Raw genomic sequence first — 142367 nt, forward strand, 5'->3', positions numbered from 1 at the left:
GACAGGCAAGGCAAGGTTAGGCTGCAGGACATGTTTTTGCTTTATAGTTTCTAGCACATTCGTCTTCAGACTAGGAGGAAAGCCATAAGACCGTATGGATTAGGCCCAAGCAAAAACGCCAGCTACTTGAGACACTTAGACTAAGCCTAAAATACCAAGATCTCTCCATAAGGATGGTTTTTATACTGTACTTCCACAATCTGCTGGCAGTACAAAACAATAAGCTGCAGATCTCCTTAGGCTGAGTCATGGTGCTTTGGGGCAGGGACCATGCATATCATGGGAATATTTCACAGTTTCTGCTCTGTTTTCAGTGTATGACACCAAAACACCCACCTGATGACATCCTTTCAAGAGCAAAGGCAGCAATTTGCAGAATTCCGCTTCTTAGGGGAAGTGAGAAATTGCTGAGCTGACACCAAGTCCTGCAGTGTCCCTGTCACCTGCAGAGCCACCGCATCCTCGCCACGGTAGCGGGCATTGTGACAAAGGTTCTATGTCAGCTGGGTGTGGCAGCCAGGCGCCCCCTAGGGGATGGGGAGCCTGTCAGCCCCGGGCCTGTCACTGCCTGGTGTCCCTGCTGCCACCAGCCAGGCCTCTGAAAACTTGTCAAACCATGCCCAGACTTGGGGCCAGTTTGGCCCAAAGTCTGCAAGAGACAAGTCGGGAAGACAGATATGGGACAGAGGGAGAAAGCGAAGGGAGCAGGAGAAAGGGAAGGAAGAATAAAAAGTAGTGTTGGGCTGCAGGAGTGAGATGGAGGAATTGCAAGAAAAGAGGCAGGAAGCAGGAGAGTGAGAGAAAAGGAAAGAAGAGACATGCAGCCAGACGAGGGGTTAGTGAGAGAGGATGGGACAGAGAACAGGATGAGAAGGACATAAGGCAAGGCTAGGACAGGCAAGGACAGGCAAGGCAAGGCTAGGCTGCAGGACATGTTTTTGCTTTATAGTTTCTAGCACATTCGTCTTCAGACTCGGAGGAAAGCCATAAGACCGTATGGATTAGGCCCAAGCAAAAACCCCAGCTACTTGAGACACTTAGACTAAGCCTAAAATACCAAGATCTCTCCATAAGGATGGTTTTTATACTGTACTTCCACAATCTGCTGGCAGTACAAAAAAATAAGCTGCAGATCTCCTTAGGCTGAGTCATGGTGCTTTGGGGCAGGGACCATGCATATCATGGGAATATTTCACAGTTTCTGCTCTGTTTTCAGTGTATGACACCAAAACACCCACCTGATGACATCCTTTCAAGAGCAAAGGCAGCAATTTGCAGAATTCCGCTTCTTAGGGGAAGTGAGAAATTGCTGAACTGACACCAAGTCCTGCAGTGTCCCTGTCACCTGCAGAGCCACCGCATCCTCGCCACGGTAGCGGGCATTGTGACAAAGGTTCCATGTCAGCTGGGTGTGGCAGCCAGGCGGCCCTAGGGGATGGGGAGCCTGTCAGCCCCGGGCCTGTCACTGCCTGGTGTCCCTGCTGCCACCAGCCAGGCCTCTGAAAACTTGTCAAACCATGCCCAGACTTGGGGCCAGTTTGGCCCAAAGTCTGCAAGAGACAAGTCGGGAAGACAGATATGGGACAGAGGGAGAAAGCCAAGGGAGCAGGAGAAAGGGAAGGAAGAATAAAAAGTAGTGTTGGGCTGCAGGAGTGAGATGGAGGAATTGCAAGAAAAGAGGCAGGAAGCAGGAGAGTGAGAGAAAAGGAAAGAAGAGACATGCAGCCAGACGAGGGGTTAGTGAGAGAGGATGGGACAGAGAACAGGATGAGAAGGACATAAGGCAAGGCTAGGACAGGCAAGGACAGGCAAGGCAAGGTTAGGCTGCAGGACATGGTTTTGCTTTATAGTTTCTAGCACATTCGTCTTCAGACTAGGAGGAAAGCCATAAGACCGTATGGATTAGGCCCAAGCAAAAACCCCAGCTACTTGAGACACTTAGACTAAGCCTAAAATACCAAGATCTCTCCATAAGGATGGTTTTTATACTGTACTTCCACAATCTGCTGGCAGTACAAAACAATAAGCTGCAGATCTCCTTAGGCTGAGTCATGGTGCTTTGGGGCAGGGACCATGCATATCATGGGAATATTTCACAGTTTCTGCTCTGTTTTCAGTGTATGACACCAAAACACCCACCTGATGACATCCTTTCAAGAGCAAAGGCAGCAATTTGCAGAATTCCGCTTCTTAGGGGAAGTGAGAAATTGCTGAGCTGACACCAAGTCCTGCAGTGTCCCTGTCACCTGCAGAGCCACCGCATCCTCGCCACGGTAGCGGGCATTGTGACAAAGGTTCTATGTCAGCTGGGTGTGGCAGCCAGGCGCCCCCTAGGGGATGGGGAGCCTGTCAGCCCCGGGCCTGTCACTGCCTGGTGTCCCTGCTGCCACCAGCCAGGCCTCTGAAAACTTGTCAAACCATGCCCAGACTTGGGGCCAGTTTGGCCCAAAGTCTGCAAGAGACAAGTCGGGAAGAAAGATATGGGACAGAGGGAGAAAGCCAAGGGAGCAGGAGAAAGGGAAGGAAGAATAAAAAGTAGTGTTGGGCTGCAGGAGTGAGATGGAGGAATTGCAAGAAAAGAGGCAGGAAGCAGGAGAGTGAGAGAAAAGGAAAGAAGAGACATGCAGCCAGACGAGGGGTTAGTGAGAGAGGATGGGACAGAGAACAGGATGAGAAGGACATAAGGCAAGGCTAGGACAGGCAAGGACAGGCAAGGCAAGGCTAGGCTGCAGGACATGTTTTTGCTTTATAGTTTCTAGCACATTCGTCTTCAGACTAGGAGGAAAGCCATAAGACCGTATGGATTAGGCCCAAGCAAAAACCCCAGCTACTTGAGACACTTAGACTAAGCCTAAAATACCAAGATCTCTCCATAAGGATGGTTTTTATACTGTACTTCCACAATCTGCTGGCAGTACAAAACAATAAGCTGCAGATCTCCTTAGGCTGAGTCATGGTGCTTTGGGGCAGGGACCATGCATATCATGGGAATATTTCACAGTTTCTGCTCTGTTTTCAGTGTATGACACCAAAACACCCACCTGATGACATCCTTTCAAGAGCAAAGGCAGCAATTTGCAGAATTCCGCTTCTTAGGGGAAGTGAGAAATTGCTGAGCTGACACCAAGTCCTGCAGTGTCCCTGTCACCTGCAGAGCCACCGCATCCTCGCCACGGCAGCGGGCATTGTGACAAAGGTTCTATGTCAGCTGGGTGTGGCAGCCAGGCGGCCCTAGGGGATGGGGAGCCTGTCAGCCCCGGGCCTGTCACTGCCTGGTGTCCCTGCTGCCACCAGCCAGGCCTCTGAAAACTTGTCAAACCATGCCCAGACTTGGGGCCAGTTTGGCCCAAAGTCTGCAAGAGACAAGTCGGGAAGACAGGTATGGGACAGAGGGAGAAAGCCAAGGGAGCAGGAGAAAGGGAAGGAAGAATAAAAAGTAGTGTTGGGCTGCAGGAGTGAGATGGAGGAATTGCAAGAAAAGAGGCAGGAAGCAGGAGAGTGAGAGAAAAGGAAAGAAGAGACATGCAGCCAGACGAGGGGTTAGTGAGAGAGGATGGGACAGAGAACAGGATGAGAAGGACATAAGGCAAGGCTAGGACAGGCAAGGACAGGCAAGGCAAGGCTAGGCTGCAGGACATGTTTTTGCTTTATAGTTTCTAGCACATTGGTCTTCAGACTAGGAGGAAAGCCATAAGACCGTATGGATTAGGCCCAAGCAAAAAGCCCAGCTACTTGAGACACTTAGACTAAGCCTAAAATACCAAGATCTCTCCATAAGGATGGTTTTTATACTGTACTTCCACAATCTGCTGGCAGTACAAAACAATAAGCTGCAGATCTCCTTAGGCTGAGTCATGGTGCTTTGGGGCAGGGACCATGCATATCATGGGAATATTTCACAGTTTCTGCTCTGTTTTCAGTGTATGACACCAAAACACCCACCTGATGACATCCTTTCAAGAGCAAAGGCAGCAATTTGCAGAATTCCGCTTCTTAGGGGAAGTGAGAAATTGCTGAGCTGACACCAAGTCCTGCAGTGTCCCTGTCACCTGCAGAGCCACCGCATCCTCGCCACGGTAGCGGGCATTGTGACAAAGGTTCTATGTCAGCTGGGTGTGGCAGCCAGGCGCCCCCTAGGGGATGGGGAGCCTGTCAGCCCCGGGCCTGTCACTGCCTGGTGTCCCTGCTGCCACCAGCCAGGCCTCTGAAAACTTGTCAAACCATGCCCAGACTTGGGGCCAGTTTGGCCCAAAGTCTGCAAGAGACAAGTCGGGAAGAAAGATATGGGATAGAGGGAGAAAGCGAAGGGAGCAGGAGAAAGGGAAGGAAGAATAAAAAGTAGTGTTGGGCTGCAGGAGTGAGATGGAGGAATTGCAAGAAAAGAGGCAGGAAGCAGGAGAGTGAGAGAAAAGGAAAGAAGAGACATGCAGCCAGACGAGGGGTTAGTGAGAGAGGATGGGACAGAGAACAGGATGAGAAGGACATAAGGCAAGGCTAGGACAGGCAAGGACAGGCAAGGCAAGGCTAGGCTGCAGGACATGTTTTTGCTTTATAGTTTCTAGCACATTGGTCTTCAGACTAGGAGGAAAGCCATAAGACCGTATGGATTAGGCCCAAGCAAAAAGCCCAGCTACTTGATACACTTAGACTAAGCCTAAAATACCAAGATCTCTCCATAAGGATGGTTTTTATACTGTACTTCCACAATCTGCTGGCAGTACAAAACAATAAGCTGCAGATCTCCTTAGGCTGAGTCATGGTGCTTTGGGGCAGGGACCATGCATATCATGGGAATATTTCACAGTTTCTGCTCTGTTTTCAGTGTATGACACCAAAACACCCACCTGATGACATCCTTTCAAGAGCAAAGGCAGCAATTTGCAGAATTCCGCTTCTTAGGGGAAGTGAGAAATTGCTGAGCTGACACCAAGTCCTGCAGTGTCCCCGTCACCTGCAGAGCCACCGCATCCTCGCCACGGTAGCGGGCATTGTGACAAAGGTTCTATGTCAGCTGGGTGTGGCAGCCAGGCGCCCCCTAGGGGATGGGGAGCCTGTCAGCCCCGGGCCTGTCACTGCCTGGTGTCCCTGCTGCCACCAGCCAGGCCTCTGAAAACTTGTCAAACCATGCCCAGACTTGGGGCCAGTTTGGCCCAAAGTCTGCAAGAGACAAGTCGGGAAGAAAGATATGGGACAGAGGGAGAAAGCGAAGGGAGCAGGAGAAAGGGAAGGAAGAATAAAAAGTAGTGTTGGGCTGCAGGACTGAGATGGAGGAATTGCAAGAAAAGAGGCAGGAAGCAGGAGAGTGAGAGAAAAGGAAAGAAGAGACATGCAGCCAGACGAGGGGTTAGTGAGAGAGGATGGGACAGAGAACAGGATGAGAAGGACATAAGGCAAGGCTAGGACAGGCAAGGACAGGCAAGGCAAGGCTAGGCTGCAGGACATGTTTTTGCTTTACAGTTTCTAGCACATTCGTCTTCAGACTCGGAGGAAAGCCATAAGACCGTATGGATTAGGCCCAAGCAAAAACCCCAGCTACTTGAGACACTTAGACTAAGCCTAAAATACCAAGATCTCTCCATAAGGATGGTTTTTATACTGTACTTCCACAATCTGCTGGCAGTACAAAAAAATAAGCTGCAGATCTCCTTAGGCTGAGTCATGGTGCTTTGGGGCAGGGACCATGCATATCATGGGAATATTTCACAGTTTCTGCTCTGTTTTCAGTGTATGACACCAAAACACCCACCTGATGACATCCTTTCAAGAGCAAAGGCAGCAATTTGCAGAATTCCGCTTCTTAGGGGAAGTGAGAAATTGCTGAGCTGACACCAAGTCCTGCAGTGTCCCTGTCACCTGCAGAGCCACCGCATCCTCGCCACGGTAGCGGGCATTGTGACAAAGGTTCTATGTCAGCTGGGTGTGGCAGCCAGGCGGCCCTAGGGGATGGGGAGCCTGTCAGCCCCGGGCCTGTCACTGCCTGGTGTCCCTGCTGCCACCAGCCAGGCCTCTGAAAACTTGTCAAACCATGCCCAGACTTGGGGCCAGTTTGGCCCAAAGTCTGCAAGAGACAAGTCGGGAAGACAGGTATGGGACAGAGGGAGAAAGCCAAGGGAGCAGGAGAAAGGGAAGGAAGAATAAAAAGTAGTGTTGGGCTGCAGGAGTGAGATGGAGGAATTGCAAGAAAAGAGGCAGGAAGCAGGAGAGTGAGAGAAAAGGAAAGAAGAGACATGCAGCCAGACGAGGGGTTAGTGAGAGAGGATGGGACAGAGAACAGGATGAGAAGGACATAAGGCAAGGCTAGGACAGGCAAGGACAGGCAAGGCAAGGCTAGGCTGCAGGACATGTTTTTTCTTTATAGTTTCTAGCACATTCGTCTTCAGACTAGGAGGAAAGCCATAAGACCGTATGGATTAGGCCCAAGCAAAAACCCCAGCTACTTGAGACACTTAGACTAAGCCTAAAATACCAAGATCTCTCCATAAGGATGGTTTTTATACTGTACTTCCACAATCTGCTGGCAGTACAAAAAAATAAGCTGCAGATCTCCTTAGGCTGAGTCATGGTGCTTTGGGGCAGGGACCATGCATATCATGGGAATATTTCACAGTTTCTGCTCTGTTTTCAGTGTATGACACCAAAACACCCACCTGATGACATCCTTTCAAGAGCAAAGGCAGCAATTTGCAGAATTCCGCTTCTTAGGGGAAGTGAGAAATTGCTGAGCTGACACCAAGTCCTGCAGTGTCCCTGTCACCTGCAGAGCCACCGCATCCTCGCCACGGTAGCGGGCATTGTGACAAAGGTTCTATGTCAGCTGGGTGTGGCAGCCAGGCGCCCCCTAGGGGATGGGGAGCCTGTCAGCCCCGGGCCTGTCACTGCCTGGTGTCCCTGCTGCCACCAGCCAGGCCTCTGAAAACTTGTCAAACCATGCCCAGACTTGGGGCCAGTTTGGCCCAAAGTCTGCAAGAGACAAGTCGGGAAGAAAGATATGGGACAGAGGGAGAAAGCGAAGGGAGCAGGAGAAAGGGAAGGAAGAATAAAAAGTAGTGTTGGGCTGCAGGAGTGAGATGGAGGAATTGCAAGAAAAGAGGCAGGAAGCAGGAGAGTGAGAGAAAAGGAAAGAAGAGACATGCAGCCAGACGAGGGGTTAGTGAGAGAGGATGGGACAGAGAACAGGATGAGAAGGACATAAGGCAAGGCTAGGACAGGCAAGGACAGGCAAGGCAAGGCTAGGCTGCAGGACATGTTTTTGCTTTATAGTTTCTAGCACATTGGTCTTCAGACTAGGAGGAAAGCCATAAGACCGTATGGATTAGGCCCAAGCAAAAACCCCAGCTACTTGATACACTTAGACTAAGCCTAAAATACCAAGATCTCTCCATAAGGATGGTTTTTATACTGTACTTCCACAATCTGCTGGCAGTACAAAAAAATAAGCTGCAGATCTCCTTAGGCTGAGTCATGGTGCTTTGGGGCAGGGACCATGCATATCATGGGAATATTTCACAGTTTCTGCTCTGTTTTCAGTGTATGACACCAAAACACCCACCTGATGACATCCTTTCAAGAGCAAAGGCAGCAATTTGCAGAATTCCGCTTCTTAGGGGAAGTGAGAAATTGCTGAGCTGACACCAAGTCCTGCAGTGTCCCCGTCACCTGCAGAGCCACCGCATCCTCGCCACGGTAGCGGGCATTGTGACAAAGGTTCTATGTCAGCTGGGTGTGGCAGCCAGGCGCCCCCTAGGGGATGGGGAGCCTGTCAGCCCCGGGCCTGTCACTGCCTGGTATCCCTGCTGCCACCAGCCAGGCCTCTGAAAACTTGTCAAACCATGCCCAGACTTGGGGCCAGTTTGGCCCAAAGTCTGCAAGAGACAAGTCGGGAAGAAAGATATGGGACAGAGGGAGAAAGCGAAGGGAGCAGGAGAAAGGGAAGGAAGAATAAAAAGTAGTGTTGGGCTGCAGGACTGAGATGGAGGAATTGCAAGAAAAGAGGCAGGAAGCAGGAGAGTGAGAGAAAAGGAAAGAAGAGACATGCAGCCAGACGAGGGGTTAGTGAGAGAGGATGGGACAGAGAACAGGATGAGAAGGACATAAGGCAAGGCTAGGACATGCAAGGACAGGCAAGGCAAGGCTAGGCTGCAGGACATGTTTTTGCTTTATAGTTTCTAGCACATTGGTCTTCAGACTAGGAGGAAAGCCATAAGACCGTATGGATTAGGCCCAAGCAAAAATCCCAGCTACTTGAGACACTTAGACTAAGCCTAAAATACCAAGATCTCTCCATAAGGATGGTTTTTATACTGTACTTCCACAATCTGCTGGCAGTACAAAAAAAGAAGCTGCAGATCTCCTTAGGCTGAGTCATGGTGCTTTGGGGCAGGGACCATGCATATCATGGGAATATTTCACAGTTTCTGCTCTGTTTTCAGTGTATGACACCAAAACACCCACCTGATGACATCATTTCAAGAGCAAGGGTAGCAATTTGCACAATTCCGCTTCTTAGGGGAAGTGAGAAATTGCTGAGCTGACACCAAGTCCTGCAGTGTCCCTGTCACCTGCAGAGCCACCGCATCCTCGCCACGGTAGCGGGCATTGTGACAAAGGTTCTATGTCAGCTGGGTGTGGCAGCCAGGCGCCCCCTAGGGGATGGGGAGCCTGTCAGCCCCGGGCCTGTCACTGCCTGGTGTCCCTGCTGCCACCAGCCAGGCCTCTGAAAACTTGTCAAACCATGCCCAGACTTGGGGCCAGTTTGGCCCAAAGTCTGCAAGAGACAAGTCGGGAAGAAAGATATGGGATAGAGGGAGAAAGCGAAGGGAGCAGGAGAAAGGGAAGGAAGAATAAAAAGTAGTGTTGGGCTGCAGGAGTGAGATGGAGGAATTGCAAGAAAAGAGGCAGGAAGCAGGAGAGTGAGAGAAAAGGAAAGAAGAGACATGCAGCCAGACGAGGGGTTAGTGAGAGAGGATGGGACAGAGAACAGGATGAGAAGGACATAAGGCAAGGCTAGGACAGGCAAGGACAGGCAAGGCAAGGCTAGGCTGCAGGACATGTTTTTGCTTTATAGTTTCTAGCACATTGGTCTTCAGACTAGGAGGAAAGCCATAAGACCGTATGGATTAGGCCCAAGCAAAAAGCCCAGCTACTTGATACACTTAGAGTAAGGCTAAAATACCAAGATCTCTCCATAAGGATGGTTTTTATACTGTACTTCCACAATCTGCTGGCAGTACAAATAAATAAGCTGCAGATCTCCTTAGGATGAGTCATGGTGCTTTGGGGCAGGGACCATGCATATCATGGGAATATTTCACAGTTTCTGCTCTGTTTTCAGTGTATGACACCAAAACACCCACCTGATGACATCCTTTCAAGAGCAAAGGCAGCAATTTGCAGAATTCCGCTTCTTAGGGGAAGTGAGAAATTGCTGAGCTGACACCAAGTCCTGCAGTGTCCCCGTCACCTGCAGAGCCACCGCATCCTCGCCACGGTAGCGGGCATTGTGACAAAGGTTCTATGTCAGCTGGGTGTGGCAGCCAGGCGCCCCCTAGGGGATGGGGAGCCTGTCAGCCCCGGGCCTGTCACTGCCTGGTGTCCCTGCTGCCACCAGCCAGGCCTCTGAAAACTTGTCAAACCATGCCCAGACTTGGGGCCAGTTTGGCCCAAAGTCTGCAAGAGACAAGTCGGGAAGAAAGATATGGGACAGAGGGAGAAAGCGAAGGGAGCAGGAGAAAGGGAAGGAAGAATAAAAAGTAGTGTTGGGCTGCAGGACTGAGATGGAGGAATTGCAAGAAAAGAGGCAGGAAGCAGGAGAGTGAGAGAAAAGGAAAGAAGAGACATGCAGCCAGACGAGGGGTTAGTGAGAGAGGATGGGACAGAGAACAGGATGAGAAGGACATAAGGCAAGGCTAGGACAGGCAAGGACAGGCAAGGCAAGGCTAGGCTGCAGGACATGTTTTTGCTTTACAGTTTCTAGCACATTCGTCTTCAGACTCGGAGGAAAGCCATAAGACCGTATGGATTAGGCCCAAGCAAAAACCCCAGCTACTTGAGACACTTAGACTAAGCCTAAAATACCAAGATCTCTCCATAAGGATGGTTTTTATACTGTACTTCCACAATCTGCTGGCAGTACAAAAAAATAAGCTGCAGATCTCCTTAGGCTGAGTCATGGTGCTTTGGGGCAGGGACCATGCATATCATGGGAATATTTCACAGTTTCTGCTCTGTTTTCAGTGTATGACACCAAAACACCCACCTGATGACATCCTTTCAAGAGCAAAGGCAGCAATTTGCAGAATTCCGCTTCTTAGGGGAAGTGAGAAATTGCTGAGCTGACACCAAGTCCTGCAGTGTCCCCGTCACCTGCAGAGCCACCGCATCCTCGCCACGGTAGCGGGCATTGTGACAAAGGTTCTATGTCAGCTGGGTGTGGCAGCCAGGCGCCCCCTAGGGGATGGGGAGCCTGTCAGCCCCGGGCCTGTCACTGCCTGGTGTCCCTGCTGCCACCAGCCAGGCCTCTGAAAACTTGTCAAACCATGCCCAGACTTGGGGCCAGTTTGGCCCAAAGTCTGCAAGAGACAAGTCGGGAAGAAAGATATGGGACAGAGGGAGAAAGCGAAGGGAGCAGGAGAAAGGGAAGGAAGAATAAAAAGTAGTGTTGGGCTGCAGGACTGAGATGGAGGAATTGCAAGAAAAGAGGCAGGAAGCAGGAGAGTGAGAGAAAAGGAAAGAAGAGACATGCAGCCAGACGAGGGGTTAGTGAGAGAGGATGGGACAGAGAACAGGATGAGAAGGACATAAGGCAAGGCTAGGACAGGCAAGGACAGGCAAGGCAAGGCTAGGCTGCAGGACATGTTTTTGCTTTATAGTTTCTAGCACATTCGTCTTCAGACTCGGAGGAAAGCCATAAGACCGTATGGATTAGGCCCAAGCAAAAACCCCAGCTACTTGAAACACTTAGACTAAGCCTAAAATACCAAGATCTCTCCATAAGGATGGTTTTTATACTGTACTTCCACAATCTGCTGGCAGTACAAAACAATAAGCTGCAGATCTCCTTAGGCTGAGTCATGGTGCTTTGGGGCAGGGACCATGCATATCATGGGAATATTTCACAGTTTCTGCTCTGTTTTCAGTGTATGACACCAAAACACCCACCTGATGACATCCTTTCAAGAGCAAAGGCAGCAATTTGCAGAATTCCGCTTCTTAGGGGAAGTGAGAAATTGCTGAGCTGACACCAAGTCCTGCAGTGTCCCCGTCACCTGCAGAGCCACCGCATCCTCGCCACGGTAGCGGGCATTGTGACAAAGGTTCTATGTCAGCTGGGTGTGGCAGCCAGGCGCCCCCTAGGGGATGGGGAGCCTGTCAGCCCCGGGCCTGTCACTGCCTGGTGTCCCTGCTGCCACCAGCCAGGCCTCTGAAAACTTGTCAAACCATGCCCAGACTTGGGGCCAGTTTGGCCCAAAGTCTGCAAGAGACAAGTCGGGAAGAAAGATATGGGACAGAGGGAGAAAGCGAAGGGAGCAGGAGAAAGGGAAGGAAGAATAAAAAGTAGTGTTGGGCTGCAGGAGTGAGATGGAGGAATTGCAAGAAAAGAGGCAGGAAGCAGGAGAGTGAGAGAAAAGGAAAGAAGAGACATGCAGCCAGACGAGGGGTTAGTGAGAGAGGATGGGACAGAGAACAGGATGAGAAGGACATAAGGCAAGGCTAGGACAGGCAAGGACAGGCAAGGCAAGGCTAGGCTGCAGGACATGTTTTTGCTTTATAGTTTCTAGCACATTCGTCTTCAGACTAGGAGGAAAGCCATAAGACCGTATGGATTAGGCCCAAGCAAAAACCCCAGCTACTTGATACACTTAGACTAAGCCTAAAATACCAAGATCTCTCCATAAGGATGGTTTTTATACTGTACTTCCACAATCTGCTGGCAGTACAAAAAAATAAGCTGCAGATCTCCTTAGGCTGAGTCATGGTGCTTTGGGGCAGGGACCATGCATATCATGGGAATATTTCACAGTTTCTGCTCTGTTTTCAGTGTATGACACCAAAACACCCACCTGATGACATCCTTTCAAGAGCAAAGGCAGCAATTTGCAGAATTCCGCTTCTTAGGGGAAGTGAGAAATTGCTGAGCTGACACCAAGTCCTGCAGTGTCCCCGTCACCTGCAGAGCCACCGCATCCTCGCCACGGTAGCGGGCATTGTGACAAAGGTTCTATGTCAGCTGGGTGTGGCAGCCAGGCGCCCCCTAGGGGATGGGGAGCCTGTCAGCCCCGGGCCTGTCACTGCCTGGTATCCCTGCTGCCACCAGCCAGGCCTCTGAAAACTTGTCAAACCATGCCCAGACTTGGGGCCATTTTTGGCCCAAAGTCTGCAAGAGACAAGTCGGGAAGAAAGATATGGGACAGAGGGAGAAAGCGAAGGGAGCAGGAGAAAGGGAAGGAAGAATAAAAAGTAGTGTTGGGCTGCAGGACTGAGATGGAGGAATTGCAAGAAAAGAGGCAGGAAGCAGGAGAGTGAGAGAAAAGGAAAGAAGAGACATGCAGCCAGACGAGGGGTTAGTGAGAGAGGATGGGACAGAGAACAGGATGAGAAGGACATAAGGCAAGGCTAGGACAGGCAAGGACAGGCAAGGCAAGGCTAGGCTGCAGGACATGTTTTTGCTTTATAGTTTCTAGCACATTGGTCTTCAGACTAGGAGGAAAGCCATAAGACCGTATGGATTAGGCCCAAGCAAAAACCCCAGCTACTTGAGACACTTAGACTAAGCCTAAAATACCAAGATCTCTCCATAAGGATGGTTTTTATACTGTACTTCCACAATCTGCTGGCAGTACAAAAAAAGAAGCTGCAGATCTCCTTAGGCTGAGTCATGGTGCTTTGGGGCAGGGACCATGCATATCATGGGAATATTTCACAGTTTCTGCTCTGTTTTCAGTGTATGACACCAAAACACCCACCTGATGACATCATTTCAAGAGCAAGGGTAGCAATTTGCACAATTCCGCTTCTTAGGGGAAGTGAGAAATTGCTGAGCTGACACCAAGTCCTGCAGTGTCCCTGTCACCTGCAGAGCCACCGCATCCTCGCCACGGTAGCGGGCATTGTGACAAAGGTTCTATGTCAGCTGGGTGTGGCAGCCAGGCGCCCCCTAGGGGATGGGGAGCCTGTCAGCCCCGGGCCTGTCACTGCCTGGTGTCCCTGCTGCCACCAGCCAGGCCTCTGAAAACTTGTCAAACCATGCCCAGACTTGGGGCCAGTTTGGCCCAAAGTCTGCAAGAGACAAGTCGGGAAGAAAGATATGGGACAGAGGGAGAAAGCGAAGGGAGCAGGAGAAAGGGAAGGAAGAATAAAAAGTAGTGTTGGGCTGCAGGAGTGAGATGGAGGAATTGCAAGAAAAGAGGAAGGAAGCAGGAGAGTGAGAGAAAAGGAAAGAAGAGACATGCAGCCAGACGAGGGGTTAGTGAGAGAGGATGGGACAGAGAACAGGATGAGAAGGACATAAGGCAAGGCTAGGACAGGCAAGGACAGGCAAGGCAAGGCTAGGCTGCAGGACATGTTTTTGCTTTATAGTTTCTAGCACATTGGTCTTCAGACTAGGAGGAAAGCCATAAGACCGTATGGATTAGGCCCAAGCAAAAACCCCAGCTACTTGAGACACTTAGACTAAGCCTAAAATACCAAGATCTCTCCATAAGGATGGTTTTTATACTGTACTTCCACAATCTGCTGGCAGTACAAAAAAATAAGCTGCAGATCTCCTTAGGCTGAGTCATGGTGCTTTGGGGCAGGGACCATGCATATCATGGGAATATTTCACAGTTTCTGCTCTGTTTTCAGTGTATGACACCAAAACACCCACCTGATGACATCCTTTCAAGAGCAAAGGCAGCAATTTGCAGAATTCCGCTTCTTAGGGGAAGTGAGAAATTGCTGAGCTGACACCAAGTCCTGCAGTGTCCCTGTCACCTGCAGAGCCACCGCATCCTCGCCACGGTAGCGGGCATTGTGACAAAGGTTCTATGTCAGCTGGGTGTGGCAGCCAGGCGCCCCCTAGGGGATGGGGAGCCTGTCAGCCCCGGGCCTGTCACTGCCTGGTGTCCCTGCTGCCACCAGCCAGGCCTCTGAAAACTTGTCAAACCATGCCCAGACTTGGGGCCAGTTTGGCCCAAAGTCTGCAAGAGACAAGTCGGGAAGAAAGATATGGGACAGAGGGAGAAAGCGAAGGGAGCAGGAGAAAGGGAAGGAAGAATAAAAAGTAGTGTTGGGCTGCAGGAGTGAGATGGAGGAATTGCAAGAAAAGAGGCAGGAAGCAGGAGAGTGAGAGAAAAGGAAAGAAGAGACATGCAGCCAGACGAGGGGTTAGTGAGAGAGGATGGGACAGAGAACAGGATGAGAAGGACATAAGACAAGGCTAGGACAGGCAAGGACAGGCAAGGCAAGGCTAGGCTGCAGGACATGTTTTTGCTTTATAGTTTCTAGCACATTCGTCTTCAGACTAGGAGGAAAGCCATAAGACCGTATGGATTAGGCCCAAGCAAAAACCCCAGCTACTTGAGACACTTAGACTAAGCCTAAAATACCAAGATCTCTCCATAAGGATGGTTTTTATACTGTACTTCCACAATCTGCTGGCAGTACAAAACAATAAGCTGCAGATCTCCTTAGGCTGAGTCATGGTGCTTTGGGGCAGGGACCATGCATATCATGGGAATATTTCACAGTTTCTGCTCTGTTTTCAGTGTATGACACCAAAACACCCACCTGATGACATCCTTTCAAGAGCAAAGGCAGCAATTTGCAGAATTCCGCTTCTTAGGGGAAGTGAGAAATTGCTGAGCTGACACCAAGTCCTGCAGTGTCCCTGTCACCTGCAGAGCCACCGCATCCTCGCCACGGTAGCGGGCATTGTGACAAAGGTTCTATGTCAGCTGGGTGTGGCAGCCAGGCGCCCCCTAGGGGATGGGGAGCCTGTCAGCCCCGGGCCTGTCACTGCCTGGTGTCCCTGCTGCCACCAGCCAGGCCTCTGAAAACTTGTCAAACCATGCCCAGACTTGGGGCCAGTTTGGCCCAAAGTCTGCAAGAGACAAGTCGGGAAGAAAGATATGGGACAGAGGGAGAAAGCGAAGGGAGCAGGAGAAAGGGAAGGAAGAATAAAAAGTAGTGTTGGGCTGCAGGAGTGAGATGGAGGAATTGCAAGAAAAGAGGCAGGAAGCAGGAGAGTGAGAGAAAAGGAAAGAAGAGACATGCAGCCAGACGCGGGGTTAGGTAGAGAGGATGGGACAGAGAACAGGATGAGAAGGACATAAGGCAAGGCTAGGACAGGCAAGGACAGGCAAGGCAAGGCTAGGCTGCAGGACATGTTTTTGCTTTATAGTTTCTAGCACATTCGTCTTCAGACTAGGAGGAAAGCCATAAGACCGTATGGATTAGGCCCAAGCAAAAACCCCAGCTACTTGAGACACTTAGACTAAGCCTAAAATACCAAGATCTCTCCATAAGGATGGTTTTTATACTGTACTTCCACAATCTGCTGGCAGTACAAAAAAAGAAGCTGCAGATCTCCTTAGGCTGAGTCATGGTGCTTTGGGGCAGGGACCATGCATATCATGGGAATATTTCACAGTTTCTGCTCTGTTTTCAGTGTATGACACCAAAACACCCACCTGATGACATCATTTCAAGAGCAAGGGTAGCAATTTGCACAATTCCGCTTCTTAGGGGAAGTGAGAAATTGCTGAGCTGACACCAAGTCCTGCAGTGTCCCTGTCACCTGCAGAGCCACCGCATCCTCGCCACGGTAGCGGGCATTGTGACAAAGGTTCTATGTCAGCTGGGTGTGGCAGCCAGGCGCCCCCTAGGGGATGGGGAGCCTGTCAGCCCCGGGCCTGTCACTGCCTGGTGTCCCTGCTGCCACCAGCCAGGCCTCTGAAAACTTGTCAAACCATGCCCAGACTTGGGGCCAGTTTGGCCCAAAGTCTGCAAGAGACAAGTCGGGAAGAAAGATATGGGACAGAGGGAGAAAGCGAAGGGAGCAGGAGAAAGGGAAGGAAGAATAAAAAGTAGTGTTGGGCTGCAGGAGTGAGATGGAGGAATTGCAAGAAAAGAGGAAGGAAGCAGGAGAGTGAGAGAAAAGGAAAGAAGAGACATGCAGCCAGACGAGGGGTTAGTGAGAGAGGATGGGACAGAGAACAGGATGAGAAGGACATAAGGCAAGGCTAGGACAGGCAAGGACAGGCAAGGCAAGGCTAGGCTGCAGGACATGTTTTTGCTTTATAGTTTCTAGCACATTGGTCTTCAGACTAGGAGGAAAGCCATAAGACCGTATGGATTAGGCCCAAGCAAAAACCCCAGCTACTTGAGACACTTAGACTAAGCCTAAAATACCAAGATCTCTCCATAAGGATGGTTTTTATACTGTACTTCCACAATCTGCTGGCAGTACAAAAAAATAAGCTGCAGATCTCCTTAGGCTGAGTCATGGTGCTTTGGGGCAGGGACCATGCATATCATGGGAATATTTCACAGTTTCTGCTCTGTTTTCAGTGTATGACACCAAAACACCCACCTGATGACATCCTTTCAAGAGCAAAGGCAGCAATTTGCAGAATTCCGCTTCTTAGGGGAAGTGAGAAATTGCTGAGCTGACACCAAGTCCTGCAGTGTCCCTGTCACCTGCAGAGCCACCGCATCCTCGCCACGGTAGCGGGCATTGTGACAAAGGTTCTATGTCAGCTGGGTGTGGCAGCCAGGCGCCCCCTAGGGGATGGGGAGCCTGTCAGCCCCGGGCCTGTCACTGCCTGGTGTCCCTGCTGCCACCAGCCAGGCCTCTGAAAACTTGTCAAACCATGCCCAGACTTGGGGCCAGTTTGGCCCAAAGTCTGCAAGAGACAAGTCGGGAAGAAAGATATGGGACAGAGGGAGAAAGCGAAGGGAGCAGGAGAAAGGGAAGGAAGAATAAAAAGTAGTGTTGGGCTGCAGGAGTGAGATGGAGGAATTGCAAGAAAAGAGGCAGGAAGCAGGAGAGTGAGAGAAAAGGAAAGAAGAGACATGCAGCCAGACGAGGGGTTAGTGAGAGAGGATGGGACAGAGAACAGGATGAGAAGGACATAAGACAAGGCTAGGACAGGCAAGGACAGGCAAGGCAAGGCTAGGCTGCAGGACATGTTTTTGCTTTATAGTTTCTAGCACATTCGTCTTCAGACTAGGAGGAAAGCCATAAGACCGTATGGATTAGGCCCAAGCAAAAACCCCAGCTACTTGAGACACTTAGACTAAGCCTAAAATACCAAGATCTCTCCATAAGGATGGTTTTTATACTGTACTTCCACAATCTGCTGGCAGTACAAAACAATAAGCTGCAGATCTCCTTAGGCTGAGTCATGGTGCTTTGGGGCAGGGACCATGCATATCATGGGAATATTTCACAGTTTCTGCTCTGTTTTCAGTGTATGACACCAAAACACCCACCTGATGACATCCTTTCAAGAGCAAAGGCAGCAATTTGCAGAATTCCGCTTCTTAGGGGAAGTGAGAAATTGCTGAGCTGACACCAAGTCCTGCAGTGTCCCTGTCACCTGCAGAGCCACCGCATCCTCGCCACGGTAGCGGGCATTGTGACAAAGGTTCTATGTCAGCTGGGTGTGGCAGCCAGGCGCCCCCTAGGGGATGGGGAGCCTGTCAGCCCCGGGCCTGTCACTGCCTGGTGTCCCTGCTGCCACCAGCCAGGCCTCTGAAAACTTGTCAAACCATGCCCAGACTTGGGGCCAGTTTGGCCCAAAGTCTGCAAGAGACAAGTCGGGAAGAAAGATATGGGACAGAGGGAGAAAGCGAAGGGAGCAGGAGAAAGGGAAGGAAGAATAAAAAGTAGTGTTGGGCTGCAGGAGTGAGATGGAGGAATTGCAAGAAAAGAGGCAGGAAGCAGGAGAGTGAGAGAAAAGGAAAGAAGAGACATGCAGCCAGACGCGGGGTTAGGTAGAGAGGATGGGACAGAGAACAGGATGAGAAGGACATAAGGCAAGGCTAGGACAGGCAAGGACAGGCAAGGCAAGGCTAGGCTGCAGGACATGTTTTTGCTTTATAGTTTCTAGCACATTCGTCTTCAGACTAGGAGGAAAGCCATAAGACCGTATGGATTAGGCCCAAGCAAAAACCCCAGCTACTTGAAACACTTAGACTAAGCCTAAAATACCAAGATCTCTCCATAAGGATGGTTTTTATACTGTACTTCCACAATCTGCTGGCAGTACAAAACAATAAGCTGCAGATCTCCTTAGGCTGAGTCATGGTGCTTTGGGGCAGGGACCATGCATATCATGGGAATATTTCACAGTTTCTGCTCTGTTTTCAGTGTATGACACCAAAACACCCACCTGATGACATCCTTTCAAGAGCAAAGGCAGCAATTTGCAGAATTCCGCTTCTTAGGGGAAGTGAGAAATTGCTGAGCTGACACCAAGTCCTGCAGTGTCCCCGTCACCTGCAGAGCCACCGCATCCTCGCCACGGTAGCGGGCATTGTGACAAAGGTTCTATGTCAGCTGGGTGTGGCAGCCAGGCGCCCCCTAGGGGATGGGGAGCCTGTCAGCCCCGGGCCTGTCACTGCCTGGTGTCCCTGCTGCCACCAGCCAGGCCTCTGAAAACTTGTCAAACCATGCCCAGACTTGGGGCCAGTTTGGCCCAAAGTCTGCAAGAGACAAGTCGGGAAGAAAGATATGGGACAGAGGGAGAAAGCGAAGGGAGCAGGAGAAAGGGAAGGAAGAATAAAAAGTAGTGTTGGGCTGCAGGAGTGAGATGGAGGAATTGCAAGAAAAGAGGCAGGAAGCAGGAGAGTGAGAGAAAAGGAAAGAAGAGACATGCAGCCAGACGAGGGGTTAGTGAGAGAGGATGGGACAGAGAACAGGATGAGAAGGACATAAGGCAAGGCTAGGACAGGCAAGGACAGGCAAGGCAAGGCTAGGCTGCAGGACATGTTTTTGCTTTATAGTTTCTAGCACATTCGTCTTCAGACTAGGAGGAAAGCCATAAGACCGTATGGATTAGGCCCAAGCAAAAACCCCAGCTACTTGATACACTTAGACTAAGCCTAAAATACCAAGATCTCTCCATAAGGATGGTTTTTATACTGTACTTCCACAATCTGCTGGCAGTACAAAAAAATAAGCTGCAGATCTCCTTAGGCTGAGTCATGGTGCTTTGGGGCAGGGACCATGCATATCATGGGAATATTTCACAGTTTCTGCTCTGTTTTCAGTGTATGACACCAAAACACCCACCTGATGACATCCTTTCAAGAGCAAAGGCAGCAATTTGCAGAATTCCGCTTCTTAGGGGAAGTGAGAAATTGCTGAGCTGACACCAAGTCCTGCAGTGTCCCCGTCACCTGCAGAGCCACCGCATCCTCGCCACGGTAGCGGGCATTGTGACAAAGGTTCTATGTCAGCTGGGTGTGGCAGCCAGGCGCCCCCTAGGGGATGGGGAGCCTGTCAGCCCCGGGCCTGTCACTGCCTGGTATCCCTGCTGCCACCAGCCAGGCCTCTGAAAACTTGTCAAACCATGCCCAGACTTGGGGCCATTTTTGGCCCAAAGTCTGCAAGAGACAAGTCGGGAAGAAAGATATGGGACAGAGGGAGAAAGCGAAGGGAGCAGGAGAAAGGGAAGGAAGAATAAAAAGTAGTGTTGGGCTGCAGGACTGAGATGGAGGAATTGCAAGAAAAGAGGCAGGAAGCAGGAGAGTGAGAGAAAAGGAAAGAAGAGACATGCAGCCAGACGAGGGGTTAGTGAGAGAGGATGGGACAGAGAACAGGATGAGAAGGACATAAGGCAAGGCTAGGACAGGCAAGGACAGGCAAGGCAAGGCTAGGCTGCAGGACATGTTTTTGCTTTATAGTTTCTAGCACATTGGTCTTCAGACTAGGAGGAAAGCCATAAGACCGTATGGATTAGGCCCAAGCAAAAACCCCAGCTACTTGAGACACTTAGACTAAGCCTAAAATACCAAGATCTCTCCATAAGGATGGTTTTTATACTGTACTTCCACAATCTGCTGGCAGTACAAAAAAAGAAGCTGCAGATCTCCTTAGGCTGAGTCATGGTGCTTTGGGGCAGGGACCATGCATATCATGGGAATATTTCACAGTTTCTGCTCTGTTTTCAGTGTATGACACCAAAACACCCACCTGATGACATCATTTCAAGAGCAAGGGTAGCAATTTGCACAATTCCGCTTCTTAGGGGAAGTGAGAAATTGCTGAGCTGACACCAAGTCCTGCAGTGTCCCTGTCACCTGCAGAGCCACCGCATCCTCGCCACGGTAGCGGGCATTGTGACAAAGGTTCTATGTCAGCTGGGTGTGGCAGCCAGGCGCCCCCTAGGGGATGGGGAGCCTGTCAGCCCCGGGCCTGTCACTGCCTGGTGTCCCTGCTGCCACCAGCCAGGCCTCTGAAAACTTGTCAAACCATGCCCAGACTTGGGGCCAGTTTGGCCCAAAGTCTGCAAGAGACAAGTCGGGAAGAAAGATATGGGACAGAGGGAGAAAGCGAAGGGAGCAGGAGAAAGGGAAGGAAGAATAAAAAGTAGTGTTGGGCTGCAGGAGTGAGATGGAGGAATTGCAAGAAAAGAGGAAGGAAGCAGGAGAGTGAGAGAAAAGGAAAGAAGAGACATGCAGCCAGACGAGGGGTTAGTGAGAGAGGATGGGACAGAGAACAGGATGAGAAGGACTTAAGGCAAGGCTAGGACAGGCAAGGACAGGCAAGGCAAGGCTAGGCTGCAGGACATGTTTTTGCTTTATAGTTTCTAGCACATTGGTCTTCAGACTAGGAGGAAAGCCATAAGACCGTATGGATTAGGCCCAAGCAAAAACCCCAGCTACTTGAGACACTTAGACTAAGCCTAAAATACCAAGATCTCTCCATAAGGATGGTTTTTATACTGTACTTCCACAATCTGCTGGCAGTACAAAAAAAGAAGCTGCAGATCTCCTTAGGCTGAGTCATGGTGCTTTGGGGCAGGGACCATGCATATCATGGGAATATTTCACAGTTTCTGCTCTGTTTTCAGTGTATGACACCAAAACACCCACCTGATGACATCCTTTCAAGAGCAAAGGCAGCAATTTGCAGAATTACGCTTCTTAGGGGAAGTGAGAAATTGCTGAGCTGACACCAAGTCCTGCAGTGTCCCTGTCACCTGCAGAGCCACCGCATCCTCGCCACGGTAGCGGGCATTGTGACAAAGGTTCTATGTCAGCTGGGTGTGGCAGCCAGGCGCCCCCTAGGGGATGGGGAGCCTGTCAGCCCCGGGCCTGTCACTGCCTGGTGTCCCTGCTGCCACCAGCCAGGCCTCTGAAAACTTGTCAAACCATGCCCAGACTTGGGGCCAGTTTGGCCCAAAGTCTCCAAGAGACAAGTCGGGAAGAAAGATATGGGACAGAGGGAGAAAGCGAAGGGAGCAGGAGAAAGGGAAGGAAGAATAAAAAGTAGTGTTGGGCTGCAGGAGTGAGATGGAGGAATTGCAAGAAAAGAGGCAGGAAGCAGGAGAGTGAGAGAAAAGGAAAGAAGAGACATGCAGCCAGACGAGGGCTTAGTGAGAGAGGATGGGACAGAGAACAGGATGAGAAGGACATAAGGCAAGGCTAGGACAGGCAAGGACAGGCAAGGCAAGGCTAGGCTGCAGGACATGTTTTTGCTTTATAGTTTCTAGCACATTGGTCTTCAGACTAGGAGGAAAGCCATAAGACCGTATGGATTAGGCCCAAGCAAAAACCCCAGCTACTTGAGACACTTAGACTAAGCCTAAAATACCAAGATCTCTCCATAAGGATGGTTTTTATACTGTACTTCCACAATCTGCTGGCAGTACAAAAAAAGAAGCTGCAGATCTCCTTAGGCTGAGTCATGGTGCTTTGGGGCAGGGACCATGCATATCATGGGAATATTTCACAGTTTCTGCTCTGTTTTCAGTGTATGACACCAAAACACCCACCTGATGACATCCTTTCAAGAGCAAAGGCAGCAATTTGCAGAATTACGCTTCTTAGGGGAAGTGAGAAATTGCTGAGCTGACACCAAGTCCTGCAGTGTCCCTGTCACCTGCAGAGCCACCGCATCCTCGCCACGGTAGCGGGCATTGTGACAAAGGTTCTATGTCAGCTGGGTGTGGCAGCCAGGCGCCCCCTAGGGGATGGGGAGCCTGTCAGCCCCGGGCCTGTCACTGCCTGGTGTCCCTGCTGCCACCAGCCAGGCCTCTGAAAACTTGTCAAACCATGCCCAGACTTGGGGCCAGTTTGGCCCAAAGTCTGCAAGAGACAAGTCGGGAAGAAAGATATGGGACAGAGGGAGAAAGCGAAGGGAGCAGGAGAAAGGGAAGGAAGAATAAAAAGTAGTGTTGGGCTGCAGGAGTGAGATGGAGGAATTGCAAGAAAAGAGGCAGGAAGCAGGAGAGTGAGAGAAAAGGAAAGAAGAGACATGCAGCCAGACGAGGGGTTAGTGAGAGAGGATGGGACAGAGAACAGGATGAGAAGGACATAAGGCAAGGCTAGGACAGGCAAGGACAGGCAAGGCAAGGCTAGGCTGCAGGACATGTTTTTGCTTTATAGTTTCTAGCACATTGGTCTTCAGACTAGGAGGAAAGCCATAAGACCGTATGGATTAGGCCCAAGCAAAAACCCCAGCTACTTGATACACTTAGACTAAGCCTAAAATACCAAGATCTCTCCATAAGGATGGTTTTTATACTGTACTTCCACAATCTGCTGGCAGTACAAAAAAATAAGCTGCAGATCTCCTTAGGCTGAGTCATGGTGCTTTGGGGCAGGGACCATGCATATCATGGGAATATTTCACAGTTTCTGCTCTGTTTTCAGTGTATGACACCAAAACACCCACCTGATGACATCCTTTCAAGAGCAAAGGCAGCAATTTGCAGATTTCCGCTTCTTAGGGGAAGTGAGAAATTGCTGAGCTGACACCAAGTCCTGCAGTGTCCCCGTCACCTGCAGAGCCACCGCATCCTCGCCACGGTAGCGGGCATTGTGACAAAGGTTCTATGTCAGCTGGGTGTGGCAGCCAGGCGCCCCCTAGGGGATGGGGAGCCTGTCAGCCCCGGGCCTGTCACTGCCTGGTATCCCTGCTGCCACCAGCCAGGCCTCTGAAAACTTGTCAAACCATGCCCAGACTTGGGGCCAGTTTGGCCCAAAGTCTGCAAGAGACAAGTCGGGAAGAAAGATATGGGACAGAGGGAGAAAGCGAAGGGAGCAGGAGAAAGGGAAGGAAGAATAAAAAGTAGTGTTGGGCTGCAGGACTGAGATGGAGGAATTGCAAGAAAAGAGGCAGGAAGCAGGAGAGTGAGAGAAAAGGAAAGAAGAGACATGCAGCCAGACGAGGGGTTAGTGAGAGAGGATGGGACAGAGAACAGGATGAGAAGGACATAAGGCAAGGCTAGGACAGGCAAGGACAGGCAAGGCAAGGCTAGGCTGCAGGACATGTTTTTGCTTTATAGTTTCTAGCACATTGGTCTTCAGACTAGGAGGAAAGCCATAAGACCGTATGGATTAGGCCCAAGCAAAAATCCCAGCTACTTGAGACACTTAGACTAAGCCTAAAATACCAAGATCTCTCCATAAGGATGGTTTTTATACTGTACTTCCACAATCTGCTGGCAGTACAAAAAAAGAAGCTGCAGATCTCCTTAGGCTGAGTCATGGTGCTTTGGGGCAGGGACCATGCATATCATGGGAATATTTCACAGTTTCTGCTCTGTTTTCAGTGTATGACACCAAAACACCCACCTGATGACATCATTTCAAGAGCAAGGGTAGCAATTTGCACAATTCCGCTTCTTAGGGGAAGTGAGAAATTGCTGAGCTGACACCAAGTCCTGCAGTGTCCCTGTCACCTGCAGAGCCACCGCATCCTCGCCACGGTAGCGGGCATTGTGACAAAGGTTCTATGTCAGCTGGGTGTGGCAGCCAGGCGCCCCCTAGGGGATGGGGAGCCTGTCAGCCCCGGGCCTGTCACTGCCTGGTGTCCCTGCTGCCACCAGCCAGGCCTCTGAAAACTTGTCAAACCATGCCCAGACTTGGGGCCAGTTTGGCCCAAGGTCTGCAAGAGACAAGTCGGGAAGAAAGATATGGGACAGAGGGAGAAAGCGAAGGGAGCAGGAGAAAGGGAAGGAAGAATAAAAAGTAGTGTTGGGCTGCAGGAGTGAGATGGAGGAATTGCAAGAAAAGAGGCAGGAAGCAGGAGAGTGAGAGAAAAGGAAAGAAGAGACATGCAGCCAGACGAGGGGTTAGTGAGAGAGGATGGGACAGAGAACAGGATGAGAAGGACATAAGGCAAGGCTAGGACAGGCAAGGACAGGCAAGGCAAGGCTAGGCTGCAGGACATGTTTTTGCTTTATAGTTTCTAGCACATTGGTCTTCAGACTAGGAGGAAAGCCATAAGACCGTATGGATTAGGCCTAAGCAAAAAGCCCAGCTACTTGATACACTTAGACTAAGCCTAAAATACCAAGATCTCTCCATAAGGATGGTTTTTATACTGTACTTCCACAATCTGCTGGCAGTACAAATAAATAAGCTGCAGATCTCCTTAGGATGAGTCATGGTGCTTTGGGGCAGGGACCATGCATATCATGGGAATATTTCACAGTTTCTGCTCTGTTTTCAGTGTATGACACCAAAACACCCACCTGATGACATCCTTTCAAGAGCAAAGGCAGCAATTTGCAGAATTCCGCTTCTTAGGGGAAGTGAGAAATTGCTGAGCTGACACCAAGTCCTGCAGTGTCCCCGTCACCTGCAGAGCCACCGCATCCTCGCCACGGTAGCGGGCATTGTGACAAAGGTTCTATGTCAGCTGGGTGTGGCAGCCAGGCGCCCCCTAGGGGATGGGGAGCCTGTCAGCCCCGGGCCTGTCACTGCCTGGTGTCCCTGCTGCCACCAGCCAGGCCTCTGAAAACTTGTCAAACCATGCCCAGACTTGGGGCCAGTTTGGCCCAAAGTCTGCAAGAGACAAGTCGGGAAGAAAGATATGGGACAGAGGGAGAAAGCGAAGGGAGCAGGAGAAAGGGAAGGAAGAATAAAAAGTAGTGTTGGGCTGCAGGACTGAGATGGAGGAATTGCAAGAAAAGAGGCAGGAAGCAGGAGAGTGAGAGAAAAGGAAAGAAGAGACATGCAGCCAGACGAGGGGTTAGTGAGAGAGGATGGGACAGAGAACAGGATGAGAAGGACATAAGGCAAGGCTAGGACAGGCAAGGACAGGCAAGGCAAGGCTAGGCTGCAGGACATGTTTTTGCTTTACAGTTTCTAGCACATTCGTCTTCAGACTCGGAGGAAAGCCATAAGACCGTATGGATTAGGCCCAAGCAAAAACCCCAGCTACTTGAGACACTTAGACTAAGCCTAAAATACCAAGATCTCTCCATAAGGATGGTTTTTATACTGTACTTCCACAATCTGCTGGCAGTACAAAAAAATAAGCTGCAGATCTCCTTAGGCTGAGTCATGGTGCTTTGGGGCAGGGACCATGCATATCATGGGAATATTTCACAGTTTCTGCTCTGTTTTCAGTGTATGACACCAAAACACCCACCTGATGACATCCTTTCAAGAGCAAAGGCAGCAATTTGCAGAATTCCGCTTCTTAGGGGAAGTGAGAAATTGCTGAGCTGACACCAAGTCCTGCAGTGTCCCTGTCACCTGCAGAGCCACCGCATCCTCGCCACGGTAGCGGGCATTGTGACAAAGGTTCTATGTCAGCTGGGTGTGGCAGCCAGGCGCCCCCTAGGGGATGGGGAGCCTGTCAGCCCCGGGCCTGTCACTGCCTGGTGTCCCTGCTGCCACCAGCCAGGCCTCTGAAAACTTGTCAAACCATGCCCAGACTTGGGGCCAGTTTGGCCCAAAGTCTGCAAGAGACAAGTCGGGAAGAAAGATATGGGACAGAGGGAGAAAGCGAAGGGAGCAGGAGAAAGGGAAGGAAGAATAAAAAGTAGTGTTGGGCTGCAGGAGTGAGATGGAGGAATTGCAAGAAAAGAGGCAGGAAGCAGGAGAGTGAGAGAAAAGGAAAGAAGAGACATGCAGCCAGACGAGGGGTTAGTGAGAGAGGATGGGACAGAGAACAGGATGAGAAGGACATAAGGCAAGGCTAGGACAGGCAAGGACAGGCAAGGCAAGGCTAGGCTGCAGGACATGTTTTTGCTTTATAGTTTCTAGCACATTCGTCTTCAGACTCGGAGGAAAGCCATAAGACCGTATGGATTAGGCCCAAGCAAAAACCCCAGCTACTTGAAACACTTAGACTAAGCCTAAAATACCAAGATCTCTCCATAAGGATGGTTTTTATACTGTACTTCCACAATCTGCTGGCAGTACAAAACAATAAGCTGCAGATCTCCTTAGGCTGAGTCATGGTGCTTTGGGGCAGGGACCATGCATATCATGGGAATATTTCACAGTTTCTGCTCTGTTTTCAGTGTATGACACCAAAACACCCACCTGATGACATCCTTTCAAGAGCAAAGGCAGCAATTTGCAGAATTCCGCTTCTTAGGGGAAGTGAGAAATTGCTGAGCTGACACCAAGTCCTGCAGTGTCCCCGTCACCTGCAGAGCCACCGCATCCTCGCCACGGTAGCGGGCATTGTGACAAAGGTTCTATGTCAGCTGGGTGTGGCAGCCAGGCGCCCCCTAGGGGATGGGGAGCCTGTCAGCCCCGGGCCTGTCACTGCCTGGTGTCCCTGCTGCCACCAGCCAGGCCTCTGAAAACTTGTCAAACCATGCCCAGACTTGGGGCCAGTTTGGCCCAAAGTCTGCAAGAGACAAGTCGGGAAGAAAGATATGGGACAGAGGGAGAAAGCGAAGGGAGCAGGAGAAAGGGAAGGAAGAATAAAAAGTAGTGTTGGGCTGCAGGAGTGAGATGGAGGAATTGCAAGAAAAGAGGCAGGAAGCAGGAGAGTGAGAGAAAAGGAAAGAAGAGACATGCAGCCAGACGAGGGGTTAGTGAGAGAGGATGGGACAGAGAACAGGATGAGAAGGACATAAGGCAAGGCTAGGACAGGCAAGGACAGGCAAGGCAAGGCTAGGCTGCAGGACATGTTTTTGCTTTATAGTTTCTAGCACATTCGTCTTCAGACTAGGAGGAAAGCCATAAGACCGTATGGATTAGGCCCAAGCAAAAACCCCAGCTACTTGATACACTTAGACTAAGCCTAAAATACCAAGATCTCTCCATAAGGATGGTTTTTATACTGTACTTCCACAATCTGCTGGCAGTACAAAAAAATAAGCTGCAGATCTCCTTAGGCTGAGTCATGGTGCTTTGGGGCAGGGACCATGCATATCATGGGAATATTTCACAGTTTCTGCTCTGTTTTCAGTGTATGACACCAAAACACCCACCTGATGACATCCTTTCAAGAGCAAAGGCAGCAATTTGCAGAATTCCGCTTCTTAGGGGAAGTGAGAAATTGCTGAGCTGACACCAAGTCCTGCAGTGTCCCCGTCACCTGCAGAGCCACCGCATCCTCGCCACGGTAGCGGGCATTGTGACAAAGGTTCTATGTCAGCTGGGTGTGGCAGCCAGGCGCCCCCTAGGGGATGGGGAGCCTGTCAGCCCCGGGCCTGTCACTGCCTGGTATCCCTGCTGCCACCAGCCAGGCCTCTGAAAACTTGTCAAACCATGCCCAGACTTGGGGCCATTTTTGGCCCAAAGTCTGCAAGAGACAAGTCGGGAAGAAAGATATGGGACAGAGGGAGAAAGCGAAGGGAGCAGGAGAAAGGGAAGGAAGAATAAAAAGTAGTGTTGGGCTGCAGGACTGAGATGGAGGAATTGCAAGAAAAGAGGCAGGAAGCAGGAGAGTGAGAGAAAAGGAAAGAAGAGACATGCAGCCAGACGAGGGGTTAGTGAGAGAGGATGGGACAGAGAACAGGATGAGAAGGACATAAGGCAAGGCTAGGACAGGCAAGGACAGGCAAGGCAAGGCTAGGCTGCAGGACATGTTTTTGCTTTATAGTTTCTAGCACATTGGTCTTCAGACTAGGAGGAAAGCCATAAGACCGTATGGATTAGGCCCAAGCAAAAACCCCAGCTACTTGAGACACTTAGACTAAGCCTAAAATACCAAGATCTCTCCATAAGGATGGTTTTTATACTGTACTTCCACAATCTGCTGGCAGTACAAAAAAAGAAGCTGCAGATCTCCTTAGGCTGAGTCATGGTGCTTTGGGGCAGGGACCATGCATATCATGGGAATATTTCACAGTTTCTGCTCTGTTTTCAGTGTATGACACCAAAACACCCACCTGATGACATCATTTCAAGAGCAAGGGTAGCAATTTGCACAATTCCGCTTCTTAGGGGAAGTGAGAAATTGCTGAGCTGACACCAAGTCCTGCAGTGTCCCTGTCACCTGCAGAGCCACCGCATCCTCGCCACGGTAGCGGGCATTGTGACAAAGGTTCTATGTCAGCTGGGTGTGGCAGCCAGGCGCCCCCTAGGGGATGGGGAGCCTGTCAGCCCCGGGCCTGTCACTGCCTGGTGTCCCTGCTGCCACCAGCCAGGCCTCTGAAAACTTGTCAAACCATGCCCAGACTTGGGGCCAGTTTGGCCCAAAGTCTGCAAGAGACAAGTCGGGAAGAAAGATATGGGACAGAGGGAGAAAGCGAAGGGAGCAGGAGAAAGGGAAGGAAGAATAAAAAGTAGTGTTGGGCTGCAGGAGTGAGATGGAGGAATTGCAAGAAAAGAGGCAGGAAGCAGGAGAGTGAGAGAAAAGGAAAGAAGAGACATGCAGCCAGACGAGGGGTTAGTGAGAGAGGATGGGACAGAGAACAGGATGAGAAGGACATAAGGCAAGGCTAGGACAGGCAAGGACAGGCAAGGCAAGGCTAGGCTGCAGGACATGTTTTTGCTTTATAGTTTCTAGCACATTGGTCTTCAGACTAGGAGGAAAGCCATAAGACCGTATGGATTAGGCCCAAGCAAAAACCCCAGCTACTTGAGACACTTAGACTAAGCCTAAAATACCAAGATCTCTCCATAAGGATGGTTTTTATACTGTACTTCCACAATCTGCTGGCAGTACAAAAAAAGAAGCTGCAGATCTCCTTAGGCTGAGTCATGGTGCTTTGGGGCAGGGACCATGCATATCATGGGAATATTTCACAGTTTCTGCTCTGTTTTCAGTGTATGACACCAAAACACCCACCTGATGACATCCTTTCAAGAGCAAAGGCAGCAATTTGCAGAATTCCGCTTCTTAGGGGAAGTGAGAAATTGCTGAGCTGACACCAAGTCCTGCAGTGTCCCTGTCACCTGCAGAGCCACCGCATCCTCGCCACGGTAGCGGGCATTGTGACAAAGGTTCTATGTCAGCTGGGTGTGGCAGCCAGGCGCCCCCTAGGGGATGGGGAGCCTGTCAGCCCCGGGCCTGTCACTGCCTGGTGTCCCTGCTGCCACCAGCCAGGCCTCTGAAAACTTGTCAAACCATGCCCAGACTTGGGGCCAGTTTGGCCCAAAGTCTCCAAGAGACAAGTCGGGAAGAAAGATATGGGACAGAGGGAGAAAGCGAAGGGAGCAGGAGAAAGGGAAGGAAGAATAAAAAGTAGTGTTGGGCTGCAGGAGTGAGATGGAGGAATTGCAAGAAAAGAGGCAGGAAGCAGGAGAGTGAGAGAAAAGGAAAGAAGAGACATGCAGCCAGACGAGGGGTTAGTGAGAGAGGATGGGACAGAGAACAGGATGAGAAGGACATAAGGCAAGGCTAGGACAGGCAAGGACAGGCAAGGCAAGGCTAGGCTGCAGGACATGTTTTTGCTTTATAGTTTCTAGCACATTCGTCTTCAGACTAGGAGGAAAGCCATAAGACCGTATGGATTAGGCCCAAGCAAAAACCCCAGCTACTTGAGACACTTAGACTAAGCCTAAAATACCAAGATCTCTCCATAAGGATGGTTTTTATACTGTACTTCCACAATCTGCTGGCAGTACAAAACAATAAGCTGCAGATCTCCTTAGGCTGAGTCATGGTGCTTTGGGGCAGGGACCATGCATATCATGGGAATATTTCACAGTTTCTGCTCTGTTTTCAGTGTATGACACCAAAACACCCACCTGATGACATCCTTTCAAGAGCAAAGGCAGCAATTTGCAGAATTCCGCTTCTTAGGGGAAGTGAGAAATTGCTGAGCTGACACCAAGTCCTGCAGTGTCCCTGTCACCTGCAGAGCCACCGCATCCTCGCCACGGTAGCGGGCATTGTGACAAAGGTTCTATGTCAGCTGGGTGTGGCAGCCAGGCGCCCCCTAGGGGATGGGGAGCCTGTCAGCCCCGGGCCTGTCACTGCCTGGTGTCCCTGCTGCCACCAGCCAGGCCTCTGAAAACTTGTCAAACCATGCCCAGACTTGGGGCCAGTTTGGCCCAAAGTCTGCAAGAGACAAGTCGGGAAGAAAGATATGGGACAGAGGGAGAAAGCGAAGGGAGCAGGAGAAAGGGAAGGAAGAATAAAAAGTAGTGTTGGGCTGCAGGAGTGAGATGGAGGAATTGCAAGAAAAGAGGCAGGAAGCAGGAGAGTGAGAGAAAAGGAAAGAAGAGACATGCAGCCAGACGAGGGGTTAGTGAGAGAGGATGGGACAGAGAACAGGATGAGAAGGACATAAGGCAAGGCTAGGACAGGCAAGGACAGGCAAGGCAAGGCTAGGCTGCAGGACATGTTTTTGCTTTATAGTTTCTAGCACATTCGTCTTCAGACTCGGAGGAAAGCCATAAGACCGTATGGATTAGGCCCAAGCAAAAACCCCAGCTACTTGAAACACTTAGACTAAGCCTAAAATACCAAGATCTCTCCATAAGGATGGTTTTTATACTGTACTTCCACAATCTGCTGGCAGTACAAAACAATAAGCTGCAGATCTCCTTAGGCTGAGTCATGGTGCTTTGGGGCAGGGACCATGCATATCATGGGAATATTTCACAGTTTCTGCTCTGTTTTCAGTGTATGACACCAAAACACCCACCTGATGACATCCTTTCAAGAGCAAAGGCAGCAATTTGCAGAATTCCGCTTCTTAGGGGAAGTGAGAAATTGCTGAGCTGACACCAAGTCCTGCAGTGTCCCCGTCACCTGCAGAGCCACCGCATCCTCGCCACGGTAGCGGGCATTGTGACAAAGGTTCTATGTCAGCTGGGTGTGGCAGCCAGGCGCCCCCTAGGGGATGGGGAGCCTGTCAGCCCCGGGCCTGTCACTGCCTGGTGTCCCTGCTGCCACCAGCCAGGCCTCTGAAAACTTGTCAAACCATGCCCAGACTTGGGGCCAGTTTGGCCCAAAGTCTGCAAGAGACAAGTCGGGAAGAAAGATATGGGACAGAGGGAGAAAGCGAAGGGAGCAGGAGAAAGGGAAGGAAGAATAAAAAGTAGTGTTGGGCTGCAGGAGTGAGATGGAGGAATTGCAAGAAAAGAGGCAGGAAGCAGGAGAGTGAGAGAAAAGGAAAGAAGAGACATGCAGCCAGACGAGGGGTTAGTGAGAGAGGATGGGACAGAGAACAGGATGAGAAGGACATAAGGCAAGGCTAGGACAGGCAAGGACAGGCAAGGCAAGGCTAGGCTGCAGGACATGTTTTTGCTTTATAGTTTCTAGCACATTGGTCTTCAGACTAGGAGGAAAGCCATAAGACCGTATGGATTAGGCCCAAGCAAAAACCCCAGCTACTTGATACACTTAGACTAAGCCTAAAATACCAAGATCTCTCCATAAGGATGGTTTTTATACTGTACTTCCACAATCTGCTGGCAGTACAAAACAATAAGCTGCAGATCTCCTTAGGCTGAGTCATGGTGCTTTGGGGCAGGGACCATGCATATCATGGGAATATTTCACAGTTTCTGCTCTGTTTTCAGTGTATGACACCAAAACACCCACCTGATGACATCCTTTCAAGAGCAAAGGCAGCAATTTGCAGAATTCCGCTTCTTAGGGGAAGTGAGAAATTGCTGAGCTGACACCAAGTCCTGCAGTGTCCCCGTCACCTGCAGAGCCACCGCATCCTCGCCACGGTAGCGGGCATTGTGACAAAGGTTCTATGTCAGCTGGGTGTGGCAGCCAGGCGCCCCCTAGGGGATGGGGAGCCTGTCAGCCCCGGGCCTGTCACTGCCTGGTATCCCTGCTGCCACCAGCCAGGCCTCTGAAAACTTGTCAAACCATGCCCAGACTTGGGGCCATTTTTGGCCCAAAGTCTGCAAGAGACAAGTCGGGAAGAAAGATATGGGACAGAGGGAGAAAGCGAAGGGAGCAGGAGAAAGGGAAGGAAGAATAAAAAGTAGTGTTGGGCTGCAGGACTGAGATGGAGGAATTGCAAGAAAAGAGGCAGGAAGCAGGAGAGTGAGAGAAAAGGAAAGAAGAGACATGCAGCCAGACGAGGGGTTAGTGAGAGAGGATGGGACAGAGAACAGGATGAGAAGGACATAAGGCAAGGCTAGGACAGGCAAGGACAGGCAAGGCAAGGCTAGGCTGCAGGACATGTTTTTGCTTTATAGTTTCTAGCACATTGGTCTTCAGACTAGGAGGAAAGCCATAAGACCGTATGGATTAGGCCCAAGCAAAAACCCCAGCTACTTGAGACACTTAGACTAAGCCTAAAATACCAAGATCTCTCCATAAGGATGGTTTTTATACTGTACTTCCACAATCTGCTGGCAGTACAAAAAAAGAAGCTGCAGATCTCCTTAGGCTGAGTCATGGTGCTTTGGGGCAGGGACCATGCATATCATGGGAATATTTCACAGTTTCTGCTCTGTTTTCAGTGTATGACACCAAAACACCCACCTGATGACATCATTTCAAGAGCAAGGGTAGCAATTTGCACAATTCCGCTTCTTAGGGGAAGTGAGAAATTGCTGAGCTGACACCAAGTCCTGCAGTGTCCCTGTCACCTGCAGAGCCACCGCATCCTCGCCACGGTAGCGGGCATTGTGACAAAGGTTCTATGTCAGCTGGGTGTGGCAGCCAGGCGCCCCCTAGGGGATGGGGAGCCTGTCAGCCCCGGGCCTGTCACTGCCTGGTGTCCCTGCTGCCACCAGCCAGGCCTCTGAAAACTTGTCAAACCATGCCCAGACTTGGGGCCAGTTTGGCCCAAAGTCTGCAAGAGACAAGTCGGGAAGAAAGATATGGGACAGAGGGAGAAAGCGAAGGGAGCAGGAGAAAGGGAAGGAAGAATAAAAAGTAGTGTTGGGCTGCAGGAGTGAGATGGAGGAATTGCAAGAAAAGAGGAAGGAAGCAGGAGAGTGAGAGAAAAGGAAAGAAGAGACATGCAGCCAGACGAGGGGTTAGTGAGAGAGGATGGGACAGAGAACAGGATGAGAAGGACATAAGGCAAGGCTAGGACAGGCAAGGACAGGCAAGGCAAGGCTAGGCTGCAGGACATGTTTTTGCTTTATAGTTTCTAGCACATTGGTCTTCAGACTAGGAGGAAAGCCATAAGACCGTATGGATTAGGCCCAAGCAAAAACCCCAGCTACTTGAGACACTTAGACTAAGCCTAAAATACCAAGATCTCTCCATAAGGATGGTTTTTATACTGTACTTCCACAATCTGCTGGCAGTACAAAAAAAGAAGCTGCAGATCTCCTTAGGCTGAGTCATGGTGCTTTGGGGCAGGGACCATGCATATCATGGGAATATTTCACAGTTTCTGCTCTGTTTTCAGTGTATGACACCAAAACACCCACCTGATGACATCCTTTCAAGAGCAAAGGCAGCAATTTGCAGAATTACGCTTCTTAGGGGAAGTGAGAAATTGCTGAGCTGACACCAAGTCCTGCAGTGTCCCTGTCACCTGCAGAGCCACCGCATCCTCGCCACGGTAGCGGGCATTGTGACAAAGGTTCTATGTCAGCTGGGTGTGGCAGCCAGGCGCCCCCTAGGGGATGGGGAGCCTGTCAGCCCCGGGCCTGTCACTGCCTGGTGTCCCTGCTGCCACCAGCCAGGCCTCTGAAAACTTGTCAAACCATGCCCAGACTTGGGGCCAGTTTGGCCCAAAGTCTGCAAGAGACAAGTCGGGAAGAAAGATATGGGACAGAGGGAGAAAGCGAAGGGAGCAGGAGAAAGGGAAGGAAGAATAAAAAGTAGTGTTGGGCTGCAGGAGTGAGATGGAGGAATTGCAAGAAAAGAGGCAGGAAGCAGGAGAGTGAGAGAAAAGGAAAGAAGAGACATGCAGCCAGACGAGGGGTTAGTGAGAGAGGATGGGACAGAGAACAGGATGAGAAGGACATAAGGCAAGGCTAGGACAGGCAAGGACAGGCAAGGCAAGGCTAGGCTGCAGGACATGTTTTTGCTTTATAGTTTCTAGCACATTGGTCTTCAGACTAGGAGGAAAGCCATAAGACCGTATGGATTAGGCCCAAGCAAAAACCCCAGCTACTTGAGACACTTAGACTAAGCCTAAAATACCAAGATCTCTCCATAAGGATGGTTTTTATACTGTACTTCCACAATCTGCTGGCAGTACAAAAAAATAAGCTGCAGATCTCCTTAGGCCGAGTCATGGTGCTTTGGGGCAGGGACCATGCATATCATGGGAATATTTCACAGTTTCTGCTCTGTTTTCAGTGTATGACACCAAAACACCCACCTGATGACATCCTTTCAAGAGCAAAGGCAGCAATTTGCAGAATTACGCTTCTTAGGGGAAGTGAGAAATTGCTGAGCTGACACCAAGTCCTGCAGTGTCCCTGTCACCTGCAGAGCCACCGCATCCTCGCCACGGCAGCGGGCATTGTGACAAAGGTTCTATGTCAGCTGGGTGTGGCAGCCAGGTGCCCCCTAGGGGATGGGGAGCCTGTCAGCCCCGGGCCTGTCACTGCCTGGTGTCCCTGCTGCCACCAGCCAGGCCTCTGAAAACTTGTCAAACCATGCCCAGACTTGGGGCCAGTTTGGCCCAAAGTCTCCAAGAGACAAGTCGGGAAGAAAGATATGGGACAGAGGGAGAAAGCGAAGGGAGCAGGAGAAAGGGAAGGAAGAATAAAAAGTAGTGTTGGGCTGCAGGAGTGAGATGGAGGAATTGCAAGAAAAGAGGCAGGAAGCAGGAGAGTGAGAGAAAAGGAAAGAAGAGACATGCAGCCAGACGAGGGGTTAGTGAGAGAGGATGGGACAGAGAACAGGATGAGAAGGACATAAGGCAAGGCTAGGACAGGCAAGGACAGGCAAGGCAAGGCTAGGCTGCAGGACATGTTTTTGCTTTATAGTTTCTAGCACATTGGTCTTCAGACTAGGAGGAAAGCCATAAGACCGTATGGATTAGGCCCAAGCAAAAACCCCAGCTACTTGAGACACTTAGACTAAGCCTAAAATACCAAGATCTCTCCATAAGGATGGTTTTTATACTGTACTTCCACAATCTGCTGGCAGTACAAAAAAATAAGCTGCAGATCTCCTTAGGCCGAGTCATGGTGCTTTGGGGCAGGGACCATGCATATCATGGGAATATTTCACAGTTTCTGCTCTGTTTTCAGTGTATGACACCAAAACACCCACCTGATGACATCCTTTCAAGAGCAAAGGCAGCAATTTGCAGAATTACGCTTCTTAGGGGAAGTGAGAAATTGCTGAGCTGACACCAAGTCCTGCAGTGTCCCTGTCACCTGCAGAGCCACCGCATCCTCGCCACGGCAGCGGGCATTGTGACAAAGGTTCTATGTCAGCTGGGTGTGGCAGCCAGGTGCCCCCTAGGGGATGGGGAGCCTGTCAGCCCCGGGCCTGTCACTGCCTGGTGTCCCTGCTGCCACCAGCCAGGCCTCTGAAAACTTGTCAAACCATGCCCAGACTTGGGGCCAGTTTGGCCCAAAGTCTCCAAGAGACAAGTCGGGAAGAAAGATATGGGACAGAGGGAGAAAGCGAAGGGAGCAGGAGAAAGGGAAGGAAGAATAAAAAGTAGTGTTGGGCTGCAGGAGTGAGATGGAGGAATTGCAAGAAAAGAGGCAGGAAGCAGGAGAGTGAGAGAAAAGGAAAGAAGAGACATGCAGCCAGACGAGGGGTTAGTGAGAGAGGATGGGACAGAGAACAGGATGAGAAGGACATAAGGCAAGGCTAGGACAGGCAAGGACAGGCAAGGCAAGGCTAGGCTGCAGGACATGTTTTTGCTTTATAGTTTCTAGCACATTGGTCTTCAGACTAGGAGGAAAGCCATAAGACCGTATGGATTAGGCCCAAGCAAAAACCCCAGCTACTTGAGACACTTAGACTAAGCCTAAAATACCAAGATCTCTCCATAAGGATGGTTTTTATACTGTACTTCCACAATCTGCTGGCAGTACAAAAAAATAAGCTGCAGATCTCCTTAGGCTGAGTCATGGTGCTTTGGGGCAGGGACCATGCATATCATGGGAATATTTCACAGTTTCTGCTCTGTTTTCAGTGTATGACACCAAAACACCCACCTGATGACATCCTTTCAAGAGCAAAGGCAGCAATTTGCAGAATTCCGCTTCTTAGGGGAAGTGAGAAATTGCTGAGCTGACACCAAGTCCTGCAGTGTCCCTGTCAACTGCAGAGCCACCGCATCCTCGCCACGGTAGCGGGCATTGTGACAAAGGTTCTATGTCAGCTGGGTGTGGCAGCCAGGCGCCCCCTAGGGGATGGGGAGCCTGTCAGCCCCGGGCCTGTCACTGCCTGGTGTCCCTGCTGCCACCAGCCAGGCCTCTGAAAACTTGTCAAACCATGCCCAGACTTGGGGCCAGTTTGGCCCAAAGTCTCCAAGAGACAAGTCGGGAAGAAAGATATGGGACAGAGGGAGAAAGCGAAGGGAGCAGGAGAAAGGGAAGGAAGAATAAAAAGTAGTGTTGGGCTGCAGGAGTGAGATGGAGGAATTGCAAGAAAAGAGGCAGGAAGCAGGAGAGTGAGAGAAAAGGAAAGAAGAGACATGCAGCCAGACGAGGGGTTAGTGAGAGAGGATGGGACAGAGAACAGGATGAGAAGGACATAAGGCAAGGCTAGGACAGGCAAGGACAGGCAAGGCAAGGCTAGGCTGCAGGACATGTTTTTGCTTTATAGTTTCTAGCACATTGGTCTTCAGACTAGGAGGAAAGCCATAAGACCGTATGGATTAGGCCCAAGCAAAAACCCCAGCTACTTGAGACACTTAGACTAAGCCTAAAATACCAAGATCTCTCCATAAGGATGGTTTTTATACTGTACTTCCACAATCTGCTGGCAGTACAAAAAAATAAGCTGCAGATCTCCTTAGGCCGAGTCATGGTGCTTTGGGGCAGGGACCATGCATATCATGGGAATATTTCACAGTTTCTGCTCTGTTTTCAGTGTATGACACCAAAACACCCACCTGATGACATCCTTTCAAGAGCAAAGGCAGCAATTTGCAGAATTACGCTTCTTAGGGGAAGTGAGAAATTGCTGAGCTGACACCAAGTCCTGCAGTGTCCCTGTCACCTGCAGAGCCACCGCATCCTCGCCACGGCAGCGGGCATTGTGACAAAGGTTCTATGTCAGCTGGGTGTGGCAGCCAGGCGCCCCCTAGGGGATGGGGAGCCTGTCAGCCCCGGGCCTGTCACTGCCTGGTGTCCCTGCTGCCACCAGCCAGGCCTCTGAAAACTTGTCAAACCATGCCCAGACTTGGGGCCAGTTTGGCCCAAAGTCTGCAAGAGACAAGTCGGGAAGAAAGATATGGGACAGAGGGAGAAAGCGAAGGGAGCAGGAGAAAGGGAAGGAAGAATAAAAAGTAGTGTTGGGCTGCAGGAGTGAGATGGAGGAATTGCAAGAAAAGAGGCAGGAAGCAGGAGAGTGAGAGAAAAGGAAAGAAGAGACATGCAGCCAGACGAGGGGTTAGTGAGAGAGGATGGGACAGAGAACAGGATGAGAAGGACATAAGGCAAGGCTAGGACAGGCAAGGACAGGCAAGGCAAGGCTAGGCTGCAGGACATGTTTTTGCTTTATAGTTTCTAGCACATTGGTCTTCAGACTAGGAGGAAAGCCATAAGACCGTATGGATTAGGCCCAAGCAAAAACCCCAGCTCCTTGAGACACTTAGACTAAGCCTAAAATACCAAGATCTCTCCATAAGGATGGTTTTTATACTGTACTTCCACAATCTGCTGGCAGTACAAAAAAAGAAGCTGCAGATCTCCTTAGGCTGAGTCATGGTGCTTTGGGGCAGGGACCATGCATATCATGGGAATATTTCACAGTTTCTGCTCTGTTTTCAGTGTATGACACCAAAACACCCACCTGATGACATCCTTTCAAGAGCAAAGGCAGCAATTTGCAGAATTCCGCTTCTTAGGGGAAGTGAGAAATTGCTGAGCTGACACCAAGTCCTGCAGTGTCCCTGTCACCTGCAGAGCCACCGCATCCTCGCCACGGTAGCGGGCATTGTGACAAAGGTTCTATGTCAGCTGGGTGTGGCAGCCAGGCGCCCCCTAGGGGATGGGGAGCCTGTCAGCCCCGGGCCTGTCACTGCCTGGTGTCCCTGCTGCCACCAGCCAGGCCTCTGAAAACTTGTCAAACCATGCCCAGACTTGGGGCCAGTTTGGCCCAAAGTCTGCAAGAGACAAGTCGGGAAGAAAGATATGGGACAGAGGGAGAAAGCGAAGGGAGCAGGAGAAAGGGAAGGAAGAATAAAAAGTAGTGTTGGGCTGCAGGAGTGAGATGGAGGAATTGCAAGAAAAGAGGCAGGAAGCAGGAGAGTGAGAGAAAAGGAAAGAAGAGACATGCAGCCAGACAAGGGGTTAGTGAGAGAGGATGGGACGGAGAACAGGATGAGAAGGACATAAGACAAGGCTAGGACAGGCAAGGACAGGCAAGGCAAGGCTAGGCTGCAGGACATGTTTTTGCTTTATAGTTTCTAGCACATTCGTCTTCAGACTAGGAGGAAAGCCATAAGACCGTATGGATTAGGCCCAAGCAAAAACCCCAGCTACTTGAGACACTTAGACTAAGCCTAAAATACCAAGATCTCTCCATAAGGATGGTTTTTATACTGTACTTCCACAATCTGCTGGCAGTACAGAAAAATAAGCTGCAGATCTCCTTAGGCTGAGTCATGGTGCTTTGGGGCAGGGACCATGCATATCATGGGAATATTTCACAGTTTCTGCTCTGTTTTCAGTGTATGACACCAAAACACCCACCTGATGACATCCTTTCAAGAGCAAAGGCAGCAATTTGCAGAATTCCGCTTCTTAGGGGAAGTGAGAAATTGCTGAGCTGACACCAAGTCCTGCAGTGTCCCTGTCACCTGCAGAGCCACCGCATCCTTGCCACGGCAGCGGGCATTGTGACAAAGGTTCTATGTCAGCTGGGTGTGGCAGCCAGGCGCCCCCTAGGGGATGGGGAGCCTGTCAGCCCCGGGCCTGTCACTGCCTGGTGTCCCTGCTGCCACCAGCCAGGCCTCTGAAAACTTGTCAAACCATGCCCAGACTTGGGGCCAGTTTGGCCCAAGGTCTGCAAGAGACAAGTCGGGAAGACAGATATGGGACAGAGGGAGAAAGCGAAGGGAGCAGGAGAAAGGGAAGGAAGAATAAAAAGTAGTGTTGGGCTGCAGGAGTGAGATGGAGGAATTGCAAGAAAAGAGGCAGGAAGCAGGAGAGTGAGAGAAAAGGAAAGAAGAGTCATGCAGCCAGACGAGGGGTTAGTGAGAGAGGATGGGACAGAGAACAGGATGAGAAGGACATAAGGCAAGGCTAGGACAGGCAAGGACAGGCAAGGCAAGGCTAGGCTGCAGGACATGTTTTTGCTTTATAGTTTCAAGCACATTCGTCTTCAGACTAGGAGGAAAGCCATAAGACCGTATGGATTAGGCCCAAGCAAAAACCCCAGCTACTTGAGACACTTAGACTAAGCCTAAAATACCAAGATCTCTCCATAAGGATGGTTTTTATACTGTACTTCCACAATCTGCTGGCAGTACAAAACAATAAGCTGCAGATCTCCTTAGGCTGAGTCATGGTGCTTTGGGGCAGGGACCATGCATATCATGGGAATATTTCACAGTTTCTGCTCTGTTTTCAGTGTATGACACCAAAACACCCACCTGATGACATCCTTTCAAGAGCAAAGGCAGCAATTTGCAGAATTCCGCTTCTTAGGTGAAGTGAGAAATTGCTGAGCTGACACCAAGTCCTGCAGTGTCCCTGTCACCTGCAGAGCCACCGCATCCTCGCCACGGTAGCGGGCATTGTGACAAAGGTTCTATGTCAGCTGGGTGTGGCAGCCAGGCGCCCCCTAGGGGATGGGGAGCCTGTCAGCCCCGGGCCTGTCACTGCCTGGTGTCCCTGCTGCCACCAGCCAGGCCTCTGAAAACTTGTCAAACCATGCCCAGACTTGGGGCCAGTTTGGCCCAAAGTCTGCAAGAGACAAGTCGGGAAGAAAGATATGGGACAGAGGGAGAAAGCGAAGGGAGCAGGAGAAAGGGAAGGAAGAATAAAAAGTAGTGTTGGGCTGCAGGAGTGAGATGGAGGAATTGCAAGAAAAGAGGCAGGAAGCAGGAGAGTGAGAGAAAAGGAAAGAAGAGACATGCAGCCAGACAAGGGGTTAGTGAGAGAGGATGGGACGGAGAACAGGATGAGAAGGACATAAGACAAGGCTAGGACAGGCAAGGACAGGCAAGGCAAGGCTAGGCTGCAGGACATGTTTTTGCTTTATAGTTTCTAGCACATTCGTCTTCAGACTAGGAGGAAAGCCATAAGACCGTATGGATTAGGCCCAAGCAAAAACCCCAGCTACTTGAGACACTTAGACTAAGCCTAAAATACCAAGATCTCTCCATAAGGATGGTTTTTATACTGTACTTCCACAATCTGCTGGCAGTACAGAAAAATAAGCTGCAGATCTCCTTAGGCTGAGTCATGGTGCTTTGGGGCAGGGACCATGCATATCATGGGAATATTTCACAGTTTCTGCTCTGTTTTCAGTGTATGACACCAAAACACCCACCTGATGACATCCTTTCAAGAGCAAAGGCAGCAATTTGCAGAATTACGCTTCTTAGGGGAAGTGAGAAATTGCTGAGCTGACACCAAGTCCTGCAGTGTCCCTGTCACCTGCAGAGCCACCGCATCCTCGCCACGGCAGCGGGCATTGTGACAAAGGTTCTATGTCAGCTGGGTGTGGCAGCCAGGCGCCCCCTAGGGGATGGGGAGCCTGTCAGCCCCGGGCCTGTCACTGCCTGGTGTCCCTGCTGCCACCAGCCAGGCCTCTGAAAACTTGTCAAACCATGCCCAGACTTGGGGCCAGTTTGGCCCAAAGTCTCCAAGAGACAAGTCGGGAAGAAAGATATGGGACAGAGGGAGAAAGCGAAGGGAGCAGGAGAAAGGGAAGGAAGAATAAAAAGTAGTGTTGGGCTGCAGGAGTGAGATGGAGGAATTGCAAGAAAAGAGGCAGGAAGCAGGAGAGTGAGAGAAAAGGAAAGAAGAGACATGCAGCCAGACAAGGGGTTAGTGAGAGAGGATGGGACAGAGAACAGGATGAGAAGGACATAAGGCAAGGCTAGGACAGGCAAGGACAGGCAAGGCAAGGCTAGGCTGCAGGACATGTTTTTGCTTTATAGTTTCTAGCACATTGGTCTTCAGACTAGGAGGAAAGCCATAAGACCGTATGGATTAGGCCCAAGCAAAAACCCCAGCTACTTGAGACACTTAGACTAAGCCTAAAATACCAAGATCTCTCCATAAGGATGGTTTTTATACTGTACTTCCACAATCTGCTGGCAGTACAAAAAAAGAAGCTGCAGATCTCCTTAGGCTGAGTCATGGTGCTTTGGGGCAGGGACCATGCATATCACGGGAATATTTCACAGTTTCTGCTCTGTTTTCAGTGTATGACACCAAAACACCCACCTGATGACATCCTTTCCAGAGCAAAGGCAGCAATTTGCAGAATTCCGCTTCTTAGGGGAAGTGAGAAATTGCTGAGCTGACACCAAGTCCTGCAGTGTCCCTGTCACCTGCAGAGCCACCGCATCCTCGCCACGGCAGCGGGCATTGTGACAAAGGTTCTATGTCAGCTGGGTGTGGCAGCCAGGCGCCCCCTAGGGGATGGGGAGCCTGTCAGCCCCGGGCCTGTCACTGCCTGGTGTCCCTGCTGCCACCAGCCAGGCCTCTGAAAACTTGTCAAACCATGCCCAGACTTGGGGCCAGTTTGGCCCAAAGTCTGCAAGAGACAAGTCGGGAAGAAAGATATGGGACAGAGGGAGAAAGCGAAGGGAGCAGGAGAAAGGGAAGGAAGAATAAAAAGTAGTGTTGGGCTGCAGGACTGAGATGGAGGAATTGCAAGAAAAGAGGCAGGAAGCAGGAGAGTGAGAGAAAAGGAAAGAAGAGACATGCAGCCAGACGAGGGGTTAGTGAGAGAGGATGGGACAGAGAACAGGATGAGAAGGACATAAGGCAAGGCTAGGACAGGCAAGGACAGGCAAGGCAAGGCTAGGCTGCAGGACATGTTTTTGCTTTATAGTTTCTAGCACATTGGTCTTCAGACTAGGAGGAAAGCCATAAGACCGTATGGATTAGGCCCAAGCAAAAACCCCAGCTACTTGAGACACTTAGACTAAGCCTAAAATACCAAGATCTCTCCATAAGGATGGTTTTTATACTGTATTCCACAATCTGCTGGCAGTACAAAAAAATAAGCTGCAGATCTCCTTAGGCTGAGTCATGGTGCTTTGGGGCAGGGACCATGCATATCATGGGAATATTTCACAGTTTCTGCTCTGTTTTCAGTGTATGACACCAAAACACCCACCTGATGACATCCTTTCAAGGGCAAAGGCAGCAATTTGCAGAATTCCGCTTCTTAGGGGAAGTGAGAAATTGCTGAGCTGACACCAAGTCCTGCAGTGTCCCTGTCACCTGCAGAGCCACCGCATCCTCGCCACGGTAGCGGGCATTCTGACAAAGGTTCTATGTCAGCTGGGTGTGGCAGCCAGGCGCCCCCTAGGGGATGGGGAGCCTGTCAGCCCCGGGCCTGTCACTGCCTGGTGTCCCTGCTGCCACCAGCCAGGCCTCTGAAAACTTGTCAAACCATGCCCAGACTTGGGGCCAGTTTGGCCCAAAGTCTGCAAGAGACAAGTCGGGAAGAAAGATATGGGACAGAGGGAGAAAGCGAAGGGAGCAGGAGAAAGGGAAGGAAGAATAAAAAGTAGTGTTGGGCTGCAGGAGTGAGATGGAGGAATTGCAAGAAAAGAGGCAGGAAGCAGGAGAGTGAGAGAAAAGGAAAGAAGAGACATGCAGCCAGACGAGGGGTTAGTGAGAGAGGATGGGACAGAGAACAGGATGAGAAGGACATAAGACAAGGCTAGGACAGGCAAGGACAGGCAAGGCAAGGCTAGGCTGCAGGACATGTTTTTGCTTTATAGTTTCTAGCACATTCGTCTTCAGACTAGGAGGAAAGCCATAAGACCGTATGGATTAGGCCCAAGCAAAAACCCCAGCTACTTGAGACACTTAGACTAAGCCTAAAATACCAAGATCTCTCCATAAGGATGGTTTTTATACTGTACTTCCACAATCTGCTGGCAGTACAGAAAAATAAGCTGCAGATCTCCTTAGGCTGAGTCATGGTGCTTTGGGGCAGGGACCATGCATATCATGGGAATATTTCACAGTTTCTGCTCTGTTTTCAGTGTATGACACCAAAACACCCACCTGATGACATCCTTTCAAGAGCAAAGGCAGCAATTTGCAGAATTCCGCTTCTTAGGGGAAGTGAGAAATTGCTGAGCTGACACCAAGTCCTGCAGTGTCCCTGTCACCTGCAGAGCCACCGCATCCTTGCCACGGCAGCGGGCATTGTGACAAAGGTTCTATGTCAGCTGGGTGTGGCAGCCAGGCGCCCCCTAGGGGATGGGGAGCCTGTCAGCCCCGGGCCTGTCACTGCCTGGTGTCCCTGCTGCCACCAGCCAGGCCTCTGAAAACTTGTCAAACCATGCCCAGACTTGGGGCCAGTTTGGCCCAAAGTCTGCAAGAGACAAGTCGGGAAGACAGATATGGGACAGAGGGAGAAAGCGAAGGGAGCAGGAGAAAGGGAAGGAAGAATAAAAAGTAGTGTTGGGCTGCAGGAGTGAGATGGAGGAATTGCAAGAAAAGAGGCAGGAAGCAGGAGAGTGAGAGAAAAGGAAAGAAGAGACATGCAGCCAGACGAGGGGTTAGTGAGAGAGGATGGGACAGAGAACAGGATGAGAAGGACATAAGGCAAGGCTAGGACAGGCAAGGACAGGCAAGGCAAGGCTAGGCTGCAGGACATGTTTTTGCTTTATAGTTTCTAGCACATTCGTCTTCAGACTAGGAGGAAAGCCATAAGACCGTATGGATTAGGCCCAAGCAAAAACCCCAGCTACTTGAGACACTTAGACTAAGCCTAAAATACCAAGATCTCTCCATAAGGATGGTTTTTATACTGTACTTCCACAATCTGCTGGCAGTACAAAAAAAGAAGCTGCAGATCTCCTTAGGCTGAGTCATGGTGCTTTGGGGCAGGGACCATGCATATCATGGGAATATTTCACAGTTTCTGCTCTGTTTTCAGTGTATGACACCAAAACACCCACCTGATGACATCCTTTCAAGAGCAAAGGCAGCAATTTGCAGAATTCCGCTTCTTAGGGGAAGTGAGAAATTGCTGAGCTGACACCAAGTCCTGCAGTGTCCCTGTCACCTGCAGAGCCACCGCATCCTCGCCAGGGTAGCGGGCATTGTGACAAAGGTTCTATGTCAGCTGGGTGTGGCAGCCAGGCGCCCCCTAGGGGATGGGGAGCCTGTCAGCCCCGGGCCTGTCACTGCCTGGTGTCCCTGCTGCCACCAGCCAGGCCTCTGAAAACTTGTCAAACCATGCCCAGACTTGGGGCCAGTTTGGCCCAAAGTCTGCAAGAGACAAGTCGGGAAGACAGATATGGGACAGAGGGAGAAAGCGAAGGGAGCAGGAGAAAGGGAAGGAAGAATAAAAAGTAGTGTTGGGCTGCAGGAGTGAGATGGAGGAATTGCAAGAAAAGAGGCAGGAAGCAGGAGAGTGAGAGAAAAGGAAAGAAGAGACATGCAGCCAGACGAGGGGTTAGTGAGAGAGGATGGGACAGAGAACAGGATGAGAAGGACATAAGGCAAGGCTAGGACAGGCAAGGACAGGCAAGGCAAGGCTAGGCTGCAGGACATGTTTTTGCTTTATAGTTTCTAGCACATTCGTCTTCAGACTAGGAGGAAAGCCATAAGACCGTATGGATTAGGCCCAAGCAAAAACCCCAGCTACTTGAGACACTTAGACTAAGCCTAAAATACCAAGATCTCTCCATAAGGATGGTTTTTATACTGTACTTCCACAATCTGCTGGCAGTACAAAAAAAGAAGCTGCAGATCTCCTTAGGCTGAGTCATGGTGCTTTGGGGCAGGGACCATGCATATCATGGGAATATTTCACAGTTTCTGCTCTGTTTTCAGTGTATGACACCAAAACACCCACCTGATGACATCCTTTCCAGAGCAAAGGCAGCAATTTGCAGAATTCCGCTTCTTAGGGGAAGTGAGAAATTGCTGAGCTGACACCAAGTCCTGCAGTGTCCCTGTCACCTGCAGAGCCACCGCATCCTTGCCACGGCAGCGGGCATTGTGACAAAGGTTCTATGTCAGCTGGGTGTGGCAGCCAGGCGCCCCCTAGGGGATGGGGAGCCTGTCAGCCCCGGGCCTGTCACTGCCTGGTGTCCCTGCTGCCACCAGCCAGGCCTCTGAAAACTTGTCAAACCATGCCCAGACTTGGGGCCAGTTTGGCCCAAAGTCTGCAAGAGACAAGTCGGGAAGACAGATATGGGACAGAGGGAGAAAGCGAAGGGAGCAGGAGAAAGGGAAGGAAGAATAAAAAGTAGTGTTGGGCTGCAGGAGTGAGATGGAGGAATTGCAAGAAAAGAGGCAGGAAGCAGGAGAGTGAGAGAAAAGGAAAGAAGAGACATGCAGCCAGACGAGGGCTTAGTGAGAGAGGATGGGACAGAGAACAGGATGAGAAGGATATAAGGCAAGGCTAGGACAGGCAAGGAGAGGCAAGGCAAGGCTAGGCTGCAGGACATGTTTTTGCTTTATAGTTTCTAGCACATTGGTCTTCAGACTAGGAGGAAAGCCATAAGACCGTATGGATTAGGCCCAAGCAAAAACCCCAGCTACTTGAGACACTTAGACTAAGCCTAAAATACCAAGATCTCTCCATAAGGATGGTTTTTATACTGTACTTCCACAATCTGCTGGCAGTACAAAAAAAGAAGCTGCAGATCTCCTTAGGCTGAGTCATGGTGCTTTGGGGCAGGGACCATGCATATCATGGGAATATTTCACAGTTTCTGCTCTGTTTTCAGTGTATGACACCAAAACACCCACCTGATGACATCCTTTCAAGAGCAAAGGCAGCAATTTGCAGAATTCCGCTTCTTAGGGGAAGTGAGAAATTGCTGAGCTGACACCAAGTCCTGCAGTGTCCCTGTCACCTGCAGAGCCACCGCATCCTCGCCACGGCAGCGGGCATTGTGACAAAGGTTCTATGTCAGCTGGGTGTGGCAGCCAGGCGCCCCCTAGGGGATGGGGAGCCTGTCAGCCCCGGGCCTGTCACTGCCTGGTGTCCCTGCTGCCACCAGCCAGGCCTCTGAAAACTTGTCAAACCATGCCCAGACTTGGGGCCAGTTTGGCCCAAAGTCTGCAAGAGACAAGTCGGGAAGACAGATATGGGACAGAGGGAGAAAGCGAAGGGAGCAGGAGAAAGGGAAGGAAGAATAAAAAGTAGTGTTGGGCTGCAGGAGTGAGATGGAGGAATTGCAAGAAAAGAGGCAGGAAGCAGGAGAGTGAGAGAAAAGGAAAGAAGAGACATGCAGCCAGACGAGGGGTTAGTGAGAGAGGATGGGACAGAGAACAGGATGAGAAGGACATAAGGCAAGGCTAGGACAGGCAAGGACAGGCAAGGCAAGGCTAGGCTGCAGGACATTTTTTTGCTTTATAGTTTCTAGCACATTGGTCTTCAGACTAGGAGGAAAGCCATAAGACCGTATGGATTAGGCCCAAGCAAAAACCCCAGCTACTTGAGACACTTAGACTAAGCCTAAAATACCAAGATCTCTCCATAAGGATGGTTTTTATACTGTACTTCCACAATCTGCTGGCAGTACAAAAAAAGAAGCTGCAGATCTCCTTAGGCTGAGTCATGGTGCTTTGGGGCAGGGACCATGCATATCATGGGAATATTTCACAGTTTCTGCTCTGTTTTCAGTGTATGACACCAAAACACCCACCTGATGACATCCTTTCAAGAGCAAAGGCAGCAATTTGCAGAATTCCGCTTCTTAGGGGAAGTGAGAAATTGCTGAGCTGACACCAAGTCCTGCAGTGTCCCTGTCACCTGCAGAGCCACCGCATCCTCGCCACGGTAGCGGGCATTGTGACAAAGGTTCTATGTCAGCTGGGTGTGGCAGCCAGGCGCCCCCTAGGGGATGGGGAGCCTGTCAGCCCCGGGCCTGTCACTGCCTGGTGTCCCTGCTGCCACCAGCCAGGCCTCTGAAAACTTGTCAAACCATGCCCAGACTTGGGGCCAGTTTGGCCCAAAGTCTGCAAGAGACAAGTCGGGAAGAAAGATATGGGACAGAGGGAGAAAGCGAAGGGAGCAGGAGAAAGGGAAGGAAGAATAAAAAGTAGTGTTGGGCTGCAGGAGTGAGATGGAGGAATTGCAAGAAAAGAGGCAGGAAGCAGGAGAGTGAGAGAAAAGGAAAGAAGAGACATGCAGCCAGACGAGGGGTTAGTGAGAGAGGATGGGACAGAGAACAGGATGAGAAGGACATAAGGCAAGGCTAGGACAGGCAAGGACAGGCAAGGCAAGGCTAGGCTGCAGGACATGTTTTTGCTTTATAGTTTCTAGCACATTGGTCTTCAGACTAGGAGGAAAGCCATAAGACCGTATGGATTAGGCCCAAGCAAAAACCCCAGCTACTTGAGACACTTAGACTAAGCCTAAAATACCAAGATCTCTCCATAAGGATGGTTTTTATACTGTACTTCCACAATCTGCTGGCAGTACAAAAAAAGAAGCTGCAGATCTCCTTAGGCTGAGTCATGGTGCTTTGGGGCAGGGACCATGCATATCATGGGAATATTTCACAGTTTCTGCTCTGTTTTCAGTGTATGACACCAAAACACCCACCTGATGACATCCTTTCAAGAGCAAAGGCAGCAATTTGCAGAATTCCGCTTCTTAGGGGAAGTGAGAAATTGCTGAGCTGACACCAAGTCCTGCAGTGTCCCTGTCACCTGCAGAGCCACCGCATCCTCGCCACGGCAGCGGGCATTGTGACAAAGGTTCTATGTCAGCTGGGTGTGGCAGTCAGGCGCCCCCTAGGGGATGGGGAGCCTGTCAGCCCCGGGCCTGTCACTGCCTGGTGTCCCTGCTGCCACCAGCCAGGCCTCTGAAAACTTGTCAAACCATGCCCAGACTTGGGGCCAGTTTGGCCCAAAGTCTGCAAGAGACAAGTCGGGAAGAAAGATATGGGACAGAGGGAGAAAGCGAAGGGAGCAGGAGAAAGGGAAGGAAGAATAAAAAGTAGTGTTGGGCTGCAGGAGTGAGATGGAGGAATTGCAAGAAAAGAGGCAGGAAGCAGGAGAGTGAGAGAAAAGGAAAGAAGAGACATGCAGCCAGACGAGGGGTTAGTGAGAGAGGATGGGACAGAGAACAGGATGAGAAGGACATAAGGCAAGGCTAGGACAGGCAAGGACAGGCAAGGCAAGGCTAGGCTGCAGGACATGTTTTTGCTTTATAGTTTCTAGCACATTGGTCTTCAGACTAGGAGGAAAGCCATAAGACCGTATGGATTAGGCCCAAGCAAAAACCCCAGCTACTTGAGACACTTAGACTAAGCCTAAAATACTAAGATCTCTCCATAAGGATGGTTTTTATACTGTACTTCCACAATCTGCTGGCAGTACAAAAAAATAAGCTGCAGATCTCCTTAGGCTGAGTCATGGTGCTTTGGGGCAGGGACCATGCATATCATGGGAATATTTCACAGTTTCTGCTCTGTTTTCAGTGTATGACACCAAAACACCCACCTGATGACATCCTTTCAAGAGCAAAGGCAGCAATTTGCAGAATTCCGCTTCTTAGGGGAAGTGAGAAATTGCTGAGCTGACACCAAGTCCTGCAGTGTCCCTGTCACCTGCAGAGCCACCGCATCCTCGCCACGGTAGCGGGCATTGTGACAAAGGTTCTATGTCAGCTGGGTGTGGCAGCCAGGCGCCCCCTAGGGGATGGGGAGCCTGTCAGCCCCGGGCCTGTCACTGCCTGGTGTCCCTGCTGCCACCAGCCAGGCCTCTGAAAACTTGTCAAACTATGCGCAGACTTGGGGCCAGTTTGGCCCAAAGTCTGCAAGAGACAAGTCGGGAAGAAAGATATGGGACAGAGGGAGAAAGCGAAGGGAGCAGGAGAAAGGGAAGGAAGAATAAAAAGTAGTGTTGGGCTGCAGGACTGAGATGGAGGAATTGCAAGAAAAGAGGCAGGAAGCAGGAGAGTGAGAGAAAAGGAAAGAAGAGACATGCAGCCAGACGAGGGGTTAGTGAGAGAGGATGGGACAGAGAACAGGATGAGAAGGGAAGAAGGCAAGGCTAGGACAGGCAAGGACAGGCAAGGCAAGGCTAGGCTGCAGGACATGTTTTTGCTTTATAGTTTCTAGCACATTGGTCTTCAGACTAGAAGAAAAGCCATAAGACCGTATGGATTAGGCCCAAGCAAAAACCCCAGCTACTTGAGACACTTAGACTAAGCCTAAAATACCAAGATCTCTCCATAAGGATGGTTTTTATACTGTACTTCCACAATCTGCTGGCAGTACAAAAAAAGAAGCTGCAGATCTCCTTAGGCTGAGTCATGGTGCTTTGGGGCAGGGACCATGCATATCATGGGAATATTTCACAGTTTCTGCTCTGTTTTCAGTGTATGACACCAAAACACCCACCTGATGACATCCTTTCAAGAGCAAAGGCAGCAATTTGCAGAATTCCGCTTCTTAGGGGAAGTGAGAAATTGCTGAGCTGACACCAAGTCCTGCAGTGTCCCTGTCACCTGCAGAGCCACCGCATCCTCGCCACGGCAGCGGGCATTGTGACAAAGGTTCTATGTCAGCTGGGTGTGGCAGCCAGGCGCCCCCTAGGGGATGGGGAGCCTGTCAGCCCCGGGCCTGTCACTGCCTGGTGTCCCTGCTGCCACCAGCCAGGCCTCTGAAAACTTGTCAAACCATGCCCAGACTTGGGGCCAGTTTGGCCCAAAGTCTGCAAGAGACAAGTCGGGAAGAAAGATATGGGACAGAGGGAGAAAGCGAAGGGAGCAGGAGAAAGGGAAGGAAGAATAAAAAGTAGTGTTGGGCTGCAGGAGTGAGATGGAGGAATTGCAAGAAAAGAGGCAGGAAGCAGGAGAGTGAGAGAAAAGGAAAGAAGAGACATGCAGCCAGACGAGGGGTTAGTGAGAGAGGATGGGACAGAGAACAGGATGAGAAGGGAAGAAGGCAAGGCTAGGACAGGCAAGGACAGGCAAGGCAAGGCTAGGCTGCAGGACATGTTTTTGCTTTATAGTTTCTAGCACATTGGTCTTCAGACTAGAAGAAAAGCCATAAGACCGTATGGATTAGGCCCAAGCAAAAACCCCAGCTACTTGAGACACTTAGACTAAGCCTAAAATACCAAGATCTCTCCATAAGGATGGTTTTTATACTGTACTTCCACAATCTGCTGGCAGTACAAAAAAATAAGCTGCAGATCTCCTTAGGCTGAGTCATGGTGCTTTGGGGCAGGGACCATGCATATCATGGGAATATTTCACAGTTTCTGCTCTGTTTTCAGTGTATGACACCAAAACACCCACCTGATGACATCCTTTCAAGAGCAAAGGCAGCAATTTGCAGAATTCCGCTTCTTAGGGGAAGTGAGAAATTGCTGAGCTGACACCAAGTCCTGCAGTGTCCCTGTCACCTGCAGAGCCACCGCATCCTCGCCACGGTAGCGGGCATTGTGACAAAGGTTCTATGTCAGCTGGGTGTGGCAGCCAGGCGCCCCCTAGGGGATGGGGAGCCTGTCAGCCCCGGGCCTGTCACTGCCTGGTGTCCCTGCTGCCACCAGCCAGGCCTCTGAAAACTTGTCAAACTATGCGCAGACTTGGGGCCAGTTTGGCCCAAAGTCTGCAAGAGACAAGTCGGGAAGAAAGATATGGGACAGAGGGAGAAAGCGAAGGGAGCAGGAGAAAGGGAAGGAAGAATAAAAAGTAGTGTTGGGCTGCAGGACTGAGATGGAGGAATTGCAAGAAAAGAGGCAGGAAGCAGGAGAGTGAGAGAAAAGGAAAGAAGAGACATGCAGCCAGACGAGGGGTTAGTGAGAGAGGATGGGACAGAGAACAGGATGAGAAGGGAAGAAGGCAAGGCTAGGACAGGCAAGGACAGGCAAGGCAAGGCTAGGCTGCAGGACATGTTTTTGCTTTATAGTTTCTAGCACATTGGTCTTCAGACTAGGAGGAAAGCCATAAGACCGTATGGATTAGGCCCAAGCAAAAACCCCAGCTACTTGAGACACTTAGACTAAGCCTAAAATACTAAGATCTCTCCATAAGGATGGTTTTTATACTGTACTTCCACAATCTGCTGGCAGTACAAAAAAAGAAGCTGCAGATCTCCTTAGGCTGAGTCATGGTGCTTTGGGGCAGGGACCATGCATATCATGGGAATATTTCACAGTTTCTGCTCTGTTTTCAGTGTATGACACCAAAACACCCACCTGATGACATCCTTTCAAGAGCAAAGGCAGCAATTTGCAGAATTCCGCTTCTTAGGGGAAGTGAGAAATTGCTGAGCTGACACCAAGTCCTGCAGTGTCCCTGTCACCTGCAGAGCCACCGCATCCTCGCCACGGCAGCGGGCATTGTGACAAAGGTTCTGTGTCAGCTGGGTGTGGCAGCCAGGCGCCCCCTAGGGGATGGGGAGCCTGTCAGCCCCGGGCCTGTCACTGCCTGGTGTCCCTGCTGCCACCAGCCAGGCCTCTGAAAACTTGTCAAACCATGCCCAGACTTGGGGCCAGTTTGGCCCAAAGTCTGCAAGAGACAAGTCGGGAAGAAAGATATGGGACAGAGGGAGAAAGCGAAGGGAGCAGGAGAAAGGGAAGGAAGAATAAAAAGTAGTGTTGGGCTGCAGGAGTGAGATGGAGGAATTGCAAGAAAAGAGGCAGGAAGCAGGAGAGTGAGAGAAAAGGAAAGAAGAGACATGCAGCCAGACGAGGGGTTAGTGAGAGAGGATGGGACAGAGAACAGGATGAGAAGGGAAGAAGGCAAGGCTAGGACAGGCAAGGACAGGCAAGGCAAGGCTAGGCTGCAGGACATGTTTTTGCTTTATAGTTTCTAGCACATTGGTCTTCAGACTAGAAGAAAAGCCATAAGACCGTATGGATTAGGCCCAAGCAAAAACCCCAGCTACTTGAGACACTTAGACTAAGCCTAAAATACCAAGATCTCTCCATAAGGATGGTTTTTATACTGTACTTCCACAATCTGCTGGCAGTACAAAAAAAGAAGCTGCAGATCTCCTTAGGCTGAGTCATGGTGCTTTGGGGCAGGGACCATGCATATCATGGGAATATTTCACAGTTTCTGCTCTGTTTTCAGTGTATGACACCAAAACACCCACCTGATGACATCCTTTCAAGAGCAAAGGCAGCAATTTGCAGAATTCCGCTTCTTAGGGGAAGTGAGAAATTGCTGAGCTGACACCAAGTCCTGCAGTGTCCCTGTCACCTGCAGAGCCACCGCATCCTCGCCACGGCAGCGGGCATTGTGACAAAGGTTCTATGTCAGCTGGGTGTGGCAGCCAGGCGCCCCCTAGGGGATGGGGAGCCTGTCAGCCCCGGGCCTGTCACTGCCTGGTGTCCCTGCTGCCACCAGCCAGGCCTCTGAAAACTTGTCAAACCATGCCCAGACTTGGGGCCAGTTTGGCCCAAAGTCTGCAAGAGACAAGTCGGGAAGAAAGATATGGGACAGAGGGAGAAAGCGAAGGGAGCAGGAGAAAGGGAAGGAAGAATAAAAAGTAGTGTTGGGCTGCAGGAGTGAGATGGAGGAATTGCAAGAAAAGAGGCAGGAAGCAGGAGAGTGAGAGAAAAGGAAAGAAGAGACATGCAGCCAGACGAGGGGTTAGTGAGAGAGGATGGGACAGAGAACAGGATGAGAAGGGAAGAAGGCAAGGCTAGGACAGGCAAGGACAGGCAAGGCAAGGCTAGGCTGCAGGACATGTTTTTGCTTTATAGTTTCTAGCACATTGGTCTTCAGACTAGAAGAAAAGCCATAAGACCGTATGGATTAGGCCCAAGCAAAAACCCCAGCTACTTGAGACACTTAGACTAAGCCTAAAATACCAAGATCTCTCCATAAGGATGGTTTTTATACTGTACTTCCACAATCTGCTGGCAGTACAAAAAAATAAGCTGCAGATCTCCTTAGGCTGAGTCATGGTGCTTTGGGGCAGGGACCATGCATATCATGGGAATATTTCACAGTTTCTGCTCTGTTTTCAGTGTATGACACCAAAACACCCACCTGATGACATCCTTTCAAGAGCAAAGGCAGCAATTTGCAGAATTCCGCTTCTTAGGGGAAGTGAGAAATTGCTGAGCTGACACCAAGTCCTGCAGTGTCCCTGTCACCTGCAGAGCCACCGCATCCTCGCCACGGTAGCGGGCATTGTGACAAAGGTTCTATGTCAGCTGGGTGTGGCAGCCAGGCGCCCCCTAGGGGATGGGGAGCCTGTCAGCCCCGGGCCTGTCACTGCCTGGTGTCCCTGCTGCCACCAGCCAGGCCTCTGAAAACTTGTCAAACTATGCGCAGACTTGGGGCCAGTTTGGCCCAAAGTCTGCAAGAGACAAGTCGGGAAGAAAGATATGGGACAGAGGGAGAAAGCGAAGGGAGCAGGAGAAAGGGAAGGAAGAATAAAAAGTAGTGTTGGGCTGCAGGACTGAGATGGAGGAATTGCAAGAAAAGAGGCAGGAAGCAGGAGAGTGAGAGAAAAGGAAAGAAGAGACATGCAGCCAGACGAGGGGTTAGTGAGAGAGGATGGGACAGAGAACAGGATGAGAAGGGAAGAAGGCAAGGCTAGGACAGGCAAGGACAGGCAAGGCAAGGCTAGGCTGCAGGACATGTTTTTGCTTTATAGTTTCTAGCACATTGGTCTTCAGACTAGGAGGAAAGCCATAAGACCGTATGGATTAGGCCCAAGCAAAAACCCCAGCTACTTGAGACACTTAGACTAAGCCTAAAATACTAAGATCTCTCCATAAGGATGGTTTTTATACTGTACTTCCACAATCTGCTGGCAGTACAAAAAAAGAAGCTGCAGATCTCCTTAGGCTGAGTCATGGTGCTTTGGGGCAGGGACCATGCATATCATGGGAATATTTCACAGTTTCTGCTCTGTTTTCAGTGTATGACACCAAAACACCCACCTGATGACATCCTTTCAAGAGCAAAGGCAGCAATTTGCAGAATTCCGCTTCTTAGGGGAAGTGAGAAATTGCTGAGCTGACACCAAGTCCTGCAGTGTCCCTGTCACCTGCAGAGCCACCGCATCCTCGCCACGGCAGCGGGCATTGTGACAAAGGTTCTGTGTCAGCTGGGTGTGGCAGCCAGGCGCCCCCTAGGGGATGGGGAGCCTGTCAGCCCCGGGCCTGTCACTGCCTGGTGTCCCTGCTGCCACCAGCCAGGCCTCTGAAAACTTGTCAAACCATGCCCAGACTTGGGGCCAGTTTGGCCCAAAGTCTGCAAGAGACAAGTCGGGAAGAAAGATATGGGACAGAGGGAGAAAGCGAAGGGAGCAGGAGAAAGGGAAGGAAGAATAAAAAGTAGTGTTGGGCTGCAGGAGTGAGATGGAGGAATTGCAAGAAAAGAGGCAGGAAGCAGGAGAGTGAGAGAAAAGGAAAGAAGAGACATGCAGCCAGACGAGGGGTTAGTGAGAGAGGATGGGACAGAGAACAGGATGAGAAGGGAAGAAGGCAAGGCTAGGACAGGCAAGGACAGGCAAGGCAAGGCTAGGCTGCAGGACATGTTTTTGCTTTATAGTTTCTAGCACATTGGTCTTCAGACTAGAAGAAAAGCCATAAGACCGTATGGATTAGGCCCAAGCAAAAACCCCAGCTACTTGAGACACTTAGACTAAGCCTAAAATACCAAGATCTCTCCATAAGGATGGTTTTTATACTGTACTTCCACAATCTGCTGGCAGTACAAAAAAATAAGCTGCAGATCTCCTTAGGCTGAGTCATGGTGCTTTGGGGCAGGGACCATGCATATCATGGGAATATTTCACAGTTTCTGCTCTGTTTTCAGTGTATGACACCAAAACACCCACCTGATGACATCCTTTCAAGAGCAAAGGCAGCAATTTGCAGAATTCCGCTTCTTAGGGGAAGTGAGAAATTGCTGAGCTGACACCAAGTCCTGCAGTGTCCCTGTCACCTGCAGAGCCACCGCATCCTCGCCACGGTAGCGGGCATTGTGACAAAGGTTGTATGTCAGCTGGGTGTGGCAGCCAGGCGCCCCCTAGGGGATGGGGAGCCTGTCAGCCCCGGGCCTGTCACTGCCTGGTGTCCCTGCTGCCACCAGCCAGGCCTCTGAAAACTTGTCAAACCATGCCCAGACTTGGGGCCAGTGTGGCCCAAAGTGTGCAAGAGACAAGTCGGGAAGAAAGATATGGGACAGAGGGAGAAAGCGAAGGGAGCAGGAGAAAGGGAAGGAAGAATAAAAAGTAGTATTGGGCTGCAGGAGTGAGATGGAGGAATTGCAAGAAAAGAGGCAGGAAGCAGGAGAGTGAGAGAAAAGGAAAGAAGAGACATGCAGCCAGACGAGGGGTTAGTGAGAGAGGATGGGACAGAGAACAGGATGAGAAGGGAAGAAGGCAAGTCTAGGTCAGGCAAGGACAGGCAAGGCAAGGCTAGGCTGCAGGACATGTTTTTGCTTTATAGTTTCTAGCACATTGGTCTTCAGACTAGGAGCAAAGCCATAAGACCGTATGGATTAGGCCCAAGCAAAAACCCCAGCTACTTGAGACACTTAGACTAAGCCTAAAATACCAAGATCTCTCCATAAGGATGGTTTTTATACTGTACTTCCACAATCTGCTGGCAGTACAAAAAAATAAGCTGCAGATCTCCTTAGGCTGAGTCATGGTGCTTTGGGGCAGGGACCATGCATATCATGGGAATATTTCACAGTTTCTGCTCTGTTTTCAGTGTATGACACCAAAACACCCACCTGATGACATCCTTTCAAGAGCAAAGGCAGCAATTTGCAGAATTCCGCTTCTTAGGGGAAGTGAGAAATTGCTGAGCTGACACCAAGTCCTGCAGTGTCCCTGTCACCTGCAGAGCCACCGCATCCTCGCCACGGTAGCGGGCATTGTGACAAAGGTTCTATGTCAGCTGGGTGTGGCAGCCAGGCGCCCCCTAGGGGATGGGGAGCCTGTCAGCCCCGGGCCTGTCACTGCCTGGTGTCCCTGCTGCCACCAGCCAGGCCTCTGAAAACTTGTCAAACCATGCCCAGACTTGGGGCCAGTTTGGCCCAAAGTCTCCAAGAGACAAGTCGGGAAGAAAGATATGGGACAGAGGGAGAAAGCGAAGGGAGCAGGAGAAAGGGAAGGAAGAATAAAAAGTAGTGTTGGGCTGCAGGAGTGAGATGGAGGAATTGCAAGAAAAGAGGCAGGAAGCAGGAGAGTGAGAGAAAAGGAAAGAAGAGACATGCAGCCAGACGAGGGGTTAGTGAGAGAGGATGGGACAGAGAACAGGATGAGAAGGACATAAGGCAAGGCTAGGACAGGCAAGGACAGGCAAGGCAAGGCTAGGCTGCAGGACATGTTTTTGCTTTATAGTTTCTAGCACATTGGTCTTCAGACTAGGAGGAAAGCCATAAGACCGTATGGATTAGGCCCAAGCAAAAACCCCAGCTACTTGAGACACTTAGACTAAGCCTAAAATACCAAGATCTCTCCATAAGGATGGTTTTTATACTGTACTTCCACAATCTGCTGGCAGTACAAAAAAAGAAGCTGCAGATCTCCTTAGGCTGAGTCATGGTGCTTTGGGGCAGGGACCATGCATATCATGGGAATATTTCACAGTTTCTGCTCTGTTTTCAGTGTATGACACCAAAACACCCACCTGATGACATCCTTTCAAGAGCAAAGGCAGCAATTTGCAGAATTACGCTTCTTAGGGGAAGTGAGAAATTGCTGAGCTGACACCAAGTCCTGCAGTGTCCCTGTCACCTGCAGAGCCACCGCATCCTCGCCACGGCAGCGGGCATTGTGACAAAGGTTCTATGTCAGCTGGGTGTGGCAGCCAGGCGCCCCCTAGGGGATGGGGAGCCTGTCAGCCCCGGGCCTGTCACTGCCTGGTGTCCCTGCTGCCACCAGCCAGGCCTCTGAAAACTTGTCAAACCATGCCCAGACTTGGGGCCAGTTTGGCCCAAAGTCTGCAAGAGACAAGTCGGGAAGAAAGATATGGGACAGAGGGAGAAAGCGAAGGGAGCAGGAGAAAGGGAAGGAAGAATAAAAAGTAGTGTTGGGCTGCAGGAGTGAGATGGAGGAATTGCAAGAAAAGAGGCAGGAAGCAGGAGAGTGAGAGAAAAGGAAAGAAGAGACATGCAGCCAGACGAGGGGTTAGTGAGAGAGGATGGGACAGAGAACAGGATGAGAAGGGAAGAAGGCAAGGCTAGGACAGGCAAGGACAGGCAAGGCAAGGCTAGGCTGCAGGACATTTTTTTGCTTTATAGTTTCTAGCACATTGGTCTTCAGACTAGGAGGAAAGCCATAAGACCGTATGGATTAGGCCCAAGCAAAAACCCCAGCTACTTGAGACACTTAGACTAAGCCTAAAATACCAAGATCTCTCCATAAGGATGGTTTCTATACTGTACTTCCACAATCTGCTGGCAGTACAAAAAAATAAGCTGCAGATCTCCTTAGGCTGAGTCATGGTGCTTTGGGGCAGGGACCATGCATATCATGGGAATATTTCACAGTTTCTGCTCTGTTTTCAGTGTATGACACCAAAACACCCACCTGATGACATCCTTTCCAGAGCAAAGGCAGCAATTTGCAGAATTCCGCTTCTTAGGGGAAGTGAGAAATTGCTGAGCTGACACCAAGTCCTGCAGTGTCCCTGTCACCTGCAGAGCCACCGCATCCTCGCCACGGCAGCGGGCATTGTGACAAAGGTTCTATGTCAGCTGGGTGTGGCAGCCAGGCGCCCCCTAGGGGATGGGGAGCCTGTCAGCCCCGGGCCTGTCACTGCCTGGTGTCCCTGCTGCCACCAGCCAGGCCTCTGAAAACTTGTCAAACCATGCCCAGACTTGGGGCCAGTTTGGCCCAAAGTCTGCAAGAGACAAGTCGGGAAGAAAGATATGGGACAGAGGGAGAAAGCGAAGGGAGCAGGAGAAAGGGAAGGAAGAATAAAAAGTAGTGTTGGGCTGCAGGAGTGAGATGGAGGAATTGCAAGAAAAGAGGCAGGAAGCAGGAGAGTGAGAGAAAAGTAAAGAAGAGACATGCAGCCAGACGAGAGGTTAGTGAGAGAGGATGGGACAGAGAACAGGATGAGAAGGGAAGAAGGCAAGGCTAGGACAGGCAAGGACAGGCAAGGCAAGGCTAGGCTGCAGGACATTTTTTTGCTTTATAGTTTCTAGCACATTGGTCTTCAGACTAGGAGGAAAGCCATAAGACCGTATGGATTAGGCCCAAGCAAAAACCCCAGCTACTTGAGACACTTAGACTAAGCCTAAAATACCAAGATCTCTCCATAAGGATGGTTTCTATACTGTACTTCCACAATCTGCTGGCAGTACTAAAAAATAAGCTGCAGATCTCCTTAGGCTGAGTCATGGTGCTTTGGGGCAGGGACCATGCATATCATGGGAATATTTCACAGTTTCTGCTCTGTTTTCAGTGTATGACACCAAAACACCCACCTGATGACATCCTTTCCAGAGCAAAGGCAGCAATTTGCAGAATTCCGCTTCTTAGGGGAAGTGAGAAATTGCTGAGCTGACACCAAGTCCTGCAGTGTCCCTGTCACCTGCAGAGCCACCGCATCCTCGCCACGGTAGCGGGCATTGTGACAAAGGTTCTATGTCAGCTGGGTGTGGCAGCCAGGCGCCCCCTAGGGGATGGGGAGCCTGTCAGCCCCGGGCCTGTCACTGCCTGGTGTCCCTGCTGCCACCAGCCAGGCCTCTGAAAACTTGTCAAACCATGCCCAGACTTGGGGCCAGTTTGGCCCAAAGTCTGCAAGAGACAAGTCGGGAAGAAAGATATGGGACAGAGGGAGAAAGCGAAGGGAGCAGGAGAAAGGGAAGGAAGAATACAAAGTAGTGTTGGGCTGCAGGACTGAGACGGAGGAATTGCAAGAAAGGAGGCAGGAAGCAGGAGAGTGAGAGAAAAGGAAAGAAGAGACATGCAGCCAGACGAGGGGTTAGTGAGAGAGGATGGGACAGAGAACAGGATGAGAAGGACATAAGGCAAGGCTGGGACAGGCAAGGACAGGCAAGGCAATGCTAAGCTGCAGGACATGTTTTTGCTTTATAGTTTCTAGCACATTGGTCTTCAGACTAGGAGGAAAGCCATAAGACCGTATGGATTAGGCCCAAGCAAAAACCCCAGCTACTTGAGACACTTAGACTAAGCCTAAAATACCAAGATCTCTCCATAAGGATGGTTTTTATACTGTACTTCCACAATCTGCTGGCAGTACAAAAAAAGAAGCTGCAGATCTCCTTAGGCTGAGTCATGGTGCTTTGGGGCAGGGACCATGCATATCATGGGAATATTTCACAGTTTCTGCTCTGTTTTCAGTGTATGACACCAAAACACCCACCTGATGACATCCTTTCAAGAGCAAAGGCAGCAATTTGCAGAATTCCGCTTCTTAGGGGAAGTGAGAAATTGCTGAGCTGACACCAAGTCCTGCAGTGTCCCTGTCACCTGCAGAGCCACCGCATCCTCGCCACGGCAGCGGGCATTGTGACAAAGGTTCTATGTCAGCTGGGTGTGGCAGCCAGGCGCCCCCTAGGGGATGGGGAGCCTGTCAGCCCCGGGCCTGTCACTGCCTGGTGTCCCTGCTGCCACCAGCCAGGCCTCTGAAAACTTGTCAAACCATGCCCAGACTTGGGGCCAGTTTGGCCCAAAGTCTGCAAGAGACAAGTCGGGAAGAAAGATATGGGACAGAGGGAGAAAGCGAAGGGAGCAGGAGAAAGGGAAGGAAGAATAAAAAGTAGTGTTGGGCTGCAGGAGTGAGATGGAGGAATTGCAAGAAAAGAGGCAGGAAGCAGGAGAGTGAGAGAAAAGGAAAGAAGAGACATGCAGCCAGACGAGGGCTTAGTGAGAGAGGATGGGACAGAGAACAGGATGAGAAGGGAAGAAGGCAAGGCTAGGACAGGCAAGGACAGGCAAGGCAAGGCTAGGCTGCAGGACATTTTTTTGCTTTATAGTTTCTAGCACATTGGTCTTCAGACTAGGAGGAAAGCCATAAGACCGTATGGATTAGGCCCAAGCAAAAACCCCAGCTACTTGAGACACTTAGACTAAGCCTAAAATACCAAGATCTCTCCATAAGGATGGTTTTTATACTGTACTTCCACAATCTGCTGGCAGTACAAAAAAAGAAGCTGCAGATCTCCTTAGGCTGAGTCATGGTGCTTTGGGGCAGGGACCATGCATATCATGGGAATATTTCACAGTTTCTGCTCTGTTTTCAGTGTATGACACCAAAACACCCACCTGATGACATCCTTTCCAGAGCAAAGGCAGCAATTTGCAGAATTCCGCTTCTTAGGGGAAGTGAGAAATTGCTGAGCTGACACCAAGTCCTGCAGTGTCCCCGTCACCTGCAGAGCCACCGCATCCTCGCCACGGTAGCGGGCATTGTGACAAAGGTTCTATGTCAGCTGGGTGTGGCAGCCAGGCGCCCCCTAGGGGATGGGGAGCCTGTCAGCCCCGGGCCTGTCACTGCCTGGTGTCCCTGCTGCCACCAGCCAGGCCTCTGAAAACTTGTCAAACCATGCCCAGACTTGGGGCCAGTTTGGCCCAATGTCTCCATGAGACAAGTCGGGAAGAAAGATATGGGACAGAGGGAGAAAGCGAAGGGAGCAGGAGAAAGGGAAGGAAGAATACAAAGTAGTGTTGGGCTGCAGGACTGAGACGGAGGAATTGCAAGAAAAGAGGCAGGAAGCAGGAGAGTGAGAGAAAAGGAAAGAAGAGACATGCAGCCAGACGAGGGGTTAGTGAGAGAGGATGGGACAGAGAACAGGATGAGAAGGACATAAGGCAAGGCTGGGACAGGCAAGGACAGGCAAGGCAATGCTAAGCTGCAGGACATGTTTTTGCTTTATAGTTTCTAGCACATTCGTCTTCAGACTAGGAGGAAAGCCATAAGACCGTATGGATTAGGCCCAAGCAAAAACCCCAGCTACTTGAGACACTTAGACTAAGCCTAAAATACCAAGATCTCTCCATAAGGATGGTTTTTATACTGTACTTCCACAATCTGCTGGCAGTACAAAAAAATAAGCTGCAGATCTCCTTAGGCTGAGTCATGGTGCTTTGGGGCAGGGACCATGCATATCATGGGAATATTTCACAGTTTCTGCTCTGTTTTCAGTGTATGACACCAAAACACCCACCTGATGACATCCTTTCAAGAGCAAAGGCAGCAATTTGCAGAATTCCGCTTCTTAGGGGAAGTGAGAAATTGCTGAGCTGACACCAAGTCCTGCAGTGTCCCTGTCACCTGCAGAGCCACCGCATCCTCGCCACGGTAGCGGGCATTGTGACAAAGGTTGTATGTCAGCTGGGTGTGGCAGCCAGGCGCCCCCTAGGGGATGGGGAGCCTGTCAGCCCCGGGCCTGTCACTGCCTGGTGTCCCTGCTGCCACCAGCCAGGCCTCTGAAAACTTGTCAAACCATGCCCAGACTTGGGGCCAGTTTGGCCCAATGTCTCCATGAGACAAGTCGGGAAGAAAGATATGGGACAGAGGGAGAAAGCGAAGGGAGCAGGAGAAAGGGAAGGAAGAATAAAAAGTAGTGTTGGGCTGCAGGACTGAGATGGAGGAATTGCAAGAAAAGAGGCAGGAAGCAGGAGAGTGAGAGAAAAGGAAAGAAGAGACATGCAGCCAGACGAGGGGTTAGTGAGAGAGGATGGGACAGAGAACAGGATGAGAAGGACATAAGGCAAGGCTAGGACAGGCAAGGACAGGCAAGGCAAGGCTAGGCTGCAGGACATGTTTTTGCTTTATAGTTTCTAGCACATTCGTCTTCAGACTAGGAGGAAAGCCATAAGACCGTATGGATTAGGCCCAAGCAAAAACCCCAGCTACTTGAGACACTTAGACTAAGCCTAAAATACCAAGATCTCTCCATAAGGATGGTTTTTATACTGTACTTCCACAATCTGCTGGCAGTACAAAAAAAGAAGCTGCAGATCTCCTTAGGCTGAGTCATGGTGCTTTGGGGCAGGGACCATGCATATCATGGGAATATTTCACAGTTTCTGCTCTGTTTTCAGTGTATGACACCAAAACACCCACCTGATGACATCCTTTCCAGAGCAAAGGCAGCAATTTGCAGAATTCCGCTTCTTAGGGGAAGTGAGAAATTGCTGAGCTGACACCAAGTCCTGCAGTGTCCCTGCCACCTGCAGAGCCACCGCATCCTCGCCACGGTAGCGGGCATTGTGACAAAGGTTGTATGTCAGCTGGGTGTGGCAGCCAGGCGCCCCCTAGGGGATGGGGAGCCTGTCAGCCCCGGGCCTGTCACTGCCTGGTGTCCCTGCTGCCACCAGCCAGGCCTCTGAAAACTTGTCAAACCATGCCCAGACTTGGGGCCAGTTTGGCCCAAAGTCTGCAAGAGACAAGTCGGGAAGAAAGATATGGGACAGAGGGAGAAAGCGAAGGGAGCAGGAGAAAGGGAAGGAAGAATAAAAAGTAGTGTTGGGCTGCAGGAGTGAGATGGAGGAATTGCAAGAAAAGAGGCAGGAAGCAGGAGAGTGAGAGAAAAGGAAAGAAGAGACATGCAGCCAGACGAGGGGTTAGTGAGAGAGGATGGGACAGAGAACAGGATGAGAAGGACATAAGGCAAGGCTGGGACAGGCAAGGACAGGCAAGGCAAGGCTAGGCTGCAGGACATGTTTTTGCTTTATAGTTTCTAGCACATTCGTCTTCAGACTAGGAGGAAAGCCATAAGACCGTATGGATTAGGCCCAAGCAAAAACCCCAGCTACTTGAGACACTTAGACTAAGCCTAAAATACCAAGATCTCTCCATAAGGATGGTTTTTATACTGTACTTCCACAATCTGCTGGCAGTACAAAAAAAGAAGCTGCAGATCTCCTTAGGCTGAGTCATGGTGCTTTGGGGCAGGGACCATGCATATCATGGGAATATTTCACAGTTTCTGCTCTGTTTTCAGTGTATGACACCAAAACACCCACCTGATGACATCCTTTCCAGAGCAAAGTCAGCAATTTGCAGAATTCCGCTTCTTAGGGGAAGTGAGAAATTGCTGAGCTGACACCAAGTCCTGCAGTGTCCCTGTCACCTGCAGAGCCACCGCATCCTTGCCACGGTAGCGGGCATTGTGACAAAGGTTCTATGTCAGCTGGGTGTGGCAGCCAGGCGCCCCCTAGGGGATGGGGAGCCTGTCAGCCCCGGGCCTGTCACTGCCTGGTGTCCCTGCTGCCACCAGCCAGGCCTCTAAGAACTTGTCAAACCATGCCCAGACTTGATTCCAGTTTGGCCCAATGTCTCCAAGAGACAAGTCGGGAAGAAAGATATGGGACAGAGGGAGAAAGCGAAGGGAGCAGGAGAAAGGGAAGGAAGAATAAAAAGTAGTGTTGGGCTGCAGGACTGAGATGGAGGAATTGCAAGAAAAGAGGCAGGAAGCAGGAGAGTGAGAGAAAAGGAAAGAAGAGACATGCAGCCAGACAAGGGGTTAGTGAGAGAGGATGGGACAGAGAACAGGATGAGAAGGACATAAGGCAAGGCTAGGACAGGCAAGGACAGGCAAGGCAAGGCTAGGCTGCAGGACATGTTTTTGCTTTATAGTTTCTAGCACATTCGTCTTCAGACTAGGAGGAAAGCCATAAGACCGTATGGATTAGGCCCAAGCAAAAACCCCAGCTACTTGAGACACTTAGACTAAGCCTAAAATACCAAGATCTCTCCATAAGGATGGTTTTTATACTGTACTTCCACAATCTGCTGGCAGTACAAAAAAAGAAGCTGCAGATCTCCTTAGGCTGAGTCATGGTGCTTTGGGGCAGGGACCATGCATATCATGGGAATATTTCACAGTTTCTGCTCTGTTTTCAGTGTATGACACCAAAACACCCACCTGATGACATCCTTTCCAGAGCAAAGGCAGCAATTTGCAGAATTCCGCTTCTTAGGGGAAGTGAGAAATTGCTGAGCTGACACCAAGTCCTGCAGTGTCCCTGTCACCTGCAGAGCCACCGCATCCTCGCCACGGTAGCGGGCATTGTGACAAAGGTTCTATGTCAGCTGGGTGTGGCAGCCAGGCGCCCCCTAGGGGATGGGGAGCCTGTCAGGCCCGGGCATGTCACTGCCTGGTGTCCCTGCTGCCACCAGCCAGGCCTCTGAAAACTTGTCAAACCATGCCCAGACTTGGGGCTAGTTTGGCCCAATGTCTCCAACAGACAAGTCGGGAAGAAAGATATGGGACAGAGGGAGAAAGCGAAGGGAGCAGGAGAAAGGGAAGGAAGAATAAAAAGTAGTGTTGGGCTGCAGGAGTGAGATGGAGGAATTGCAAGAAAAGAGGCAGGAAGCAGGAGAGTGAGAGAAAAGGAAAGAAGAGACATGCAGCCAGACGAGGGGTTAGTGAGAGAGGATGGGACAGAGAACAGGATGAGAAGGGAAGAAGGCAAGGCTAGGACAGGCAAGGACAGGCAAGGCAAGGCTAGGCTGCAGGACATGTTTTTGCTTTATAGTTTCTAGCACATTGGTCTTCAGACTAGGAGGAAAGCCATAAGACCGTATGGATTAGGCCCAAGCAAAAACCCCAGCTACTTGAGACACTTAGACTAAGCCTAAAATACCAAGATCTCTCCATAAGGATGGTTTTTATACTGTACTTCCACAATCTGCTGGCAGTACAAAAAAAGAAGCTGCAGATCTCCTTAGGCTGAGTCATGGTGCTTTGGGGCAGGGACCATGCATATCATGGGAATATTTCACAGTTTCTGCTCTGTTTTCAGTGTATGACACCAAAACACCCACCTGATGACATCCTCTCAAGAGCAAAGTCAGCAATTTGCAGAATTCCGCTTCTTAGGGGAAGTGAGAAATTGCTGAGCTGACACCAAGTCCTGCAGTGTCCCTGTCACCTGCAGAGCCACCGCATCCTCGCCACGGCAGCGGGCATTGTGACAAAGGTTCTATGTCAGCTGGGTGTGGCAGCCAGGCGCCCCCTAGGGGATGGGGAGCCTGTCAGTCCCGGGCCTGTCACTGCCTGGTGTCCCTGCTGCCACCAGCCAGGCCTCTGAAAACTTGTCAAACCATGCCCAGACTTGGGGCCAGTTTGGCCCAATGTCTCCAAGAGACAAGTCGGGAAGAAAGATATGGGACAGAGGGAGAAAGCGAAGGGAGCAGGAGAAAGGGAAGGAAGAATAAAAAGTAGTGTTGGGCTGCAGGACTGAGATGGAGGAATTGCAAGAAAAGAGGCAGGAAGCAGGAGAGTGAGAGAAAAGGAAAGAAGAGACATGCAGCCAGACAAGGGGTTAGTGAGAGAGGATGGGACAGAGAACAGGATGAGAAGGACATAAGGCAAGGCTAGGACAGGCAAGGACAGGCAAGGCAAGGCTAGGCTGCAGGACATGTTTTTGCTTTATAGTTTCTAGCACATTCGTCTTCAGACTAGGAGGAAAGCCATAAGACCGTATGGATTAGGCCCAAGCAAAAACCCCAGCTACTTGAGACACTTAGACTAAGCCTAAAATACCAAGATCTCTCCATAAGGATGGTTTTTATACTGTACTTCCACAATCTGCTGGCAGTACAAAAAAATAAGCTGCAGATCTCCTTAGGCTGAGTCATGGTGCTTTGGGGCAGGGACCATGCATATCATGGGAATATTTCACAGTTTCTGCTCTGTTTTCAGTGTATGACACCAAAACACCCACCTGATGACATCCTTTCCAGAGCAAAAGCAGCAATTTGCAGAATTCCGCTTCTTAGGGGAAGTGAGAAATTGCTGAGCTGACACCAAGTCCTGCAGTGTCCCTGTCACCTGCAGAGGCACCGCATCCTCGCCACGGTAGCAGGCATTGTGACAAAGGTTCTATATCAGCTGGGTGTGGCAGCCAGGCGCCCCCTAGGGGATGGGGAGCCTGTCAGCCCCGAGCCTGTCACTGCCTGGTGTCCCTGCTGCCACCAGCCAGGCCTCTGAAAACTCGTCAAACCATGCCCAGACTTGGGGCCAGTTTGGCCCAAGGTCTGCAAGAGACAAGTCGGGAAGAAAGATAGGGGACAGAGGAAGAAAGCGAAGGGAGCAGGAGAAAGGGAAGGAAGAATAAAAAGTAGTGTTGGGCTGCAGGAGTGAGATGGAGGAATTGCAAGAAAAGAGGCAGGAAGCAGGAGAGTGAGAGAAAAGGAAAGAAGAGACATGCAGCCAATCGAGGGGTTAGTGAGAGAGGATGGGACAGAGAACAGGATGAGAAGGACATAAGGCAAGGCTAGGACAGGCAAGGACAGGCAAGGCAAGGCTAGGCTGCAGGACATGTTTTTGCTTTATAGTTTCTAGCACATTCGTCTTCAGACTAGGAGGAAAGCCATAAGACCGTATGGATTAGGCCCAAGCAAAAACCCCAGCTACTTGAGACACTTAGACTAAGCCTAAAATACCAAGATCTCTCCATAAGGATGGTTTTTATACTGTACTTCCACAATCTGCTGGCAGTACAAAAAAATAAGCTGCAGATCTCCTTAGGCTGAGTCATGGTGCTTTGGGGCAGGGACCATGCATATCATGGGAATGTTTCACAGTTTCTGCTCTGTTTTCAGTGTATGACACCAAAACACCCACCTGATGACATCCTTTCTAGAGCAAAGGCAGCAATTTGCACAATTCCGGATCTTAGGGGAAGTGAGAAATTGCTGAGCTGACACCAAGTCCTGCAGTGTCCCTGTCACCTGCAGAGCCACCGCATCCTCGCCACGGTAGCGGGCATTGTGACAAAGGTTCTATGTCAGCTGGGTGTGGCAGCCAGGCGCCCCCTAGGGGATGGGGAGCCTGTCAGCCCCGGGCCTGTCACTGCCTGGTGTCCCTGCTGCCACCAGCCAGGCCTCTGAAAACTTGTCAAACCATGCCCAGACTTGGGGCCAGTTTGGCCCAAAGTCTGCAAGAGACAAGTCGGGAAGAAAGATAGGGGACAGAGGGAGAAAGCGAAGGGAGCAGGAGAAAGGGAAGGAAGAATAAAAAGTAGTGTTGGGCTGCAGGAGTGAGATGGAGGAATTGCAAGAAAAGAGGCAGGAAGCAGGAGAGTGAGAGAAAAGGAAAGAAGAGACATGCAGCCAGACAAGGGCTTAGTGAGAGAGGATGGGACAGAGAACAGGATGAGAAGGACATAAGGCAAGGCTAGGACAGGCAAGGACAGGCAAGGCAAGGCTAGGCTGCAGGACATGTTTTTGCTTTATAGTTTCTAGCACATTCGTCTTCAGACTAGGAGGAAAGCCATAAGACCGTATGGATTAGGCCCAAGCAAAAACCCCAGCTACTTGAGACACTTAGACTAAGCCTAAAATACCAAGATCTCTCCATAAGGATGGTTTCTATACTGTACTTCCACAATCTGCTGGCAGTACAAAAAAAGAAGCTGCAGATCTCCTTAGGCTGAGTCATGGTGCTTTGGGGCAGGGACCATGCATATCATGGGAATATTTCACAGTTTCTGCTCTGTTTTCAGTGTATGACACCGAAACACGCACCTGACGACATCCTTTCAAGAGCAAAGGCAGCAATTTGCAGAATTCCGCTTCTTAGGGGAAGTGAGAAATTGCTGAGCTGACACCAAGTCCTGCAGTGTCCCTGTCACCTGCAGAGCCACCGCATCCTCGCCACGGTAGCGGTCATTGTGACAAAGGTTCTATGTCAGCTGGGTGTGGCAGCCAATCGCGCCCTAGGGGATGGGGAGCCTGTCAGCCCCGGGCCTGTCACTGCCTGGTGTCCCTGCTGCCACCAGCCAGGCCTCTGAAAACTTGTCAAACCATGCCCAGACTTGGGGCCAGTTTGGCCCAAGGTCTGCAAGAGACAAGTCGGGAAGAAAGATAGGGGACAGAGGGAGAAAGCGAAGGGAGCAGGAGAAAGGGAAGGAAGAATAAAAAGTAGTGTTGGGCTGCAGGAGTGAGATGGAGGAATTGCAAGAAAAGAGGCAGGAAGCAGGAGAGTGAGAGAAAAGGAAAGAAGAGACATGCAGCCAGACAAGGGCTTAGTGAGAGAGGATGGGACAGAGAACAGGATGAGAAGGACATAAGGCAAGGCTAGGACAGGCAAGGACAGGCAAGGCAAGGCTAGGCTGCAGGACATGTTTTTGCTTTATAGTTTCTAGCACATTCGTCTTCAGACTAGGAGGAAAGCCATAAGACCCTATGGATTAGGCCCAAGCAAAAACCCCAGCTACTTGAGACACTTAGACTAAGCCTAAAATACCAAGATCTCTCCATAAGGATGGTTTTTATACTGTACTTCCACAATCTGCTGGCAGTACAAAAAAAGAAGCTGCAGATCTCCTTAGGCTGAGTCATGGTGCTTTGGGGCAGGGACCATGCATATCATGGGAATATTTCACAGTTTCTGCTCTGTTTTCAGTGTATGACACCAAAACACCCACCTGATGACATCCTTTCAAGAGCAAAGGCAGCAATTTGCAGAATTCCGCTTCTTAGGGGATGTGAGAAATTGCTGAGCTGACACCAAGTCCTGCAGTGTCCCTGTCACCTGCAGAGCCACCGCATCCTCGCCACGGTAGCGGGCATTGTGACAAAGGTTCTATATCAGCTGGGTGTGGCAGCCAGGCGCCCCCTAGGGGATGGGGAGCCTGTCAGCCCCGAGCCTGTCACTGCCTGGTGTCCCTGCTGCCACCAGCCAGGCCTCTGAAAACTTGTCAAACCATGCCCAGACTTGGGGCCAGTTTGGCCCAAGGTCTGCAAGAGACAAGTCGGGAAGAAAGATAGGGGACAGAGGGAGAAAGCGAAGGGAGCAGGAGAAAGGGAAGGAAGAATAAAAAGTAGTGTTGGGCTGCAGGAGTGAGATGGAGGAATTGCAAGAAAAGAGGCAGGAAGCAGGAGAGTGAGAGAAAAGGAAAGAAGAGACATGCAGCCAATCGAGGGGTTAGTGAGAGAGGATGGGACAGAGAACAGGATGAGAAGGACATAAGGCAAGGCTAGGACAGGCAAGGACAGGCAAGGCAAGGCTAGGCTGCAGGACATGTTTTTGCTTTATAGTTTCTAGCACATTCGTCTTCAGACTAGGAGGAAAGCCATAAGACCGTATGGATTAGGCCCAAGCAAAAACCCCAGCTACCTGAGACACTTAGACTAAGCCTAAAATACCAAGGTCTCTCCATAAGGATGGTTTTTATACTGTACTTCCACAATATGCTGGCAGTACAAAAAAATAAGCTGCAGATCTCCTTAGGCTGAGTCATGGTGCTTTGGGGCAGGGACCATGCATATCATGGGAATATTTCACAGTTTCTGCTCTGTTTTCAGTGTATGACACCAAAACACCCACCTGATGACATCCTTTCAAGAGCAAAGGCAGCAATTTGCACAATTCCGCTTCTTAGGGGAAGTGAGAAATTGCTGAGCTGACACCAAGTCCTGCAGTGTCCCTTTCACCTGCAGAGCCACCGCATCCTCGCCACGGTAGCGGGCATTGTGACAAAGGTTCTATGTCAGCTGGGTGTGGCAGCCAGGCGCCCCCTAGGGGATGGGGAGCCTGTCAGCCCCGGGCCTGTCACTGCCTGGTGTCCCTGCTGCCACCAGCCAGGCCTCTGAAAACTTGTCAAACCATGCCCAGACTTGGGGCCAGTTTGGCCCAAAGTCTGCAAGAGACAAGTCGGGAAGAAAGATATGGGACAGAGGGAGAAAGCGAAGGGAGCAGGAGAAAGGGAAGGAAGAATAAAAAGTCGTGTTGGGCTGCAGGAGTGAGATGGAGGAATTGCAGGAAAAGAGGCAGGAAGCAGGAGAGTGAGAGAAAAGGAAAGAAGAGACATGCAGCCAGACGAGGGCTTAGTGAGAGAGGATGGGACAGAGAACAGGATGAGAAGGACATAAGGCAAGGCTAGGACAGGCAAGGACAGGCAAGGCAAGGCTAGGCTGCAGGACATGTTTTTGCTTTATAGTTTCTAGCACATTCGTCTTCAGACTAGGAGGAAAGCCATAAGACCGTATGGATCAGGCCCAAGCAAAAACCCCAGCTACTTGAGACACTTAGACTAAGCCTAAAATACCAAGATCTCTCCATAAGGATGGTTTTTATACTGTACTTCCACAATCTGCTGGCAGTACAAAAAAATAAGCTGCAGATCTCCTTAGGCTGAGTCATGGTGCTTTGGGGCAGGGACCATGCATATCATGGGAATGTTTCACAGTTTCTGCTCTGTTTTCAGTGTATGACACCAAAACACCCACCTGATGACATCCTTTCTAGAGCAAAGGCAGCAATTTGCAGAATTCTGCTTCTTAGGGGAAGTGAGAAATTGCTGAGCTGACACCAAGTCCTGCAGTGTCCCTGTCACCTGCAGAGCCACCGCATCCTCGCCACGGTAGCGGGCATTGTGACAAAGGTTCTATGTCAGCTGGGTGTGGCAGCCAGGCGCCCCCTAGGGGATGGGGAGCCTGTCAGCCCCGGGCCTGTCACTGCCTGGTGTCCCTGCTGCCACCAGCCAGGCCTCTGAAAACTTGTCAAACCATGCCCAGACTTGGGGCCAGTTTGGCCCAAGGTCTGCAAGAGACAAGTCGGGAAGAAAGATAGGGGACAGAGGGAGAAAGCGAAGGGAGCAGGAGAAAGGGAAGGAAGAATAAAAAGTAGTGTTGGGCTGCAGGAGTGAGATGGAGGAATTGCAAGAAAAGAGGCAGGAAGCAGGAGAGTGAGAGAAAAGGAAAGAAGAGACATGCAGCCAGACGAGGGGTTAGTGAGAGAGGATGGGACAGAGAACAGGATGAGAAGGACATAAGGCAAGGCTAGGACAGGCAAGGACAGGCAAGGCAAGGCTAGGCTGCAGGACATGTTTTTGCTTTATAGTTTCTAGCACATTCGTCTTCAGACTAGGAGGAAAGCCATAAGACCCTATGGATTAGGCCCAAGCAAAAACCCCAGCTACTTGAGACACTTAGACTAAGCCTAAAATACCAAGATCTCTCCATACGGATGGTTTTTATACTGTACTTCCACAATCTGCTGGCAGTACAAAAAAATAAGCTGCAGATCTCCTTAGGCTGAGTCATGGTGCTTTGGGGCAGGGACCATGCATATCATGGGAATATTTCACAGTTTCTGCTCTGTTTTCAGTGTATGACTCCAAAACACCCACCTGATGACATCCTTTCTAGAGCAAAGGCAGCAATTTGCAGAATTCCGCTTCTTAGGGGAAGTGAGAAATTGCTGAGCTGACACCAAGTCCTGCAGTGTCCCTGTCACCTGCAGAGCCACCGCATCCTCGCCACGGTAGCGGGCATTGTGACAAAGGTTCTATGTCAGCTGGGTGTGGCAGCCAATCGCGCCCTAGGGGATGGGGAGCCTGTCAGCCCCGGGCCTGTCACTGCCTGGTGTCCCTGCTGCCACCAGCCAGGCCTCTGAAAACTTATCAAACCATGCCCAGACTTGGGGCCAGTTTGGCCCAAGGTCTGCAAGAGACAAGTCGGGAAGAAAGATAGGGGACAGAGGGAGAAAGCGAAGGGAGCAGGAGAAAGGGAAGGAAGAATAAAAAGTAGTGTTGGGCTGCAGGACTGAGATGGAGGAATTGCAAGAAAAGAGGCAGGAAGCAGGAGAGTGAGAGAAAAGGAAAGAAGAGACATGCAGCCAGACGAGGGGTTAGTGAGAGAGGATGGGACAGAGAACAGGATGAGAAGGACATAAGGCAAGGCTAGGACAGGCAAGGACAGGCAAGGCAAGGCTAGGCTGCAGGACATGTTTTTGCTTTATAGTTTCTAGCACATTCGTCTTCAGACTAGGAGGAAAGCCATAAGACCGTATGGATTAGGCCCAAGCAAAAACCCCAGCTACCTGAGACACTTAGACTAAGCCTAAAATACCAAGATCTCTCCATAAGGATGGTTTTTATACTGTACTTCCACAATCTGCTGGCAGTACAAAAAAATAAGCTGCAGATCTCCTTAGGCTGAGTCATGGTGCTATGGGGCAGGGACCATGCATATCATGGGAATATTTCACAGTTTCTGCTCTGTTTTCAGTGTATGACACCAAAACACCCACCTGACGACATCCTTTCAAGAGCAAAGGCAGCAATTTGCAGCATTCCGCTTCTTAGGGGAAGTTAGAAATTGCTGAGCTGACACCAAGTCCTGCAGTGTCCCTGTCACATGCAGAGCCACCGCATCCTCGCCACGGTAGCGGGCATTGTGACAAAGGTTCTATGTCAGCTGGGTGTGGCAGCCAGGCGCCCCCTAGGGGATGGGGAGCCTGTCAGCCCCGGGCCTGTCACTGCCTGGTGTCCCTGCTGCCACCAGCCAGGCCTCTGAAAACTTATCAAACCATGCCCAGACTTGGGGCCAGTTTGGCCCAAGGTCTGCAAGAGACAAGTCGGGAAGAAAGATAGGGGACAGAGGGAGAAAGCGAAGGGAGCAGGAGAAAGGGAAGGAAGAATAAAAAGTAGTGTTGGGCTGCAGGAGTGAGATGGAGGAATTGCAAGAAAAGAGGCAGGAAGCAGGAGAGTGAGAGAAAAGGAAAGAAGAGACATGCAGCCAGACGAGGGGTTAGTGAGAGAGGATGGGACAGAGAACAGGATGAGAAGGACATAAGGCAAGGCTAGGACAGGCAAGGACAGGCAAGGCAAGGCTAGGCTGCAGGACATGTTTTTGCTTTATAGTTTCTAGCACATTCGTCTTCAGACTAGGAGGAAAGCCATAAGACCGTATGGATTAGGCCCAAGCAAAAACCCCAGCTACCTGAGACACTTAGACTAAGCCTAAAATACCAAGATCTCTCCATAAGGATGGTTTCTATACTGTACTTCCACAATCTGCTGGCAGTACAAAAAAATAAGCTGCAGATCTCCTTAGGCTGAGTCATGGTGCTATGGGGCAGGGACCATGCATATCATGGGAATATTTCACAGTTTCTGCTCTGTTTTCAGTGTATGACACCAAAACACCCACCTGACGACATCCTTTCAAGAGCAAAGGCAGCAATTTGCAGCATTCCGCTTCTTAGGGGAAGTGAGAAATTGCTGAGCTGACACCAAGTCCTGCAGTGTCCCTGTCACATGCAGAGCCACCGCATCCTCGCCACGGTAGCGGGCATTGTGACAAAGGTTCTATGTCAGCTGGGTGTGGCAGCCAGGCGCCCCCTAGGGGATGGGGAGCCTGTCAGCCCCGGGCCTGTCACTGCCTGGTGTCCCTGCTGCCACCAGCCAGGCCTCTGAAAACTTGTCAAACCATGCCCAGACTTGGGGCCAGTTTGGCCCAAAGTCTGCAAGAGACAAGTCGGGAAGAAAGATAGGGGACAGAGGGAGAAAGCGAAGGGAGCAGGAGAAAGGGAAGGAAGAATAAAAAGTAGTGTTGGGCTGCAGGAGTGAGATGGAGGAATTGCAAGAAAAGAGGCAGGAAGCAGGAGAGTGAGAGAAAAGGAAAGAAGAGACATGCAGCCAGACGAGGGGTTAGTGAGAGAGGATGGGACAGAGAACAGGATGAGAAGGACATAAGGCAAGGCTAGGACAGGCAAGGCAAGGCAAGGCAAGGCTAGGCTGCAGGACATGTTTTTGCTTTATAGTTTCTAGCACATTCGTCTTCAGACTAGGAGGAAAGCCATAAGACCGTATGGATGAGGCCCAAGCAAAAACCCCAGCTACTTGAGACACTTAGACTAAGCCTAAAATACCAAGATCTCTCCATAAGGATGGTTTCTATACTGTACTTCCACAATCTGCTGGCAGTACAAAAAAATAAGCTGCAGATCTCCTTAGGCTGAGTCATGGTGCTATGGGGCAGGGACCATGCATATCATGGGAATATTTCACAGTTTCTGCTCTGTTTTCAGTGTATGACACCAAAACACCCACCTGACAACATCATTTCAAGAGCAAAGGCAGCAATTTGCAGAATTCCGCTTCTTAGGGGAAGTGAGAAATTGCTGAGCTGACACCAAGTCCTGCAGTGTCCCTGTCACCTGCAGAGCCACCGCATCCTCGCCACGGTAGCGGGCATTGTGACAAAGGTTCTATGTCAGCTGGGTGTGGCAGCCAGGCGCCCCCTAGGGGATGGGGAGCCTGTCAGCCCCGGGCCTGTCACTGCCTGGTGTCCCTGCTGCCACCAGCCAGGCCTCTGAAAACTTGTCAAACCATGCCCAGACTTGGGTCCAGTTTGGCCCAAAGTCTGCAAGAGACAAGTCGGGAAGAAAGATAGGGGACAGAGGGAGAAAGCGAAGGGAGCAGGAGAAAGGGAAGGAAGAATAAAAAGTAGTGTTGGGCTGCAGGAGTGAGATGGAGGAATTGCAAGAAAAGAGGCAGGAAGCAGGAGAGTGAGAGAAAAGGAAAGAAGAGACATGCAGCCAGACGAGGGGTTAGTGAGAGAGGATGGGACAGAGAACAGGATGAGAAGGACATAAGGCAAGGCTAGGACAGGCAAGGACAGGCAAGGCAAGGCTAGGCTGCAGGACATGTTTTTGCTTTATAGTTTCTAGCACATTCGTCTTCAGACTAGGAGGAAAGCCATAAGACCGTATGGATGAGGCCCAAGCAAAAACCCCAGCTACTTGAGACACTTAGACTAAGCCTAAAATACCAAGATCTCTCCATAAGGATGGTTTTTATACTGTACTTCCACAATCTGCTGGCAGTACAAAAAAATAAGCTGCAGATCTCCTTAGGCTGAGTCATGGTGCTTTGGGGCAGGGACCATGCATATCATGGGAATATTTCACAGTTTCTGCTCTGTTTTCAGTGTATGACTCCAAAACACCCACCTGATGACATCCTTTCAGGAGCAAAGGCAGCAATTTGCAGAATTCCGCTTCTTAGGGGAAGTGAGAAATTGCTGAGCTGACACCAAGTCCTGCAGTGTCCCTGTCACCTGCAGAGCCACCGCATCCTCGCCACGGTAGCGGGCATTGTGACAAAGGTTCTATGTCAGCTGGGTGTGGCAGCCAATCGCGCCCTAGGGGATGGGGAGCCTGTCAGCCCTGGGCCTGTCACTGCCTGGTGTCCCTGCTGCCACCAGCCAGGCCTCTGAAAACTTGTCAAACCATGCCCAGACTTGGGGCCAGTTTGGCCCAAGGTCTGCAAGAGACAAGTCGGGAAGAAAGATATGGGACAGAGGGAGAAAGCGAAGGGAGCAGGAGAAAGGGAAGGAAGAATAAAAAGTAGTGTTGGGCTGCAGGAGTGAGATGGAGGAATTGCAAGAAAAGAGGCAGGAAGCAGGAGAGTGAGAGAAAAGGAAAGAAGAGACATGCAGCCAGACGAGGGCTTAGTGAGAGAGGATGGGACAGAGAACAGGATGAGAAGGACATAAGGCAAGGCTAGGACAGGCAAGGACAGGCAAGGCAAGACTAGGCTGCAGGACATGTTTTTGCTTTATAGTTCCTAGCACATTCGTCTTCAGACTAGGAGGAAAGCCATAAGACCCTATGGATTAGGCCCAAGCAAAAACCCCAGCTACTTGAGACACTTAGACTAAGCCTAAAATACCAAGGTCTCTCCATAAGGATGGTTTTTATACTGTACTTCCACAATCTGCTGGCAGTACAAAAAAATAAGCTGCAGATCTCCTTAGGCTGAGTCATGGTGCTTTGGGGCAGGGACCATGCATATCATGGGAATATTTCACAGTTTCTGCTCTGTTTTCAGTGTATGACACCAAAACACCCACCTGATGACATCCTTTCTAGAGCAAAGGCAGCAATTTGCAGAATTCTGCTTCTTAGGGGAAGTGAGAAATTGCTGAGCTGACACCAAGTCCTGCAGTGTCCCTGTCACCTGCAGAGCCACCGCATCCTCGCCACGGTAGCGGGCATTGTGACAAAGGTTCTATGTCAGCTGGGTGTGGCAGCCAGGCGCCCCCTAGGGGATGGGGAGCCTGTCAGCCCCGGGCCTGTCACTGCCTGGTGTCCCTGCTGCCACCAGCCAGGCCTCTGAAAACTTGTCAAACCATGCCCAGACTTGGGGCCAGTTTGGCCCAAGGTCTGCAAGAGACAAGTCGGGAAGAAAGATAGGGGACAGAGGGAGAAAGCGAAGGGAGCAGGAGAAAGGGAAGGAAGAATAAAAAGTAGTGTTGGGCTGCAGGAGTGAGATGGAGGAATTGCAAGAAAAGAGGCAGGAAGCAGGAGAGTGAGAGAAAAGGAAAGAAGAGACATGCAGCCAGACGAGGGCTTAGTGAGAGAGGATGGGACAGAGAACAGGATGAGAAGGACATAAGGCAAGGCTAGGACAGGCAAGGACAGGCAAGGCAAGACTAGGCTGCAGGACATGTTTTTGCTTTATAGTTCCTAGCACATTCGTCTTCAGACTAGGAGGAAAGCCATAAGACCCTATGGATTAGGCCCAAGCAAAAACCCCAGCTACTTGAGACACTTAGACTAAGCCTAAAATACCAAGGTCTCTCCATAAGGATGGTTTTTATACTGTACTTCCACAATCTGCTGGCAGTACAAAAAAATAAGCTGCAGATCTCCTTAGGCTGAGTTATGGTTCTTTGGGGCAGGGACCATGCATATCATGGGAATATTTCACAGTTTCTGCTCTGTTTTCAGTGTATGACACCAAAACACCCACCTGACGACATCCTTTCAAGAGCAAAGGCAGCAGTTTGCAGCATTCCGCTTCTTAGGGGAAGTGAGAAATTGCTGAGCTGACACCAAGTCCTGCAGTGTCCCTGTCACCTGCAGAGCCACCGCATCCTCGCCACGGTAGCGGGCATTGTGACAAAGATTCTATGTCAGCTGGGTGTGGCAGCCAGGCGCCCCCTAGGGGATGGGGAGCCTGTCAGCCCCGGGCCTGTCACTGCCTGGTGTCCCTGCTGCCAACAGCCAGGCCTCTGAAACCTTGTCAAACCATGCCCAGACTTGGGGGCAGTTTGGCCCAAAGTCTGCAAGAGACAAGACGGGAAGAAAGATATGGGACAGAGGGAGAAAGCGAAGGGAGCAGGAGAAAGGGAAGGAAGAATAAAAAGTCGTGTTGTTCTGCAGGAGTGAGATGGAGGAATTGCAAGAAAAGAGGCAGGAAGCAGGAGAGTGAGAGAAAAGGAAAGAAGAGACATGCAGCCAGACGAGGGGTTAGTGAGAGAGGATGGGACAGAGAACAGGATGAGAAGGACATAAGGCAAGGCTAGGACAGGCAAGGACAGGCAAGGCAAGGCTAGGCTGCAGGACATGTTTTTGCATTATAGTTTCTAGCACATTCGTCTTCAAACTAGCAGGAAAGCCATAAGACCGTATGGATTAGGCCCAAGCAAAAACCCCAGCTACTTGAGACACTTAGACTAAGCCTAAAATACCAAGATCTCTCCATAAGGATGGTTTTTATACTGTACTTCCACAATCTGCTGGCAGTACAAAAAAATAAGCTGCAGATCTCCTTAGGCTGAGTCATGGTGCTTTGGGACAGGGACCATGCATATCATGGGAATATTTCACAGTTTCTGCTCTGTTTTTAGTGTATGACACCAAAACACCCACCTGATGACATCCTTTCAAGAGCAAAGTCAGCAATTTGCAGAATTCCGCTTCTTAGGGGAAGTGAGAAATTGCTGAGCTGACACCAAGTCCTGCAGTGTCCCTGTCACCTGCAGCGCCACCGCATCCTCGCCACGGTAGCGGGCATTGTGACAAAGGTTCTATGTCAGCTGGGTGTGGCAGCCAGGCGCCCCCTAGGGGATGGGGAGCCTGTCAGCCCCGGGCCTGTCACTGCCTGGTGTCCCTGCTGCCAATAGCCAGGCCTCTGAAACCTTGTCAAACCATGCCCAGACTTGGGGGCAGTTTGGCCCAAAGTCTGCAAGAGACAAGACGGGAAGAAAGATATGGGACAGAGGGAGAAAGCGAAGGGAGCAGGAGAAAGGGAAGGAAGAATAAAAAGTCGTGTTGTTCTGCAGGAGTGAGATGGAGGAATTGCAAGAAAAGAGGCAGGAAGCAGGAGAGTGAGAGAAAAGGAAAGAAGAGACATGCAGCCAGACGAGGGCTTAGTGAGAGAGGATGGGACAGAGAACAGGATGAGAAGGACATAAGGCAAGGCTAGGACAGGCAAGGACAGGCAAGGCAAGGCTAGGCTGCAGGACATGTTTTTGCATTATAGTTTCTAGCACATTCGTCTTCAGACTAGGAGGAAAGCCATAAGACCGTATGGATGAGGCCCAAGCAAAAACCCCAGCTACTTGAGACACTTAGACTAAGCCTAAAATACCAAGATCTCTCCATAAGGATGGTTTTTATACTGTACTTCCACAATCTGCTGGCAGTACAAAAAAATAAGCTGCAGATCTCCTTAGGCTGAGTCATGGTGCTTTGGGACAGGGACCATGCATATCATGGGAATATTTCACAGTTTCTGCTCTGTTTTCAGTGTATGACACCAAAACACCCACCTGATGACATCCTTTCAAGAGCAAAGGCAGCAATTTGCAGAATTCCGCTTCTTAGGGGAAGTGAGAAATTGCTGAGCTGACACCAAGTCCTGCAGTGTCCCTGTCACCTGCAGCGCCACCGCATCCTCGCCACGGTAGCGGGCATTGTGACAAAGGTTCTATGTCAGCTGGGTGTGGCAGCCAGGCGCCCCCTAGGGGATGGGGAGCCTGTCAGCCCCGGGCCTGTCACTGCCTGGTGTCCCTGCTGCCAACAGCCAGGCCTCTGAAACCTTGTCAAACCATGCCCAGACTTGGGGCCAGTTTGGCCCAAGGTCTGCAAGAGACAAGTCGGGAAGAAAGATATGGGACAGAGGGAGAAAGCGAAGGGAGCAGGAGAAAGGGAAGGAAGAATAAAAAGTAGTGTTGGGCTGCAGGAGTGAGATGGAGGAATTGCAAGAAAAGAGGCAGGAAGCAGGAGAGTGAGAGAAAAGGAAAGAAGAGACTTGCATCCAGACGCGGGGTTAGTGAGAGAGGATGGGACAGAGAACAGGATGAGAAGGACATAAGGCAAGGCTAGGACAGGCAAGGACAGGCAAGGCAAGGCTAGGCTGCAGGACATGTTTTTGCATTATAGTTTCTAGCACATTCGTCTTCAGACTAGGAGGAAAGCCATAAGACCGTATGGATTAGGCCCAAGCAAAAACCCCAGCTACTTGAGACACTTAGACTAAGCCTAAAATACCAAGATCTCTCCATAAGGATGGTTTTTATACTGTACTTCCACAATCTGCTGGCAGTACAAAAAAATAAGCTGCAGATCTCCTTAGGCTGAGTCATGGTGCTTTGGGGCAGGGACCATGCATATCATGGGAATATTTCACAGTTTCTGCTCTGTTTTCAGTGTATGACACCAAAACACCCACCTGATGACATCCTTTCAAGAGCAAAGGCAGCAATTTGCAGAATTCCGCTTCTTAGGGGAAGTGAGAAATTGCTGAGCTGACACCAAGTCCTGCAGTGTCCCTGTCACCTGCAGAGCCACCGCATCCTCGCCACGGTAGCGGGCATTGTGACAAAGGTTCTATGTCAGCTGGGTGTGGCAGCCAGGCGCCCCCTAGGGGATGGGGAGCCTGTCAGCCCCGGGCCTGTCACTGCCTGGTGTCCCTGCTGCCACCAGCCAGGCCTCTGAAATCTTGTCAAACCATGCCCAGACTTGGGGCCAGTTTGGCCCAAAGTCTCCAAGAAACAAGTCGGGAAGAAAGATATGGGACAGAGGGAGAAAGCGAAGGGAGCAGGAGAAAGGGAAGGAAGAATAAAAAGTAGTGTTGGGCTGCAGGAGTGAGATGGAGGAATTGCAAGAAAAGAGGCAGGAAGCAGGAGAGTGAGAGAAAAGGAAAGAAGAGACATGCAGCCAGACGAGGGGTTAGTGAGAGAGGATGGGACAGAGAACAGGATGAGAAGGACATAAGGCAAGGCTAGGACAGGCAAGGACAGGCAAGGCAAGGCTAGGCTGCAGGACATGTTTTTGCTTTATAGTTTCTAGCACATTCGTCTTCAGACTAGCAGGAAAGCCATAAGACCGTATGGATGAGGCCCAAGCAAAAACCCCAGCTACTTGAGACACTTAGACTAAGCCTAAAATACCAAGATCTCTCCATAAGGATGGTTTTTATACTGTACTTCCACAATCTGCTGGCAGTACAAAAAAATAAGCTGCAGATCTCCTTAGGCTGAGTCATGGTGCTTTGGGGCAGGGACCATGCATATCATGGGAATATTTCACAGTTTCTGCTCTGTTTTCAGTGTATGACACCAAAACACCCACCTGATGACATCTTTTCAAGAGCAAAGGCAGCAATTTGCAGAATTCCGCTTCTTAGTGGAAGTGAGAAATTGCTGAGCTGACACCAAGTCCTGCAGTGTCCCTGTCACCTGCAGAGCCACCGCATCCTCGCCACGGTAGCGGGCATTGTGACAAAGGTTCTATGTCAGCTGGGTGTGGCAGCCAGGCGCCCCCTAGGGGATGGGGAGCCTGTCAGCCCCGGGCCTGACACTGCCTGGTGTCCCTGCTGCCACCAGCCAGGCCTCTGAAACCTTGTCAAACCATGCCCAGACTTGGGGCCACTTTGGCCCAAAGTCTGCAAGAGACAAGTCGGGAAGAAAGATATGGGACAGAGGGAGAAAGCGAAGGGAGCAGGAGAAAGGGAAGGAAGAATAAAAAGTAGTGTTGGGCTGCAGGAGTGAGATGGAGGAATTGCAAGAAAAGAGGCAGGAAGCAGGAGAGTGAGAGAAAAGGAAAGAAGAGACTTGCAGCCAGACGAGGGGTTAGTGAGAGAGGATGGGACAGAGAACAGGATGAGAAGGACATAAGGCAAGGCTAGGACAGGCAAGGACAGGCAAGGCAAGGCTAGGCTGCAGAACATGTTTTTGCTTTATAGTTTCTAGCACATTCGTCTTCAGACTAGGAGGAAAGCCATAAGACCGTATGGATGAGGCCCAAGCAAAAACCCCAGCTACTTGAGACACTTAGACTAAGCCTAAAATACCAAGGTCTCTCCATAAGGATGGTTTTTATACTGTACTTCCACAATCTGCTGGCAGTACAAAAAAATAAGCTGCAGATCCCCTTAGGCTGAGTCATGGTGCTTTGGGGCAGGGACCATGCATATCATGGGAATATTTCACAGTTTCTGCTCTGTTTTCAGTGTATGACACCAAAACACCCACCTGATGACATCCTTTCAGGAGCAAAGGCAGCAATTTGCAGAATTCCGCTTCTTAGGGGAAGTGAGAAATTGCTGAGCTGACACCAAGTCCTGCAGTGTCCCTGTCACCTGCAGAGCCACCGCATCCTCGCCACGGTAGCGGGCATTGTGACAAAGGTTCTATGTCAGCTGGGTGTGGCAGCCAGGCGCCCCCTAGGGGATGGGGAGCCTGTCAGCCCCGGGCCTGTCACTGCCTGGTGTCCCTGCTGCCACCAGCCAGGCCTCTGAAATCTTGTCAAACCATGCCCAGACATGGGGCCAGTTTGGCCCAAAGTCTGCAAGAGACAAGTCGGGAAGAAAGATAGGGGACAGAGGGAGAAAGCGAAGGGAGCAGGAGAAAGGGAAGGAAGAATAAAAAGTAGTGTTGGGCTGCAGGAGTGAGATGGAGGAATTGCAAGAAAAGAGGCAGGAAGCAGGAGAGTGAGAGAAAAGGAAAGAAGAGACATGCAGCCAGACGAGGGGTTAGTGAGAGAGGATGGGACAGAGAACAGGATGAGAAGGACATAAGGCAAGGCTAGGACAGGCAAGGACAGGCAAGGCAAGGCTAGGCTGCAGGACATGTTTTTGCTTTATAGTTTCTAGCACATTCGTCTTCAGACTAGCAGGAAAGCCATAAGACCGTATGGATGAGGCCCAAGCAAAAACCCCAGCTACTTGAGACACTTAGACTAAGCCTAAAATACCAAGATCTCTCCATAAGGATGGTTTTTATACTGTACTTCCACAATCTGCTGGCAGTACAAAAAAATAAGCTGCAGATCTCCTTAGGCTGAGTCATGGTGCTTTGGGGCAGGGACCATGCATATCATGGGAATATTTCACAGTTTCTGCTCTGTTTTCAGTGTATGACACCAAAACACCCACCTGATGACATCCTTTCAAGAGCAAAGGCAGCAATTTGCAGAATTCCGCTTCTTAGGGGAAGTGAGAAATTGCTGAGCTGACACCAAGTCCTGCAGTGTCCCTGTCACCTGCAGAGCCACCGCATCCTCGCCACGGTAGCGGGCATTGTGACAAAGGTTCTATGTCAGCTGGGTGTGGCAGCCAGGCGCCCCCTAGGGGATGGGGAGCCTGTCAGCCCCGGGCCTGTCACTGCCTGGTGTCCCTGCTGCCACCAGACAGGCCTCTGAAAACTTGTCAAACCATGCCCAGACTTGGGGCCAGTTTGGCCCAAAGTCTCCAAGAAACAAGTCGGGAAGAAAGATATGGGACAGAGGGAGAAAGCGAAGGGAGCAGGAGAAAGGGAAGGAAGAATAAAAAGTAGTGTTGGGCTGCAGGAGTGAGATGGAGGAATTGCAAGAAAAGAGGCAGGAAGCAGGAGAGTGAGAGAAAAGGAAAGAAGAGACATGCAGCCAGACGAGGGGTTAGTGAGAGAGGATGGGACAGAGAACAGGATGAGAAGGACATAAGGCAAGGCTAGGACAGGCAAGGACAGGTAAGGCAAGGCTAGGCTGCAGGACATGTTTTTGCTTTATAGTTTCTAGCACATTCGTCTTCAGACTAGGAGGAAAGCCATAAGACCCTATGGATTAGGCCCAAGCAAAAACCCCAGCTACTTGAGACACTTAGACTAAGCCTAAAATACCAAGATCTCTCCATAAGGATGGTTTTTATACTGTACTTCCACAATCTGCTGGCAGTACAAAAAAATAAGCTGCAGATCTCCTTAGGCTGAGTCATGGTGCTTTGGGGCAGGGACCATGCATATCATGGGAATATTTCACAGTTTGTGCTCTGTTTTCAGTGTATGACAGCAAAACACCCACCTGATGACATCCTTTCAAGAGCAAAGGCAGCAATTTGCAGAATTCCGCTTCTTAGGGGAAGTGAGAAATTGCTGAGCTGACACCAAGTCCTGCAGTGTCCCTGTCACCTGCAGAGCCACCGCATCCTCGCCACGGTAGCGGGCATTGTGACAAAGGTTCTATGTCAGCTGGGTGTGGCAGCCAGGCGCCCCCTAGGGGATGGGGAGACTGTCAGCCCCGGGCCTGTCACTGCCTGGTGTCCCTGCTGCCAGCAGCCAGGCCTCTGAAACCTTGTCAAACCATGCCCAGACTTGGGGCCAGTTTGGCCCAAAGTCTCCAAGAGACAAGTCGGGAAGAAAGATATGGGACAGAGGGAGAAAGCGAAGGGAGCAGGAGAAAGGGAAGGAAGAATAAAAAGTAGTGTTGGGCTGCAGGAGTGAGATGGAGGAATTGCAGGAAAAGAGGCAGGAAGCAGGAGAGTGAGAGAAAAGGAAAGAAGAGACATGCAGCCAGACGAGGGCTTAGTGAGAGAGGATGGGACAGAGAACAGGATGAGAAGGACATAAGGCAAGGCTAGGACAGGCAAGGACACGCAAGGCAAGGCTAGGCTGCAGGACATGTTTTTGCTTTATAGTTTCTAGCACATTCGTCTTCAGACTAGGAGGAAAGCCATAAGACCGTATGGATTAGGCCCAAGCAAAAACCCCAGCTACTTGACACACTTAGACTAAGCCTAAAATACCAAGATCTCTCCATAAGGATGGTTTTTATACTGTACTTCCACAATCTGCTGGCAGTACAAAAAAATAAGCTGCAGATCTCCTTAGGCTGAGTCATGGTGCTTTGGGGCAGGGACCATGCATATCATGGGAATATTTCACAGTTTCTGCTCTGTTTTCAGTGTATGACACCAAAACACCCACCTGATGACATCCTTTCAAGAGCAAAGGCAGCAATTTGCAGAATTCCGCTTCTTAGGGGAAGTGAGAAATTGCTGAGCTGACACCAAGTCCTGCAGTGTCCCTGTCACCTGCAGAGCCACCGCATCCTCGCCACGGTAGCGGGCATTGTGACAAAGGTTCTATGTCAGCTGGGTGTGGCAGCCAGGCGCCCCCTAGGGGATGGGGAGCCTGTCAGCCCCGGGCCTGTCACTGCCTGGTGTCCCTGCTGCCACCAGCCAGGCCTCTGAAAACTTGTCAAACCATGCCCAGACTTGGGGCCAGTTTGGCCCAAAGTCTGCAAAAGACAAGTCGGGAAGAAAGATATGGGACAGAGGGAGAAAGCGAAGGGAGCAGGAGAAAGGGAAGGAAGAATAAAAAGTAGTGTTGGGCTGCAGGAGTGAGATGGAGGAATTGCAAGAAAAGAGGCAGGAAGCAGGAGAGTGAGAGAAAAGGAAAGAAGAGACATGCAGCCAGACGAGGGGTTAGTGAGAGAGGATGGGACAGAGAACAGGATGAGAAGGACATAAGGCAAGGCTAGGACAGGCAAGGACAGGCAAGGCAAGGCTAGGCTGCAGGACATGTTTTTGCATTATAGTTTCTAGCACATTCGTCTTCAAACTAGCAGGAAAGCCATAAGACCGTATGGATTAGGCCCAAGCAAAAACCCCAGCTACTTGAGACACTTAGACTAAGCCTAAAATACCAAGATCTCTCCATAAGGATGGTTTTTATACTGTACTTCCACAATCTGCTGGCAGTACAAAAAAATAAGCTGCAGATCTCCTTAGGCTGAGTCATGGTGCTTTGGGGCAGGGACCATGCATATCATGGGAATATTTCACAGTTTGTGCTCTGTTTTCAGTGTATGACACCAAAACACCCACCTGATGACATCCTTTCAGGAGCAAAGGCAGCAATTTGCAGAATTCCGCTTCTTAGGGGAAGTGAGAAATTGCTGAGCTGACACCAAGTCCTGCAGTGTCCCTGTCACCTGCAGAGCCACCGCATCCTCGCCACGGTAGCGGGCATTGTGACAAAGGTTCTATGTCAGCTGGGTGTGGCAGCCAGGCGCCCCCTAGGGGATGGGGAGCCTGTCAGCCCCGGGCCTGTCACTGCCTGCTGGCCCTGCTGCCAGCAGCCAGGCCTCTGAAAACTTGTCAAACCATGCCCAGACTTGGGGCCAGTTTGGCCCAAAGTCTCCAAGAGACAAGTCGGGAAGAAAGATATGGGACAGAGGGAGAAAGCGAAGGGAGCAGGAGAAAGGGAAGGAAGAATAAAAAGTAGTGTTGGGCTGCAGGAGTGAGATGGAGGAATTGCAAGAAAAGAGGCAGGAAGCAGGAGAGTGAGAGAAAAGGAAAGAAGAGACATGCAGCCAGACGAGGGCTTAGTGAGAGAGGATGGGACAGAGAACAGGATGAGAAGGACATAAGGCAAGGCTAGGACAGGCAAGGACAGGCAAGGCAAGGCTAGGCTGCAGGACATGTTTTTGCTTTATAGTTTCTAGCACATTCGTCTTCAGACTAGGAGGAAAGCCATAAGACCGTATGGATGAGGCCCAAGCAAAAACCCCAGCTACTTGAGACACTTAGACTAAGCCTAAAATACCAAGATCTCTCCATAAGGATGGTTTTTATACTGTACTTCCACAATCTGCTGGCAGTACAAAATAATAAGCTGCAGATCTCCTTAGGCTGAGTCATGGTGCTTTGGGGCAGGGACCATGCATATCATGGGAATATTTCACAGTTTCTGCTCTGTTTTCAGTGTATGACACCAAAACACCCACCTGACGACATCCTTTCAGGAGCAAAGGCAGCAATTTGCAGAATTCCGCTTCTTAGGGGAAGTGAGAAATTGCTGAGCTGACACCAAGTCCTGCAGTGTCCCTGTCACCTGCAGAGCCACCGCATCCTCGCCACGGTAGCGGGCATTGTGACAAAGGTTCTATGTCAGCTGGGTGTGGCAGCCAGGCTCCCCCTAGGGGATGGGGAGCCTGTCAGCCCCGGGCCTGTCACTGCCTGCTGGCCCTGCTGCCAGCAGCCAGGCCTCTGAAACCTTGTCAAACCATGCCCAGACTTGGGGCCAGTTTGGCCCAAAGTCTCCAAGAGACAAGTCGGGAAGAAAGATATGGGACAGAGGGAGAAAGCGAAGGGAGCAGGAGAAAGGGAAGGAAGAATAAAAAGTAGTGTTGGGCTGCAGGAGTGAGATGGAGGAATTGCAAGAAAAGAGGCAGGAAGCAGGAGAGTGAGAGAAAAGGAAAGAAGAGACATGCGGCCAGACGAGGGCTTAGTGAGAGAGGATGGGACAGAGAACAGGATGAGAAGGACATAAGGCAAGGCTAGGACAGGCAAGGACAGGCAAGGCAAGGCTAGGCTGCAGGACATGTTTTTGCTTTATAGTTTCTAGCACATTCGTCTTCAGTCTAGGAGGAAAGCCATAAGACCCTATGGATTAGGCCCAAGCAAAAACCCCAGCTACTTGAGACACTTAGACTAAGCCTAAAATACCAAGATCTCTCCATAAGGATGGTTTTTATACTGTACTTCCACAATCTGCTGGCAGTACAAAAAAATAAGCTGCAGATCTCCTTAGGCTGAGTCATGGTGCTTTGGGGCAGGGACCATGCATATCATGGGAATATTTCACAGTTTCTGCTCTGTTTTCAGTGTATGACACCAAAACACCCACCTGATGACATACTTTCAGGAGCAAAGGCAGCAATTTGCAGAATTCCGCTTCTTAGGGGAAGTGAGAAATTGCTGAGCTGACACCAAGTCCTGCAGTGTCCCTGTCACCTGCAGAGCCACCGCATCCTCGCCACGGTAGCGGGCATTGTGACAAAGGTTCTATGTCAGCTGGGTGTGGCAGCCAGGCGCCCCCTAGGGGATGGGGAGCCTGTCAGCCCCGGGCCTGTCACTGCCTGGTGTCCCTGCTGCCACCAGCCAGGCCTCTGAAATCTTGTCAAACCATGCCCAGACATGGGGCCAGTTTGGCCCAAAGTCTGCAAGAGACAAGTCGGGAAGAAAGATAGGGGACAGAGGGAGAAAGCGAAGGGAGCAGGAGAAAGGGAAGGAAGAATAAAAAGTAGTGTTGGGCTGCAGGAGTGAGATGGAGGAATTGCAAGAAAAGAGGCAGGAAGCAGGAGAGTGAGAGAAAAGGAAAGAAGAGACATGCAGCCAGACGAGGGGTTAGTGAGAGAGGATGGGACAGAGAACAGGATGAGAAGGACATAAGGCAAGGCTAGGACAGGCAAGGACAGGCAAGGCAAGGCTAGGCTGCAGGACATGTTTTTGCTTTATAGTTTCTAGCACATTCGTCTTCAGACTAGCAGGAAAGCCATAAGACCGTATGGATGAGGCCCAAGCAAAAACCCCAGCTACTTGAGACACTTAGACTAAGCCTAAAATACCAAGATCTCTCCATAAGGATGGTTTTTATACTGTACTTCCACAATCTGCTGGCAGTACAAAAAAATAAGCTGCAGATCTCCTTAGGCTGAGTCATGGTGCTTTGGGGCAGGGACCATGCATATCATGGGAATATTTCACAGTTTCTGCTCTGTTTTCAGTGTATGACACCAAAACACCCACCTGATGACATCCTTTCAAGAGCAAAGGCAGCAATTTGCAGAATTCCGCTTCTTAGGGGAAGTGAGAAATTGCTGAGCTGACACCAAGTCCTGCAGTGTCCCTGTCACCTGCAGAGCCACCGCATCCTCGCCACGGTAGCGGGCATTGTGACAAAGGTTCTATGTCAGCTGGGTGTGGCAGCCAGGCGCCCCCTAGGGGATGGGGAGCCTGTCAGCCCCGGGCCTGTCACTGCCTGGTGTCCCTGCTGCCACCAGACAGGCCTCTGAAAACTTGTCAAACCATGCCCAGACTTGGGGCCAGTTTGGCCCAAAGTCTCCAAGAAACAAGTCGGGAAGAAAGATATGGGACAGAGGGAGAAAGCGAAGGGAGCAGGAGAAAGGGAAGGAAGAATAAAAAGTAGTGTTGGGCTGCAGGAGTGAGATGGAGGAATTGCAAGAAAAGAGGCAGGAAGCAGGAGAGTGAGAGAAAAGGAAAGAAGAGACATGCAGCCAGACGAGGGGTTAGTGAGAGAGGATGGGACAGAGAACAGGATGAGAAGGACATAAGGCAAGGCTAGGACAGGCAAGGACAGGTAAGGCAAGGCTAGGCTGCAGGACATGTTTTTGCTTTATAGTTTCTAGCACATTCGTCTTCAGACTAGGAGGAAAGCCATAAGACCCTATGGATTAGGCCCAAGCAAAAACCCCAGCTACTTGAGACACTTAGACTAAGCCTAAAATACCAAGATCTCTCCATAAGGATGGTTTTTATACTGTACTTCCACAATCTGCTGGCAGTACAAAAAAATAAGCTGCAGATCTCCTTAGGCTGAGTCATGGTGCTTTGGGGCAGGGACCATGCATATCATGGGAATATTTCACAGTTTGTGCTCTGTTTTCAGTGTATGACAGCAAAACACCCACCTGATGACATCCTTTCAAGAGCAAAGGCAGCAATTTGCAGAATTCCGCTTCTTAGGGGAAGTGAGAAATTGCTGAGCTGACACCAAGTCCTGCAGTGTCCCTGTCACCTGCAGAGCCACCGCATCCTCGCCACGGTAGCGGGCATTGTGACAAAGGTTCTATGTCAGCTGGGTGTGGCAGCCAGGCGCCCCCTAGGGGATGGGGAGCCTGTCAGCCCCGGGCCTGTCACTGCCTGCTGGCCCTGCTGCCAGCAGCCAGGCCTCTGAAACCTTGTCAAACCATGCCCAGACTTGGGGCCAGTTTGGCCCAAAGTCTCCAAGAGACAAGTCGGGAAGAAAGATATGGGACAGAGGGAGAAAGCGAAGGGAGCAGGAGAAAGGGAAGGAAGAATAAAAAGTAGTGTTGGGCTGCAGGAGTGAGATGGAGGAATTGCAGGAAAAGAGGCAGGAAGCAGGAGAGTGAGAGAAAAGGAAAGAAGAGACATGCAGCCAGACGAGGGCTTAGTGAGAGAGGATGGGACAGAGAACAGTATGAGAAGGACATAAGGCAAGGCTAGGACAGGCAAGGACACGCAAGGCAAGGCTAGGCTGCAGGACATGTTTTTGCTTTATAGTTTCTAGCACATTCGTCTTCAGACTAGGAGGAAAGCCATAAGACCGTATGGATTAGGCCCAAGCAAAAACCCCAGCTACTTGACACACTTAGACTAAGCCTAAAATACCAAGATCTCTCCATAAGGATGGTTTTTATACTGTACTTCCACAATCTGCTGGCAGTACAAAAAAATAAGCTGCAGATCTCCTTAGGCTGAGTCATGGTGCTTTGGGGCAGGGACCATGCATATCATGGGAATATTTCACAGTTTCTGCTCTGTTTTCAGTGTATGACACCAAAACACCCACCTGATGACATCCTTTCAAGAGCAAAGGCAGCAATTTGCAGAATTCCGCTTCTTAGGGGAAGTGAGAAATTGCTGAGCTGACACCAAGTCCTGCAGTGTCCCTGTCACCTGCAGAGCCACCGCATCCTCGCCACGGTAGCGGGCATTGTGACAAAGGTTCTATGTCAGCTGGGTGTGGCAGCCAGGCGCCCCCTAGGGGATGGGGAGCCTGTCAGCCCCGGGCCTGTCACTGCCTGCTGGCCCTGCTGCCAGCAGCCAGGCCTCTGAAAACTTGTCAAACCATGCCCAGACTTGGGGCCAGTTTGGCCCAAAGTCTCCAAGAGACAAGTCGGGAAGAAAGATATGGGACAGAGGGAGAAAGCGAAGGGAGCAGGAGAAAGGGAAGGAAGAATAAAAAGTAGTGTTGGGCTGCAGGAGTGAGATGGAGGAATTGCAAGAAAAGAGGCAGGAAGCAGGAGAGTGAGAGAAAAGGAAAGAAGAGACATGCAGCCAGACGAGGGCTTAGTGAGAGAGGATGGGACAGAGAACAGGATGAGAAGGACATAAGGCAAGGCTAGGACAGGCAAGGACAGGCAAGGCAAGGCTAGGCTGCAGGACATGTTTTTGCTTTATAGTTTCTAGCACATTCGTCTTCAGACTAGGAGGAAAGCCATAAGACCGTATGGATTAGGCCCAAGCAAAAACCCCAGCTACTTGAGACACTTAGACTAAGCCTAAAATACCAAGATCTCTCCATAAGGATGGTTTTTATACTGTACTTCCACAATCTGCTGGCAGTACAAAAAAATAAGCTGCAGATCTCCTTAGGCTGAGTCATGGTGCTTTGGGGCAGGGACCATGCATATCATGGGAATATTTCACAGTTTCTGCTCTGTTTTCAGTGTATGACACCAAAACACCCACCTGATGACATCCTTTCAAGAGCAAAGGCAGCAATTTGCAGAATTCCGCTTCTTAGGGGAAGTGAGAAATTGCTGAGCTGACACCAAGTCCTGCAGTGTCCCTGTCACCTGCAGAGCCACCGCATCCTCGCCACGGTAGCGGGCATTGTGACAAAGGTTCTATGTCAGCTGGGTGTGGCAGCCAGGCGCCCCCTAGGGGATGGGGAGCCTGTCAGCCCCGGGCCTGTCACTGCCTGGTGTCCCTGCTGCCACCAGACAGGCCTCTGAAAACTTGTCAAACCATGCCCAGACTTGGGGCCAGTTTGGCCCAAAGTCTCCAAGAAACAAGTCGGGAAGAAAGATATGGGACAGAGGGAGAAAGCGAAGGGAGCAGGAGAAAGGGAAGGAAGAATAAAAAGTAGTGTTGGGCTGCAGGAGTGAGATGGAGGAATTGCAAGAAAAGAGGCAGGAAGCAGGAGAGTGAGAGAAAAGGAAAGAAGAGACATGCAGCCAGACGAGGGGTTAGTGAGAGAGGATGGGACAGAGAACAGGATGAGAAGGACATAAGGCAAGGCTAGGACAGGCAAGGACAGGTAAGGCAAGGCTAGGCTGCAGGACATGTTTTTGCTTTATAGTTTCTAGCACATTCGTCTTCAGACTAGGAGGAAAGCCATAAGACCCTATGGATTAGGCCCAAGCAAAAACCCCAGCTACTTGAGACACTTAGACTAAGCCTAAAATACCAAGATCTCTCCATAAGGATGGTTTTTATACTGTACTTCCACAATCTGCTGGCAGTACAAAAAAATAAGCTGCAGATCTCCTTAGGCTGAGTCATGGTGCTTTGGGGCAGGGACCATGCATATCATGGGAATATTTCACAGTTTGTGCTCTGTTTTCAGTGTATGACAGCAAAACACCCACCTGATGACATCCTTTCAAGAGCAAAGGCAGCAATTTGCAGAATTCCGCTTCTTAGGGGAAGTGAGAAATTGCTGAGCTGACACCAAGTCCTGCAGTGTCCCTGTCACCTGCAGAGCCACCGCATCCTCGCCACGGTAGCGGGCATTGTGACAAAGGTTCTATGTCAGCTGGGTGTGGCAGCCAGGCGCCCCCTAGGGGATGGGGAGCCTGTCAGCCCCGGGCCTGTCACTGCCTGGTGTCCCTGCTGCCAGCAGCCAGGCCTCTGAAATCTTGTCAAACCATGCCCAGACATGGGGCCAGTTTGGCCCAAAGTCTGCAAGAGACAAGTCGGGAAGAAAGATAGGGGACAGAGGGAGAAAGCGAAGGGAGCAGGAGAAAGGGAAGGAAGAATAAAAAGTAGTGTTGGGCTGCAGGAGTGAGATGGAGGAATTGCAAGAAAAGAGGCAGGAAGCAGGAGAGTGAGAGAAAAGGAAAGAAGAGACATGCAGCCAGACGAGGGGTTAGTGAGAGAGGATGGGACAGAGAACAGGATGAGAAGGACATAAGGCAAGGCTAGGACAGGCAAGGACAGGCAAGGCAAGGCTAGGCTGCAGGACATGTTTTTGCTTTATAGTTTCTAGCACATTCGTCTTCAGACTAGCAGGAAAGCCATAAGACCGTATGGATGAGGCCCAAGCAAAAACCCCAGCTACTTGAGACACTTAGACTAAGCCTAAAATACCAAGATCTCTCCATAAGGATGGTTTTTATACTGTACTTCCACAATCTGCTGGCAGTACAAAAAAATAAGCTGCAGATCTCCTTAGGCTGAGTCATGGTGCTTTGGGGCAGGGACCATGCATATCATGGGAATATTTCACAGTTTCTGCTCTGTTTTCAGTGTATGACACCAAAACACCCACCTGATGACATCCTTTCAAGAGCAAAGGCAGCAATTTGCAGAATTCCGCTTCTTAGGGGAAGTGAGAAATTGCTGAGCTGACACCAAGTCCTGCAGTGTCCCTGTCACCTGCAGAGCCACCGCATCCTCGCCACGGTAGCGGGCATTGTGACAAAGGTTCTATGTCAGCTGGGTGTGGCAGCCAGGCGCCCCCTAGGGGATGGGGAGCCTGTCAGCCCCGGGCCTGTCACTGCCTGGTGTCCCTGCTGCCACCAGACAGGCCTCTGAAAACTTGTCAAACCATGCCCAGACTTGGGGCCAGTTTGGCCCAAAGTCTCCAAGAAACAAGTCGGGAAGAAAGATATGGGACAGAGGGAGAAAGCGAAGGGAGCAGGAGAAAGGGAAGGAAGAATAAAAAGTAGTGTTGGGCTGCAGGAGTGAGATGGAGGAATTGCAAGAAAAGAGGCAGGAAGCAGGAGAGTGAGAGAAAAGGAAAGAAGAGACATGCAGCCAGACGAGGGGTTAGTGAGAGAGGATGGGACAGAGAACAGGATGAGAAGGACATAAGGCAAGGCTAGGACAGGCAAGGACAGGTAAGGCAAGGCTAGGCTGCAGGACATGTTTTTGCTTTATAGTTTCTAGCACATTCGTCTTCAGACTAGGAGGAAAGCCATAAGACCCTATGGATTAGGCCCAAGCAAAAACCCCAGCTACTTGAGACACTTAGACTAAGCCTAAAATACCAAGATCTCTCCATAAGGATGGTTTTTATACTGTACTTCCACAATCTGCTGGCAGTACAAAAAAATAAGCTGCAGATCTCCTTAGGCTGAGTCATGGTGCTTTGGGGCAGGGACCATGCATATCATGGGAATATTTCACAGTTTGTGCTCTGTTTTCAGTGTATGACTCCAAAACACCCACCTGATGACATCCTTTCAAGAGCAAAGGCAGCAATTTGCAGAATTCCGCTTCTTAGGGGAAGTGAGAAATTGCTGAGCTGACACCAAGTCCTGCAGTGTCCCTGTCACCTGCAGAGCCACCGCATCCTCGCCACGGTAGCGGGCATTGTGACAAAGGTTCTATGTCAGCTGGGTGTGGCAGCCAGGCGCCCCCTAGGGGATGGGGAGCCTGTCAGCCCCGGGCCTGTCACTGCCTGGTGTCCCTGCTGCCAGCAGCCAGGCCTCTGAAACCTTGTCAAACCATGCCCAGACTTGGGGCCAGTTTGGCCCAAAGTCTCCAAGAGACAAGTCGGGAAGAAAGATATGGGACAGAGGGAGAAAGCGAAGGGAGCAGGAGAAAGGGAAGGAAGAATAAAAAGTAGTGTTGGGCTGCAGGAGTGAGATGGAGGAATTGCAGGAAAAGAGGCAGGAAGCAGGAGAGTGAGAGAAAAGGAAAGAAGAGACATGCAGCCAGACGAGGGCTTAGTGAGAGAGGATGGGACAGAGAACAGTATGAGAAGGACATAAGGCAAGGCTAGGACAGGCAAGGACACGCAAGGCAAGGCTAGGCTGCAGGACATGTTTTTGCTTTATAGTTTCTAGCACATTCGTCTTCAGACTAGGAGGAAAGCCATAAGACCGTATGGATTAGGCCCAAGCAAAAACCCCAGCTACTTGACACACTTAGACTAAGCCTAAAATACCAAGATCTCTCCATAAGGATGGTTTTTATACTGTACTTCCACAATCTGCTGGCAGTACAAAAAAATAAGCTGCAGATCTCCTTAGGCTGAGTCATGGTGCTTTGGGGCAGGGACCATGCATATCATGGGAATATTTCACAGTTTCTGCTCTGTTTTCAGTGTATGACACCAAAACACCCACCTGATGACATCCTTTCAAGAGCAAAGGCAGCAATTTGCAGAATTCCGCTTCTTAGGGGAAGTGAGAAATTGCTGAGCTGACACCAAGTCCTGCAGTGTCCCTGTCACCTGCAGAGCCACCGCATCCTCGCCACGGTAGCGGGCATTGTGACAAAGGTTCTATGTCAGCTGGGTGTGGCAGCCAGGCGCCCCCTAGGGGATGGGGAGCCTGTCAGCCCCGGGCCTGTCACTGCCTGCTGGCCCTGCTGCCAGCAGCCAGGCCTCTGAAAACTTGTCAAACCATGCCCAGACTTGGGGCCAGTTTGGCCCAAAGTCTCCAAGAGACAAGTCGGGAAGAAAGATATGGGACAGAGGGAGAAAGCGAAGGGAGCAGGAGAAAGGGAAGGAAGAATAAAAAGTAGTGTTGGGCTGCAGGAGTGAGATGGAGGAATTGCAAGAAAAGAGGCAGGAAGCAGGAGAGTGAGAGAAAAGGAAAGAAGAGACATGCAGCCAGACGAGGGCTTAGTGAGAGAGGATGGGACAGAGAACAGGATGAGAAGGACATAAGGCAAGGCTAGGACAGGCAAGGACAGGCAAGGCAAGGCTAGGCTGCAGGACATGTTTTTGCTTTATAGTTTCTAGCACATTCGTCTTCAGACTAGGAGGAAAGCCATAAGACCGTATGGATGAGGCCCAAGCAAAAACCCCAGCTACTTGAGACACTTAGACTAAGCCTAAAATACCAAGATCTCTCCATAAGGATGGTTTTTATACTGTACTTCCACAATCTGCTGGCAGTACAAAATAATAAGCTGCAGATCTCCTTAGGCTGAGTCATGGTGCTTTGGGGCAGGGACCATGCATATCATGGGAATATTTCACAGTTTCTGCTCTGTTTTCAGTGTATGACACCAAAACACCCACCTGACGACATCCTTTCAGGAGCAAAGGCAGCAATTTGCAGAATTCCGCTTCTTAGGGGAAGTGAGAAATTGCTGAGCTGACACCAAGTCCTGCAGTGTCCCTGTCACCTGCAGAGCCACCGCATCCTCGCCACGGTAGCGGGCATTGTGACAAAGGTTCTATGTCAGCTGGGTGTGGCAGCCAGGCTCCCCCTAGGGGATGGGGAGCCTGTCAGCCCCGGGCCTGTCACTGCCTGCTGGCCCTGCTGCCAGCAGCCAGGCCTCTGAAACCTTGTCAAACCATGCCCAGACTTGGGGCCAGTTTGGCCCAAAGTCTCCAAGAGACAAGTCGGGAAGAAAGATATGGGACAGAGGGAGAAAGCGAAGGGAGCAGGAGAAAGGGAAGGAAGAATAAAAAGTAGTGTTGGGCTGCAGGAGTGAGATGGAGGAATTGCAAGAAAAGAGGCAGGAAGCAGGAGAGTGAGAGAAAAGGAAAGAAGAGACATGCAGCCAGACGAGGGCTTAGTGAGAGAGGATGGGACAGAGAACAGGATGAGAAGGACATAAGGCAAGGCTAGGACAGGCAAGGACAGGCAAGGCAAGGCTAGGCTGCAGGACATGTTTTTGCTTTATAGTTTCTAGCACATTCGTCTTCAGACTAGGAGGAAAGCCATAAGACCCTATGGATTAGGCCCAAGCAAAAACCCCAGCTACTTGACACACTTAGACTAAGCCTAAAATACCAAGATCTCTCCATAAGGATGGTTTTTATACTGTACTTCCACAATCTGCTGGCAGTACAAAAAAATAAGCTGCAGATCTCCTTAGGCTGAGTCATGGTGCTTTGGGGCAGGGACCATGCATATCATGGGAATATTTCACAGTTTCTGCTCTGTTTTCAGTGTATGACACCAAAACACCCACCTGATGACATCCTTTCAGGAGCAAAGGCAGCAATTTGCAGAATTCCGCTTCTTAGGGGAAGTGAGAAATTGCTGAGCTGACACCAAGTCCTGCAGTGTCCCTGTCACCTGCAGAGCCACCGCATCCTCGCCAGGGTAGCGGGCATTGTGACAAAGGTTCTATGTCAGCTGGGTGTGGCAGCCAGGCGCCCCCTAGGGGATGGGGAGCCTGTCAGCCCCGGGCCTGTCACTGCCTGCTGGCCCTGCTGCCAGCAGCCAGGCCTCTGAAACCTTGTCAAACCATGCCCAGACTTGGGGCCAGTTTGGCCCAAAGTCTCCAAGAGACAAGTCGGGAAGAAAGATATGGGACAGAGGGAGAAAGCGAAGGGAGCAGGAGAAAGGGAAGGAAGAATAAAAAGTAGTGTTGGGCTGCAGGAGTGAGATGGAGGAATTGCAAGAAAAGAGGCAGGAAGCAGGAGAGTGAGAGAAAAGGAAAGAAGAGACATGCGGCCAGACGAGGGCTTAGTGAGAGAGGATGGGACAGAGAACAGGATGAGAAGGACATAAGGCAAGGCTAGGACAGGCAAGGACAGGCAAGGCAAGGCTAGGCTGCAGGACATGTTTTTGCTTTATAGTTTCTAGCACATTCGTCTTCAGACTAGGAGGAAAGCCATAAGACCCTATGGATTAGGCCCAAGCAAAAACCCCAGCTACTTGAGACACTTAGACTAAGCCTAAAATACCAAGATCTCTCCATAAGGATGGTTTTTATACTGTACTTCCACAATCTGCTGGCAGTACAAAAAAATAAGCTGCAGATCTCCTTAGGCTGAGTCATGGTGCTTTGGGGCAGGGACCATGCATATCATGGGAATATTTCACAGTTTCTGCTCTGTTTTCAGTGTATGACACCAAAACACCCACCTGATGACATCCTTTCAGGAGCAAAGGCAGCAATTTGCAGAATTCCGCTTCTTAGGGGAAGTGAGAAATTGCTGAGCTGACACCAAGTCCTGCAGTGTCCCTGTCACCTGCAGAGCCACCGCATCCTCGCCACGGTAGCGGGCATTGTGACAAAGGTTCTATGTCAGCTGGGTGTGGCAGCCAGGCGCCCCCTAGGGGATGGGGAGCCTGTCAGCCCCGGGCCTGTCACTGCCTGCTGGCCCTGCTGCCAGCAGCCAGGCCTCTGAAACCTTGTCAAACCATGCCCAGACTTGGGGCCAGTTTGGCCCAAAGTCTCCAAGAGACAAGTCGGGAAGAAAGATATGGGACAGAGGGAGAAAGCGAAGGGAGCAGGAGAAAGGGAAGGAAGAATAAAAAGTAGTGTTGGGCTGCAGGAGTGAGATGGAGGAATTGCAAGAAAAGAGGCAGGAAGCAGGAGAGTGAGAGAAAAGGAAAGAAGAGACATGCAGCCAGACGAGGGCTTAGTGAGAGAGGATGGGACAGAGAACAGGATGAGAAGGACATAAGGCAAGGCTAGGACAGGCAAGGACAGGCAAGGCAAGGCTAGGCTGCAGGACATGTTTTTGCTTTATAGTTTCTAGCACATTCGTCTTCAGACTAGGAGGAAAGCCATAAGACCCTATGGATTAGGCCCAAGCAAAAACCCCAGCTACTTGAGACACTTAGACTAAGCCTAAAATACCAAGATCTCTCCATAAGGATGGTTTTTATACTGTACTTCCACAATCTGCTGGCAGTACAAAAAAATAAGCTGCAGATCTCCTTAGGCTGAGTCATGGTGCTTTGGGGCAGGGACCATGCATATCATGGGAATATTTCACAGTTTCTGCTCTGTTTTCAGTGTATGACACCAAAACACCCACCTGATGACATCCTTTCAGGAGCAAAGGCAGCAATTTGCAGAATTCCGCTTCTTAGGGGAAGTGAGAAATTGCTGAGCTGACACCAAGTCCTGCAGTGTCCCTGTCACCTGCAGAGCCACCGCATCCTCGCCACGGTAGCGGGCATTGTGACAAAGGTTCTATGTCAGCTGGGTGTGGCAGCCAGGCGCCCCCTAGGGGATGGGGAGCCTGTCAGCCCCGGGCCTGTCACTGCCTGGTGTCCCTGCTGCCACCAGCCAGGCCTCTGAAAACTTGTCAAACCATGCCCAGACTTCGGGCCAGTTTGGCCCAAAGTCTCCAAGAGACAAGTCGGGAAGAAAGATAGGGGACAGAGGGAGAAAGCGAAGGGAGCAGGAGAAAGGGAAGGAAGAATAAAAAGTAGTGTTGGGCTGCAGGAGTGAGATGGAGGAATTGCAAGAAAAGAGGCAGGAAGCAGGAGAGTGAGAGAAAAGGAAAGAAGAGACATGCAGCCAGACGAGGGCTTAGTGAGAGAGGATGGGACAGAGAACAGGATGAGAAGGACATAAGGCAAGGCTAGGACAGGCAAGGACAGGCAAGGCAAGGCTAGGCTGCAGGACATGTTTTTGCTTTATAGTTTCTAGCACATTCGTCTTCAGACTAGGAGGAAAGCCATAAGACCCTATGGATTAGGCCCAAGCAAAAACCCCAGCTACTTGAGACACTTAGACTAAGCCTAAAATACCAAGATCTCTCCATAAGGATGGTTTTTATACTGTACTTCCACAATCTGCTGGCAGTACAAAAAAATAAGCTGCAGATCTCCTTAGGCTGAGTCATGGTGCTTTGGGGCAGGGACCATGCATATCATGGGAATATTTCACAGTTTCTGCTCTGTTTTCAGTGTATGACACCAAAACACCCACCTGATGACATCCTTTCAAGAGCAAAGGCAGCAATTTGCAGAATTCCGCTTCTTAGGGGAAGTGAGAAATTGCTGAGCTGACACCAAGTCCTGCAGTGTCCCTGTCACCTGCAGAGCCACCGCATCCTCGCCACGGTAGCGGGCATTGTGACAAAGGTTCTATGTCAGCTGGGTGTGGCAGCCAGGCGCCCCCTAGGGGATGGGGAGCCTGTCAGCCCCGGGCCTGTCACTGCCTGCTGGCCCTGCTGCCAGCAGCCAGGCCTCTGAAAACTTGTCAAACCATGCCCAGACTTGGGGCCAGTTTGGCCCAAAGTCTCCAAGAGACAAGTCGGGAAGAAAGATAGGGGACAGAGGGAGAAAGCGAAGGGAGCAGGAGAAAGGGAAGGAAGAATAAAAAGTAGTGTTGGGCTGCAGGAGTGAGATGGAGGAATTGCAAGAAAAGAGGCAGGAAGCAGGAGAGTGAGAGAAAAGGAAAGAAGAGACATGCAGCCAGACGAGGGCTTAGTGAGAGAGGATGGGACAGAGAACAGGATGAGAAGGACATAAGGCAAGGCTAGGACAGGCAAGGACAGGCAAGGCAAGGCTAGGCTGCAGGACATGTTTTTGCTTTATAGTTTCTAGCACATTCGTCTTCAGACTAGGAGGAAAGCCATAAGACCGTATGGATTAGGCCCAAGCAAAAACCCCAGCTACTTGAGACACTTAGACTAAGCCTAAAATACCAAGATCTCTCCATAAGGATGGTTTTTATACTGTACTTCCACAATCTGCTGGCAGTACAAAAAAATAAGCTGCAGATCTCTTTAGGCTGAGTCATGGTGCTTTGGGGCAGGGACCATGCATATCATGGGAATATTTCACAGTTTCTGCTCTGTTTTCAGTGTATGACAACAAAACACCCACCTGATGACATCCTTTCAGGAGCAAAGTCAGCAATTTGCAGAATTCCACTTCTTAGGGGAAGTGAGAAATTGCTGAGCTGACACCAAGTCCTGCAGTGTCCCTGTCACCTGCAGAGCCACCGCATCCTCGCCACGGTAGCGGGCATTGTGACAAAGGTTCTATGTCAGCTGGGTGTGGCAGCCAGGCGCCCCCTAGGGGATGGGGAGCCTGTCAGCCCCGGGCCTGTCACTGCCTGCTGGCCCTGCTGCCAGCAGCCAGGCCTCTGAAACCTTGTCAAACCATGCCCAGACTTGGGGCCAGTTTGGCCCAAAGTCTCCAAGAGACAAGTCGGGAAGAAAGATATGGGACAGAGGGAGAAAGCGAAGGGAGCAGGAGAAAGGGAAGGAAGAATAAAAAGTAGTGTTGGGCTGCAGGAGTGAGATGGAGGAATTGCAAGAAAAGAGGCAGGAAGCAGGAGAGTGAGAGAAAAGGAAAGAAGAGACATGCAGCCAGACGAGGGCTTAGTGAGAGAGGATGGGACAGAGAACAGGATGAGAAGGACATAAGGCAAGGCTAGGACAGGCAAGGACAGGCAAGGCAAGGCTAGGCTGCAGGACATGTTTTTGCTTTATAGTTTCTAGCACATTCGTCTTCAGACTAGGAGGAAAGCCATAAGACCCTATGGATTAGGCCCAAGCAAAAACCCCAGCTACTTGAGACACTTAGACTAAGCCTAAAATACCAAGATCTCTCCATAAGGATGGTTTTTATACTGTACTTCCACAATCTGCTGGCAGTACAAAAAAATAAGCTGCAGATCTCCTTAGGCTGAGTCATGGTGCTTTGGGGCAGGGACCATGCATATCATGGGAATATTTCACAGTTTCTGCTCTGTTTTCAGTGTATGACACCAAAACACCCACCTGATGACATCCTTTCAAGAGCAAAGGCAGCAATTTGCAGAATTCCGCTTCTTAGGGGAAGTGAGAAATTGCTGAGCTGACACCAAGTCCTGCAGTGTCCCTGTCACCTGCAGAGCCACCGCATCCTCGCCACGGTAGCGGGCATTGTGACAAAGGTTCTATGTCAGCTGGGTGTGGCAGCCAGGCGCCCCCTAGGGGATGGGGAGCCTGTCAGCCCCGGGCCTGTCACTGCCTGGTGTCCCTGCTGCCAGCAGCCAGGCCTCTGAAAACTTGTCAAACCATGCCCAGACTTGGGGCCAGTTTGGCCCAAAGTCTCCAAGAGACAAGTCGGGAAGAAAGATATGGGACAGAGGGAGAAAGCGAAGGGAGCAGGAGAAAGGGAAGGAAGAATAAAAAGTAGTGTTGGGCTGCAGGAGTGAGATGGAGGAATTGCAAGAAAAGAGGCAGGAAGCAGGAGAGTGAGAGAAAAGGAAAGAAGAGACATGCAGCCAGACGAGGGCTTAGTGAGAGAGGATGGGACAGAGAACAGGATGAGAAGGACATAAGGCAAGGCTAGGACAGGCAAGGACAGGCAAGGCAAGGCTAGGCTGCAGGACATGTTTTTGCTTTATAGTTTCTAGCACATTCGTCTTCAGACTAGGAGGAAAGCCATAAGACCCTATGGATTAGGCCCAAGCAAAAACCCCAGCTACTTGAGACACTTAGACTAAGCCTAAAATACCAAGATCTCTCCATAAGGATGGTTTTTATACTGTACTTCCACAATCTGCTGGCAGTACAAAAAAATAAGCTGCAGATCTCCTTAGGCTGAGTCATGGTGCTTTGGGGCAGGGACCATGCATATCATGGGAATATTTCACAGTTTCTGCTGTTTTCAGTGTATGACACCAAAACACCGACCTGATGACATCCTTTCAGGAGCAAAGGCAGCAATTTGCAGAATTCCGCATCTTAGGGGAAGTGAGAAATTGCTGAGCTGACACCAAGTCCTGCAGTGTCCCTGTCACCTGCAGAGCCACCGCATCCTCGCCACGGTAGCGGGCATTGTGACAAAGGTTCTATGTCAGCTGGGTGTGGCAGCCAGGCGCCCCCTAGGGGATGGGGAGCCTGTCAGCCCCGGGCCTGTCACTGCCTGCTGGCCCTGCTGCCACCAGCCAGGCCTCTGAAAACTTGTCAAACCATGCCCAGACTTGGGGCCAGTTTGGCCCAAAGTCTCCAAGAGACAAGTCGGGAAGAAAGATAGGGGACAGAGGGAGAAAGCGAAGGGAGCAGGAGAAAGGGAAGGAAGAATAAAAAGTAGTGTTGGGCTGCAGGAGTGAGATGGAGGAATTGCAAGAAAAGAGGCAGGAAGCAGGAGAGTGAAAGAAAAGGAAAGAAGAGACATGCAGCCAGACGAGGGCTTAGTGAGAGAGGATGGGACAGAGGACAGGATGAGAAGGACATAAGGCAAGGCTAGGACAGGCAAGGACAGGCAAGGCAAGGCTAGGCTGCAGGACATGTTTTTGCTTTATAGTTTCTAGCACATTCGTCTTCAGACTAGGAGGAAAGCCATAAGACCGTATGGATTAGGCCCAAGCAAAAACCCCAGCTACTTGACACACTTAGACTAAGCCTAAAATACCAAGATCTCTCCATAAGGATGGTTTTTATACTGTACTTCCACAATCTGCTGGCAGTGCAAAAAAATAAGCTGCAGATCTCCTTAGGCTGAGTCATGGTGCTTTGGGGCAGGGACCATGCATATCATGGGAATATTTCACAGTTTCTGCTCTGTTTTCAGTGTATGACACCAAAACACCCACCTGATGACATCCGTTCAGGAGCAAAGGCAGCAATTTGCAGAATTCCGCTTCTTAGGGGAAGTGAGAAATTGCTGAGCTGACACCAAGTCCTGCAGTGTCCCTGTCACCTGCAGAGCCACCGCATCCTCGCCACGGTAGCGGGCATTGTGACAAAGGTTCTATGTCAGCTGGGTGTGGCAGCCAGGCGCCCCCTAGGGGATGGGGAGCCTGTCAGCCCCGGGCCTGTCACTGCCTGCTGGCCCTGCTGCCAGCAGCCAGGCCTCTGAAAACTTGTCAAACCATGCCCAGACTTAGGGCCAGTTTGGCCCAAAGTCTCCAAGAGACAAGTCGGGAAGAAAGATATGGGACAGAGGGAGAAAGCGAAGGGAGCAGGAGAAAGGGAAGGAAGAATAAAAAGTAGTGTTGGGCTGCAGGAGTGAGATGGAGGAATTGCAAGAAAAGAGGCAGGAAGCAGGAGAGTGAGAGAAAAGGAAAGAAGAGACATGCAGCCAGACGAGGGCTTAGTGAGAGAGGATGGGACAGAGAACAGGATGAGAAGGACATAAGGCAAGGCTAGGACAGGCAAGGACAGGCAAGGCAAGGCTAGGCTGCAGGACATGTTTTTGCTTTATAGTTTCTAGCACATTCGTCTTCAGACTAGGAGGAAAGCCATAAGACCCTATGGATTAGGCCCAAGCAAAAACCCCAGCTACTTGACACACTTAGACTAAGCCTAAAATACCAAGATCTCTCCATAAGGATGGTTTTTATACTGTACTTCCACAATCTGCTGGCAGTGCAAAAAAATAAGCTGCAGATCTCCTTAGGCTGAGTCATGGTGCTTTGGGGCAGGGACCATGCATATCATGGGAATATTTCACAGTTTCTGCTCTGTTTTCAGTGTATGACACCAAAACACCCACCTGATGACATCCGTTCAGGAGCAAAGGCAGCAATTTGCAGAATTCCGCTTCTTAGGGGAAGTGAGAAATTGCTGAGCTGACACCAAGTCCTGCAGTGTCCCTGTCACCTGCAGAGCCACCGCATCCTCGCCACGGTAGCGGGCATTGTGACAAAGGTTCTATGTCAGCTGGGTGTGGCAGCCAGGCGCCCCCTAGGGGATGGGGAGCCTGTCAGCCCCGGGCCTGTCACTGCCTGCTGGCCCTGCTGCCAGCAGCCAGGCCTCTGAAAACTTGTCAAACCATGCCCAGACTTCGGGCCAGTTTGGCCCAAAGTCTGCAAGAGACATGTCGGGAAGAAAGATATGGGACAGAGGGAGAAAGCGAAGGGAGCAGGAGAAAGGGAAGGAAGAATAAAAAGTAGTGTTGGGCTGCAGGAGTGAGATGGAGGAATTGCAAGAAAAGAGGCAGGAAGCAGGAGAGTGAGAGAAAAGGAAAGAAGAGACATGCAGCCAGACGAGGGCTTAGTGAGAGAGGATGGGACAGAGAACAGGATGAGAAGGACATAAGGCAAGGCTAGGACAGGCAAGGACAGCCAAGGCAAGGCTAGGCTGCAGGACATGTTTTTGCTTTATAGTTTCTAGCACATTCGTCTTCAGACTAGGAGGAAAGCCATAAGACCCTATGGATTAGGCCCAAGCAAAAACCCCAGCTACTTGAGACACTTAGACTAAGCCTAAAATACCAAGATCTCTCCATAAGGATGGTTTTTATACTGTACTTCCACAATCTGCTGGCAGTACAAAAAAATAAGCTGCAGATCTCCTTAGGCTGAGTCATGGTGCTTTGGGGCAGGGACCATGCATATCATGGGAATATTTCACAGTTTCTGCTCTGTTTTCAGTGTATGACACCAAAACACCCACCTGACGACATCCTTTCAGGAGTAAAGGCAGCAATTTGCAGAATTCCGCTTCTTAGGGGAAGTGAGAAATTGCTGAGCTGACACCAAGTCCTGCAGTGTCCCTGTCACCTGCAGAGCCACCGCATCCTCGCCACGGTAGCGGGCATTGTGACAAAGGTTCTATGTCAGCTGGGTGTGGCAGCCAGGCGCCCCCTAGGGGATGGGGAGCCTGTCAGCCCCGGGCCTGTCACTGCCTGCTGGCCCTGCTGCCACCAGCCAGGCCTCTGAAAACTTGTCAAACCATGCCCAGACTTGGGGCCAGTTTGGCCCAAAGTCTGCAAGAGACAAGTCGGGAAGAAAGATATGGGACAGAGGGAGAAAGCGAAGGGAGCAGGAGAAAGGGAAGGAAGAATAAAAAGTAGTGTTGGGCTGCAGGAGTGAGATGGAGGAATTGCAAGAAAAGAGGCAGGAAGCAGGAGAGTGAGAGAAAAGGAAAGAAGAGACATGCAGCCAGACGAGGGCTTAGTGAGAGAGGATGGGACAGAGAACAGGATGAGAAGGACATAAGGCAAGGCTAGGACAGGCAAGGACAGGCAAGGCAAGGCTAGGCTGCAGGACATGTTTTTGCTTTATAGTTTCTAGCACATTCGTCTTCAGACTAGGAGGAAAGCCATAAGACCCTATGGATTAGGCCCAAGCAAAAACCCCAGCTACTTGAGACACTTAGACTAAGCCTAAAATACCAAGATCTCTCCATAAGGATGGTTTTTATACTGTACTTCCACAATCTGCTGGCAGTACAAAAAAATAAGCTGCAGATCTCCTTAGGCTGAGTCATGGTGCTTTGGGGCAGGGACCATGCATATCATGGGAATATTTCACAGTTTCTGCTGTTTTCAGTGTATGACACCAAAACACCCACCTGATGACATCCTTTCAGGAGCAAAGGCAGCAATTTGCAGAATTCCGCTTCTTAGGGGAAGTGAGAAGTTGCTGAGCTGACACCAAGTCCTGCAGTGTCCCTGTCACCTGCAGAGCCACCGCATCCTCGCCACGGTAGCTGGCATTGTGACAAAGGTTCTATGTCAGCTGGGTGTGGCAGCCAGGCGCCCCCTAGGGGATGGGGAGCCTGTCAGCCCCGGGCCTGTCACTGCCTGCTGGCCCTGCTGCCAGCAGCCAGGCCTCTGAAAACTTGTCAAACCATGCCCAGACTTGGGGCCAGTTTGGCCCAAAGTCTCCAAGAGACAAGTCGGGAAGAAAGATAGGGGACAGAGGGAGAAAGCGAAGGGAGCAGGAGAAAGGGAAGGAAGAATAAAAAGTAGTGTTGGGCTGCAGGAGTGAGATGGAGGAATTGCAAGAAAAGAGGCAGGAAGCAGGAGAGTGAGAGAAAAGGAAAGAAGAGACATGCAGCCAGACGAGGGCTTAGTGAGAGAGGATGGGACAGAGAACAGGATGAGAAGGACATAAGGCAAGGCTAGGACAGGCAAGGACAGGCAAGGCAAGGCTAGGCTGCAGGACATGTTTTTGCTTTATAGTTTCTAGCACATTCGTCTTCAGACTAGGAGGAAAGCCATAAGACCCTATGGATTAGGCCCAAGCAAAAACCCCAGCTACTTGAGACACTTAGACTAAGCCTAAAATACCAAGATCTCTCCATAAGGATGGTTTTTATACTGTACTTCCACAATCTACTGGCAGTACAAAAAAATAAGCTGCAGATCTCCTTAGGCTGAGTCATGGTGCTTTGGGGCAGGGACCATGCATATCATGGGAATATTTCACAGTTTCTGCTCTGTTTTCAGTGTATGACACCAAAACACCCACCTGATGACATCCTTTCAAGAGCAAAGGCAGCAATTTGCAGAATTCCACTTCTTAGGGGAAGTGAGAAATTGCTGAGCTGACACCAAGTCCTGCAGTGTCCCTGTCACCTGCAGAGCCACCGCATCCTCGCCACGGTAGCGGGCATTGTGACAAAGGTTCTATGTCAGCTGGGTGTGGCAGCCAGGCGCCCCCTAGGGGATGGGGAGCCTGTCAGCCCCGGGCCTGTCACTGCCTGGTGTCCCTGCTGCCAGCAGCCAGGCCTCTGAAAACTTGTCAAACCATGCCCAGACTTGGGGCCAGTTTGGCCCAAAGTCTCCAAGAGACAAGTCGGGAAGAAAGATAGGGGACAGAGGGAGAAAGAGAAGGGAGCAGGAGAAAGGGAAGGAAGAATAAAAAGTAGTGTTGGGCTGCAGGAGTGAGATGGAGGAATTGCAAGAAAAGAGGCAGGAAGCAGGAGAGTGAGAGAAAAGGAAAGAAGAGACATGCAGCCAGACGAGGGCTTAGTGAGAGAGGATGGGACAGAGAACAGGATGAGAAGGACATAAGGCAAGGCTAGGACAGGCAAGGACAGGCAAGGCAAGGCTAGGCTGCAGGACATGATTTTGCTTTATAGTTTCTAGCACATTCGTCTTCAGACTAGGAGGAAAGCCATAAGACCGTATGGATTAGGCCCAAGCAAAAACCCCAGCTACTTGAGACACTTAGACTAAGCCTAAAATACCAAGATCTCTCCATAAGGATGGTTTTTATACTGTACTTCCACAATCTGCTGGCAGTACAAAAAAATAAGCTGCAGATCTCCTTAGGCTGAGTCATGGTGCTTTGGGGCAGGGACCATGCATATCATGGGAATATTTCACAGTTTCTGCTGTTTTCAGTGTATGACACCAAAACACCCACCTGATGACATCCTTTCAGGAGCAAAGGCAGCAATTTGCAGAATTCCGCTTCTTAGGGGAAGTGAGAAATTGCTGAGCTGACACCAAGTCCTGCAGTGTCCCTGTCACCTGCAGAGCCACCGCATCCTCGCCACGGTAGCGGGCATTGTGACAAAGGTTCTATGTCAGCTGGGTGTGGCAGCCAGGCGCCCCCTAGGGGATGGGGAGCCTGTCAGCCCCGGGCCTGTCACTGCCTGCTGGCCCTGCTGCCACCAGCCAGGCCTCTGAAAACTTGTCAAACCATGCCCAGACTTGGGGCCAGTTTGGCCCAAAGTCTGCAAGAGACAAGTCGGGAAGAAAGATATGGGACAGAGGGAGAAAGCGAAGGGAGCAGGAGAAAGGGAAGGAAGAATAAAAAGTAGTGTTGGGCTGCAGGAGTGAGATGGAGGAATTGCAAGAAAAGAGGCAGGAAGCAGGAGAGTGAGAGAAAAGGAAAGAAGAGACATGCAGCCAGACGAGGGGTTAGTGAGAGAGGATGGGACAGAGAACAGGATGAGAAGGAAAGAAGGCAAGGCTAGGACAGGCAAGGACAGGCAAGGCAAGGCTAGGCTGCAGGACATGTTTTTGCTTTATAGTTTCTAGCACATTCGTCTTCAGACTAGGAGGAAAGCCATAAGACCCTATGGATTAGGCCCAAGCAAAAACCCCAGCTACTTGACACACTTAGACTAAGAATAAAATACCAAGGTCTCTCCATAAGGATGGTTTTTATACTGTACTTCCACAATCTGCTGGCAGTACAAAAAAATAAGCTGCAGATCTCCTTAGGCTGAGTCATGGTGCTTTGGGGCAGGGACCATGCATATCATGGGAATATTTCACAGTTTCTGCTCTGTTTTCAGTGTATGACACCAAAACACCCACCTGATGACATCCTTTCAAGAGCAAAGGCAGCAATTTGCAGAATTCCACTTCTTAGGGGAAGTGAGAAATTGCTGAGCTGACACCAAGTCCTGCAGTGTCCCTGTCACCTGCAGAGCCACCGCATCCTCGCCACGGTAGCGGGCATTGTGACAAAGGTTCTATGTCAGCTGGGTGTGGCAGCCAGGCGCCCCCTAGGGGATGGGGAGCCTGTCAGCCCCGGGCCTGTCACTGCCTGGTGTCCCTGCTGCCACCAGCCAGGCCTCTGAAAACTTGTCAAACCATGCCCAGACTTGGGGCCAGTTTGGCCCAAAGTCTGCAAGAGACAAGTCGGGAAGAAAGATAGGGGACAGAGGGAGAAAGCGAAGGGAGCAGGAGAAAGGGAAGGAAGAATAAAAAGTAGTGTTGGGCTGCAGGAGTGAGATGGAGGAATTGCAAGAAAAGAGGCAGGAAGCAGGAGAGTGAGAGAAAAGGAAAGAAGAGACATGCAGCCAGACGAGGGCTTAGTGAGAGAGGATGGGACAGAGAACAGGATGAGAAGGACATAAGGCAAGGCTAGGACAGGCAAGGACAGGCAAGGCAAGGCTAGGCTGCAGGACATGTTTTTGCTTTATAGTTTCTAGCACATTCGTCTTCAGACGAGGAGGAAAGCCATAAGACCCTATGGATTAGGCCCAAGCAAAAACCCCAGCTACTTGAGACACTTAGACTAAGCCTCAAATACCAAGATCTCTCCATAAGGATGGTTTTTATACTGTACTTCCACAATCTGCTGGCAGTACAAAAAAATAAGCTGCAGATCTCCTTAGGCTGAGTCATGGTGCTTTGGGGCAGGGACCATGCATATCATGGGAATATTTCACAGTTTCTGCTCTGTTTTCAGTGTATGACAACAAAACACCCACCTGATGACATCCTTTCAGGAGCTAAGGCAGCAATTTGCAGAATTCCGCTTCTTAGGGGAAGTGAGAAATTGCTGAGCTGACACCAAGTCCTGCAGTGTCCCTGTCACCTGCAGAGCCACCGCATCCTCGCCACGGTAGCGGGCATTGTGACAAAGGTTCTATGTCAGCTGGGTGTGGCAGCCAGGCGCCCCCTAGGGGATGGGGAGCCTGTCAGCCCCGGGCCTGTCACTGCCTGGTGTCCCTGCTGCCAGCAGCCAGGCCTCTGAAAACTTGTCAAACCATGCCCAGACTTGGGGCCAGTTTGGCCCAAAGTCTCCAAGAGACAAGTCGGGAAGAAAGATAGGGGACAGAGGGAGAAAGCGAAGGGAGCAGGAGAAAGGGAAGGAAGAATAAAAAGTAGTGTTGGGCTGCAGGAGTGAGATGGAGGAATTGCAAGAAAAGAGGCAGGAAGCAGGAGAGTGAGAGAAAAGGAAAGAAGAGACATGCAGCCAGACGAGGGCTTAGTGAGAGAGGATGGGACAGAGAACAGGATGAGAAGGACATAAGGCAAGGCTAGGACAGGCAAGGACAGGCAAGGCAAGGCTAGGCTGCAGGACATGTTTTTGCTTTATAGTTTCTAGCACATTCGTCTTCAGACTAGGAGGAAAGCCATAAGACCGTATGGATGAGGCCCAAGCAAAAACCCCAGCTACTTGAGACACTTAGACTAAGCCTAAAATACCAAGATCTCTCCATAAGGATGGTTTTTATACTGTACTTCCACAATCTGCTGGCAGTACAAAAAAATAAGCTGCAGATCTCCTTAGGCTGAGTCATGGTGCTTTGGGGCAGGGACCATGCATATCATGGGAATATTTCACAGTTTCTGCTCTGTTTTCAGTGTATGACACCAAAACACCCACCTGATGACATCCTTTCAGGAGCAAAGGCAGCAATTTGCAGAATTCCGCTTCTTAGGGGAAGTGAGAAATTGCTGAGCTGACACCAAGTCCTGCAGTGTCCCTGTCACCTGCAGAGCCACCGCATCCTCGCCACGGTAGCGGGCATTGTGACAAAGGTTCTATGTCAGCTGGGTGTGGCAGCCAGGCGCCCCCTAGGGGATGGGGAGCCTGTCAGCCCCGGGCCTGTCACTGCCTGGTGTCCCTGCTGCCACCAGCCAGGCCTCTGAAAACTTGTCAAACCATGCCCAGACTTGGGGCCAGTTTGGCCCAAAGTCTGCAAGAGACAAGTCGGGAAGAAAGATATGGGACAGAGGGAGAAAGCGAAGGGAGCAGGAGAAAGGGAAGGAAGAATAAAAAGTAGTGTTGGGCTGCAGGAGTGAGATGGAGGAATTGCAAGAAAAGAGGCAGGAAGCAGGAGAGTGAGAGAAAAGGAAAGAAGAGACATGCAGCCAGACGAGGGCTTAGTGAGAGAGGATGGGACAGAGAACAGGATGAGAAGGACATAAGGCAAGGCTAGGACAGGCAAGGACAGGCAAGGCAAGGCTAGGCTGCAGGACATGTTTTTGCTTTATAGTTTCTAGCACATTCGTCTTCAGACTAGGAGGAAAGCCATAAGACCCTATGGATTAGGCCCAAGCAAAAACCCCAGCTACTTGAGACACTTAGACTAAGCCTAAAATACCAAGATCTCTCCATAAGGATGGTTTTTATACTGTACTTCCACAATCTGCTGGCAGTACAAAAAAATAAGCTGCAGATCTCCTTAGGCTGAGTCATGGTGCTTTGGGGCAGGGACCATGCATATCATGGGAATATTTCACAGTTTCTGCTGTTTTCAGTGTATGACACCAAAACACCCACCTGATGACATCCTTTCAGGAGCAAAGGCAGCAATTTGCAGAATTCCGCTTCTTAGGGGAAGTGAGAAGTTGCTGAGCTGACACCAAGTCCTGCAGTGTCCCTGTCACCTGCAGAGCCACCGCATCCTCGCCACGGTAGCTGGCATTGTGACAAAGGTTCTATGTCAGCTGGGTGTGGCAGCCAGGCGCCCCCTAGGGGATGGGGAGCCTGTCAGCCCCGGGCCTGTCACTGCCTGCTGGCCCTGCTGCCAGCAGCCAGGCCTCTGAAAACTTGTCAAACCATGCCCAGACTTGGGGCCAGTTTGGCCCAAAGTCTCCAAGAGACAAGTCGGGAAGAAAGATAGGGGACAGAGGGAGAAAGCGAAGGGAGCAGGAGAAAGGGAAGGAAGAATAAAAAGTAGTGTTGGGCTGCAGGAGTGAGATGGAGGAATTGCAAGAAAAGAGGCAGGAAGCAGGAGAGTGAGAGAAAAGGAAAGAAGAGACATGCAGCCAGACGAGGGCTTAGTGAGAGAGGATGGGACAGAGAACAGGATGAGAAGGACATAAGGCAAGGCTAGGACAGGCAAGGACAGGCAAGGCAAGGCTAGGCTGCAGGACATGTTTTTGCTTTATAGTTTCTAGCACATTCGTCTTCAGACTAGGAGGAAAGCCATAAGACCCTATGGATTAGGCCCAAGCAAAAACCCCAGCTACTTGAGACACTTAGACTAAGCCTAAAATACCAAGATCTCTCCATAAGGATGGTTTTTATACTGTACTTCCACAATCTACTGGCAGTACAAAAAAATAAGCTGCAGATCTCCTTAGGCTGAGTCATGGTGCTTTGGGGCAGGGACCATGCATATCATGGGAATATTTCACAGTTTCTGCTCTGTTTTCAGTGTATGACACCAAAACACCCACCTGATGACATCCTTTCAAGAGCAAAGGCAGCAATTTGCAGAATTCCACTTCTTAGGGGAAGTGAGAAATTGCTGAGCTGACACCAAGTCCTGCAGTGTCCCTGTCACCTGCAGAGCCACCGCATCCTCGCCACGGTAGCGGGCATTGTGACAAAGGTTCTATGTCAGCTGGGTGTGGCAGCCAGGCGCCCCCTAGGGGATGGGGAGCCTGTCAGCCCCGGGCCTGTCACTGCCTGGTGTCCCTGCTGCCAGCAGCCAGGCCTCTGAAAACTTGTCAAACCATGCCCAGACTTGGGGCCAGTTTGGCCCAAAGTCTCCAAGAGACAAGTCGGGAAGAAAGATAGGGGACAGAGGGAGAAAGAGAAGGGAGCAGGAGAAAGGGAAGGAAGAATAAAAAGTAGTGTTGGGCTGCAGGAGTGAGATGGAGGAATTGCAAGAAAAGAGGCAGGAAGCAGGAGAGTGAGAGAAAAGGAAAGAAGAGACATGCAGCCAGACGAGGGCTTAGTGAGAGAGGATGGGACAGAGAACAGGATGAGAAGGACATAAGGCAAGGCTAGGACAGGCAAGGACAGGCAAGGCAAGGCTAGGCTGCAGGACATGATTTTGCTTTATAGTTTCTAGCACATTCGTCTTCAGACTAGGAGGAAAGCCATAAGACCGTATGGATTAGGCCCAAGCAAAAACCCCAGCTACTTGAGACACTTAGACTAAGCCTAAAATACCAAGATCTCTCCATAAGGATGGTTTTTATACTGTACTTCCACAATCTGCTGGCAGTACAAAAAAATAAGCTGCAGATCTCCTTAGGCTGAGTCATGGTGCTTTGGGGCAGGGACCATGCATATCATGGGAATATTTCACAGTTTCTGCTGTTTTCAGTGTATGACACCAAAACACCCACCTGATGACATCCTTTCAGGAGCAAAGGCAGCAATTTGCAGAATTCCGCTTCTTAGGGGAAGTGAGAAATTGCTGAGCTGACACCAAGTCCTGCAGTGTCCCTGTCACCTGCAGAGCCACCGCATCCTCGCCACGGTAGCGGGCATTGTGACAAAGGTTCTATGTCAGCTGGGTGTGGCAGCCAGGCGCCCCCTAGGGGATGGGGAGCCTGTCAGCCCCGGGCCTGTCACTGCCTGCTGGCCCTGCTGCCACCAGCCAGGCCTCTGAAAACTTGTCAAACCATGCCCAGACTTGGGGCCAGTTTGGCCCAAAGTCTGCAAGAGACAAGTCGGGAAGAAAGATATGGGACAGAGGGAGAAAGCGAAGGGAGCAGGAGAAAGGGAAGGAAGAATAAAAAGTAGTGTTGGGCTGCAGGAGTGAGATGGAGGAATTGCAAGAAAAGAGGCAGGAAGCAGGAGAGTGAGAGAAAAGGAAAGAAGAGACATGCAGCCAGACGAGGGGTTAGTGAGAGAGGATGGGACAGAGAACAGGATGAGAAGGAAAGAAGGCAAGGCTAGGACAGGCAAGGACAGGCAAGGCAAGGCTAGGCTGCAGGACATGTTTTTGCTTTATAGTTTCTAGCACATTCGTCTTCAGACTAGGAGGAAAGCCATAAGACCCTATGGATTAGGCCCAAGCAAAAACCCCAGCTACTTGACACACTTAGACTAAGAATAAAATACCAAGGTCTCTCCATAAGGATGGTTTTTATACTGTACTTCCACAATCTGCTGGCAGTACAAAAAAATAAGCTGCAGATCTCCTTAGGCTGAGTCATGGTGCTTTGGGGCAGGGACCATGCATATCATGGGAATATTTCACAGTTTCTGCTCTGTTTTCAGTGTATGACACCAAAACACCCACCTGATGACATCCTTTCAAGAGCAAAGGCAGCAATTTGCAGAATTCCACTTCTTAGGGGAAGTGAGAAATTGCTGAGCTGACACCAAGTCCTGCAGTGTCCCTGTCACCTGCAGAGCCACCGCATCCTCGCCACGGTAGCGGGCATTGTGACAAAGGTTCTATGTCAGCTGGGTGTGGCAGCCAGGCGCCCCCTAGGGGATGGGGAGCCTGTCAGCCCCGGGCCTGTCACTGCCTGGTGTCCCTGCTGCCACCAGCCAGGCCTCTGAAAACTTGTCAAACCATGCCCAGACTTGGGGCCAGTTTGGCCCAAAGTCTGCAAGAGACAAGTCGGGAAGAAAGATAGGGGACAGAGGGAGAAAGCGAAGGGAGCAGGAGAAAGGGAAGGAAGAATAAAAAGTAGTGTTGGGCTGCAGGAGTGAGATGGAGGAATTGCAAGAAAAGAGGCAGGAAGCAGGAGAGTGAGAGAAAAGGAAAGAAGAGACATGCAGCCAGACGAGGGCTTAGTGAGAGAGGATGGGACAGAGAACAGGATGAGAAGGACATAAGGCAAGGCTAGGACAGGCAAGGACAGGCAAGGCAAGGCTAGGCTGCAGGACATGTTTTTGCTTTATAGTTTCTAGCACATTCGTCTTCAGACGAGGAGGAAAGCCATAAGACCCTATGGATTAGGCCCAAGCAAAAACCCCAGCTACTTGAGACACTTAGACTAAGCCTCAAATACCAAGATCTCTCCATAAGGATGGTTTTTATACTGTACTTCCACAATCTGCTGGCAGTACAAAAAAATAAGCTGCAGATCTCCTTAGGCTGAGTCATGGTGCTTTGGGGCAGGGACCATGCATATCATGGGAATATTTCACAGTTTCTGCTCTGTTTTCAGTGTATGACAACAAAACACCCACCTGATGACATCCTTTCAGGAGCTAAGGCAGCAATTTGCAGAATTCCGCTTCTTAGGGGAAGTGAGAAATTGCTGAGCTGACACCAAGTCCTGCAGTGTCCCTGTCACCTGCAGAGCCACCGCATCCTCGCCACGGTAGCGGGCATTGTGACAAAGGTTCTATGTCAGCTGGGTGTGGCAGCCAGGCGCCCCCTAGGGGATGGGGAGCCTGTCAGCCCCGGGCCTGTCACTGCCTGGTGTCCCTGCTGCCAGCAGCCAGGCCTCTGAAAACTTGTCAAACCATGCCCAGACTTGGGGCCAGTTTGGCCCAAAGTCTCCAAGAGACAAGTCGGGAAGAAAGATAGGGGACAGAGGGAGAAAGCGAAGGGAGCAGGAGAAAGGGAAGGAAGAATAAAAAGTAGTGTTGGGCTGCAGGAGTGAGATGGAGGAATTGCAAGAAAAGAGGCAGGAAGCAGGAGAGTGAGAGAAAAGGAAAGAAGAGACATGCAGCCAGACGAGGGCTTAGTGAGAGAGGATGGGACAGAGAACAGGATGAGAAGGACATAAGGCAAGGCTAGGACAGGCAAGGACAGGCAAGGCAAGGCTAGGCTGCAGGACATGTTTTTGCTTTATAGTTTCTAGCACATTCGTCTTCAGACTAGGAGGAAAGCCATAAGACCGTATGGATGAGGCCCAAGCAAAAACCCCAGCTACTTGAGACACTTAGACTAAGCCTAAAATACCAAGATCTCTCCATAAGGATGGTTTTTATACTGTACTTCCACAATCTGCTGGCAGTACAAAAAAATAAGCTGCAGATCTCCTTAGGCTGAGTCATGGTGCTTTGGGGCAGGGACCATGCATATCATGGGAATATTTCACAGTTTCTGCTCTGTTTTCAGTGTATGACACCAAAACACCCACCTGATGACATCCTTTCAGGAGCAAAGGCAGCAATTTGCAGAATTCCGCTTCTTAGGGGAAGTGAGAAATTGCTGAGCTGACACCAAGTCCTGCAGTGTCCCTGTCACCTGCAGAGCCACCGCATCCTCGCCACGGTAGCGGGCATTGTGACAAAGGTTCTATGTCAGCTGGGTGTGGCAGCCAGGCGCCCCCTAGGGGATGGGGAGCCTGTCAGCCCCGGGCCTGTCACTGCCTGGTGTCCCTGCTGCCACCAGCCAGGCCTCTGAAAACTTGTCAAACCATGCCCAGACTTGGGGCCAGTTTGGCCCAAAGTCTGCAAGAGACAAGTCGGGAAGAAAGATATGGGACAGAGGGAGAAAGCGAAGGGAGCAGGAGAAAGGGAAGGAAGAATAAAAAGTAGTGTTGGGCTGCAGGAGTGAGATGGAGGAATTGCAAGAAAAGAGGCAGGAAGCAGGAGAGTGAGAGAAAAGGAAAGAAGAGACATGCAGCCAGACGAGGGCTTAGTGAGAGAGGATGGGACAGAGAACAGGATGAGAAGGACATAAGGCAAGGCTAGGACAGGCAAGGACAGGCAAGGCAAGGCTAGGCTGCAGGACATGTTTTTGCTTTATAGTTTCTAGCACATTCGTCTTCAGACTAGGAGGAAAGCCATAAGACCCTATGGATTAGGCCCAAGCAAAAACCCCAGCTACTTGAGACACTTAGACTAAGCCTAAAATACCAAGATCTCTCCATAAGGATGGTTTTTATACTGTACTTCCACAATCTGCTGGCAGTACAAAAAAATAAGCTGCAGATCTCCTTAGGCTGAGTCATGGTGCTTTGGGGCAGGGACCATGCATATCATGGGAATATTTCACAGTTTCTGCTGTTTTCAGTGTATGACACCAAAACACCCACCTGATGACATCCTTTCAGGAGCAAAGGCAGCAATTTGCAGAATTCCGCTTCTTAGGGGAAGTGAGAAATTGCTGAGCTGACACCAAGTCTTGCAGTGTCCCTGTCACCTGCAGAGCCACCGCATCCTCGCCACGGTAGCGGGCATTGTGACAAAGGTTCTATGTCAGCTGGGTGTGGCAGCCAGGCGCCCCCTAGGGGATGGGGAGCCTGTCAGCCCCGGGCCTGTCACTGCCTGCTGGCCCTGCTGCCAGCAGCCAGGCCTCTGAAAACTTGTCAAACCATGCCCAGACTTGGGGCCAGTTTGGCCCAAAGTCTCCAAGAGACAAGTCGGGAAGAAAGATAGGGGACAGAGGGAGAAAGCGAAGGGAGCAGGAGAAAGGGAAGGAAGAATAAAAAGTAGTGTTGGGCTGCAGGAGTGAGATGGAGGAATTGCAAGAAAAGAGGCAGGAAGCAGGAGAGTGAGAGAAAAGGAAAGAAGAGACATGCAGCCAGACGAGGGCTTAGTGAGAGAGGATGGGACAGAGAACAGGATGAGAAGGACATAAGGCAAGGCTAGGACAGGCAAGGACAGCCAAGGCAAGGCTAGGCTGCAGGACATGTTTTTGCTTTATAGTTTCTAGCACATTCGTCTTCAGACTAGGAGGAAAGCCATAAGACCCTATGGATTAGGCCCAAGCAAAAACCCCAGCTACTTGACACACTTAGACTAAGCCTAAAATACCAAGATCTCTCCATAAGGATGGTTTTTATACTGTACTTCCACAATCTGCTGGCAGTGCAAAAAAATAAGCTGCAGATCTCCTTAGGCTGAGTCATGGTGCTTTGGGGCAGGGACCATGCATATCATGGGAATATTTCACAGTTTCTGCTCTGTTTTCAGTGTATGACACCAAAACACCCACCTGATGACATCCGTTCAGGAGCAAAGGCAGCAATTTGCAGAATTCCGCTTCTTAGGGGAAGTGAGAAATTGCTGAGCTGACACCAAGTCCTGCAGTGTCCCTGTCACCTGCAGAGCCACCGCATCCTCGCCACGGTAGCGGGCATTGTGACAAAGGTTCTATGTCAGCTGGGTGTGGCAGCCAGGCGCCCCCTAGGGGATGGGGAGCCTGTCAGCCCCGGGCCTGTCACTGCCTGCTGGCCCTGCTGCCAGCAGCCAGGCCTCTGAAAACTTGTCAAACCATGCCCAGACTTCGGGCCAATTTGGCCCAAAGTCTCCAAGAGACAAGTCGGGAAGAAAGATATGGGACAGAGGGAGAAAGCGAAGGGAGCAGGAGAAAGGGAAGGAAGAATAAAAAGTAGTGTTGGGCTGCAGGAGTGAGATGGAGGAATTGCAAGAAAAGAGGCAGGAAGCAGGAGAGTGAGAGAAAAGGAAAGAAGAGACATGCAGCCAGACGAGGGCTTAGTGAGAGAGGATGGGACAGAGAACAGGATGAGAAGGACATAAGGCAAGGCTAGGACAGGCAAGGACAGGCAAGGCAAGGCTAGGCTGCAGGACATGTTTTTGCTTTATAGTTTCTAGCACATTCGTCTTCAGACTAGGAGGAAAGCCATAAGACCGTATGGATTAGGCCCAAGCAAAAACCCCAGCTACTTGAGACACTTAGACTAAGCCTAAAATACCAAGATCTCTCCATAAGGATGGTTTTTATACTGTACTTCCACAATCTGCTGGCAGTACAAAAAAATAAGCTGCAGATCTCCTTAGGCTGAGTCATGGTGCTTTGGGGCAGGGACCATGCATATCATGGGAATATTTCACAGTTTCTGTTGTTTTCAGTGTATGACAGCAAAACACCCACCTGATGACATCCTTTCAGGAGCAAAGGCAGCAATTTGCAGAATTCCGCTTCTTAGGGGAAGTGAGAAATTGCTGAGCTGACACCAAGTCCTGCAGTGTCCCTGTCACCTGCAGAGCCACCGCATCCTCGCCACGGTAGCGGGCATTGTGACAAAGGTTCTATGTCAGCTGGGTGTGGCAGCCAGGCGCCCCCTAGGGGATGGGGAGCCTGTCAGCCCCGGGCCTGTCACTGCCTGCTGGCCCTGCTGCCACCAGCCAGGCCTCTGAAAACTTGTCAAACCATGCCCAGACTTGGGGCCAGTTTGGCCCAAAGTCTCCAAGAGACAAGTCGGGAAGAAAGATAGGGGACAGAGGGAGAAAGCGAAGGGAGCAGGAGAAAGGGAAGGAAGAATAAAAAGTAGTGTTGGGCTGCAGGAGTGAGATGGAGGAATTGCAAGAAAAGAGGCAGGAAGCAGGAGAGTGAGAGAAAAGGAAAGAAGAGACATGCAGCCAGACGAGGGCTTAGTGAGAGAGGATGGGACAGAGAACAGGATGAGAAGGAAAGAAGGCAAGGCTAGGACAGGCAAGGACAGGCAAGGCAAGGCTAGGCTGCAGGACATGTTTTTGCTTTATAGTTTCTAGCACATTCGTCTTCAGACTAGGAGGAAAGCCATAAGACCCAATGGATTAGGCCCAAGCAAAAACCCCAGCTACTTGACACACTTAGACTAAGCCTAAAATACCAAGGTCTCTCCATAAGGATGGTTTTTATACTGTACTTCCACAATCTGCTGGCAGTACAAAAAAATAAGCTGCAGATCTCCTTAGGCTGAGTCATGGTGCTTTGGGGCAGGGACCATGCATATCATGGGAATATTTCACAGTTTCTGCTCTGTTTTCAGTGTATGACACCAAAACACCCACCTGATGACATCCTTTCAAGAGCAAAGGCAGCAATTTGCAGAATTCCACTTCTTAGGGGAAGTGAGAAATTGCTGAGCTGACACCAAGTCCTGCAGTGTCCCTGTCACCTGCAGAGCCACCGCATCCTCGCCACGGTAGCGGGCATTGTGACAAAGGTTCTATGTCAGCTGGGTGTGGCAGCCAGGCGCCCCCTAGGGGATGGGGAGCCTGTCAGCCCCGGGCCTGTCACTGCCTGGTGTCCCTGCTGCCACCAGCCAGGCCTCTGAAAACTTGTCAAACCATGCCCAGACTTGGGGCCAGTTTGGCCCAAAGTCTGCAAGAGACAAGTCGGGAAGAAAGATAGGGGACAGAGGGAGAAAGCGAAGGGAGCAGGAGAAAGGGAAGGAAGAATAAAAAGTAGTGTTGGGCTGCAGGAGTGAGATGGAGGAATTGCAAGAAAAGAGGCAGGAAGCAGGAGAGTGAGAGAAAAGGAAAGAAGAGACATGCAGCCAGACGAGGGCTTAGTGAGAGAGGATGGGACAGAGAACAGGATGAGAAGGACATAAGGCAAGGCTAGGACAGGCAAGGACAGGCAAGGCAAGGCTAGGCTGCAGGACATGTTTTTGCTTTATAGTTTCTAGCACATTCGTCTTCAGACGAGGAGGAAAGCCATAAGACCCTATGGATTAGGCCCAAGCAAAAACCCCAGCTACTTGAGACACTTAGACTAAGCCTCAAATACCAAGATCTCTCCATAAGGATGGTTTTTATACTGTACTTCCACAATCTGCTGGCAGTACAAAAAAATAAGCTGCAGATCTCCTTAGGCTGAGTCATGGTGCTTTGGGGCAGGGACCATGCATATCATGGGAATATTTCACAGTTTCTGCTCTGTTTTCAGTGTATGACAACAAAACACCCACCTGATGACATCCTTTCAGGAGCTAAGGCAGCAATTTGCAGAATTCCGCTTCTTAGGGGAAGTGAGAAATTGCTGAGCTGACACCAAGTCCTGCAGTGTCCCTGTCACCTGCAGAGCCACCGCATCCTCGCCACGGTAGCGGGCATTGTGACAAAGGTTCTATGTCAGCTGGGTGTGGCAGCCAGGCGCCCCCTAGGGGATGGGGAGCCTGTCAGCCCCGGGCCTGTCACTGCCTGGTGGCCCTGCTGCCAGCAGCCAGGCCTCTGAAAACTTGTCAAACCATGCCCAGACTTGGGGCCAGTTTGGCCCAAAGTCTGCAAGAGACAAGTCGGGAAGAAAGATAGGGGACAGAGGGAGAAATCGAAGGGAGCAGGAGAAAGGGAAGGAAGAATAAAAAGTAGTGTTGGGCTGCAGGAGTGAGATGGAGGAATTGCAAGAAAAGAGGCAGGAAGCAGGAGAGTGAGAGAAAAGGAAAGAAGAGACATGCAGCCAGACGAGGGCTTAGTGAGAGAGGATGGGACAGAGAACAGGATGAGAAGGACATAAGGCAAGGCTAGGACAGGCAAGGACAGGCAAGGCAAGGCTAGGCTGCAGGACATGTTTTTGCTTTATAGTTTCTAGCACATTCGTCTTCAGACGAGGAGGAAAGCCATAAGACCCTATGGATTAGGCCCAAGCAAAAACCCCAGCTACTTGAGACACTTAGACTAAGCCTCAAATACCAAGATCTCTCCATAAGGATGGTTTTTATACTGTACTTCCACAATCTGCTGGCAGTACAAAAAAATAAGCTGCAGATCTCCTTAGGCTGAGTCATGGTGCTTTGGGGCAGGGACCATGCATATCATGGGAATATTTCACAGTTTCTGCTCTGTTTTCAGTGTATGACAACAAAACACCCACCTGATGACATCCTTTCAGGAGCTAAGGCAGCAATTTGCAGAATTCCGCTTCTTAGGGGAAGTGAGAAATTGCTGAGCTGACACCAAGTCCTGCAGTGTCCCTGTCACCTGCAGAGCCACCGCATCCTCGCCACGGTAGCGGGCATTGTGACAAAGGTTCTATGTCAGCTGGGTGTGTCAGCCAGGCGCCCCCTAGGGGATGGGGAGCCTGTCAGCCCCGGGCCTGTCACTGCCTGGTGGCCCTGCTGCCAGCAGCCAGGCCTCTGAAAACTTGTCAAACCATGCCCAGACTTGGGGCCAGTTTGGCCCAAAGTCTGCAAGAGACAAGTCGGGAAGAAAGATAGGGGACAGAGGGAGAAATCGAAGGGAGCAGGAGAAAGGGAAGGAAGAATAAAAAGTAGTGTTGGGCTGCAGGAGTGAGATGGAGGAATTGCAAGAAAAGAGGCAGGAAGCAGGAGAGTGAGAGAAAAGGAAAGAAGAGACATGCAGCCAGACGAGGGCTTAGTGAGAGAGGATGGGACAGAGAACAGGATGAGAAGGACATAAGGCAAGGCTAGGACAGGCAAGGACAGGCAAGGCAAGGCTAGGCTGCAGGACATGTTTTTGCTTTATAGTTTCTAGCACATTCGTCTTCAGACTAGGAGGAAAGCCATAAGACCCTATGGATTAGGCCCAAGCAAAAACCCCAGCTACTTGACACACTTAGACTAAGCCTAAAATACCAAGATCTCTCCATAAGGATGGTTTTTATACTGTACTTCCACAATCTGCTGGCAGTGCAAAAAAATAAGCTGCAGATCTCCTTAGGCTGAGTCATGGTGCTTTGGGGCAGGGACCATGCATATCATGGGAATATTTCACAGTTTCTGCTCTGTTTTCAGTGTATGACACCAAAACACCCACCTGATGACATCCGTTCAGGAGCAAAGGCAGCAATTTGCAGAATTCCGCTTCTTAGGGGAAGTGAGAAATTGCTGAGCTGACACCAAGTCCTGCAGTGTCCCTGTCACCTGCAGAGCCACCGCATCCTCGCCACGGTAGCGGGCATTGTGACAAAGGTTCTATGTCAGCTGGGTGTGGCAGCCAGGCGCCCCCTAGGGGATGGGGAGCCTGTCAGCCCCGGGCCTGTCACTGCCTGCTGGCCCTGCTGCCAGCAGCCAGGCCTCTGAAAACTTGTCAAACCATGCCCAGACTTGGGGCCAATTTGGCCCAAAGTCTCCAAGAGACAAGTCGGGAAGAAAGATATGGGACAGAGGGAGAAAGCGAAGGGAGCAGGAGAAAGGGAAGGAAGATTAAAAAGTAGTGTTGGGCTGCAGGAGTGAGATGGAGGAATTGCAAGAAAAGAGGCAGGAAGCAGGAGAGTGAGAGAAAAGGAAAGAAGAGACATGCAGCCAGACGAGGGCTTAGTGAGAGAGGATGGGACAGAGAACAGGATGAGAAGGACATAAGGCAAGGCTAGGACAGGCAAGGACAGGCAAGGCAAGGCTAGGCTGCAGGACATGTTTTTGCTTTATAGTTTCTAGCACATTCGTCTTCAGACTAGGAGGAAAGCCATAAGACCCTATGGATTAGGCCCAAGCAAAAACCCCAGCTACTTGAGACACTTAGACTAAGCCTAAAATACCAAGATCTCTCCATAAGGATGGTTTTTATACTGTACTTCCACAATCTGCTGGCAGTACAAAAAAATAAGCTGCAGATCTCCTTAGGCTGAGTCATGGTGCTTTGGGGCAGGGACCATGCATATCATGGGAATATTTCACAGTTTCTGCTGTTTTCAGTGTATGACACCAAAACACCCACCTGATGACATCCTTTCAGGAGCAAAGGCAGCAATTTGCAGAATTCCGCTTCTTAGGGGAAGTGAGAAATTGCTGAGCTGACACCAAGTCTTGCAGTGTCCCTGTCACCTGCAGAGCCACCGCATCCTCGCCACGGTAGCGGGCATTGTGACAAAGGTTCTATGTCAGCTGGGTGTGGCAGCCAGGCGCCCCCTAGGGGATGGGGAGCCTGTCAGCCCCGGGCCTGTCACTGCCTGCTGGCCCTGCTGCCAGCAGCCAGGCCTCTGAAAACTTGTCAAACCATGCCCAGACTTGGGGCCAGTTTGGCCCAAAGTCTCCAAGAGACAAGTCGGGAAGAAAGATAGGGGACAGAGGGAGAAAGCGAAGGGAGCAGGAGAAAGGGAAGGAAGAATAAAAAGTAGTGTTGGGCTGCAGGAGTGAGATGGAGGAATTGCAAGAAAAGAGGCAGGAAGCAGGAGAGTGAGAGAAAAGGAAAGAAGAGACATGCAGCCAGACGAGGGCTTAGTGAGAGAGGATGGGACAGAGAACAGGATGAGAAGGACATAAGGCAAGGCTAGGACAGGCAAGGACAGGCAAGGCAAGGCTAGGCTGCAGGACATGTTTTTGCTTTATAGTTTCTAGCACATTCGTCTTCAGACTAGGAGGAAAGCCATAAGACCCTATGGATTAGGCCCAAGCAAAAACCCCAGCTACTTGACACACTTAGACTAAGCCTAAAATACCAAGATCTCTCCATAAGGATGGTTTTTATACTGTACTTCCACAATCTGCTGGCAGTGCAAAAAAATAAGCTGCAGATCTCCTTAGGCTGAGTCATGGTGCTTTGGGGCAGGGACCATGCATATCATGGGAATATTTCACAGTTTCTGCTCTGTTTTCAGTGTATGACACCAAAACACCCACCTGATGACATCCGTTCAGGAGCAAAGGCAGCAATTTGCAGAATTCCGCTTCTTAGGGGAAGTGAGAAATTGCTGAGCTGACACCAAGTCCTGCAGTGTCCCTGTCACCTGCAGAGCCACCGCATCCTCGCCACGGTAGCGGGCATTGTGACAAAGGTTCTATGTCAGCTGGGTGTGGCAGCCAGGCGCCCCCTAGGGGATGGGGAGCCTGTCAGCCCCGGGCCTGTCACTGCCTGCTGGCCCTGCTGCCAGCAGCCAGGCCTCTGAAAACTTGTCAAACCATGCCCAGACTTCGGGCCAATTTGGCCCAAAGTCTCCAAGAGACAAGTCGGGAAGAAAGATATGGGACAGAGGGAGAAAGCGAAGGGAGCAGGAGAAAGGGAAGGAAGAATAAAAAGTAGTGTTGGGCTGCAGGAGTGAGATGGAGGAATTGCAAGAAAAGAGGCAGGAAGCAGGAGAGTGAGAGAAAAGGAAAGAAGAGACATGCAGCCAGACGAGGGCTTAGTGAGAGAGGATGGGACAGAGAACAGGATGAGAAGGACATAAGGCAAGGCTAGGACAGGCAAGGACAGGCAAGGCAAGGCTAGGCTGCAGGACATGTTTTTGCTTTATAGTTTCTAGCACATTCGTCTTCAGACTAGGAGGAAAGCCATAAGACCGTATGGATTAGGCCCAAGCAAAAACCCCAGCTACTTGAGACACTTAGACTAAGCCTAAAATACCAAGATCTCTCCATAAGGATGGTTTTTATACTGTACTTCCACAATCTGCTGGCAGTACAAAAAAATAAGCTGCAGATCTCCTTAGGCTGAGTCATGGTGCTTTGGGGCAGGGACCATGCATATCATGGGAATATTTCACAGTTTCTGTTGTTTTCAGTGTATGACAGCAAAACACCCACCTGATGACATCCTTTCAGGAGCAAAGGCAGCAATTTGCAGAATTCCGCTTCTTAGGGGAAGTGAGAAATTGCTGAGCTGACACCAAGTCCTGCAGTGTCCCTGTCACCTGCAGAGCCACCGCATCCTCGCCACGGTAGCGGGCATTGTGACAAAGGTTCTATGTCAGCTGGGTGTGGCAGCCAGGCGCCCCCTAGGGGATGGGGAGCCTGTCAGCCCCGGGCCTGTCACTGCCTGGTGTCCCTGCTGCCACCAGCCAGGCCTCTGAAAACTTGTCAAACCATGCCCAGACTTGGGGCCAGTTTGGCCCAAAGTCTCCAAGAGACAAGTCGGGAAGAAAGATAGGGGACAGAGGGAGAAAGCGAAGGGAGCAGGAGAAAGGGAAGGAAGAATAAAAAGTAGTGTTGGGCTGCAGGAGTGAGATGGAGGAATTGCAAGAAAAGAGGCAGGAAGCAGGAGAGTGAGAGAAAAGGAAAGAAGAGACATGCAGCCAGACGAGGGCTTAGTGAGAGAGGATGGGACAGAGAACAGGATGAGAAGGAAAGAAGGCAAGGCTAGGACAGGCAAGGACAGGCAAGGCAAGGCTAGGCTGCAGGACATGTTTTTGCTTTATAGTTTCTAGCACATTCGTCTTCAGACTAGGAGGAAAGCCATAAGACCCAATGGATTAGGCCCAAGCAAAAACCCCAGCTACTTGACACACTTAGACTAAGCCTAAAATACCAAGGTCACTCCATAAGGATGGTTTTTATACTGTACTTCCACAATCTGCTGGCAGTGCAAAAAAATAAGCTGCAGATCTCCTTAGGCTGAGTCATGGTGCTTTGGGGCAGGGACCATGCATATCATGGGAATATTTCACAGTTTCTGCTCTGTTTTCAGTGTATGACACCAAAACACCCACCTGATGACATCCTTTCAAGAGCAAAGGCAGCAATTTGCAGAATTCCACTTCTTAGGGGAAGTGAGAAATTGCTGAGCTGACACCAAGTCCTGCAGTGTCCCTGTCACCTGCAGAGCCACCGCATCCTCGCCACGGTAGCGGGCATTGTGACAAAGGTTCTATGTCAGCTGGGTGTGGCAGCCAGGCGCCCCCTAGGGGATGGGGAGCCTGTCAGCCCCGGGCCTGTCACTGCCTGGTGTCCCTGCTGCCACCAGCCAGGCCTCTGAAAACTTGTCAAACCATGCCCAGACTTGGGGCCAGTTTGGCCCAAAGTCTGCAAGAGACAAGTCGGGAAGAAAGATAGGGGACAGAGGGAGAAAGCGAAGGGAGCAGGAGAAAGGGAAGGAAGAATAAAAAGTAGTGTTGGGCTGCAGGAGTGAGATGGAGGAATTGCAAGAAAAGAGGCAGGAAGCAGGAGAGTGAGAGAAAAGGAAAGAAGAGACATGCAGCCAGACGAGGGCTTAGTGAGAGAGGATGGGACAGAGAACAGGATGAGAAGGACATAAGGCAAGGCTAGGACAGGCAAGGACAGGCAAGGCAAGGCTAGGCTGCAGGACATGTTTTTGCTTTATAGTTTCTAGCACATTCGTCTTCAGACGAGGAGGAAAGCCATAAGACCCTATGGATTAGGCCCAAGCAAAAACCCCAGCTACTTGAGACACTTAGACTAAGCCTCAAATACCAAGATCTCTCCATAAGGATGGTTTTTATACTGTACTTCCACAATCTGCTGGCAGTACAAAAAAATAAGCTGCAGATCTCCTTAGGCTGAGTCATGGTGCTTTGGGGCAGGGACCATGCATATCATGGGAATATTTCACAGTTTCTGCTCTGTTTTCAGTGTATGACAACAAAACACCCACCTGATGACATCCTTTCAGGAGCTAAGGCAGCAATTTGCAGAATTCCGCTTCTTAGGGGAAGTGAGAAATTGCTGAGCTGACACCAAGTCCTGCAGTGTCCCTGTCACCTGCAGAGCCACCGCATCCTCGCCACGGTAGCGGGCATTGTGACAAAGGTTCTATGTCAGCTGGGTGTGTCAGCCAGGCGCCCCCTAGGGGATGGGGAGCCTGTCAGCCCCGGGCCTGTCACTGCCTGGTGGCCCTGCTGCCAGCAGCCAGGCCTCTGAAAACTTGTCAAACCATGCCCAGACTTGGGGCCAGTTTGGCCCAAAGTCTGCAAGAGACAAGTCGGGAAGAAAGATAGGGGACAGAGGGAGAAAGCGAAGGGAGCAGGAGAAAGGGAAGGAAGAATAAAAAGTAGTGTTGGGCTGCAGGAGTGAGATGGAGGAATTGCAAGAAAAGAGGCAGGAAGCAGGAGAGTGAGAGAAAAGGAAAGAAGAGACATGCAGCCAGACGAGGGCTTAGTGAGAGAGGATGGGACAGAGAACAGGATGAGAAGGACATAAGGCAAGGCTAGGACAGGCAAGGACAGGCAAGGCAAGGCTAGGCTGCAGGACATGTTTTTGCTTTATAGTTTCTAGCACATTCGTCTTCAGACGAGGAGGAAAGCCATAAGACCCTATGGATTAGGCCCAAGCAAAAACCCCAGCTACTTGAGACACTTAGACTAAGCCTCAAATACCAAGATCTCTCCATAAGGATGGTTTTTATACTGTACTTCCACAATCTGCTGGCAGTACAAAAAAATAAGCTGCAGATCTCCTTAGGCTGAGTCATGGTGCTTTGGGGCAGGGACCATGCATATCATGGGAATATTTCACAGTTTCTGCTCTGTTTTCAGTGTATGACAACAAAACACCCACCTGATGACATCCTTTCAGGAGCTAAGGCAGCAATTTGCAGAATTCCGCTTCTTAGGGGAAGTGAGAAATTGCTGAGCTGACACCAAGTCCTGCAGTGTCCCTGTCACCTGCAGAGCCACCGCATCCTCGCCACGGTAGCGGGCATTGTGACAAAGGTTCTATGTCAGCTGGGTGTGTCAGCCAGGCGCCCCCTAGGGGATGGGGAGCCTGTCAGCCCCGGGCCTGTCACTGCCTGGTGGCCCTGCTGCCAGCAGCCAGGCCTCTGAAAACTTGTCAAACCATGCCCAGACTTGGGGCCAGTTTGGCCCAAAGTCTGCAAGAGACAAGTCGGGAAGAAAGATAGGGGACAGAGGGAGAAATCGAAGGGAGCAGGAGAAAGGGAAGGAAGAATAAAAAGTAGTGTTGGGCTGCAGGAGTGAGATGGAGGAATTGCAAGAAAAGAGGCAGGAAGCAGGAGAGTGAGAGAAAAGGAAAGAAGAGACATGCAGCCAGACGAGGGCTTAGTGAGAGAGGATGGGACAGAGAACAGGATGAGAAGGACATAAGGCAAGGCTAGGACAGGCAAGGACAGGCAAGGCAAGGCTAGGCTGCAGGACATGTTTTTGCTTTATAGTTTCTAGCACATTCGTCTTCAGACTAGGAGGAAAGCCATAAGACCCTATGGATTAGGCCCAAGCAAAAACCCCAGCTACTTGACACACTTAGACTAAGCCTAAAATACCAAGATCTCTCCATAAGGATGGTTTTTATACTGTACTTCCACAATCTGCTGGCAGTGCAAAAAAATAAGCTGCAGATCTCCTTAGGCTGAGTCATGGTGCTTTGGGGCAGGGACCATGCATATCATGGGAATATTTCACAGTTTCTGCTCTGTTTTCAGTGTATGACACCAAAACACCCACCTGATGACATCCGTTCAGGAGCAAAGGCAGCAATTTGCAGAATTCCGCTTCTTAGGGGAAGTGAGAAATTGCTGAGCTGACACCAAGTCCTGCAGTGTCCCTGTCACCTGCAGAGCCACCGCATCCTCGCCACGGTAGCGGGCATTGTGACAAAGGTTCTATGTCAGCTGGGTGTGGCAGCCAGGCGCCCCCTAGGGGATGGGGAGCCTGTCAGCCCCGGGCCTGTCACTGCCTGCTGGCCCTGCTGCCAGCAGCCAGGCCTCTGAAAACTTGTCAAACCATGCCCAGACTTCGGGCCAATTTGGCCCAAAGTCTCCAAGAGACAAGTCGGGAAGAAAGATATGGGACAGAGGGAGAAAGCGAAGGGAGCAGGAGAAAGGGAAGGAAGAATAAAAAGTAGTGTTGGGCTGCAGGAGTGAGATGGAGGAATTGCAAGAAAAGAGGCAGGAAGCAGGAGAGTGAGAGAAAAGGAAAGAAGAGACATGCAGCCAGACGAGGGCTTAGTGAGAGAGGATGGGACAGAGAACAGGATGAGAAGGACATAAGGCAAGGCTAGGACAGGCAAGGACAGGCAAGGCAAGGCTAGGCTGCAGGACATGTTTTTGCTTTATAGTTTCTAGCACATTCGTCTTCAGACTAGGAGGAAAGCCATAAGACCCTATGGATTAGGCCCAAGCAAAAACCCCAGCTACTTGAGACACTTAGACTAAGCCTAAAATACCAAGATCTCTCCATAAGGATGGTTTTTATACTGTACTTCCACAATCTACTGGCAGTACAAAAAAATAAGCTGCAGATCTCCTTAGGCTGAGTCATGGTGCTTTGGGGCAGGGACCATGCATATCATGGGAATATTTCACAGTTTCTGCTCTGTTTTCAGTGTATGACACCAAAACACCCACCTGATGACATCCTTTCAAGAGCAAAGGCAGCAATTTGCAGAATTCCACTTCTTAGGGGAAGTGAGAAATTGCTGAGCTGACACCAAGTCCTGCAGTGTCCCTGTCACCTGCAGAGCCACCGCATCCTCGCCACGGTAGCGGGCATTGTGACAAAGGTTCTATGTCAGCTGGGTGTGTCAGCCAGGCGCCCCCTAGGGGATGGGGAGCCTGTCAGCCCCGGGCCTGTCACTGCCTGGTGTCCCTGCTGCCAGCAGCCAGGCCTCTGAAAACTTGTCAAACCATGCCCAGACTTGGGGCCAGTTTGGCCCAAAGTCTGCAAGAGACAAGTCGGGAAGAAAGATAGGGGACAGAGGGAGAAAGCGAAGGGAGCAGGAGAAAGGGAAGGAAGAATAAAAAGTAGTGTTGGGCTGCAGGAGTGAGATGGAGGAATTGCAAGAAAAGAGGCAGGAAGCAGGAGAGTGAGAGAAAAGGAAAGAAGAGACATGCAGCCAGACGAGGGCTTAGTGAGAGAGGATGGGACAGAGAACAGGATGAGAAGGACATAAGGCAAGGCTAGGACAGGCAAGGACAGGCAAGGCAAGGCTAGGCTGCAGGACATGTTTTTGCTTTATAGTTTCTAGCACATTCGTCTTCAGACTAGGAGGAAAGCCATAAGACCGTATGGATTAGGCCCAAGCAAAAACCCCAGCTACTTGAGACACTTAGACTAAGCCTAAAATACCAAGATCTCTCCATAAGGATGGTTTTTATACTGTACTTCCACAATCTGCTGGCAGTACAAAAAAATAAGCTGCAGATCTCCTTAGGCTGAGTCATGGTGCTTTGGGGCAGGGACCATGCATATCATGGGAATATTTCACAGTTTCTGCTGTTTTCAGTGTATGACAGCAAAACACCCACCTGATGACATCCTTTCAGGAGCAAAGGCAGCAATTTGCAGAATTCCGCTTCTTAGGGGAAGTGAGAAATTGCTGAGCTGACACCAAGTCCTGCAGTGTCCCTGTCACCTGCAGAGCCACCGCATCCTCGCCACGGTAGCGGGCATTGTGACAAAGGTTCTATGTCAGCTGGGTGTGGCAGCCAGGCGCCCCCTAGGGGATGGGGAGCCTGTCAGCCCCGGGCCTGTCACTGCCTGCTGGCCCTGCTGCCACCAGCCAGGCCTCTGAAAACTTGTCAAACCATGCCCAGACTTGGGGCCAGTTTGGCCCAAAGTCTCCAAGAGACAAGTCGGGAAGAAAGATAGGGGACAGAGGGAGAAAGCGAAGGGAGCAGGAGAAAGGGAAGGAAGAATAAAAAGTAGTGTTGGGCTGCAGGAGTGAGATGGAGGAATTGCAAGAAAAGAGGCAGGAAGCAGGAGAGTGAGAGAAAAGGAAAGAAGAGACATGCAGCCAGACGAGGGCTTAGTGAGAGAGGATGGGACAGAGAACAGGATGAGAAGGACATAAGGCAAGGCTAGGACAGGCAAGGACAGGCAAGGCAAGGCTAGGCTGCAGGACATGTTTTTGCTTTATAGTTTCTAGCACATTCGTCTTCAGACGAGGAGGAAAGCCATAAGACCCAATGGATTAGGCCCAAGCAAAAACCCCAGCTACTTGACACACTTAGACTAAGCCTAAAATACCAAGGTCTCTCCATAAGGATGGTTTTTATACTGTACTTCCACAATCTGCTGGCAGTACAAAAAAATAAGCTGCAGATCTCCTTAGGCTGAGTCATGGTGCTTTGGGGCAGGGACCATGCATATCATGGGAATATTTCACAGTTTCTGCTCTGTTTTCAGTGTATGACACCAAAACACCCACCTGATGACATCCGTTCAGGAGCAAAGGCAGCAATTTGCAGAATTCCGCTTCTTAGGGGAAGTGAGAAATTGCTGAGCTGACACCAAGTCCTGCAGTGTCCCTGTCACCTGCAGAGCCACCGCATCCTCGCCACGGTAGCGGGCATTGTGACAAAGGTTCTATGTCAGCTGGGTGTGGCAGCCAGGCGCCCCCTAGGGGATGGGGAGCCTGTCAGCCCCGGGCCTGTCACTGCCTGCTGGCCCTGCTGCCAGCAGCCAGGCCTCTGAAAACTTGTCAAACCATGCCCAGACTTCGGGCCAATTTGGCCCAAAGTCTCCAAGAGACAAGTCGGGAAGAAAGATATGGGACAGAGGGAGAAAGCGAAGGGAGCAGGAGAAAGGGAAGGAAGAATAAAAAGTAGTGTTGGGCTGCAGGAGTGAGATGGAGGAATTGCAAGAAAAGAGGCAGGAAGCAGGAGAGTGAGAGAAAAGGAAAGAAGAGACATGCAGCCAGACGAGGGCTTAGTGAGAGAGGATGGGACAGAGAACAGGATGAGAAGGACATAAGGCAAGGCTAGGACAGGCAAGGACAGGCAAGGCAAGGCTAGGCTGCAGGACATGTTTTTGCTTTATAGTTTCTAGCACATTCGTCTTCAGACTAGGAGGAAAGCCATAAGACCGTATGGATTAGGCCCAAGCAAAAACCCCAGCTACTTGAGACACTTAGACTAAGCCTAAAATACCAAGATCTCTCCATAAGGATGGTTTTTATACTGTACTTCCACAATCTGCTGGCAGTACAAAAAAATAAGCTGCAGATCTCCTTAGGCTGAGTCATGGTGCTTTGGGGCAGGGACCATGCATATCATGGGAATATTTCACAGTTTCTGTTGTTTTCAGTGTATGACAGCAAAACACCCACCTGATGACATCCTTTCAGGAGCAAAGGCAGCAATTTGCAGAATTCCGCTTCTTAGGGGAAGTGAGAAATTGCTGAGCTGACACCAAGTCCTGCAGTGTCCCTGTCACCTGCAGAGCCACCGCATCCTCGCCACGGTAGCGGGCATTGTGACAAAGGTTCTATGTCAGCTGGGTGTGGCAGCCAGGCGCCCCCTAGGGGATGGGGAGCCTGTCAGCCCCGGGCCTGTCACTGCCTGCTGGCCCTGCTGCCACCAGCCAGGCCTCTGAAAACTTGTCAAACCATGCCCAGACTTGGGGCCAGTTTGGCCCAAAGTCTCCAAGAGACAAGTCGGGAAGAAAGATAGGGGACAGAGGGAGAAAGCGAAGGGAGCAGGAGAAAGGGAAGGAAGAATAAAAAGTAGTGTTGGGCTGCAGGAGTGAGATGGAGGAATTGCAAGAAAAGAGGCAGGAAGCAGGAGAGTGAGAGAAAAGGAAAGAAGAGACATGCAGCCAGACGAGGGCTTAGTGAGAGAGGATGGGACAGAGAACAGGATGAGAAGGAAAGAAGGCAAGGCTAGGACAGGCAAGGACAGGCAAGGCAAGGCTAGGCTGCAGGACATGTTTTTGCTTTATAGTTTCTAGCACATTCGTCTTCAGACTAGGAGGAAAGCCATAAGACCCAATGGATTAGGCCCAAGCAAAAACCCCAGCTACTTGACACACTTAGACTAAGCCTAAAATACCAAGGTCTCTCCATAAGGATGGTTTTTATACTGTACTTCCACAATCTGCTGGCAGTGCAAAAAAATAAGCTGCAGATCTCCTTAGGCTGAGTCATGGTGCTTTGGGGCAGGGACCATGCATATCATGGGAATATTTCACAGTTTCTGCTCTGTTTTCAGTGTATGACACCAAAACACCCACCTGATGACATCCTTTCAAGAGCAAAGGCAGCAATTTGCAGAATTCCACTTCTTAGGGGAAGTGAGAAATTGCTGAGCTGACACCAAGTCCTGCAGTGTCCCTGTCACCTGCAGAGCCACCGCATCCTCGCCACGGTAGCGGGCATTGTGACAAAGGTTCTATGTCAGCTGGGTGTGGCAGCCAGGCGCCCCCTAGGGGATGGGGAGCCTGTCAGCCCCGGGCCTGTCACTGCCTGGTGTCCCTGCTGCCACCAGCCAGGCCTCTGAAAACTTGTCAAACCATGCCCAGACTTGGGGCCAGTTTGGCCCAAAGTCTGCAAGAGACAAGTCGGGAAGAAAGATAGGGGACAGAGGGAGAAAGCGAAGGGAGCAGGAGAAAGGGAAGGAAGAATAAAAAGTAGTGTTGGGCTGCAGGAGTGAGATGGAGGAATTGCAAGAAAAGAGGCAGGAAGCAGGAGAGTGAGAGAAAAGGAAAGAAGAGACATGCAGCCAGACGAGGGCTTAGTGAGAGAGGATGGGACAGAGAACAGGATGAGAAGGACATAAGGCAAGGCTAGGACAGGCAAGGACAGGCAAGGCAAGGCTAGGCTGCAGGACATGTTTTTGCTTTATAGTTTCTAGCACATTCGTCTTCAGACGAGGAGGAAAGCCATAAGACCCTATGGATTAGGCCCAAGCAAAAACCCCAGCTACTTGAGACACTTAGACTAAGCCTCAAATACCAAGATCTCTCCATAAGGATGGTTTTTATACTGTACTTCCACAATCTGCTGGCAGTACAAAAAAATAAGCTGCAGATCTCCTTAGGCTGAGTCATGGTGCTTTGGGGCAGGGACCATGCATATCATGGGAATATTTCACAGTTTCTGCTCTGTTTTCAGTGTATGACAACAAAACACCCACCTGATGACATCCTTTCAGGAGCTAAGGCAGCAATTTGCAGAATTCCGCTTCTTAGGGGAAGTGAGAAATTGCTGAGCTGACACCAAGTCCTGCAGTGTCCCTGTCACCTGCAGAGCCACCGCATCCTCGCCACGGTAGCGGGCATTGTGACAAAGGTTCTATGTCAGCTGGGTGTGTCAGCCAGGCGCCCCCTAGGGGATGGGGAGCCTGTCAGCCCCGGGCCTGTCACTGCCTGGTGGCCCTGCTGCCAGCAGCCAGGCCTCTGAAAACTTGTCAAACCATGCCCAGACTTGGGGCCAGTTTGGCCCAAAGTCTGCAAGAGACAAGTCGGGAAGAAAGATAGGGGACAGAGGGAGAAAGCGAAGGGAGCAGGAGAAAGGGAAGGAAGAATAAAAAGTAGTGTTGGGCTGCAGGAGTGAGATGGAGGAATTGCAAGAAAAGAGGCAGGAAGCAGGAGAGTGAGAGAAAAGGAAAGAAGAGACATGCAGCCAGACGAGGGCTTAGTGAGAGAGGATGGGACAGAGAACAGGATGAGAAGGACATAAGGCAAGGCTAGGACAGGCAAGGACAGGCAAGGCAAGGCTAGGCTGCAGGACATGTTTTTGCTTTATAGTTTCTAGCACATTCGTCTTCAGACGAGGAGGAAAGCCGTAAGACCCTATGGATTAGGCCCAAGCAAAAACCCCAGCTACTTGAGACACTTAGACTAAGCCTCAAATACCAAGATCTCTCCATAAGGATGGTTTTTATACTGTACTTCCACAATCTGCTGGCAGTACAAAAAAATAAGCTGCAGATCTCCTTAGGCTGAGTCATGGTGCTTTGGGGCAGGGACCATGCATATCATGGGAATATTTCACAGTTTCTGCTCTGTTTTCAGTGTATGACAACAAAACACCCACCTGATGACATCCTTTCAGGAGCTAAGGCAGCAATTTGCAGAATTCCGCTTCTTAGGGGAAGTGAGAAATTGCTGAGCTGACACCAAGTCCTGCAGTGTCCCTGTCACCTGCAGAGCCACCGCATCCTCGCCACGGTAGCGGGCATTGTGACAAAGGTTCTATGTCAGCTGGGTGTGTCAGCCAGGCGCCCCCTAGGGGATGGGGAGCCTGTCAGCCCCGGGCCTGTCACTGCCTGGTGGCCCTGCTGCCAGCAGCCAGGCCTCTGAAAACTTGTCAAACCATGCCCAGACTTGGGGCCAGTTTGGCCCAAAGTCTGCAAGAGACAAGTCGGGAAGAAAGATAGGGGACAGAGGGAGAAATCGAAGGGAGCAGGAGAAAGGGAAGGAAGAATAAAAAGTAGTGTTGGGCTGCAGGAGTGAGATGGAGGAATTGCAAGAAAAGAGGCAGGAAGCAGGAGAGTGAGAGAAAAGGAAAGAAGAGACATGCAGCCAGACGAGGGCTTAGTGAGAGAGGATGGGACAGAGAACAGGATGAGAAGGACATAAGGCAAGGCTAGGACAGGCAAGGACAGGCAAGGCAAGGCTAGGCTGCAGGACATGTTTTTGCTTTATAGTTTCTAGCACATTCGTCTTCAGACTAGGAGGAAAGCCATAAGACCCTATGGATTAGGCCCAAGCAAAAACCCCAGCTACTTGACACACTTAGACTAAGCCTAAAATACCAAGATCTCTCCATAAGGATGGTTTTTATACTGTACTTCCACAATCTGCTGGCAGTGCAAAAAAATAAGCTGCAGATCTCCTTAGGCTGAGTCATGGTGCTTTGGGGCAGGGACCATGCATATCATGGGAATATTTCACAGTTTCTGCTCTGTTTTCAGTGTATGACACCAAAACACCCACCTGATGACATCCGTTCAGGAGCAAAGGCAGCAATTTGCAGAATTCCGCTTCTTAGGGGAAGTGAGAAATTGCTGAGCTGACACCAAGTCCTGCAGTGTCCCTGTCACCTGCAGAGCCACCGCATCCTCGCCACGGTAGCGGGCATTGTGACAAAGGTTCTATGTCAGCTGGGTGTGGCAGCCAGGCGCCCCCTAGGGGATGGGGAGCCTGTCAGCCCCGGGCCTGTCACTGCCTGCTGGCCCTGCTGCCAGCAGCCAGGCCTCTGAAAACTTGTCAAACCATGCCCAGACTTCGGGCCAATTTGGCCCAAAGTCTCCAAGAGACAAGTCGGGAAGAAAGATATGGGACAGAGGGAGAAAGCGAAGGGAGCAGGAGAAAGGGAAGGAAGAATAAAAAGTAGTGTTGGGCTGCAGGAGTGAGATGGAGGAATTGCAAGAAAAGAGGCAGGAAGCAGGAGAGTGAGAGAAAAGGAAAGAAGAGACATGCAGCCAGACGAGGGCTTAGTGAGAGAGGATGGGACAGAGAACAGGATGAGAAGGACATAAGGCAAGGCTAGGACAGGCAAGGACAGGCAAGGCAAGGCTAGGCTGCAGGACATGTTTTTGCTTTATAGTTTCTAGCACATTCGTCTTCAGACTAGGAGGAAAGCCATAAGACCCTATGGATTAGGCCCAAGCAAAAACCCCAGCTACTTGAGACACTTAGACTAAGCCTAAAATACCAAGATCTCTCCATAAGGATGGTTTTTATACTGTACTTCCACAATCTACTGGCAGTACAAAAAAATAAGCTGCAGATCTCCTTAGGCTGAGTCATGGTGCTTTGGGGCAGGGACCATGCATATCATGGGAATATTTCACAGTTTCTGCTCTGTTTTCAGTGTATGACACCAAAACACCCACCTGATGACATCCTTTCAAGAGCAAAGGCAGCAATTTGCAGAATTCCACTTCTTAGGGGAAGTGAGAAATTGCTGAGCTGACACCAAGTCCTGCAGTGTCCCTGTCACCTGCAGAGCCACCGCATCCTCGCCACGGTAGCGGGCATTGTGACAAAGGTTCTATGTCAGCTGGGTGTGTCAGCCAGGCGCCCCCTAGGGGATGGGGAGCCTGTCAGCCCCGGGCCTGTCACTGCCTGGTGTCCCTGCTGCCAGCAGCCAGGCCTCTGAAAACTTGTCAAACCATGCCCAGACTTGGGGCCAGTTTGGCCCAAAGTCTGCAAGAGACAAGTCGGGAAGAAAGATAGGGGACAGAGGGAGAAAGCGAAGGGAGCAGGAGAAAGGGAAGGAAGAATAAAAAGTAGTGTTGGGCTGCAGGAGTGAGATGGAGGAATTGCAAGAAAAGAGGCAGGAAGCAGGAGAGTGAGAGAAAAGGAAAGAAGAGACATGCAGCCAGACGAGGGCTTAGTGAGAGAGGATGGGACAGAGAACAGGATGAGAAGGACATAAGGCAAGGCTAGGACAGGCAAGGACAGGCAAGGCAAGGCTAGGCTGCAGGACATGTTTTTGCTTTATAGTTTCTAGCACATTCGTCTTCAGACTAGGAGGAAAGCCATAAGACCGTATGGATTAGGCCCAAGCAAAAACCCCAGCTACTTGAGACACTTAGACTAAGCCTAAAATACCAAGATCTCTCCATAAGGATGGTTTTTATACTGTACTTCCACAATCTGCTGGCAGTACAAAAAAATAAGCTGCAGATCTCCTTAGGCTGAGTCATGGTGCTTTGGGGCAGGGACCATGCATATCATGGGAATATTTCACAGTTTCTGCTGTTTTCAGTGTATGACAGCAAAACACCCACCTGATGACATCCTTTCAGGAGCAAAGGCAGCAATTTGCAGAATTCCGCTTCTTAGGGGAAGTGAGAAATTGCTGAGCTGACACCAAGTCCTGCAGTGTCCCTGTCACCTGCAGAGCCACCGCATCCTCGCCACGGTAGCGGGCATTGTGACAAAGGTTCTATGTCAGCTGGGTGTGGCAGCCAGGCGCCCCCTAGGGGATGGGGAGCCTGTCAGCCCCGGGCCTGTCACTGCCTGCTGGCCCTGCTGCCACCAGCCAGGCCTCTGAAAACTTGTCAAACCATGCCCAGACTTGGGGCCAGTTTGGCCCAAAGTCTCCAAGAGACAAGTCGGGAAGAAAGATAGGGGACAGAGGGAGAAAGCGAAGGGAGCAGGAGAAAGGGAAGGAAGAATAAAAAGTAGTGTTGGGCTGCAGGAGTGAGATGGAGGAATTGCAAGAAAAGAGGCAGGAAGCAGGAGAGTGAGAGAAAAGGAAAGAAGAGACATGCAGCCAGACGAGGGCTTAGTGAGAGAGGATGGGACAGAGAACAGGATGAGAAGGAAAGAAGGCAAGGCTAGGACAGGCAAGGACAGGCAAGGCAAGGCTAGGCTGCAGGACATGTTTTTGCTTTATAGTTTCTAGCACATTCGTCTTCAGACTAGGAGGAAAGCCATAAGACCCAATGGATTAGGCCCAAGCAAAAACCCCAGCTACTTGACACACTTAGACTAAGCCTAAAATACCAAGGTCTCTCCATAAGGATGGTTTTTATACTGTACTTCCACAATCTGCTGGCAGTACAAAAAAATAAGCTGCAGATCTCCTTAGGCTGAGTCATGGTGCTTTGGGGCAGGGACCATGCATATCATGGGAATATTTCACAGTTTCTGCTCTGTTTTCAGTGTATGACACCAAAACACCCACCTGATGACATCCTTTCAAGAGCAAAGGCAGCAATTTGCAGAATTCCACTTCTTAGGGGAAGTGAGAAATTGCTGAGCTGACACCAAGTCCTGCAGTGTCCCTGTCACCTGCAGAGCCACCGCATCCTCGCCACGGTAGCGGGCATTGTGACAAAGGTTCTATGTCAGCTGGGTGTGGCAGCCAGGCGCCCCCTAGGGGATGGGGAGCCTGTCAGCCCCGGGCCTGTCACTGCCTGGTGTCCCTGCTGCCACCAGCCAGGCCTCTGAAAACTTGTCAAACCATGCCCAGACTTGGGGCCAGTTTGGCCCAAAGTCTCCAAGAGACAAGTCGGGAAGAAAGATAGGGGACAGAGGGAGAAAGCGAAGGGAGCAGGAGAAAGGGAAGGAAGAATAAAAAGTAGTGTTGGGCTGCAGGAGTGAGATGGAGGAATTGCAAGAAAAGAGGCAGGAAGCAGGAGAGTGAGAGAAAAGGAAAGAAGAGACATGCAGCCAGACGAGGGCTTAGTGAGAGAGGATGGGACAGAGAACAGGATGAGAAGGACATAAGGCAAGGCTAGGACAGGCAAGGACAGGCAAGGCAAGGCTAGGCTGCAGGACATGTTTTTGCTTTATAGTTTCTAGCACATTCGTCTTCAGACGAGGAGGAAAGCCATAAGACCCTATGGATTAGGCCCAAGCAAAAACCCCAGCTACTTGAGACACTTAGACTAAGCCTCAAATACCAAGATCTCTCCATAAGGATGGTTTTTATACTGTACTTCCACAATCTGCTGGCAGTACAAAAAAATAAGCTGCAGATCTCCTTAGGCTGAGTCATGGTGCTTTGGGGCAGGGACCATGCATATCATGGGAATATTTCACAGTTTCTGCTCTGTTTTCAGTGTATGACAACAAAACACCCACCTGATGACATCCTTTCAGGAGCTAAGGCAGCAATTTGCAGAATTCCGCTTCTTAGGGGAAGTGAGAAATTGCTGAGCTGACACCAAGTCCTGCAGTGTCCCTGTCACCTGCAGAGCCACCGCATCCTCGCCACGGTAGCGGGCATTGTGACAAAGGTTCTATGTCAGCTGGGTGTGTCAGCCAGGCGCCCCCTAGGGGATGGGGAGCCTGTCAGCCCCGGGCCTGTCACTGCCTGGTGGCCCTGCTGCCAGCAGCCAGGCCTCTGAAAACTTGTCAAACCATGCCCAGACTTGGGGCCAGTTTGGCCCAAAGTCTGCAAGAGACAAGTCGGGAAGAAAGATAGGGGACAGAGGGAGAAATCGAAGGGAGCAGGAGAAAGGGAAGGAAGAATAAAAAGTAGTGTTGGGCTGCAGGAGTGAGATGGAGGAATTGCAAGAAAAGAGGCAGGAAGCAGGAGAGTGAGAGAAAAGGAAAGAAGAGACATGCAGCCAGACGAGGGCTTAGTGAGAGAGGATGGGACAGAGAACAGGATGAGAAGGACATAAGGCAAGGCTAGGACAGGCAAGGACAGGCAAGGCAAGGCTAGGCTGCAGGACATGTTTTTGCTTTATAGTTTCTAGCACATTCGTCTTCAGACGAGGAGGAAAGCCATAAGACCCTATGGATTAGGCCCAAGCAAAAACCCCAGCTACTTGAGACACTTAGACTAAGCCTCAAATACCAAGATCTCTCCATAAGGATGGTTTTTATACTGTACTTCCACAATCTGCTGGCAGTACAAAAAAATAAGCTGCAGATCTCCTTAGGCTGAGTCATGGTGCTTTGGGGCAGGGACCATGCATATCATGGGAATATTTCACAGTTTCTGCTCTGTTTTCAGTGTATGACAACAAAACACCCACCTGATGACATCCTTTCAGGAGCTAAGGCAGCAATTTGCAGAATTCCGCTTCTTAGGGGAAGTGAGAAATTGCTGAGCTGACACCAAGTCCTGCAGTGTCCCTGTCACCTGCAGAGCCACCGCATCCTCGCCACGGTAGCGGGCATTGTGACAAAGGTTCTATGTCAGCTGGGTGTGTCAGCCAGGCGCCCCCTAGGGGATGGGGAGCCTGTCAGCCCCGGGCCTGTCACTGCCTGGTGTCCCTGCTGCCACCAGCCAGGCCTCTGAAAACTTGTCAAACCATGCCCAGACTTGGGGCCAGTTTGGCCCAAAGTCTGCAAGAGACAAGTCGGGAAGAAAGATAGGGGACAGAGGGAGAAATCGAAGGGAGCAGGAGAAAGGGAAGGAAGAATAAAAAGTAGTGTTGGGCTGCAGGAGTGAGATGGAGGAATTGCAAGAAAAGAGGCAGGAAGCAGGAGAGTGAGAGAAAAGGAAAGAAGAGACATGCAGCCAGACGAAGGCTTAGTGAGAGAGGATGGGACAGAGTACAGGATGAGAAGGACATAAGGCAAGGCTAGTACAGGCAAGGACAGGCAAGGCAAGGCTAGGCTGCAGGACATGTTTTTGCTTTATAGTTTCTAGCACATTCGTCTTCAGACTAGGAGGAAAGCCATAAGACCGTATGGATGAGGCCCAAGCAAAAACCCCAGCTACTTGACACACTTAGACTAAGCCTAAAATACCAAGGTCTCTCCATAAGGATGGTTTTTATACTGTACTTCCACAATCTGCTGGCAGTACAAAAAAATAAGCTGCAGATCTCCTTAGGCTGAGTCATGGTGCTTTGGGGCAGGGACCATGCATATCATGGGAATATTTCACAGTTTCTGCTCTGTTTTCAGTGTATGACACCAAAACACCCACCTGATGACATCCTTTCAGGAGCAAAGGCAGCAATTTGCAGAATTCCGCTTCTTAGGGGAAGTGAGAAATTGCTGAGCTGACACCAAGTCCTGCAGTGTCCCTGTCACCTGCAGAGCCACCGCATCCTCGCCACGGTAGCGGGCATTGTGACAAAGGTTCTATGTCAGCTGGGTGTGGCAGCCAGGCGCCCCCTAGGGGATGGGGAGCCTGTCAGCCCCGGGCCTCTCACTGCCTGCTGGCCCTGCTGCCAGCAGCCAGGCCTCTGAAAACTTGTCAAACCATGCCCAGACTTGGGGCCAGTTTGGCCCAAAGTCTCCAAGAGACAAGTCGGGAAGAAAGATATGGGACAGAGGGAGAAAGCGAAGGGAGCAGGAGAAAGGGAAGGAAGAATAAAAAGTAGTGTTGGGCTGCAGGAGTGAGATGGAGGAATTGCAAGAAAAGAGGCAGGAAGCAGGAGAGTGAGAGAAAAGGAAAGAAGAGACATGCAGCCAGACGAGGGCTTAGTGAGAGAGGATGGGACAGAGAACAGGATGAGAAGGAAAGAAGGCAAGGCTAGGACAGGCAAGGACAGGCAAGGCAAGGCTAGGCTGCAGGACATGTTTTTGCTTTATAGTTTCTAGCACATTCGTCTTCAGACTAGGAGGAAAGCCATAAGACCGTATGGATGAGGCCCAAGCAAAAACCCCAGCTACTTGAGACACTTAGACTAAGCCTAAAAAACCAAGATCCCTCCATAAGGATGGTTTTTATACTGTACTTCCACAATCTGCTGGCAGTACAAAAAATAAGCTGCAGATCTCCTTAGGCTGAGTCATGGTGCTTTGGGGCAGGGACCATGCATATCATGGGAATATTTCACAGTTTCTGCTCTGTTTTCAGTGTATGACACCAAAACACCCACCTGATGACATCCTTTCAAGAGCAAAGGCAGCAATTTGCAGAATTCCACTTCTTAGGGAAAGTGAGAAATTGCTGAGCTGACACCAAGTCCTGCAGTGTCCCTGTCACCTGCAGAGCCACCGCATCCTCGCCACGGTAGCGGGCATTGTGACAAAGGTTCTATGTCAGCTGGGTGTGGCAGCCAGGCGCCCCCTAGGGGATGGGGAGCCTGTCAGCCCCGGGCCTGTCACTGCCTGCTGGCCCTGCTGCCACCAGCCAGGCCTCTGAAAACTTGTCAAACCATGCCCAGACTTGGGGCCAGTTTGGCCCAAAGTCTGCAAGAGACAAGTCGGGAAGAAAGATAGGGGACAGAGGGAGAAAGCGAAGGGAGCAGGAGAAAGGGAAGGAAGAATAAAAAGTAGTGTTGGGCTGCAGGAGTGAGATGGAGGAATTGCAAGAAAAGAGGCAGGAAGCAGGAGAGTGAGAGAAAAGGAAAGAAGAGACATGCAGCCAGACGAGGGCTTAGTGAGAGAGGATGGGACAGAGAACAGGATGAGAAGGACATAAGGCAAGGCCAGGACAGGCAAGGACAGGCAAGGCAAGGCTAGGCTGCAGGACATGTTTTTGCTTTATAGTTTCTAGCACATTCGTCTTCAGACTAGGAGGAAAGCCATAAGACCCTATGGATTAGGCCCAAGCAAAAACCCCAGCTACTTGAGACACTTAGACTAAGCCTAAAATACCAAGATCTCTCCATAAGGATGGTTTTTATACTGTACTTCCACAATCTGCTGGCAGTACAAAAAAATAAGATGCAGATCTCCTTAGGCTGAGTCATGGTGCTTTGGGGCAGGGACCATGCATATCATGGGAATATTTCACAGTTTCTGCTCTGTTTTCAGTGTATGACACCAAAACACCCACCTGATGACATCCTTTCAGGAGCTAAGGCAGCAATTTGCAGAATTCCGCTTCTTAGGGGAAGTGAGAAATTGCTGAGCTGACACCAAGTCCTGCAGTGTCCCTGTCACCTGCAGAGCCACCGCATCCTCGCCACGGTAGCGGGCATTGTGACAAAGGTTCTATGTCAGCTGGGTGTGGCAGCCAGGCGCCCCCTAGGGGATGGGGAGCCTGTCAGCCCCGGGCCTGTCACTGCCTGGTGTCCCTGCTGCCACCAGCCAGGCCTCTGAAAACTTGTCAAACCATGCCCAGACTTGGGGCCAGTTTGGCCCAAAGTCTGCAAGAGACAAGTCGGGAAGAAAGATATGGGACAGAGGGAGAAAGCGAAGGGAGCAGGAGAAAGGGAAGGAAGAATAAAAAGTAGTGTTGGGCTGCAGGAGTGAGATGGAGGAATTGCAAGAAAAGA

The sequence above is a fragment of the Columba livia genome, unplaced genomic scaffold (genome assembly GCF_036013475.1).
Source record: "Columba livia isolate bColLiv1 breed racing homer unplaced genomic scaffold, bColLiv1.pat.W.v2 Scaffold_103, whole genome shotgun sequence".
Lineage (NCBI taxonomy): Eukaryota > Metazoa > Chordata > Aves > Columbiformes > Columbidae > Columba > Columba livia.